Genomic DNA, 144179 nt, shown 5'->3' with positions numbered 1-144179 from the left:
ATTCCAAGCCTCAACTCAGTGGTTCTCAACTTTTGATTCACTCAGTGTGATAGTACAGACCTATCACCAATGTATATAGTTACAGTATCTAGAGTATGTAATGACTGTGCTGACAGCAATTGGCTGAGAGCTCAGCCACACCTACTGTCTGGGCCTTAAAGGGTTGTGTCCCTAACCAGGTCGGATCATTCCAGACTGGACGGCCACCTGTGAAGAACTCCTGTCTTCTTCTAATAGAAGCCTTAGTTTAGATCAACAAGTCTTTGGTTCTTTTGACGATCTCTGCACTCAGCTCAGCAGGCCCCATGCCATCAGTCTCTGTGATAAGTATGGAATTATTTCAGGTGGAAAGAGAAAGTTTGAAAACCACTAATCTTATCTCATTGACACGTGATGTGCACCGTTTCATAACTCCAAAGGAAATAGGCCAATGACAATTTTTCTCAAGCAAAATATTTCAGTAACATTTGGGTCCAGAGCAGTTATCGTCAACCTTCCCTTGCCACTCACATCCCACCTGAAGCAATCACAGAACACCAATAGCCAAGGGAATACTTAGTGGTAATGTGAGTGAAAAGAAAAAGCTTGGGAACCACTGAATTAAGTGGTTAATGTCACCATTCTTAACAGTGCAGAATGACACAGGGACCTTGGTGTTCAAATACTATCTCTCAAGCTTGTCACACAGCGAGTCATTCAGAAAGCTTGTGGCCTGCTGGCCTTCATCGAGTTTAAGAGCCAAGGTCATGTAGCATTTCAACAAAACTGAGAACAAGTTGGAATATTGTTCTGTTCTAGATAAGATGCATTATGGAAATGATGCAGAAGTTTGTTGAACTCCAGGTCACTGAGGCTTGAGGGATGAATGGCAGAAGTTTCCACAATACTATCTCACCAACAAGGTTGGAGGAAGGTAGATTAGTGAGAATCAGGAGAAGGAAAGGGAACAGGCTGTCAATGCAGGGCTCTCCTGTGGCTGTTCCCTTCAATGACATCCCATTTTGGATCATGTTGAAGGACAAACTATCAGGGACAAGCCATGGCTGTCAGGTCTCTGGAATAAAGCCTGGCCTTGTGGTAAAGATGAGAAGGGAGGGTGGGAAGAGGAAGGTTGTGTTCAGAGGAGATGACAGTGAGGTGGGGGAAGGATGGAGTTAAGAGGTTCTGTGGAAGAGAGGATCCCAGGTGGTTTGTTCCCAAGTGGATGAATAAATCACCTGGGATGACCCATGACACAGATAGGAATGATGCTGAAGTCCTGCTAAGATTTCATGGAGCTCGGAGTGAAGTGGAAGCTCAGGACCCCCAGGGTTCAAATCTTGGGTTCACTTCCTGTGCCATGAGCTGGAGAGGTTAGAAATGAGGATAATGCAGCTTAACATGTGGCTTCAGAAATGGGGCAGGAGGAAGGACCCGATTTCTGGATTTTTGGGTTCATTCAGGGAAGGTGGGACCTTGACCAGGACAATTTGCATCAGAACTGTAAGAGGGTAAATATCCTCACAGCAAAGTTGGTGATTTTCAGTCTGGGTGGGTGGTGGTGGAAAGGTTTTTGCAAATTGCTTGAACTTCTGAGCAAGGACAGATAGTGGGAGGGTGGGGGATGGGAGCATCACCATATGGGAGGAATGCCAATATACAATTCTCTTAAAGAGGTCACATCATCAGAGGAGTGAGGATTCAGATAGGTTTGTCCCACTAAGACAAGGAACAAATGGTAAGAATGGGGAATCATGGCTGATGAAACAGGTCAGGCAACTCGTCAAGAGGGAGGAAGCAAACATTAGATATAGGAAGCTGGAAACAGGAAGAGCTCATGAGAATTATGTGGAATTGGCAGAGCTGGAAGAGGACACAAGGTGGCCTTGGCACAGAGAATCAAGAAGACCAAAGCCATCTCTGGCTATTGTTAGGTCTGCTTTGTTCATGAATGAGTGAGACAAACACCAGGCTGAGTCGAAATCAGGGTTCTTTGTTCTTTATTACCGGATTGTAACACTTGCGACTAACAAAGTTAGTCGGAGAATGCATTCTGCCGTTATCAGCAAAATGGTGATTTTTTATACCCTTGGATACATGCTTAGAACATCATCATATCATTACTTGTCCAATGACTAAAACTGTTGCTATCCTTTCCCTGCTAGCTTCCTGCCTCTCAATCCATCAATGTCTCTCTTATCTTGTAAGTACAAGGATGCATTTACATCTTGTTACAGCCCTGTACATTCCCATCTCATGATGTTTTACCTAACAGGAGTACAAGGACACCTCCCCTTCTTGTTACTGCCCTGTACAGGGTAACTCCCTACACATTCCCATCTCATGATGTTTTACCTTACACTATGCAAAGAACAGAAGGATGATGAGAATGAAGGTGGAGCCACTAAAGGATAAGGGAGTCAATGTGCTGAGGAGGTCCTGAATGAAAAGTTAATATTCACAAGAAAAGGACCTTGGTCAAAGTGAGCTTGAAATTGAACAGACCTGTGTGTTCAACAGTGTGTAGATTGAGGAAGAGGAAACATTGGATCTTCTCAAAAAATATCAAGATTGACGAGTCCCCAGGGGTGGACATGATATACCCAGGCTGCTGTAGGAATTTAGAGAAAAAATAATTGGGGTAGTAGCAATAATCTTTGAATCCTCTTTGGCCACAGGGGATGTGCTAGAGGTTTGGAGAACGACAAACGTAGTCATCTTGTTTTGAACATAATTAGGTGAATCCTGGGAATTATCGACCATTATCATATCGATGAGCATTTGTAGAAGTACAGACTCAAGAATTTGACAAGACAATCATTTCGTACGAGATCAGGGTCATATCATCTTGTAGGAAAAAAACATGGAGTGCCACTAGAATCTATTCTGGGACCCCTGTACTTGATTTTCATAAATGACCTGGATAAAGAGAAAGGAGGATGGGTCAGTCATAGAAATGTGATGTAAAGGAAAAAGTTCAAGGTTGCCAAAGGTTACAAGAGAATATAGACAGAATGCCAAGTTAGACAAAAAGGTAGCAGATGGGTTTCAATCTAGTTAAACAGGAGGTGATGCAGTTTGGAAAGACAACCCAGAAAGACATGTACTGGGTTAATAGTGAGTTGCTTAAGAGTGTGAATGAACAGAAGGACTTTGGGGTTGCCACATAATTTAATAGTTAAAAACATCAGTAGGACACTGGGTTTTTTCCCCAAAAGGAGATTGAATTCAGGTGAAAAGAGATCACATGACAACTCTACAAATCACTTGTGAGACCACATTAAGGGTATTGTGTTCAGTTCTGGTCACCTCATTATAAGGATGAAGAGTGAGCAGTTAAAATCTAGGAGAATGTTTCTTTTCAGTGTAGAAAAAGTAAGTTTTTAAAGAAGTCTTTAAGGTGATGGCAGGTATAAACTTTTAAACACATACATGGATAAAAGAAAAATAGGGGCTATGATTTAAGATACAGGTCAACACAGTATTAAAAGCACAGGCACCTGGACTAGTATATTGTTTTACTATATCTTACTAATACTTTTCACAACAAATTATGGACAAGTCCAAAACAACAAATCACAATAAAACCATGTTTCCTACCTAGTTGCAGTTACAAAGTTCCACAACTGAGCCAACCTCCCCTGTTTTAAACCCATGAATTCCTTGTCACCTGATCAGTCCCTTAATTGAAGCTGCCTTGCAATTGGCTGGAACTGTGGAGGTAGGAGGCATCCCCTTGCTGGAATGTCCAGCCACAATGATCTCCCAGGTGTTCCTTGTGAGAGGTAATGATCATTCACATTCCAGCAAGGGGCAGCCTCCTGCCTCCACAGGTGTGACCAATAGCAAGGCAGCATCAATTAAGGAATTGGGAGGCTGGTTTATCAGCTGGATTAAAAACAGGAGAGTTTTACCATGGTTCCTGTTGAAAATATACCTGCCAGCAAAGGTGAATTGACTCTAGTTTATTTCCAAAGCTTTTGTTTTAATTTGCTAATTAAAAACTATTAAAGTTGTTAGAGACTGAAATGATTTAATACTGGGAGGACAATTTTAAAATAAATTTATATTCCACTTTCATTGTTTCCTCTGTCAGAAGTAGTTTTGTTTAATTGGGTGTTGAGTGCAAATAAAAAGATTTAAAATAGGTTATATTTTTATTTTATTAATCTATAGATTTTTTCTGTTTTTCTTTCAATCCTCTATTTGTTTAAAAGTCTTTTGAATGCTTTCATGCAAGGAATTCTAAGCACCCATGGCTATTTAAAAGAAGAAAATCTGTCCCTGATGTCTCCTCTGGACTTTTCTCCCTTCACTTTGTTGAGATGTCATCTGAGATTTGCTCATCCTGGCTCGAGGAAGCAAGTGCTGAAAGTCTACCTTATCTCTTCCTCTTGTAATATCAAAGGTTTGGACTTCTATTTCACTCATGTCCACTTTGAGTAGTTCCATGATTTTTAAAGGGGATGTGAATAAAAATGTTTTGGGACAGACTCTTTCAACAAAGTCACTTTGAAGGTAAGATACTTTAAGAAATTTATTGCTAAAATTATTGGAGACTAATAGGATTTTTTTAAATTTAGATTGAAAATATGATGGGAGCAAGAATTGAATATACTAATTTGGATAAAATTTAGTCAAAATTATATTGTAATGGAGTTATAACACAATAAATTAGTTCAATATAATTTTCATTATTTGTATTGTACTCCACATAGGATGAATGGTCTTAATCCTAATTGTATATGGTGATATCTGTGAAAGAAAGTGGGACTGTTTGCATTCAGTGTGGTCTTGCAATGAACTGAGTTTATTATTAAGGTAGATTATTAAGATCAAGGATCCAAGAATATTTTTACTTGGGTAAAGGATGTAAATTTGAAATTGACAAATACCAAGGAAATTTTTATGTATTGCAACAGCAGTGCAAAGAAGTATCTAGTGATATCTTGGAAAAATGACAGAAGTGTTATTAAGTGGATGGTATAATGAGATGAGAAACTGTAAACCTCAGGAAAATGTGTGGAGTTTAAGGAATAGTTGATATTTTTAATATAGTATTTGAAAACCATCTATGGATTTCCTGAATAATTTTCCAACCACTTTGCCTTTCCTCTTAATAACTTTTAACAATCAATGAATGTCTATGCTAATATTATTGTGGCAGCTCGCCACAAGGCAGGCAAACAGGCCCTGATTGTAAGCCACATGACGGAACAGCTGGCCAAAATGGCAGTCTTTCTTCCAGCTTGGGGACCATGTGATGCCCAGATGATGTCAGCAAGGTCCAAGCTGGGAGTAGAAGTGCATCCCAGCAGCCTGCAATAATTCACTGAGCTCAATCTGTCTGTTTGCATGTTATTGCAGGAGCAGTGCAGCTGCCACTTCAGGTGTTTCTTTTCTTTCTTGACCTTTGAGTGGGAGGGGAATGGGAATGTGACAGTATTTAGAGATGGGTTGGGAGAAATTGTTAGAGTGGCTTGCACACACAGTTTAAAACAAGACATTTGCAGGACGCAACAAAGCATCAACAGTCACTTGCCTGGACAAGCATATGATCTTCACAGGCAGAGAAGAGCTTTGCTCTCATAGCAAGGGTGTGAAACAATTGTCCATATCACCATATACAGCACAGAACAGTCCATACCGGAACAAATCCCCACCCTCCAATCCTCTCCCCTCCATGTAATTATCTAGTCTTTCCTTAAATGTAAATAAGGTCCCTGCTTCAACCACCTCTGCTGGAAGCTTATTCCACATCCCAACTACCCTTTGTGTGAAGCAATTTCCCCCTTGCAATCTCAAACCATGGCCTCTGGTTTGAATATCCCCCACTCTTAATTAAAAAAGCCTATTCATGTTGACTCTCTGTCCCTTTTAAAATCTTGAACACCTCCATCAAATCCACCCTCAATTTTCTACGCTCCAGAGAAAAAAGCCCCAGGCTGCTCAACCTTTCTCTGTCACTCAAACCCTGACATCCTGTCAACATTCTCATGAACCTTTTCTGCACTCAGAAATGCTTTCCACAAAGGCAAAGCTGGCTAACTTTTGGAGGCTGTCTGGTCCAAGGAGAAGACTGGCAATCTGACGGGTGACCTCAGAAGGGGACAAGTTTTGTTAGCAAGGCTGATTGAGAAGGAATCGCTCTGAAAACCAGCAAGAACCCTCCTGAGTGGTCAACATTTGCCTGTTCAGTAGCAAAGATGAGTGAACTTTGTTCATGATAACTTTTGTTGTCCAAAGTACTTTTCTAATCTTCAATATACATTACACACACCTGTGCTTGGTATTAGAGGGGATAAAGTAGTTGGGTAAGTTCAGTAATAAGTTAGTTTGTTTTCTTGCTGAAATATAATTAAAACCAACTTTTTGCCCATGTTGTGATCCTCTGGACTCCGTCACAGGAGAAAATATACATGGACTTTTTTTTGTCTCATTGGTTATTGATATTTGATTAATTTTTTTCATTTTCACCTGTCATGATGCAAACAATTAAAGAAAATAAAAACAGAAGATCAAGTCCCCAGGGGTGGCCTTGATTGGCCTCAAGCTGCTGTGGGAAAGGAGCTCTGATCTTTGAATCCTCTAGCTGCATGGGAAGTGCTGGAGGACGGCAAATGCAGTCGGCTTGTTTGAAGATCAAGGAGAGATTCTTGGGAATTGTAGACCAGTATCTGATTGATGAGCATTTGGAGAAATACTGACTCCAAGGACAGTCAGCAGAGCTCTGGGAAGGGTAGATCATGTCTTATGAGTCTAATTGAGTTTGTTTGAGGGAGGTAAGAGGAAATGAATGAGGTTAGGGTGGTTGATGTGGTCTCCATGTAATTTAGCAAGAATTGGACAAGACACTTGTCCAGAAAGCCATTTGGAATGGGATCAGGGTCACTCTGGCTGGGGATAAAAAATTTCTTCGATGAAGAAAGCAGTGGAGTGCCACAGGGATCTGCTCTTGGTGATTTTTATAAATGACCTGGATGAAGGGAGGGGTCAGAAAGTCTGCAAATAATGCCAAGGTTGGAGGAGTTGTCAGAGTTGGGTAGGAAAAACCACAAGGCTGGGTACATGGGTAAATTAACATATTTGTAGAACTCTTTTGGATTAGTTTTCACTAAAACATAAATTCAACATCTAAATAAACAATCCTCAACAACACTGGCTCTTAATATCATTATAATGTTTTATATCTCAGTCATTATTTCAAAATTAAACCAGTTCAATCATCATTTATTTTTAATCTTACTCAAAAAATTATGATCAATGTAAACAATGCTTCATCCTATAGCAGCATAAACACATTCTTCAACGTGTTGCAGAGCTAATACAAGGGACAAAAATTATTTTTCAGTAGCAGAATAATTCTTTTAACTGTTTATTCAATGTCTGAGATACAGAGGCCACTGGATTTTTAATACAGCACTGATCAACTGCTAAAGCACGTGGCTTCTCACAGTCAAGCGAATGAAGCGCAAGTTTGTAGCAGATGCTTTCTGTTTGTCAAATGGCTGTTCAAATAAACTTTTCTCTATTTAAAATATTAGTCAAGTGAAGAGTGATATCAACAAAGCTTTCCGAGAAACCCGTCGGCTGATCTCAGAGCTCCCGAACAAAAGAAAATAAAGGATGTTGAAGATCCCCAAAGAAGGAAGACAATTAAGAAAATGAATAGAAGAGAAAGAAAAAAGGGAAAAGAACAGAGGTTTTGAGGCTGACCAGGAGCCGAACAAGATTTTCTTGATAGGGAGAAACAATGAGGTTGGATCTCAAGGGGGACGGGGAAGGATGCATCTGAAGTGGGAGTACTGTTGGGTGCAGGAGATGTGGAGGCCAAGCGGAGGCTGGGTTGGTGGCACTCTCGGGCATGGAAGAAAAAGTTGATAGTTACCTGGTAAGGTTGGTCCAAAACATCAGAGAGCGTTCGAGACATGGGGGATACCAGGAGCAGTGTGGCCAGAGGGGGATGGGTGGGAAAGTAATATGATGTGGCAGCCTGGAATCAGAAAATGAGGTGGAGGAAGAACAGTATAAAAGGGACATAGGGCCTGATCCCTTTCGCTAGTGAGATACTGGAGGCCATTGGCCAAATAAAAGGAACTTTGAAAACACTAATTTGCAGGGTAGGGGGCAATTGAAACAGAAGAGAGAGAATGAAATGGATGCATGGGGTAAAGATGTGGGAGAACATGGATTCCTTTTAAAACATCAGCAGGAGGAACTGTTTACAATTGTGGGGGTGAAGGAGGGGAGAGAACAATTGAGAAATAACTTGGAAATAGAATGGGCCATCAGTCTCTCCATCCACCCACCCCCCCCCCCCCCCACTAACTGGTGCCAAATCAATGGCCATGCTCTATCCTGATACGGTTTCTTAGCTACTAGGATAGGGTGAGGTTTTCTGGGCAGTGTTAGTCTGGTGGAATATGTGGGGGAGAAGGTTGGATTCAACAGTGACATGAGCACAGTGCTATTGAAATGGAGGAGGGAATTTGTCCTGCATAAAAAGAGCCTGAAGCAAAATCAACTCCAGTTTTCCCCTCCTTCACCCAGCGATACTGAAGTTAATAAGGACCTAAGAGAGGGAATGGAGCTTGTAAGAACCCTTCTACCACTTGGGATTAAATATAAATGAGGTGGGGATAGAGAGATTGTAATTGTGAGGAATAGGAGGGGGATGTTTGAAGAAAGAATACAGGGGAACTTGAAAAAGGGAGGGAGATGAAAGTGGTAGATGAGTGCTAACAGCTTGGTTCTTTGTGCCAGGGTGGGGAGTTTTCCATTTTGCTACTGAGATAATTTAATTGATGGTCCTTTCAACAGCACAAGGAGTGGGATAAATAAAGACTGTAAAAAGATTGTTTGTTTAGTATGAAAAATAAAATATTCAAATAAAAAACAATGCTTTAACAGAACTTCTTGTAATATCCAACCATTCCTCAAAAAGACCTTTCCATAATTTTCTTAACCGTGAGCAGAGGAAAATCAAGTTTTCTGAATTTTACCCTGAACATGCTCAACAACTGAACCAAGATAACCCACTTGAGCATGACAAAATTCAATCTTTCCTAAATTAACATTAAAACTCTTGAGATACGACAACAGCATTTTAAACAGTGTCCAGCTTATTTACCTTGGATGTTATCTCCTTGTGCCCAGAAAATCTTGCTCTAAGATCATTAGACATTGTTGAGAACACAATTACCACTTTTTCTCCTGCTTCAAAACTCCTCTGTCTTGGTATTCTGTCATTCCAGACTTTCATCTTGGATTCCCTTCAGCTATCTTCCAAATTAATTCCCCAGTGTTCTTTAAACTTTGAAGCACACCCCAACAAATTCAACTGTATATCCTCATTAACCCACTATCCTTTTAACAAAATTAAATGTCCTCAAACTTCAAACAAAAATAAATTAATTTCCTTGACAAGAAGTCCTCATTGGAACCTCTCTGAGATTCTGGGTGCTTTGCAGACCATGCAATTTGATTTTTTACTATAATGATAATTTCATTACTTTGTAAATTATTTTCTTCAAATTAAACGTGGTATCTAACCTCCCATTCCCCCAACCTAAAAAAGAGTGATTGTCAAGAACCAAGTGTTTTAACAAAAAAATTGATATTTATGTGGAAGATTATTAGTAACCTTCTCTCGTGGTAAACAACTACAAAGTTCTGCGAGCCATCTTTCAGGCCAAAATCTATTTCTGACTTCCATAATCTTGCAGTAGCTACTAAGGGAAGTGAAATAAGGAGATGACTTGGTCAGCCACTTGCACTTCCAATGGTTTTTATTTGAAAAGCCTGCATGGCACCTTTTAAAGAAGCTCACAAGTCCCGCACATTTAAACTCAAAAGCTTAAAACATAACAAGCTGAAAGAACGGTATTGGCTTCAAGGAATTCTAAGAGCAATTATACCGAACTGGGAACGAAGATAACATAAATTAGTTTCTAGCTAAAATTGAACTACCGAAATTGCAAGGAGAGGAGCAAAACAAATTGATGGAGCCATTCGAAAGAGAGGAAATACAGGATATATTAAAGAAGCTACCAAACAATAAAATGGCTGGAGAGGACGGACTCCCAGTGGAATTATATAAAACATTTAAATACTTATTAATTCCTCCTTTCCTGGAAGTAATGAACCAGATTGAAGAAACACAAAACATGGGAGATTCATGTAAAACAGCAATACCAAAGATGAGGAATGATCCAATAACACCAGCATCGTATAGACCAGTATATCTACTTATAACCATTTACGGAGCAAAAACAGGCCAGGTTAGCCTTTGGAGTCCGCACTGGTTCACTGATTTTGTGCGCCCTCTTCAGGCATTGTTCCAGGTAGATATTCATTCAATGCCGGTGGAATCAGATCATAGCAAAACTATAAGCAAACAGATTGGCCAACTGTGTACCAAGAATAGTAAAACTTGACAAAACTGGATTTATTAAGAAAAGACGAACAATGGACAATATCTCTAAGTTCATGAACTTAATCCATGCAGTACAAGGAAAGAAGACTCCAACAGTGGCGATTGCTTTTGATGCACAGAAAGCCGGTGACAGGGTAGAATGGAATTATTTATTTAAAGTACTACAGAGGTTCAACCTACCAGAGAAATATATGAATTGCATTAAACCGTGATATAAGGGACCATTGGTGAAGGTGACAGTAAATGGATATATAATTGAACCAAGGTCAACTTGGCAGGGATGTCCACTATCTCCCTCACTGTTTGCTTTAGCTCTAGAACACTTCGCAGAACTGATAAGAACAGAAAATAAAAGGAATATAAAATCAGTCTATTTACATAGGATGTCATAGTATTCTTAACAGAACTATCAATAAAAGAATTACATAAAAAATTGAAGGAATATGAGGAAGTATCAAGGTACAAGATCAACGCAAATAAAAGTGAAGCGATGCCAATGAGTAATGCGGATTTCACCAAGTTTAAAGATTTACCATTAACACTGATAGGAAGAGTAAATTGCATTAAAATGAATATATTCCCAAAGATACAATACCTATTTCAATCATTACCAATTCCCTTTACAGAAAAATACTTCACTGAGCTAAATAAAATAATAAGGAAATTCTTTTGGAAAGGTGGAAACCGAGGATAGCGGTAGATAAATTAACAGAATGCTACAAACAAGGGGGCTTACAGCTCCCAAACTAAGATTTATTGTGGACCAGGTTAGAGCTAGATAAAATAGGGGAGGAGTTACCAGAACATAAACTTGATAAGTGGGATGAAAAACTGGTGCAACATAGAAGTTCACCAGCACTGCACCATCTACTCAACATTTGGAAGAAAAACAAATGACCAACTACCAAAATTATTATTGATGCAAAATCAACTAATCCCTTTCACAATAGGTAACCTTTCCTTCAGGGAATGGGAGAGAAAAGGGATCAAAAGAATATAAATTTTTTTTTGGAAACAAATTATTTTCCTTTGAACAAATGAAGGATACATATAACTCACGATACAATGTTTGCATACCACCAACTGAAAACCTACTTGAAGAACAATTTGGGAAGCAGACTGAGGTTACCAGAAGGAAGCAGCTTTGAATATGTAATTACAGACACATTTGAGTAATTAAAAGATTTATAACAAACATGTACATCAAGCTGCAAGAGAAAGAGAACAATGAAATAAGTTGTAAACCCAAACAAAAGTGGGAACAAGATCTAAACATAAAGATAAAAAATGAAAAATGGGAAAAGCTATGCTTTGAAACTATGAGAAATACAATAAACACAAAGTTACGCATGATACAATATAATTGGTTACACAGGCTCTATACCATGCCCCAAAAGTTAAATAAATGGAACTCAACAGTATCAGACAGATATTTTTGCTGTAAGAAGGAAACGTGAACAACAGTACATGCAATTTGGGCATCTGAGAAAGTAGAAAGGTTTTCAGAATATCTAAAACAGGTATTAAATAAAATCACAAAAAGCAATATCCCAAAAATTCCAGAGATCTTTCTTCTAAGTAATGAACCAGGCCTCAATTTGGATGAAGCACAAAAAAGATTTATTATGACCACCTTAGCTGGAGCAATAAAATGTATAATGTCAACCTGGACATCAGAAGAGAGCACGAGAGAACAGCAATGGTACATAAAAATGAATAAATGTATTCCATTCAAAAATATAACATTACAGTATTCAAACTAATTTGGGAACTGTACATGGAACACAACAGAGAGGGCCTACCATCGACCTCCACCTCCTAAAATGACAGAATGATAAAAAAACAAAATGAACTGACCCAGTCTGTAAAAGTAGATGACACAATTTTCTTGTTTATTTTCATTGTGTGATAACATTGTTTAATAGGTAAGGAGGGAGGAAAGGTGGAGAAAATGACTGCGTATATTCAAAAGGAAAATGGATGCGTGTATTTTGGGTAATATGGTTCATAGCATGAAAAATTTAAAATTTTTTTTAAAAAGATTAATCTGTTCCAAACATTTCCAATTCCCATCACCGAATTTTTATGGAACAGTAAGTAATTAAGAATAGTGCAAGAAAAATTAAAATGTATATACAAACACCGAGGGCTACAGCTACCAAACTTCACAAATTATTATAGGGCAGTGCAGCTAAGATATTTATCAAATTTTCATCAGAGAGGAGAAAAACTAAACTGAACTAGGATAGAATTAGCTGAATAGGGAGAAGATGTCCCAGAACATGAACTTTACATATGGGATCAAAAGTTGGTGCAATACAACAATTCACCAGTATTACATCATATACTTAATTTATCTTTTTCCCTTCCATGTGTATTCTCTTCCATATTTTATCAAAAACCAAAAATGCTATTGACACAAAACCCATTCATTCCTTTTACAATAGATTATTCATTTTTCAAGGAATAGGCAAGAAAAGGAATCAATAAAATAATAAATTATTTCCCAAAAAGCAATCTTCTAACATTTGAGCAATTAAAAGATAAATATTGAATTTCACTCGGTCGTGCACCTTTCGTGAAACACCTTGCATGTGCAGTTTGTTACCGATTTGTTTGACTCGGTCATTCACTGCTCGTGAAACACCTTGCAGGCGATATTTGCAATCGAGGCTTCTTGAAACACTTGCTCCAAACCTTGAGCCTGGACCACATACTGATACGTTCAGCAATAAACCAGCTCAAATTCTATCATCTCTCGCTCCAAATCACCTACCTGTGTCTGGAACAGAAAGATACCAACCAACACCCACTTTCATTGTGTTTTCCCTTAACACAAATCTCACATCTGGGCAAGGTAAAAAGTTTTAAAAATACTGTATATTCACTGGCCCCACCAACTACCACCTTGGTCACTTGAGCATTTTCATTAACTGCACATGCTGTGTGACATCCTTTTCCTTTGCACGTTTGAGGAGGACATCCCATTTACTCCACATTACAAATCAAACGGCACCTTATGGTTAGCGTTAGGGATACAGCTGCAACACATCTGACCCTCCATGCCCACAGTTTCTAGTTAGTTCTAGTGTGATTGGCTTGTTCCAGCCACTGTGTAAATTAATGTGTTTGGATGCTTTAAAGAGAAAAGTTGAAAGGATCCCTACCTGGTTTCCTGTGAATCGACTGTTTGCTGACGACTCTCGATCAGAAACCTCCAAGCTGCACACTCAAGCTGCGCCACTCTCACAATCACTGCTGCACTTCTGACTCCCTTCGTTTGAAGGGAAATAGTCACCTTGTTCATTTTACTCACCTTTCCCAGCGCAGTATCCTCCTCTCACTTGCTCCAAATCTCACAGGTTTCGTAATGGTCCTTTAAAATCAAAATGATCAAATTACAAGTTTATATTTTGACATGCTGAATACGAAACAGTCACCTTGTTCATTGCACTCACCTTTTCCTCCAATCTCCTCTCCCTCCAACTCCCACGAATCCAGAAATGTCCTTTAAAAACAAAATTATGAAATGAGTTCTTTCTTCACATGATGCATATAACATACTTTCTAAAAAGTGAATCCACCTCTTGACTTCATTTACAAAGTCTGCAAACCATTTTGGTAAAAACAAAACACCATTCCAGACACCACATGCCAAAGCGTCATTGACATTTTTCCAAACATTGTGCTGTTTTTCAAGATTGTTCGCACATTTAACTCAGCACATCCTTTGGATTTGTTTTCTTCCTAATTTACAAACAGGTATTTTTGTGCATTTAATAGAGTTTGTGAGCAGTTGGTTTGAATCGGGCGTGCATTTGTTGTGAAAAACATTGCAGGCGTAGTTGGTTTCCAGTTTTATTACTTAGAATCGGTCATGCACTCGCTGTGAAACGCATTGCAGGAGCAGTTTGTTAATGGTTTGTTTGACCCGGTCGTGCACAAACACCTCGCAGGTGCAGTTTGTTACTAATATTTTTGACTCGGTCGTGCACTCGCTGTGAAACAACTTGCAGGTGCAGTTTGTTACTGGTTTGTTGGAATCTGCCGTCCACTCGCTGTGAAACAACTTGCAGGTGCAGATTGTTACCGGTTTGTTGGACTCAGCCGTGCACTCGTTGTGAAACACCTTGGAGGTGCAGTTTGTTACTGGTTTGTTTGACTTGATTTTGCACTCGAGAACACCTTGCAGGTGCAGATTGTTACCTGTTTGTTTGACTCGGTCGTGCACTCGTTATGAAACACCTTGCAGGGGCAGTTTGTTACCGGTTTGTTGGACTCGGCTGTGCACTCCTTGTGAAACACCTTGTAGGTGCAGTTTGTTACCGGTTTGTTGGACTGGGCCATGCACTCGCTGTGAAACACCTTGCACATGCAGTTTGTTAGCTGTTTGTTTGACATGATCATGCACTCATAGTGCAACACCTTGCAGGCGCAATTTGCAACCTGATAACTTGGCCAATCGAAGCATCTTCACCATTCATTGAAACACTTGCACCAAACCTCGAGCCTGGACAACATACTGACCCGTTCAGCACTCACCTGCTCAAATTCTGTCCCCTCTCGCTCCAAATCACCTTCCTGTGTCTTGAACAGAAAGATACCAACCAACACCCACTCCCATTGTGTTTTCCCTTAACACAAATCTCACATCTGGGCAAGGTAAAAAGTTTTAAAAATACTGTAAATTCACTGGCCCCACCAACTACCACCTTGGTCACTTGAGCATTTTCATTAACTGCACATGCTGTGTGACATCCTTTTCCTTTGCACGTTCAAGGAGGACATCCCATTTACTCAACATTACAAATCAAACGGCACCTTATGGTCAGCGTTAGGGTTACAGCTGCAATACATCTGACCCTCCATGCCCACAGTTTCTAGTTAGTTCTAGTGTGATTGGCTTGTTCCAGCCACTGTGTAAATTAAAGTGTTCGGATGCTTTAAAGAGAAAAGTTGAAAGTATCCCTACCTGGTTTCCTGTGAAGCGTCTGTTTGCCGATGACTCTCGATCAGAAACCTCCAAGCCGCACACTCAAGCTGGGCCACTCTCACCATCACTGCTGCACTTCTGACTCCCTTCGTTTGAAGGGAAATAGTCACCTTGTTCATTTTACTCACCTTTCCCAGCGCAGTATCCTCCTCTCACTTGCTCCAAATCTGACAGGTTTGGTAATGGTCCTTTAAAATCAAAATGATCAAATTATAAGTTTATATTTTGACATGCTGAATACGAAACAGTCACCTTGTTCATTGCACTCACCTTTTCCTCCAATCTCCTCTCCCTCCAACTCCCACGAATCCAGAAATGTCCTTTAAAAACAAAATTATGAAATGAGTTCTTTCTTCACATGATGCATATAACATGCTTTCTAAAAAGTGAATCCACCTCTTGACTTCATTTAGAAAGTCTGCAAACCACTTTGGTAAAAACAGATTACCATTCCAGACACCACATGCCAAAGCGTCATCGACATTCTGTTTTGTGCTGTTTTCCAAGATTGTTTGCACATTTAACTCAGCACATCCTTTGGATTTGTTTTCTTCCTAATTTACAAACAGGTATTTTTGTGCATTTAATAGAGTTTGTGAGCAGTTGGTTTGAATCGGGCGTGCATTTGTTGTGAAAACCATTGCAGGCGTAGTTGGTTTCCAGTTTTATTACTTAGACTCGGTCATGCACTCGCTGTGAAACGCATTGCAGGAGCAGTTTGTTGCTGGTTTGTTTGACCCGATTGTGCACTCACACCTCACAGGTGCAGATTGTTACCAATTTTTTTGATTCGCTTGTACACTCACTGTGAAACAACTTCTAGGTGCAGATTGTTACCGGTTTGTTTGACTTGGCTTTGCACTCGAGCAACAACTTGCAGGTGCCGATTGTTACCGGTTTGTTGGACTCAGCCGTGCACTCGCTGTGAAACACCTTGCAGGTGCAGTTTGTTACCGGTTTGTAGGACTCGGCCGTGCACTCATTGTGAAACACCTTGCAGGTGCAGTTTTTTACTGGTTTGTTTGACCTGGTCGTGCACTCACACCTCGCAAGTGCAGTTTGTTCCCAATTTTTTTGACTCACTCGTGCACTCGCTGTGAAACAACTTGCAGGTGCAGATTGTTACCTGTTTGTTTGACTTGGTTTTGCACTCGAGCAACAACTTGCAGGTGCAGATTGTGTTAGGTCTGCTTTGTTCATGAATGAATGAGACATACCTAACAATTTGGTGACACCGATGTGATGGGTGAGTGGACACTGGACGACGGTTTCTGTTTTTCTTGGCCTTCACGTCCAAAGGCAGGCTGTGTGCTCGTAGAAAGTCTGCGCCGAGAGGTGATGTGTCCACAGTGGCTCGAATGAAATTCCACTAGAAATTTTATCTGCCGAGTTGTTTTTGGACATTGTGCATGACAAAGGTCTTGATGGCAGTCTTTTTTGTCGCCCAGAGGGTGGGACCTTGTGGGTATGTTCGTCTCTTCAGGGCGATTGGTGGGATGACACTGAGTTCAGCATCCGTGCCGGCCACTAGCCTTGTCAGTAATGTTCAAGAGGCTATTGGTGAGGTCAGCCACCTTGTCCATGAGCGGCGGCTGGCCTGGGCATTTTCTGAAAATGAGCAGGGCTGGCTGCATCTTCACGCTGGAGCCCATCGGTGTTGCTGATAAAGACACCAGCTAACGTTCAGTGCCTCTGCTAATTTGGTGGGGGGCGGTTGTGCTCGGTTCGGGTGGGATCAGTTCTGCTGCCCCACATGAGGATGAGTCAATCGGTTCATGGCGGACTCATTTTCCTGTTTCATGTGCCATAGCGCATCAGCTCTGGCCGTGACCATACGTGGGTCTGAGAAATCTTCGTCCGTCAACGGCAGTTGTATGTCATCTGGCATCTGTTCCAAGAAAGCCTACTCAGACATGAGGCATGACTTGTGGCCCTCTGCTCGTGCGACCATCTCATCCATTAGGGCACATGGTGTTCTGTCTCCTTAGCTGTGCAGGTGCATCAGCCTGGCAGCGCACTGTCGTCTGAACAGGCCGAAAGCCCTCAAGAGGAGTTTGTGAAGGGCTGGGTATTTCCTTCCTCTGGGGATCGTGTATCAGGTCGTCCACCCTGGCCACGGTCTCTTGGTCCAGGGAACTGACGACATGGTAGAACATTGTCGAGTCAGACGTGATCTGCCGGAGGTGAAATCGTGCTTCCGCTTGCCTGAACCAAGTGCGTGGGCGAAGCGTCCAGAGGTTGGCAATTTCATAGCCACTGCGTTGACTGCTGCAGCATCCATGGTGTGGAGTCCAGAATCGTCTGGACTCGTCGGGGTCACCAATTGTAGCGGTAGCTACAAGGAGAAATGAAATAAGATGACTCTGTTAGTCGCTTGCACTTCCAACAGTTTATATTATCAGGTGGCCCGTAAGTGCCGCCCACACAGGGGTGGTGATGTAACGACGCAGCCAAGTGCATCTGCATGGCCCATTTGAACTGGGGAGATGATGCGCCCAGCAGTACCATCTTGACACGGCTACACTGCTGCTGCGGCCGTAACAGTGCAGAGCCGATTCGACTGCGTCTCGATGTGTGCCCGCCAAACTGAGAGGCGCCAAGATGCACGGTTTGAGGCGCTATCAGCCCACTGGCGGTGGTCAATGTGGAAGGCACCAAGAGATTTCTTTAGGCAGTCCTTGTACCTCTTCTTTGGTGCACCTCTGTCTCGGTGGCCAGTGGAGAGCTCGCCATATAACACGATCTTGGGAAGGCGATGGTCCTCCATTCTGGAGACGTGACCTACCCAGCACAGTTGGATTTTCAGCAGCGTCGGCCTCTGCCATCTCGAGTACTTCGATGTTGGAGATGAAGTCGCTCCAATGAATGTTGAGGATGGAGCAGAGACAACGCTGGTGGAAGCGTGATGCCGGAAGAGGACCCATGATTCGGAGCCAAACAGGAGTGTGGGTATGACAACAGCTCTGTATATGCTAATCTTTGTGAGCTTTTTCAGTTCGTTGATTTTCCAAACTCTTTTGTGTAGTCTTCCAAAGGCGCTATTTGCCTTGGCGAGTCTGTTGTCTATCTCGTTGTCGATCCTTGCATCCGATGAAATGGTGCAGCCGAGATAGGTAAACTGGTTGACCATTTTGAGTTTTGTGTGCCCGATGGAGATGTGGGGGGGCTGGTCGTCATGGTGGGGAGCTGGCTGATGGAGGACCTCAGTTTTCTTCAGGCTGACTTCCAGGCCAAACATTTTGGCAGTTTCCGCAAAACAGGACGTCAAGCGCTGAAGAGCTGGCTCTGAATGGGCAACTAAAGCGGCATCGTCTGCAAAGAGTAGTTCACGGACAAGTTGCTCTTGAGTCTTGGTGTGAGCTTAATATTACTCGGTAAAAATAACATGAAGGCCTGTGAAAATTACGTACCCCAATCCAAAATTGTCTAACTTTAGGACATTGCCAAGTTGAATGCAAAAATGTTCCAATCTCAGGTCCACATCGAAAACATTAATCCGATACGGCAGGATTTAATCTATTTGATTTTTGTGGAGTCAAATAGAACTGATGTAAAAAATTATATTGAACCAACCTATATCTTAGTCATATTATTTACACAAATCCATCCAATCCTTTTCACTTATTTGAGAATTTAAATCTATTTCCCATCTTCATCTAGATTTATTCACTCCAGTTTTGGGGGCCTTAGATTGAAGCAAGTTATACATTACTGAAATAAATTTATTTCCAGTAGGATAACAAATCAGTAATTCTAATTCACTTTGATTAGGTAACATCAAAGTAAGACCTATTTTTACAGATAAAAAAGCTTTAACTTGGTAATAAGATAATTCTTTCAAAGATTTCAATCTCACATCCTCAAAACTAATTTTCTTAATACCCTTCCATCTCCAAATCTTCCAGAATTGGTTGTCTATTGAAAAAGGAAAATGACTATTTCAATATTAAACCTTTCATGCCAATTTCATTATCAACTCAATCAAATGTTTCAAAATAGATGATTCCCCACTTCCAAATAAAGCTTAGGATTCCATTTGTAAATAAAATCTTGGGGATCCGTATTCCCTATTGCATTAAATTCAACAGAAACCCAAGCTGGAATATCATCTAAATTATACAATATATTTATAAATCTCAATTGAGCTGCTTTTTAAAATTCTTAAAATGAGGAAGACACAAACCACAACCACCCCCCCCCCCCCACCCCCACCAACTCATATTTCCAAGTCAATTTTTCCAAAGAAACCCTGGCCATTTTATCTTTACATAATTTCCGAACCGCCATATTTAAATCCTGACAATGCAATTTGTTGAGCTCCTTGTTTATAAACTAACGGTTGAAATACATCTGACATAAAATTCTTTCCCTGATCTGATTTCAGTTCTTGAGGCAAACCAAACCAATTGAAAAAATTTTTCTCGAGCCCCAGACACAGTTTTTGCTTTAATGTTCTCAAGTGGTATGGCTTCTGTACACCTGGAAACATCCAAGCTAACTCATCAAGAATGCAGATACAATATTTTACTTCAGTAATTTAATTTACTAAGACATTTTTATATACGAGAAATATTAAATTAATATTAAAGGTTAACACAACTCCGTGACATATCTGAATAGTCAAGGTATTAAAGGTGAGTGGGAGAATGGATCAGTTCATGATGGAATGGACACAATGGGCCAAATGACCTACTTCTGCTCCTGTATCTTATAGTCTCATATTTTACAAAGCACAGATGTTTTTTTCAACCCCAATTTGTAAATCACAGTTTTGGCTTTTGAAATGAAAATTGCACACATTTTTGCACAGCAAAGATGTCGTTTTGACCCAAAAACAGGACATAGTTTGAAAAATACAACTTTTGTCCCTTTTTAGCAAAACACTCCATACTTTCCTTCAAAACACAACCTTCAGTTTTTGTTTATTAGAACCTCCACTTCTCCCAAAACAACCATTGTACACACATTCTCCAAAACACCACAACCATTCCTTAATTGGGCAACACTTCTCCTAAATATTGGCAACATTTATGCTGGCATTGCTCGGACGCCCTAATCAGAGTGACCCACGGTCGCCAGAAGTGGGTGCTGCCACGCGAGCCATCATTCAAGTAAATGGCTCGCGAGACTATCTAGTAACTTGAAGTCAAGCTGGTGTAAATACGATCAATAACTCTCTCTCTGTTTTGTGCAAAGAATCTTGCATATAAGAACGAAAGAGAGTTGGAGTGTGGTTTGGTGAAACTCTGTGTCCTTCATTAATTCTCTGAGTCAACTCAAAGTTGGAGTTCGATTCCTCATCTACGTGTGCAGCCCAGACAGTTTGGGCACAGTTACACCAGGTGTACACATTGCCCAAAGCCTTTGGGATCAGCATTGTGGTGCACACAATAATCACGTCAAATAGGATGGAGTGATTAAACACCTTCAATGACCAAAAACCTGAGCATTACTGATACACGACTGGGCCAGGTTCCATGAACAGAAGCAAGAGGGGGCAAGTCCGGGAAATCCAGGGTGGAGCTAAGGGAGAGGTTGGAGAAGGTCAGGTAGATATGGACTGGCCAGTCCATACATCTATATCAAAGCCTTTCACCACTTCTTTGAGATAAAACCCAACGAGGTGATGTGGCGACACAGAGCACATACTGTACTTTATGACATACATAGTTCATAGTGTCCATCACAAGTTCAGCCTGTCGGGTGGTCTTGTAATCCTCTGTGGCTTCCGAGGCACTGGGCCCTCCCAATTTTTGCCAGCTCCCCTTCTCCCTTCAGTCTGTGTACGGACCTGAATCATTAACTGACCATCTCTCTCCATGGACACTGCCTAACCTGCTGAGTTCCTCCAGCTTCATTCTTTATTCCTCATTCTGGTGGTCCTTCACCTAAAGGCAGAATAGGCTCACGGGGAGAAACAGCCTCCTGCTCCTCCTTTGTTCTGTGTTGGGGAAAACCTATTCTAAATCCTCGTTCACTCCTTGAGGTGATCGGTCCTTGGCATCTGTTGGCCCTTGTACAGAACAAAGGCCACTTTTCTGCCTCTCACCCTGAAAGGACTCAGTTCAACCTTGTGCCATTTGGGGGATTAGCATTGGGGGAGTGGGTTTGTTGGGGGATCAGGGATAAGTTAAAGGTTATCTGCCCTCTCATTTCAACTGAATCCACACAGACCTGCATTATTCTGTGTCGTATTAAGCCCTGACCACACAAATCCCCCCATTCACTTTCCAATTTGATGAAGGGTGCAGAATATTAGCTGGATTTGTTCTGATAATTCTGATGAAGACATCATCACACAGATTTTGCCAGGAAGCTAGGAGAGAGAGTGACCAAGGACATTTCAGACAGGAATCAATTCTCAACTCCTCGACTGAGTCTCATATCCTAATGCCTGCCTCATCTCTAAAACAATAGTGCGAATTGACTACAGCTGGAGCCACTTTCAGCTGCATTCTACGTCAAGAATCAGTCTGCAGAAGCAGAAACAGCCCTATGGAATGTTCTTTCAGATGGCAGCCTGAAAGGGACAGCTGCAGGAGAGGCGCCTCAGAGCGCACTCCAGTTCCTGTCAGCGCAGGACATCAGGGCAGGTGCGGCTGGCACAGGATGTTGGGGCAGGGGAGGCTGTCAGGCAACAGTGATGTGTGGTGTCGGGCGCGGTGATGGGGGCTCTCGGGTGAGGTGAATGGGGCTGTCGGACGCGGGAAGGGTGGGTTGACGGGCACGAGGAGGGGGGCTGTCAGGCACGGGGATTTGGGTCCCTGGCTGATTATCATCAGGCGGCTGCATTCAGGGTCCTCGGGGGTATTGCTCAGACACGGAGATCACACCTCCCGAAGGAAGATTGGTAAGTACTCCTCCGAGCCGCATCAGGCTCTTTCACATGGCCTCCTTACAGCCGCATTCGGGTAGAATATGTGACTTTACATCGGGGGTATTCTGGCCACCTGAAGGAGGCTCATCAGGTTTGATCCAAACGCTGCAAGAAGCCTTCAGCACCACTCAGTCCCAGAATGGCAGTTTCTGCTTTGAACTGTTAGCCACCATTGTCAACTTCAAGAATTAAAAATTCCTATGAAATTAGACATTTACATGTGTAAATTGGAAACCAGAAATCAGACAGGCAGAGAATGATTACCAATGTGTACTGTGAGCAACCCTTCCAGATTTCTGTTGAAATTTTGTAGACCAGAAGGATGTTCTTAATTATAATGGGCACATGAGATTAAATTGCCAACAACAAATCCTTTCTATGTCTTGAGGAAGAGGATGTGCAAAATGTAAAGCAGAAGCTGTACTAATACCTTCCAAGAAATGTTATCCAATTTGTTGGCAGGAAAATGTCTTAAAAGCTCTACCATGTGACGGTGTTCTTTAACTGCCGTTCAAACATTGATAGTGAGGTGAGTCTGTTCACCCACCACTGGTACCCCTCATTCCTGCTGGCATGACTCAATAAAGACTGTGTTTTAGAGTTTGTGGTTTGTTACTGTACCTTTTTGTACCTTGACAGGAAATCAACTTCAACAAGGGTGAGAAAAAAAAACACTCAAACCCCTTACATGGTGACAGATTTGAACCTGGGTCACTGTCACTAAGAACATTCTTCCAAACATGCCAAGATCAAAATTCAATTGATTGTCATGGTATAAAGTGCAATATGACACAAAATTCACTTCATTCAGTCATAAAGCAGACAGAATCAGATTAGCAGGAAGTCAGACATAGTGTTCCTTGCAGTCAAGAGGAAAAGAGAATTCCCTGAGTCCCCTACAGCCCCCAAACCCAGCCCTTGCCCACAACCACCCAGCCCCCTGCCCCCAAAATCCAGCTCAAACCATCAAATGCAGTCGCCTTGTTTAGAAAAGGTAATGGGGAGAATCTTGGGAATTATAGACCAGTATAGGATCTATGAGCATTTGCAGAAGTACAGACTTCTCAAGGACAGTCAGCATGGCTTTGTGATTGGAAGGTCATGCCTCGTGAGTCTAAATGAGTTTTATTTGAGTGGGGTAACAAAGGAAATGAATGAGGGTCGTGTGGTAGATGTGGTCTACATGGATTTTAGCAAGAATTTGACGAGACTCATCAGAAAGCAATTAGGCAAAGGATCAGGGTAACTTTGGCTGTGGATAAAAAAATGTCTTGTTGGAAGAAAGCAGAGAGGAGTGGAGTGCCACAAGGATCTGTTCTGGGACCCCTGCTCTTGATGATTTTTATAAATGAACTGGATGAAGAGGCAGAAGATGGGTCAGTAAGTCTGCAGATGATGTGAAGGTTGGAGGAGTTGTGGATGAAGCTGAAGGTTGTCGAAGGATAAGGATTTCAATCCAGGTAAGTGTGAGGTGATGGATTTTGGAAGGACAAACCAGAAGGCTGGGTACAAGGTTACCAGTCGGTTACATGAGTGAGGATAAACAGAGGGACTTTGGGGTTCAAATGCAAACATCCCTCAAGGTTGCCGCTCAGGTTGATAGGATAGTTATGAAGGCCAATGGGATGATGAGCATCATTAAACTTTTCTACGTGGTCGTGCGTGAAAGTGAGGCCATTTTGGCAAGAAAGCGCAGAAAAATTAACCACGATCACAGCAGTGACCTCCACGTGAGACCTGGAGCAATCTGTTCATTGAAACAAGCGACAACTTGACCAAATATCTAACCTCATTTATAAAAATAGCACTGGCCTTCGCGAAGAGATGTATCACGATCAACTGGATGTCCGATAGCACGCTGGGCTGTGGAAATGAACTGCAGTTACCTACGGAAAAAAAAAATCACATAAACGTGACCCTTTGGTAAAGGTCTGTCAGCTGTACCTGGTCCACATAGGGGCCCAGACACTAATATAAATGAACAATAAAAGGAGTTAAAAGTAACCATTATATAGAGCAAAACCAAGTTTCCCCAACTGGACTCATCTACTTGTAATCTCTGAAAATGTGGAAATGAAAACAAACTGCAATAGAGAGAGAAAAAATTCAAAGTGCAAAAGGGAGACTCTTTAAATGAGTCCCTGAATGTGTGTTGAGTCTCGAGGTGAAGGGGAAGCAGCTGTTCCTGAACCTGGCTATACCTCTATCCTGATGGGAGCAGTGAGAACAGAGCGGGTAATGTGGATCCTTGATTTCTGCTGCTCTCTGACAGCAGCGTTCCCTGCAAATGTTCTCAATGGTGGAGGGTTTTTACCTGAGATGTCCAGGGTGGTGTCCATACTTTTGCAGAGCTTTTTGCTCAGGGGTATTGGGGTCACAAGACAATAGCTCAAACCTACTACAAACTGAACCTTTATCCACTCACACCCGTAACCCACTATTTTTCTTGCATCAATGTGCCTGTCTAAATGTTAAAGGTCGCTATTATTCCAGACTCCACTATCCTGCCCGGCCATGCGCTCCAGGCATCCGCAGCCTTGTGGGTCCCGGTCCCCGCCCCGTCCCCACTCAGCCTTCTGGGTCCCCGTCGCCCCTCAGCATTCTGGGTCCCCGTCCCCGTCTCCGTCCCCCCTTAGCCTTCTGGGTCCAAGAACCGTCCCCCCTCATCCTTTTGGGTCCCCGTCTCCCCTCAGCCTTCTGGGTCCCCGACCCCCCCTCAGCCTTCTGGGTCCCCGTCCCCCCTCAGCCTTCTGGGTCCCCGTCCCCCCTCAGCCTTCTGGGTCCCCGTCCCCCCCTCAGCCTTCTTGGTCCCCGTCCCCGTCCCACCTCAGCCTTATGGGTCCCTGTTCCCCCTCAGCCTTCTGGGACCCCGTCCCCGTCCCCCTCAGCCTTCTGGGACCCCGTCCCCGTCCCCCTCAGCCTTCTGGGACCCCGTCCCCGTCCCCCTCAGCCTTCTGGGTCCCCGTCCCCCTCAGCCTTCTGGGTCCCCGTCCCCCTCAGCCTTCTGGGTCCCCGTCCCCCTCAGCCTTCTGGGTCCCCGTCCCCCTCAGCCTTCTGGGTCCCCGTCCCCCTCAGCCTTCTGGGTCCCCGTCCCCCTCAGCCTTCAGGGTCCCCGTCCCCCTCAGCCTTCTGGGTCCCCGTCCCCCTCAGCCTTCTGGGTCCCCGTCCCCCTCAGCCTTCTGGGTCCCCGACCCCTCAGCCTTCTGGGTCCACGTCCCCCTCAGCCTTCTGGGTCCCCGTCCCCCTCAGCCTTCTGGGTCCCCGTCCCCCTCAGCCTTCTGGGTCCCCGTCCCCCTCAGCCTTCTGGGTCCCCGTCCCCCTCAGCCTTCTGGGTCCCCGTCCCCCTCAGCCTTCTGGGTCCCCGTCCCCCTCAGCCTTCTGAGTCCCCGACCCCCTCAGCCTTCTGGGTCCCCGTCCCCCCTCAGCCTTCTGGGTCCCCGTCCCCCCTCAGCCTTCTGGGTCCCCGTCCCCCCTCAGCCTTCTGGGTCCCCGTCCCCGTCCCCCCTCAGCCTTCTGGGTCCCCGTCCCACCTCAGCATTATGACTCCCCGTCCCCACTCAGACTTATGGGACCCCGTCCCCGTCCCCCTCAGCCTTCTGTCCCAGTCCCCCCTCAGCCTTCTGGGTCCCCATCCCACCTCAGCCTTCTGGGTCCCCGTCCCCCCTCAGCCTTCTGGGCCCCCGTCCCCCCTCAGCCTTCTGGGTCCCCGTCCCCCCTCAGCCTTCTGGGTCCCCGTCCCCCCTCAGCCTTCTGGGTCCCCGTCCCCCCTCAGCCTTCTGGGTCCCCGTCCCCATCCCCCCTCAGACTTCTGGGTCCCAATCCCCCCTAAGCCTTCTGGGTCCCCATCCCCCCTCAGACTTCTGGGTCCCCGTCCCCGTCCCACCTCAGCCTTATGGGTCCCCGTCCCCCCTCAGCCTTCTGGGACCCCGTCCCCGTCCCCCTCAGACTTCTGGGTCCCCGTCCTCCTCAGCCTTCTGGGTCCCCACCCCCCTCAGCCTTCTGAGTCCCCGTCCCCGCTCAGCCTTCTGGGTCCCCGTCCCCCCTCAGCCTTCTGGGTCCCCGTCGCCCCTCAGCCTTCTGGGTCCCCGTCCCCCCTCAGCCTTCTGGGTCCCCGTCCCCCCTCAGCCTTCTGGGTCCCCGTCCCCCCTCAGCCTTCTGGGTCCCCGTCCCCCCTCAGCCTTCTGGTTCCCCGTCCCCCCTCAGCCTTCTGGGTCCCCGTCCCCCCTCAGCCTTCTGGGTCCCCATCCCCCCTCAGCCTTCTGGGTCCCCGTCCCCCCTCAGCCTTCTGGGTCCCCGTCCCCCCTCAGCCTTCTGGGTCCCCGTCCCCCCTCAGCCTTCTGGGTCCCCGTCCCCGTCCCCCCTCAGCCTTGTGGGTTCCCGTCCCCCCTCATCCTTCTGGGTCCCCGTTCCCCCTCAGCCTTCTGGGTCCCCGTCCCCGTCCCCTCTCTGACTTCTGGGTCCCCGTCCCTGTCCCCCCTCAGCCTTCTGTGTCCCCGTCCCTGTCCCCCCTCAGCCTTCTGTGTCCCCGTCCCCCCTCAGCCTTCTGGGTCCTCGTCCCCGACCCCCTTCATCATTCTGGGTCCCGGTTCCTGCCCCCCCCTCAACCATCTGGGTCCCCGACCCGTCCTCCCTCAGCCTTCTGGGTCCCCGTCCCCATCCACCCTCAGCCTTCTGGGTCCTCGTCCCCGTCCCTCCTCAGCCTTCTGGGTCCCCGTCCCCCCTCAGCCTTCTGGGTCCCCGTCCCCGTCCCCCCTCATCCTTCTGGATACCCGTCCCCCTCAGCCTCGCAGGATCCCCGCCCCCCACAGCCTTGCGTGTCCCTCACTCCTCTGGCAGATCTCCCACACCCCTCTGGCGGGTCCCCCTCACCCTTCTGGGTCCCCGACCCCCCTCATCATTCTGGGTCCCCGACCCCCTCACCCTTCTGGGTCCCCGACCCCCTCACCCTTCTGGGTCCCCGACCCCCTCACCCTTCTGGGTCCCCGACCCCCTCACCCTTCTGGGTCCCCGTCCCTCTCCCCCCTCTGCCTCGCGGGTCCCGACACCCCTCAGCCTCGTTGGAGCATTCCCCCCTCAGCCTCGTGGGCCCCGACCCCCCACAACAACACGGGACGCGACAGCCTAGCGGGCAACGACCCCCCTCAACCTCGCGGGCCGCGACCCTCCTCAGCCTCGCGGGTCCCCGATCCCCCTCAGCCTCGCAGATCCCCCTCCCCCCCACAGCCTCACGGACCCCGACCCCCACTTCAGCCTCGCGGGTTCCCGACTACCACACACCCTAACGCCACCCCGACCCAAACTCCCTCACGGTACCCCGGCCCCACCTCACAACCATCCCCCTGCCCGTTCCCCTCCGAGCTCCGGTCGCTCCAGACCCAAAGGGCGACCCGTGGAAACTCCGTCCTCTCTGGTCTCGCTCCCAAAATGCCCCGATTCCCACCCGTGAGGAACCGACACGAACCTCTCTACCCCTCCCGCTCGCGACCAACTCCTCCAAAGGCGGGAAAGATCAACAACATGGCAGCCACCAGGGGTCGCTCTCGCGAGAGCTTGATCCACCCCTCCACGGGATCTCCTCTCCACCACCCCGAGCCCCTGGATGGAGCCCCAGGGCTCGAGGTCCAGCCCTTTGGAGCCCCCTCTCTCCTGAGAACCTCGTCCCACTGGGGAAGTGTCCGAGAGCTGCCTCGGGCCACCAGTCCATCTCCCCTTCAGGCTGCACATTTCCACACCAGGACCTGCCCCACATTCTCCCCCAAGATTCCAATCCATCCCACCTCCACCACCTTGGCCCAAAGCTCATTCCACGCTCCCACCCCCCTCTGAGGGAAGAAAATCCCCCTTCAATCTCAATCCATGTCCTCCTCTTTGAATCTCTTCCACTCTCCTTGGAAACAGCCTGTCCCCATGGACACGATCCGTCCCCCCTCACAATTTTCAAATCTTCCTCAATCTTCTACGCTCCAGGGAATAAAGTCCCAGCCTGTCCAACCTTCCCCTGGAACTCAAACCCCGAAAGCCAGACCACCTTCTTGTCCCTCTCCTCGACGCGCTGTCTCATTCCTATCCTTCCTCTCCTCCGACCACCCAAACGACACACAATGTTCCCAAGTTGGCCTCACCCATGCCTCGTCCAACTTCCTCGTGGCCTCCCACCTCCTGCACTCAATCCTCTCATTTCTGAAGGCCAAAATACCAGAAACTTTCTTCACTCCCCCCCACCCCCCCATCTCTACAAGGGACTCCACTTTCGGGCAGTTCTGTACCACAGTTCCTCAATCCCTTTGTTTGACAACACTCCTCAATGGTCTGCCATTTAACATTCAAACTCTTACGTTTTAAGAATCAATTGCAGAGATCCATGGATGTGAGAAGTCAGGAGGGTTAGGGACTGGGTGCAGGTCGATGAGACTGGCAGAATGATATTTCACCATGGACGAGAAGGGCCGAAGGGTCTCTTTTCTTTGCTGTGGAGTTTCTAGGGTAGAGTTCACACCATTCTCAGGAAGGAGAATGAGCAGACAGATGTCATGGTCCACGGGTAGGAAAGGTGATGATATCCTGCCAGGAGAGATGAGGGAGTTAAGTGCACAACCAAGGGGTCTCTCTCTGTCAGTCTGTGTGTGTCTCTATCTCTCTGTGTCTCTCTCTCTCTCTGTCTGTGTCTCTGTCTGTCTGTGTCTCTCTCTCTGTCTGTGTCTCTCTCTCTGTCTGTGTCTCTCTCTCTGTCTGTGTCTCTCTCTCTGTCTGTGTCTCTCTCTCTGTCTGTGTCTCTCTCTCTGTCTGTGTCTCTCTCTCTATCTGTGTCTCTCTTTGTGTCACTCTGTGTCTCTCTTTGTGTCACTCTGTGTGTCTCTCTCGGTCTGTGTGTCTCTCTCGGTCTGTGTGTCTCTCTCTGTCTGTGTGTCTCTCTCTCTGTCTCTCTCTCGCTGTCAGTGTCTCTCTCTCTGTCTGTATGTGTCTCTCTGTGTGTCTGTGTCTGTATATCTGTCTCTCTGTGTCTGTGTGTGAGTGTGTCTGTCTGTCTGGGTATGTGTGTGTGTCTCTCTCTGTCTGTGTCTCTGTATCTGTCTCTGTGTCTGTCTCTGTGTCTGTGTGTCTCTGTGTGTGTGTGTGTGTCTGTGTGTGTGTGTCTGTGTGTGTGTGTGTCTCTCTGTCTGTGTCTCTCTGTCCATGTCTCTCTCTCTGTCTATCTCTCTCTCTGTGTCTCTCTCTCTCTCTCTGTCTGTTTGTGTGTCTTTCCCTCTCTGTGTCTCTGTGTGTGTCACTGTCTGTGTGTGTCTCTCTCTCTGTCTCTCCCTCTGTGTCTCAATGTGTGACTCTCTCTGTGTCTGAATGTGTGTTTCTCTCTCTCTCTCTCTGTCTGTGTGTGTGTGTGTCTCTCTGTGTCATGTGTGTGTGTGTCTCTGTCTCTATGTGTATCTCTCTCTCCATCTGTGTGTGTCTCTCTATCTGTCTGTGTGTGTCTCCGTCTGTGTGTGTGTCTCTCTCTCTCTCGCTGTCAGAGTCTCTCTCTGTCTCTGCCTGTGTGTGTGTGTGTGTGTGTGTGTGTGTGTGTGTGTGTGTGTGTGTGTCTGTCTGGGTATGTGTGTCGCTCTCTATCAGTGTCTCTAATATTTGCTTATTCATTACCCACCATTAACCATCCCGACTGGTGGTGCGGGCTTTGTTCCCCAAGGCATCCGTATTGGCTGTCCATGGACCATAACTGCCCCAACGCATTCCTCGGTGTCACCTGCATTAAAATCAAGATGGCATCAGCACATTTTTGGGCACTTTTAGCCATATTTCCTCAGTTGTTCTGGCAAGTTTTGTGTTTCGTTCACACATTCCTGCTTCCTGGGGTTCACGGCACTCGTGGAAGATCGCCAGTTCCTGAAACAATTCTTCATTTATCTTATTTGTAACATTTTTACATTTAATTTAACATATGCATTAAAAAACTTAAATTTCTTATTTGAAAATAAGATAAAATTAATGCATAGTGATTTAAAAAGTAACCCCTCCCACAGCTGCCCAATAGAAAACAATAAAGAGAGGAAACATCTAGATAGTATTCATAAAAATTGAGCAAAACTCTCAAATAAAATCTTGCTTTTCTTGGTTTTAGGAGTCAGAAAGTTCGTGTTGGGTGATTACAAATTAATTCCTACAATTGGTAAATACACATCCCAAATCTTCAAAAGAGAAATTCAAATTTGTTCCGTGAATTCAATGTAATTATTTCAAGTGGGATACAACGGCCTATTTCAGTGTGGCTATCGACCCATTCCCAAATACGCATCGGACTTCCAAGTTACTGCCACACATTTTAACCCTATAACAATTACAGCACAGAAACGGGTCACTTGGCCCTTCTTGTCTGCACTGAACTAAATACTCTCCTCTCGTACCACCTCTCTGCATTCCCCTCCCCACCAATTTTCCCTGAAATGACAAAATGGACCCTGCCGCCACTATTTCTCCCGGAAGCTCACTCCACTCAGCCACCACTCTGAGTAAAGAAGTTCCCCCTCATGTTACTTCCAAACTTTTACCTCCTGTTTCAATCCCTGCTCCCCGCAATGAAAAAAGTCTCTCCACATCAACTCGTTCTATCCTCCTAGTAATTTTAAAGACTTCGATCAAATCCCCTCTCAACTATCTACAATCCAAAGAATAAAGACTTCATTTGCTCAATCTTTCTTTGTAATCTAATTGCTGATATCCAGGTAACATTGACGTAAATCTTCTCTGCACCCTCTCTACTTTATTGATAGCTTTCCTCTCATTTGGTGACCAGAATTGCACACAGTACTCACAAAAGAGCCTCACCAATATCTTGTCTAGTCTCAACCTCACTGCCCGACTCCAGTATTCTATGCGATGGTTGATCAAGGCCAGCTATTTGAACAGATTCTTTTCGAGGTACTCTCTGATTACCCTCCAATAATTAACCTATCATGTCAGGCTCACCTGGTTGGCTTTTGAAGCCGTTTTTAAACAAGGGAACATTAGATTACATCCATTCCTCTGGCACCTCACCCATGGATAAACAGGTTTTAAATATTTCTGTCAGAGCCCTTGCAATTTCTACTCTTCTTTCCCTCAAGGCCAAGGGAATATCATGTCAGACCTCCATCCACCATCAGACAAAAATCAGCCAACACAAGATGAAGGCAGGACAGTTGTCCCACCTCTCCAGCACGAGTCATGGATCAAGTGAGCACTGACTGCAAGACGTTTCTACATCCTCTTGGTGTCTGTGTGGATTTCCTCCCACACTCCACAGCTCAAGGGGGCCGTAAGTTCATTGGCGAATTGGGAAGCTCAAGACCATGGGGTGGAAGTGCACATTCTGGTCCTGGGGGCATCAATTCAATTCAACTGCACGGATGAACCTTTGGGCACGACCTGATCTTTTTCTGGTTTCAAACTCATTATTTTTGAAAATTGTATGTGCACCTCTAATGCAGCACGACTGCTGCTAAACAGGCTTCTTGATACATATCCATGACAAGAACTCGGGAGAATCTGATTTGGTTACTAGACTTTTGAACAGAACAGTGTCTGGACATTTTATCCCTAAACTGAAACTTTATAGACATACAGAACAAAATGAGGGCAAAACAATCTTGTGTCTCACCAATACCACAATTCACGGACACCTTTTAAGTTCTCAAGGGTGGTAGAAAACACAAAGAACAGACAAACTCCTTCCACACTGTCACTTTGAGAGCTTTGGACTCACCATGCTATAAATATTGCCAAGCCATCACTCTCTCTCCAAATCAATGACCAAAAGTACTGGCTGAGCGATAGATTTGAGACATTTTACCCGCTATGTAGCAATCAGGCACAAGGAAAAGTGCTGCTTCCATTGTAAAATATTTAGGAATCTCAGACCACAAACAACCTTCACCCCGAAAAACAAGCAATTCTCCACAATAAAACTAGGTTTCCTTCCTGTCTGCAAGCATCTGCTCTCTTGAGTCTGAATGGCACAACTGGGGAAACCGTTTCAAACCCATGACCAGAAACAGCATATTCTCTTCCCCTAATTGGTGCTGTCTTGCAATTGGCCACCACTGCCCGAGCAAGAATGAACTGGGAGATCTCACACTTGCTCCTTCACAGGTGAGACCTCGCTCTTCATTGGAGCTCCATATTATCCATCTTGCTCTATTTTGTTAACCTTAATCAAGTCTCCTCTCATACTCCAACACTCCCATGAAAAATAAAAATCATGTATCCTGTAGTTCGCGAGTCCGGAGACCAGGTGGTGGTATTATACCTAGATCTCTCTCTCTCTCTCTCCCCCTCTCGCTTCATGCATGCAGTACTCGGTGTGAACAGGCGGTGGCAGCACTTTACAGCCCTTGCAATCTGCAGCTTGGACAGGAGATGTCGGAGTTACGGAGACATGGCTGCGGGAAGGGCAGGATTGGGAAATCAATGTTCCCGGGTACACATCCTATAGTAAAGACAGACAGTTGGGAAGAGGGGGTGGGGTAGCTCTGTTGGTAAGAAATGAAATTCAGGCGTTTGAAAGGAAAGACATTGAAACAGGTGGGTAGAGTCTGTTTGGATAGAATTAAGAAATTGTAAAGGCATGAGGACCATAATGGGGGTCATTTACAGGCCTCCGAAAAGTAGCTCAGATATCGGTGGCAGTATAAATCAGGAATTAAGAGTGTAGCAATACGGTAGTTATGGGGGACTTCAACATGAAAGTGGACTGGGATAATCAGATGGGGGCAGGAACACAAGAGAGTGAGTTTATTGAATGTCTACGAGATACTTTCTTCCATTGATTTAATTATAAATTTGGTTACTTTGTTCTTTCTGTTAATTTTATTCCCCAGTTTTATCCATATTTGAATCCAAATTCAGGTTGAAATCCCCTCCTATTAATATGTTCCCTTGCATATCTGCTACCTTCAAAAAGATATCTTGCATAAACTTTTGATCTTCTTCGTTAGGTGAATATACATTGAGTAGATTCCAAAACTCCGAATATATCTGACATTTCATCATTACATATCTCCCTGCTGGATCTATTATTTCCTCTTCTATTTTAAATGGCACATTTTTACTAATTAATATAGCTACTCCTCTTGCTTTTGAATTATACAATGCTGCTGTTACGTGTCCTACCCAATACGAGATACTTTCTTGGAGCAGCTAGTGGAGGAACCTACCAGGGGGAAGTCGATTCTGGACTTGGTGCTGTGCAGCGACGCAGAGTTAATAAGTGACCTCGATGTAGGGGAGCCATTAGGGAATAGTGACCATGGTATGGTTATTTTTGAGCTGCAATTAGAAAGGGAAAAAGAAAGGAAGTCGGAAGCATCTGTACTGCAGTTAAATAAAGGGGAATATGCAGCTATGAGGGAGGAGCTAGCCAAAATAAAATGGAAAGATACACTAGCTGGGAGGTCAACTCGGGAAAAATGGCAGGTGCTTTTGGACATTTTCCACAGGATTCAGGACAAATTTATTCCAAAGTGGAGGAAAGGCTCTAGGAGATGCAAATGGCAGTCGTGGCTAACTAATGAAATCAAGTGCAATATCAAATCCAAAGGGAGTAAGTATAAGATAGCGAAGTGGAGTGGGAAGCTAGAGGATTGGGAAACCTTCAAAGAGAATCAGAGGGTAATTAAGAAAGTCATAAGAGAGGGGAAAATGAAGTACGAGAGGAAATTAGCAAATAATATCATGGAGGTTAGCAAAAGATTTTTTAAATATGTGAAGAGGAAGAAATTGGTTCGGTCTAAAATTGGTCAATTAAGAATGGAAAAGGCTGGAATTATTACCGGAAACAAGGAGATGGCTGAGGAATTTAACAAATACTTTGCATCGGTCTTCACCAAGGAGGATATAGGTTATGGTCAATTAGGGGGTAGTGGTCATGCGGTATCAAGAGACTTGGGGAACTTTCCTGGGGAAGTAGGGGATCTAATGGATATCCGGATCTAGAAGCAGGAGGTTGTGAGTAAATTGTTGGGACTGAGGGCTGATAAAACCCCAGGGCCTGATGGGCTGCATCTCAGGGTGCTTAAAGAAGTTGCTATGGAAATTGTGGAGGCACTGGTCGACATTTTCCAAAGTTCCATAGATTCCGGGGAGGTCCCTGAGGATTGGAGAGTGGCTGATGTGGTGCCGATTTTTAAGAAGGGAGTGAGGGAGAAAACAGGAAATTATAGACCGGTCAGCCTGACGTCAGTGGTGGGGAAGATATTGGAATCTATCATAAAAGGAGTAATACCAGAACACTTAGGCAGAAATAGTTTAAGGGCTAGTCAGCATGGATTCCTTAAGGGTAAGTCATGCTTGACTAACCTTCTGGAATTTTTCGAGGATGAGACAAAGAGGGTGGACTTGGGAGAGCCAGTGGATGTGGTGTATTTGGACTTCCAGAAGGCCTTTGATAAGGTACCGCACGGGAGACTAGTGGGCAAGATCAGGGAGCATGGAATTGGAGGTAAGGTGCTGACATGGATAGGAAATTGGTTAAGAAATAGGAAAGAAAGGGTTGGAGTAAGCCGGTCCTTTTCAGGATGGCAGGATGTGACGAGTTGAGTGCCGTAGGGATCGGTATTGGGTCCTCAGTTGTTTGTAATTTATCTAAATGATTTGGATGAGGGGATGATTAATAAGATGAGCAAATTTGCAGATGACACTAAACTGGGTGGCAGTGTGAGGTGTGAGGAGGATGTCAAAAAAATGCAGAGGGACTTGGACAGGTTGGGGGTGTGGGCTGCTGAATGGAAGATGACGTTCAATGTGAGCAAATGTGAGGTTATCCATTTTGGGGGCAATAATAGGAAAGCTGAGTATTATTTAAATGGAGACAGGCTAGGGAGTGGGGAGGAGAAAATGGATCTGGGTGTACTTGTTCACCGGTCACTGAAGGCTAACATGCAGGTTCAGAATGCTGTGCAGAAGGCAAATGCCATGTGGGCTTTCATAAAGAGGGGATTGGAGTATAGGAACAGAGACGCCCTTCTGCAGTTGTACAGGGCCCTGGTGAGACCCCACCTGGAGTATTGCATCCAGTTCTGGTCTCCAGTTTTGAGGAAGGACATACTAGCTATAGAGGGTGTGCAGCGTAGATTTACAAGGTTAGTTCCAGCGATTGCGGGGTTGACATATGCTGAAAGGCTAGAAAAACTGGATTTGTATCCGATGGAGTTTAGAAGGATGAAGGGCATGATTGAGGTATACAAAATTATCAGGGGGATGGACAGGGTGAAGTCGGATTACTTGTTCCCAGTGATGGGGGAGACGAGGACTAGAGGGCATAGTTTAAGAATACAGGGTTGGCCCTTTAGGACGGAGATGAGAAAACATTTTTTTACCCAGAGAAGTGTGAATCTGTGGAATGCTCTGCCACAGAGGGTGGTTGAGGCAGATTCGCTGATTATGTTCAAAAGAGAGTTAGATAAGACTCTAGTGGGCAAAGGAGTTACGGGTTATGGGGATAAGGCTGGAAAGGGGTACTGATAGTAGTGATCAGCCATGATCTGTAATATGGTGGTGCTGGCTCGACAGGCCGAAGGGCCTACTCCTGCTCCTATTGTCTATTGAACCATTCCTCCAAGGTCCCTCTGTTCCTCAATGCCCTCCCCTTCACTGCATACGTCTTGGTTATTCTTCCCAAAATAAAGCACCTCACACTTACCTACATTAAACTCCATCTGCCATCTTTCCAAACAGTCCAAATCCTTTTGTAGTCCATGAAAACCCTCCTCACTCTCCACAACTCTTGAAAATAAGAAAAATGTATTACGTTATGTTAAGCTTCTCTTTGAAAATTTTATTTTCACATGCATTAAATGCGTACATAAATTTCTCATTCAAAGAGAATGAAAAATTAATACATAGTATTTTTTTTAAAATTCCCCCTGCCCAACAACCCAATAGAAAATAAAGATAACATCTGGAAAGTATTTTTAAAAACATTACTAAAAAGCTATCAAATAAAATCTAACAGATTTTCTTGATTTTAGGAGTCAGAAGGTTCAGGTTGGGCGATTACAACCTAATTCCTACAGTTTATAAATAGGATTCCCAAATCTTTCCAAAAATTTCAAATTTGTTACATAAATTACATCTAATTATTTCAAGTGTCAAGGGACTTGGGGGGGTTCTCGTTCAGGAAAACGTAGTGAGTGGGTAACCACCAGGTTGGATCGGCTGGAAAAGAAAGCAAATTCTATGTTGGCCTTTGTTTCGAGGGTAGGGAGGTGTTGATGGGGCATGGGAGAGACCTCATTTGGAGAACTGCGAAGTTTATCTGAAAAAGGATGTGCTGATGTTGGAGAGAGAGCAGAGATTTACCAGGATGATATATCTCCACTCTTCATTGGAGTATAGAAGAAGGAGAGGAGATCTCAGAAACCTTTCCAATGCTGAAAGGATTGGACAGTAGATGTGAATAATGTTTCCCTTGGATAAAAAGACATTGTCTTAGAATTAGAAGATACCTATTTAAAGCAGATGAGAAATTTATTTCACCAGAAGGTCATGGAATTTGTTGCTGGACTGTTGAGGGAGTTTAAGTGGGGGGGGGGGGGGGGGTGGCAGAATTAATAGATGTTTAATGAGTCAGGGTATCAAGGGATCAGGGGAAAAAGCCAGAACTTGGAATGAGAGGCGAGAACTGTTTAGATCAGGGGATAGCTGACACAGTGGGCTGAATGGCCAACTTCTGTTCCTTGTGATTTGACACCATTTTAACTAATGTACCTTTGAGAATTATAACATCCATCCATATGTCCTCTGTATTTTGGATGTGAAACAACGGCTGTGCAGGAGAAGCCAGTGAGTTGGTGTGACCAATTGCTCTTCAGACTGGAGGCCTGTGACGAGAGCTGTGCCTCAGGGATAGGTGCTGGAACAATAATGTGGTGAATTGGATTAACAAGTTGGCAGGTGACACCAAGAATGGAGGAGTTGTGGACAGCCAGGAAATCTTGCAGAAGGATCTGGACCAGCTGGAGAAAGGGCAGATGGAATTTAATGCAGACAAGTGTGAGGTGTCACATTTTGAAGGGCAAACCAAGAAAAGATAGACACGGTGAACGGTCGGGCACTGAGGAGTGAGGTTGAACAGAGGGACATGGTAAACGGGTGTCATTCCATGTAAGTGCTGTCACAGGTGGATTTGGGCGGGAATTGAAGATACCCAAGTTAACTAAAATTGAAAATTGTAAATGGGGCAAAAAAAGGGATCTATTCCAGAAATGTTTGTGACAACAGAAAATGGCTAAACCAACTTTAGATTAAATGGGAGATTCTTCTTTAGAATTAACCCAAGAAGAACGGACTACTTACTATGTGCGAAGATGGTGGATTAAATTGATTAACGTGCGATATAATTGGGTGAATTATAATTTTTTTTTACATCAGTTGTATTTAACTCCAGGAAAAAAAAGATAAGGATTTAGTAATTCAGACTAATGTTTTCATTGTGGGATTCAAATTAATACTTTTTTTTGTCTGTCTGGTTGTGTGATAAAGTTAAGCCTTTGAGGATTTATTTGAAACTACTTTAAAGAAACTCTTTTTATGTTCGATCCACTGCTTTTTCTAATGCGGTATATTACAACTTGAACAACGGGATTAAGAATGGATAAACCTCAAATTGAGTTTATTCAGTTAGTATTAGCAGTGGCCAGTAAATGCATTGCGATGACGTGGAAAATTAGGTTAGGCGTTTTCATTCTGCCGCAACGAATTGATATGATTTTTCTCTCCCTCAGTCGAGGGAGTTTGGGGGGGGGGGGTAATTATGGGGAGGGGGGATGGAATATAGTTTTTTTTTGGGAGGTTGGTTTATTTTGTTTACTATGTATTTTATATATTCATAAATAAAGTTTAAAAAAAGATACACAACCAGTGTTTCTGGCTTGAGCCTTTTATCAGGGCTACGAGTATCTGTACTTTATAAAGGTTCACTGCTTGATCAGATGAGCTTCACCAGCATTTGTGTCCTTACAGAATTTGGTCGAGTTACTATATGTGGACATCAGGTCATTTTTTCACCCTTAAACTGTCCATCCACACAGAAAGGAACTTGAAACATTTCTTCTTTTTCACACAACTAACCCCATTTGGTGAAGTGTGTGGAATATTAGCTGTAGAATATCTTGTTCTGGGAATTATGATGAGGAAACCATCACACAGACTTTGCCAGAAAGCTGGGAAAGAGAGTTAAAAAGCACATTCCAGACATGGATCAATTCTCACCTCCTCTACTGAGCCATACATATCCAAATGCCTGCCTGATCTTCAAAACAATGGTGCAAATTGTTAGACCTGATCCAAAGGCTGCAATAAGCCCCCAGCACCACTCAGACCCTGAATGGCATTGTTTCTGCTTTGAAGTGAAGAATTTAAGACTGCTATGAAATTAAGACATTTGGGTAAATTGGAAACCAGAAATCAGGCAGGCAGAGAATGATTACTAATGTGAACTGTGAGCAAGTCTTCCAGACACCTGTTGATTTTTTTGTGTTCCCTAACCTTAACTGGTACATGAGATTAGATGACCAACAAGAAGTCCTTTCCTTGTCTTTAGGAAGAGGATATGAAAAATGTAAAATACAGTGGCAGATAGAACAGTAACAGGTCATAACAAGCCCTGACCATCTGAAACAGGTCATGGGAATATCAATTTATTCAGTAATGTAGAAATTACTGCAAAAGCTGAGAAATTAGGAATTCATAAACTGAGGCAAAGATGGGATGGAGATTTGAACATAGAAAATGGACTGATCGTTATAAATGAGATAGACTGGTTCAATACAATTTTATTCACCAGACACCTCAAAAGAAAATACATGGAATCGGATTTGTTTCAAATGTTAACAAGTCATTTGTACTTTTCTGCATTTGACTTGGCAATGTCCTAAAGTTGGGCAGCTTGGTTGAAATAAGTATTTTTTTTAAAATTCCCACAGGCTCCATTAGAAAGAGATGTTAAGGAATTAAATTTAAATTAAAACTGAATATTTACCAGGTTTAAATTGCTGCAATTTGTACAGCTAGAAAGTGCTTGGCCATATCTTGCAAACTGGCTGAGGTTCGGAACTGTTCACCACAAGAAAATAATGTATCGTTCACGAGATGAACATTCTATCTTTGGAGCCCACATTTCCTAAAGGTGGGTTGAAGTGAAGTTTTGAAATATTCACAATATTATGGTTAAATCAAACATCTGTTGAAGATCTCTGGTCCCTCATATGGGATGTGGAGAGGGTGGGTCTGGGTAGATCTCAATTTGTATTAATCAACCACATGTATCGGGATTTGAATTATATTCTTGTAAAATTAACAAGAATATAACTAACTCTTAAAAATTGATTTAAAAAAAAACCCTGACCCACACAAATGCCCCTGTTCACCTTGCCATTTTGTAAAAGGTGATGGGGGGAAAATCCTGACACAAGGGACAGATTTGAACCTGGGTCACTGTCATTTTCTGTTAAACATGCCAAGATCAAAATTCGACTGACTGTCCTGTAACAAAGTGCAATATTACACACACGTAAGGTAAGATGGTTACATCAGCAAAAATTAAATGAAATGCTTCTTACAGTCAAGAGCAAAAGAATTCCCTGCAGCCTCCAACCCAGCCCTTGCCCACAAATAACACCCCCTGCCCCCCTCCCCACCCCAATTCTGGGATCAAACCATCAGCAGCCTACACTTTGTTGGAATCTAGGGGTTAAAAGATTATGAAAGAAATGATTAATTAATAAGTTGATATGTACTGCATGGTTCAGGGACAAAGAGGAATGTGATTAAGTGGCAATCACAGCATGGAGCGAAGTTGGCTGAGCAAAATTGTCTGCTCCCAAATACAGGGAGAGGAAATTCATAAAACGATTTAGGAGGAAAGCTCCAACTGAAGGAGGTGGTGAGTAGCACAGGAGACACAGGCCAGACCAGAACAAAGAATGGCCTGCAAGAAACCAAGGGAATGGAAAACCAGTCTAGGAGGAAGATTAAGGCATGAGGAGGTGTTAAAGAGAACAGCAGAAATTGGCCAGACAGGAACAGAATGGTGATTAGAAATATCTGGTGATGAATTAATTTCTGATCAAAACAACAGGATAGTCTGGCCTGGAGGATTAAGATGGGAGCGCTACACCCCAGATATCTGCAAAACAGGAGATGACTTGTGATAACCCTTGTGCAAAAAGATCTAGCAAAGGAAGCCAACTTTTGTTCTGTATGATAAGGTTGATCTATATAAACTGAGCCAACTGGACAATAGGGGTCAGTCTTGGGGAATAGCTCACTGTGCAGGTGACCTATGAACTAACGACTGACCCAGAGCTCTGTAAAGTTTTATTCTTGTGCTGTGTAATAAATTGACTGTTGAACCGAATACCTTCTCCTATCACTTCATTCAAAGAACACGCTGAACTCAGACCACATACAGACTAAATTAAGAGTAAGGGAAAGCCAGAGTCCGACAACTTCAGAGCCAAACCTCAGGCACAAACATCCCAAAACCATCATCCCAAGACAAGAGCTAAAGTTGCAGGCACCGTAAACCACACACATTAAAGCAACACATTTCTCTGGCTCAATACCCACGAACCACATGGAACACCAGTTTGCAAACTACCCACAAACAGGGGCTTCCACAAACACCGGATTCCTTTCACCCCAACAACTCAAAGAACCACCCCAGAAAAAGCAGCCACAGTAAAACCAGGCTTCCTACCTTCCTCTGATGGCAGCATCACCTCATCTCTGCCTGAAACCTGCAAGTGACGAGAGTGGGGAAACTCTCCTGTTTTAAACCCTGAGCTGGAATCAGGAGGACAATTAATTCAGGTGTGAAATATCTCAGTAAATTGTGGCTGGCCCTTTAAACAAGGCCCATCTCCACCCTTCAAGAGAGCTGCAATTAAGGGAATAGCACCTTTTTAATTTGGAGATGGGTGTTAAAACAGTTTTCTCACCTGTGGCATTGAGATGTTTGAGGAGATGATACTTCTAGATTGGGGAGTGTTAGAGCTTTATGAGAGATTTGTTTGTTTTTGGGGCTTGTCCATTCAATTTTGGTTTGGAAGCCTTTTGTGGTCTATGACAGCTGAAAACTATGCAAACTAGGGTTTTCTTTGATCCTGATGGTTGTGCAGCAGTTCAAACTTCTCAAATGCAGAATTTGAGCTGTTTGCTCTAGAGCATTGGTTTGGGAATATTTATGCCACAGGTGGTGTTATGGTCCTGTTAAGTCAATGACTCTGGATCAAATCTGGCCCCGTCTGCAAGGGGTTTGTGTGTTCACCCACTCTTCAGTGGAGGTGGCAGGTTAACAGGGATTTGTGGGGGGGGGGGGGGGAAATCGCAGGTGAATGAGGGGGAATGCACAGAGCTGGTGGGGTGAATAGGAGTGTGAGGAAGTTGTTGGCGAAGGAGAGTGTGTTGCAGGGATGTGTGTTGCAGGGATGTGTAGCTGAGGACTCACCATCCAATCTCAGACCAGAGGGAAACAGGATTCTTATCGTGCTCACAAATTCCTTCGTCACTCCTCGAACGACGATCAGTATTCTGACTCAAGCGTTTTCTGGCCCTGTGACGACAAGCGGGCCTAACGTTCCAATGGCAAATGAAGCAGGGAGGATGTTTCCTGTAATAGAGGTAGTAAAAGTTCCATTAGAGAGGAATACGTTGCCTTTAACTGATAACATGCGGTGGGGTCTCGGTACATTTGGTGATGTCTGGGATCTCTCTATCAATATAAAAAATGAAAATCAAGGCTGGGTCTCTCTGTGGGGGGGGGGGGGTAGTATCTAATATTTGCTTATGTCATAATCTAATTCATCCCAACTAGCAGTGCGGGCTTTGTTCCCCAAGGCGTCCGTATTGGCTGTCCATGGACCATCTCTGTCCCAATGCAGTCCTCAGTGTCACTTGCATTTAAATCAATGATGGCATCAGCACCTTTTGGCCAATTTGAGCTCTGTTTACTCAGTCAATCTGGCCAGTTTAGTTTTTCATTCAGTACTGGTGTCTGGGGTTAATGGGAGTAGTGGATAATTCCTGAAATAATTCTTCATTCATCTTATTTTTTTAAAAATTATTTAATTTCACATGTGCATTAAAAACTAATTTTTTATTTGAAATAACATCAAATGAATGCAGAGTGATTTAAAAAATTAACCCCTTGACTTGGGATGATGGTTTTGGGATGTTTGTGCCTGAGGTTTGTCTCTGAAGTGGACGCTGCTGATGGGTTGATCCCAGAATGGGGGGGGGGGGGTGTTTGTGGGCAAGGGCTGGATTGGAGGAATTCTCTTGCTCTTGACTGCAAGAACCATTTCATTTAATTTTTGCTGATGCAAAGAAAAAAAGAAAAAACATGTGGATAGTATTTATAAAAATTTACCAAACCTTTCAAATAAAATCTAACATCTTAAATTTCTTGATTTTAGGAGTCGGAAGGTTCATGTTGGGCTTCCAAGTTACTGCCACACATTTTACCCCTAGAACAATTACAGCACAGAAACAGGTCATTTGGCCCTTCTCGTCTGCTCTGAACTAAATACTCTCCTCCAGTACCACCTCTCTGCATTCCCCTCCCCTCCAATTTTTTCTGAAATGACAAAATGGACCCTGCTTTCACTATTTCTCCCGGAAGCTCACTCCACTCAGCCACCATTGAGTCAAGAAGTTCCCCCTCACGTTACTTCAAAACTTTTGCCTCTTAACTCAAGACCTCTTGTTTCAATCTCTCCCACTTGCAATGGAATTGCCTATCCACATCAACTCTATCCATCCTTCTTGTAATTTTAAATACTCTACCAAATCCCCTCTCGGCTTTCGAGTTGACAGGAATGCACTCATGGATGGTTGGATGAATTCTCTTGGGGAACAGTTCATAGTGGCTCAAAAGTGCTTGATTAGATGCAAGGAGATCTGCCACTGAATGTTGCATGTATTTGGTTCTGGGTTTCGAAGGTACCTCAGCTCTCTCTCTTTTGTACTCGGTCCAAAAGACATTGCTGATCTTATTTGGAATTAGACCAGTTTCAATGAAGCAATGCTGAAGATTTTTGCTGGGGGGGGGGGAATAAGCATTGCATTAAATTAAGCTGCGGCTGGTCATCCTTAAGTGTTGATCTGCAGTCCAAGTCTGGTGAGCTTTCTGGGATGGGCTAACGTTCCAGGCAACTCCTTCTTCACACAACAGGATTCAACATTTAATAGGACGGGGGGTTGGGGAATAATCTTGGGTTAAGTTCCATTTGTGTTTTAGTTCATAAAGCCCATTGGATTTTAACTTCTATCGGGAGCACAGTGGGCTATGAACAACATTTCTTGTTGTTTTCAGAGTATATCTTTCCCCTGGTTTATAATTCTTTGTGTGAATCATTTTTTTACTCCTGTCCAAGTTAGTAACAGGAAACACTGTGGGAGTGGGACGCTGTTTCATCGCTGGTAAAGTCCAACAACTGGTGAAACATTCACATGATTGAAGCTCTCTGGAAGGCAGGTTTCCAATTACTGCAGGTAACTTTCAGTTCAAGATCTTTCACCCCATCTTCCTCACTCGTGCACAGTGTCATGGCCGTCAATGACGGAGGGAGTAAAGTTGGTTTGAAAATGAGCAAATTGTTTACGTCAGAGCCAAGTCTGAAACCACCTTTTATTGAATCAAGTGAGATGCAGGACTGGTCACGGTGGCTGCTGGGAAGCACATGCAGATAGCCTTGCCCACAAGGAATCTTTTGAGTCCTCATTCTCAACATAGGGTGGCAGTGTCCTAGGGTCTCCTTCTTTCGCCTCGTCTTCCTTAATCATCTGGAGCCTGATTTCTTTCCCCTCTCATTCAGCCTGCATTATTTTCTGCATCCTCTCCCTGTTACTCCCTTGCTTTCTATTCCCTTCATTTTCTCCCTCATCTTTAATTTTAGCAAAGATGACTGGCTTGGTTTAGTCTGTAACATGTTTGAGTTTCAAGTGGAACATTTAACGTGGGCTCAGTGCTGTTTTGAAATATTAGCAGAATAGAGGGTGACACCAGTCACTAATGGATAGAAGAGAAAAAGATCCCCCTCTCTCTGGTAAGGTCGTGGGCAAGAGACCTAAGAGAGGAACAAGTCTGAATAAACATCTTTCCTGATTAACTGTGTCCGGTGCATTGATTGAGTGGTGCTGTTGCAGCAGACCCCACTCTTATCCATAATTGATTGGAAACTAATCTATGGTCACTGGACCCAAAATGTTCACATACACGTTTTACTTCTCTAACCATTACAGCATCGAAATAGGCCAAGTTGGCCCTTCGAGTCCACGCCGAACACTTTGTCCTACCTCATCCCATTGACCTACACTCACCCCTTGACCCTCCATTCCTTTCCTGTCCAAATACATATCCCACTTCTCCTTAAGTGCTAATATTGAGCCTGCCTCCTCCACTTCATCTGCAAGTCTATTCCACACACCCACCACTCTGAGTGAAAGTCCCCCCTCACATTTCCTCGAAACCTTTGCCCCTTTCTCTCAACCCACGTCAAATCTATACCCCAATAATTTTAAATACCTCAACCCAATCCAACCTCAACCTTTTATGCTCCGCAGAATAAAAATCTTGCTTAACCTTTCCCTATAACTTAGACCTGTGGTTTTCAAAATGCTCTCAAACTCAAATTCCACTTGAAGCAATCCCTACACCAGAAGTGCTCTGTGATCAGTCAGGGATTGATTCAGGTGCTATGAAAGGAACCATCTACATCCTACAGGATGGAGCGCCGGAATAGCGTACATAGTTGAAGAAATTAAATTCCAAGACTTTGCTCTGCAAAGTGTTTCAACTTCAAAAGTACAGCCCCTCATGGCCAATCCCGGGAATTTACTGCGACAGGGTCCAGTGGAAAAGGGACACTGTCCAAATGCCAGTGTCAAATGATGTCATTTCACGCCACCTCTAACCCTACTCACATCCTCGGTGTTTGCCAACGTCGGCCTGATGGTAAAACCAGTGGAAGAGAGACAGCAGAGAATCACCTGTTTCCAGTCAAAGGCAGAACACTCCGCACCCCGGGGATGAGTTGTGTTCAGTGAAAAAGCAATCTTGCGTCCCAGTGGAAATGGCACCAAGGGCTTCCTAACCTGAGACACTGCACGGCCAATGAACTGGGATTCCCGTGGAAAAAGGGTTTCAGACTGCTTTATAAAATCTGCATGCAGTGCTTCAACCGAAATGAAGGCCAATGGGATGATGAGCTTCATTAAACTTTTCTACGTGGTCGTGCGTGAAAGTGAGGCCATTTTGGCAAGAAAGCGCAGAAAAATTAACCACGATCACAGGAGTGGCCTCCACGTGAGACCTGGAGCAATATCTTCATGGAAACAAGCGACAACTTAACCAAATATATAAACTCATTTATAAAAATAGCACTGACCTTCGCGAAAAGATGTATCACTATCAACTGGATGTCCGATAGCCCAAGGTTTCTGTCTTTGGATATTGCATTTACTTCATTCTGATGGGCTGAATTCCTGCAGCTTCCCAATCAAACATCTGCAATCACCTTTAAATTGTGCCAGATGATGTGAAGGTTGGAGGAGTTGTGGATGAAGCTGAAGGTTGTCGAAGGATAAGGAGTTCAATCCAGGTAAGTGTGAGGTGATGCATTTTGGAAGGACAAACCAGAAGGCTGGGTACAAGGTTACCAGTCGGTTACATGAGTGAGGCTAAACAGAGGGACTTTGGGGTTCAAATCCAAAGATCCCTCAAGGTTGCCGCTCAGGTTGATAGGATAGTTATGAAGGCCAATGGGATGATGAGCTTCATTAAACTTTACTACGTGGTCGTGCGTGAAAGTGAGGCCATTTTGCAAAGAAAGCGCAGAAAAATTAACCACGATCACAGCAGTGACCTCCACGTGAGACCTGGAGCAATCTCTTCATTGAAACAAGCGACAACTTGACAAAATATCTAATCTCATTGATAAAAATAGCACTGGCCTTCGCGAAAAGATGTATCACGATCAACTGGATGTCCGATAGCACACTGGGCTGTCGAAATGAACTGCAGTTACCTACAGAAAAAAAAAAATCACATAAACGTGACCCTTTGGTAAAGGTCTGTCAGCTGTACCTGGACCAAAGAGGGGCCCAGACACTAATATAAATGAACAATAAAAGGAGTTAAAAGTAACCATGATATAGACCAAAACCAAGTTTCACCAACTGGACTCATCTACTTGAAGTCTCTGAAAATGTGGAAATGAAAACAAACTGCAATAGAGAGAGAAAAAATTCAAAGTGCAAAAGGGAGAGTCTTTAAATGAGTCCCTGAATGTGTGTTGAGTCTCGTGGTGAAGGGGTAGCAGCTGTTCCTGAACCTGGCTATACCTCTTTCCTGATGGGAGCAGTGAGAACAGAGCGGGTGAAGTGGATCCTTGATTGCTGCTGCTCTCTGACAGCAGCATTCCCTGCAAATGTTCTCAATGGTGGAGGGTTTTTACCTGAGATGTCCAGGGCGGTGTCCAAGACAATAGTTCAAGCCTTCTACAAACTGAACTTTTCACCCCTGACACCCGTAAACCACTATTTTTCTCGCATCAATGTGCCGGTCTAAATGTTAAAGGTCCCTATTATTCCAGACTCGACTATCCTCCCCGGCCATGCGCTCAAGGCATCCGCAGCCTTGTGGGTCCCCGAACCCGTCCCCACTCAGCCTCCTGGGACCCAGACCCGTCCCACCTCAACATTCTGGGTCCCCGTCCCCCCTTAGCCTTCTGGGTCCGAGACCCGTCCCCCCTCAGCCTTTTGCGTCCCCGTCCCCCCTCAGCCTCTGGGTCCCCGTCCCCACTGAGCCTTCTGGGTCCCCATCCCCCCTGAGCCTTCTGGGTCCCCGTCCCCCCTGAGCCTTCTGGGTCCCCGTCCCCCCGAGCCTTCTGGGTCCCCGTCCCCCCTCAGCCTTCTGGGTCCCCATCCCCCCTCAGCCTTCTGTGTCCCCATACCCCCTCAGCCTTTTAGGTCACCGTTCCCGTCACCCCTCAGCCTTCTGGGTCCCCGTCCCCGTCTCCCCTGAGCCTTCTGGGTCCCCGTCCCCCCTGAGCCTTCTGGGTCCCCGTCCCCCCTGAGCCTTCTGGGTCCCCGTCCCCCCGAGCCTTCTGGGTCCCCGTCCCCGTCCCCCCTCAGCCTTCTGGGTCCCCATCCCCCCTCAGCCTTCTGTGTCCCCATACCCACTCAGCCTTTTAGGTCACCGTTCCCGTCACCCGTCAACCTTCTGGGTCCCCGTCCCCGTCTCCCCTGAGCCTTCTGGGTCCCCGTCCCCCCTGAGCCTTCTGGGTCCCCGTTCCCCCTCAGCCTTCTGGGTCCCGGTCCCCGTTCCCCCTCAGCCTTCTGGGTCCCCGTCCCCCCTCAGCCTTCTGGGTCCCCGTCCCCCCTCAGCCTTCTGGGTCCCCGTCCCTCCTAAGCCTTCAGGGTCCCCGTCCCCCCTCAGCCTTCTGGGTCCCCGTCCCTCCTCAGCCTTCTGGGAACCCGTCCCCCCTAAGCCTTCTGGCTCCCCGTCCCTCCACAGCCTTCTGGCTCCCCGTCCCCCCTCAGCCTTCTGGGTCCACGTCCCCCCTCAGCCTTCTGGGTCCCTGTCCCCCCTCAGCCTTCTGGGTCCCGGTACCCCCTCAGCCTTCTGGGTCCCCGTCCCCGTTCCCCCTCAGCCTTCTGGGTCGCCGTCCCCCTCAGCCTTCTGGGTCGCCATCCCCCTCAGACTTCTGGGTCCCCGTCCCCCCTCAGCCTTCTGGGTCCCCGTTCCCCCTCAGCCTTCTGGGTCCCCGTCCTTCCTCAGCCTACTGGGTCTCCGTCCCCGTCCCCCCCTCAGCCTTCAGGGTCCCCGTCCCCCCTCAGCCTTCAGGGTCCCCGTCCCCCCTCAGCCTTCAGGGTCCCCATCCCCCCTCAGCCTTCAGGGTCCCCGTCCCCCTCAGCCTTCTGGGTCCCCGTCCCCCCTCAGCCTTCTGGGTCCCCGTCCCCCCTCAGCCTTCTGGGTCCCCGTCCCCCCTCAGCCTTCTGGGTCCCCGTCCCCGTTCCTCCTCAGCCTTCTGGGTCCCCGTCCCCGTCGCTCCTCAGCCTTCTGGGTCCCCGTCCCCATCCCTACTCAGCCTTCTGGGCCCCCGTCCCCCCTCAGCCTTCTGGGTCCCCGTCCTTCCTCAGCCTTCTGGGTCTCCGTCCCCGTCCCCCCATCAGCCTTCTGGGTCCCCGTCCCCCCCTCAGCCTTCAGGGTCCCTGTCCCCCCCTCAGCCTTCAGGGTCCCTGTCCCCCTCAGCCTACTGGGTCCCCGTCCCCCCTCAGCCTTCTGGGTCCCCGTCCCCGTCCCTCCTCAGCCTTCTGGGTCCCCGTTCCTCCTCAGCCTTCTGGGTCCCCGTCCCCGTTCCTCCTCAGCCTTCTGGGTCCCCGTCCCCGTCCCTTCTCAGCCTTCGGGGCCCCCGTCCCCCCTCAGCCTTCTGCGTCCCCGTCCTTCCTCAGCCTTCTGGGTCTCCGTCCCCGTCCCCCCATCAGCCTTCTGGGTCCCCGTCCCCCCCTCAGCATTCTGGGTCCCCGTCCCCCCTCAGCCTTCAGGGTCCCCGTCCCCCCTCAGCCTTCAGGGTCCCCGTCCCTCCTCAGCCTTCTGGGTCCCCGTCCCCTCTCAGCCATCTGGGTCCCCGTCCCCATCCATCCTCAGCCTTCTGGGTCCCCGTCCCCGTCCCTCCTCAGCCTTCTGGGTCCCCATCCCCCCTCAGCCTTCTGGGTCCCCGTCCCCCCTCAGCCTTCTGGGTCCCGGTCCCCCCTCAGCCTTCTGTGTCCCCATCCCACCTCAGCCTTCTGGGTCACCGTCCCCCATCAGCCTTCTGGGTCACCGTCCCCCTCAGCCTTCTGGGTCCCGGTCCCCGTCCCCCCTCAGCCTTGTGGGTCCCGGTCCCCGTCCCCCCTCAGCCTTCTGGGTCCCGGTCCCCCCTCAGCCTTCTGTGTCCCCATCCCACCTCAGCCTTCTGGGTCACCGTCCCCCATCAGCCTTCTGGGTCGCCGTCCCCCCTCAGCCTTCTGGGTCCCAGTCCCCGTCCCCCCTCAGCCTTCTGGGTCCCGGTCCCCGTCCCCCCTCAGCCTTCTGGGTCCCGGTCCCCGTCCCCCCTCAGCCTTCTGGGTCCCGGTCCCCGTCCCCCCTCAGCCTTCAGGGTCCCCGTCCCCCCTCAGCCTTCAGGGTCCCCGTCCCCCCTCAGCCTTCAGGGTCCCCATCCCCCCTCAGCCTTCAGGGTCCCCGTCCCCCTCAGCCTTCTGGGTCCCCGTCCCCCCTCAGCCTTCTGGGTCCCCGTCCCCCCTCAGCCTTCTGGGTCCCCGTCCCCCCTCAGCCTTCTGGGTCCCCGTCCCCGTTCCTCCTCAGCCTTCTGGGTCCCCGTCCCCGTCGCTCCTCAGCCTTCTGGGTCCCCGTCCCCATCCCTACTCAGCCTTCTGGGCCCCCGTCCCCCCTCAGCCTTCTGGGTCCCCGTCCTTCCTCAGCCTTCTGGGTCTCCGTCCCCGTCCCCCCATCAGCCTTCTGGGTCCCCGTCCCCCCCTCAGCCTTCAGGGTCCCTGTCCCCCCCTCAGCCTTCAGGGTCCCTGTCCCCCTCAGCCTACTGGGTCCCCGTCCCCCCTCAGCCTTCTGGGTCCCCGTCCCCGTCCCTCCTCAGCCTTCTGGGTCCCCGTTCCTCCTCAGCCTTCTGGGTCCCCGTCCCCGTTCCTCCTCAGCCTTCTGGGTCCCCGTCCCCGTCCCTTCTCAGCCTTCGGGGCCCCCGTCCCCCCTCAGCCTTCTGCGTCCCCGTCCTTCCTCAGCCTTCTGGGTCTCCGTCCCCGTCCCCCCATCAGCCTTCTGGGTCCCCGTCCCCCCCTCAGCATTCTGGGTCCCCGTCCCCCCTCAGCCTTCAGGGTCCCCGTCCCCCCTCAGCCTTCAGGGTCCCCGTCCCTCCTCAGCCTTCTGGGTCCCCGTCCCCTCTCAGCCATCTGGGTCCCCGTCCCCATCCATCCTCAGCCTTCTGGGTCCCCGTCCCCGTCCCTCCTCAGCCTTCTGGGTCCCCATCCCCCCTCAGCCTTCTGGGTCCCCGTCCCCCCTCAGCCTTCTGGGTCCCGGTCCCCCCTCAGCCTTCTGTGTCCCCATCCCACCTCAGCCTTCTGGGTCACCGTCCCCCATCAGCCTTCTGGGTCACCGTCCCCCCTCAGCCTTCTGGGTCCCGGTCCCCGTCCCCCCTCAGCCTTGTGGGTCCCGGTCCCCGTCCCCCCTCAGCCTTCTGGGTCCCGGTCCCCCCTCAGCCTTCTGTGTCCCCATCCCACCTCAGCCTTCTGGGTCACCGTCCCCCATCAGCCTTCTGGGTCGCCGTCCCCCCTCAGCCTTCTGGGTCCCAGTCCCCGTCCCCCCTCAGCCTTCTGGGTCCCGGTCCCCGTCCCCCCTCAGCCTTCTGGGTCCCGGTCCCCGTCCCCCCTCAGCCTTCTGGGTCCCGGTCCCCGTCCCCCCTCAGCCTTCTGGGTCCCGGTCCCCGTCCCCCCTCAGCCTTGTGGGTCCCGGTCCCCGTCCCCCCTCAGCCTTCTGGGTCCCGGTCCCCCCTCAGCCTTCTGGGTCCCCGTCCCCCCTCAGCCATCTGGGTCCCCCGTCCCCATCCCTCCTCAGCCTTCTGGGTCCCCTTTCCCGTCCCTCCTCAGCCTTCTGGGTCCCCGTCCCCCCTCAGCCTTCTGGGTCCCCGTCCCCCCTCAGCCTTCTGGGTCCCGGTCCCCGTCCCCCCTCAGCCTTCTGGGTCCCGGTCCCCGTCCCCCCTCAGCCTTGTGGGTCCCGGTCCCCATCCCCCCTCAGCCTTCTGGGTCCCGGTCCCCCCTCAGCCTTCTGTGTCCCCATCCCACCTCAGCCTTCTGGGTCACCGTCCCCCATCAGCCTTCTGGGTCGCCGTCCCCCCTCAGCCTTCTGGGTTCCCGTCCCCCCTCAGCCGTCTGGGTCCCGGTCCCCGTCTCCCCTCAGCCTTCTGGGTCCCGGTCCCCGTCCCTCCTCAGCCTTGTGGGTCCCGGTCCCCGTCACCCCTCAGCCTTCTGGGTCCCCGTCCCCCATCAGCCTTCTGGGTCCCCGTCCCCCCTCAGCCTTCTGGATCCCCTTCCCCCCTCAGCCTTCTGGGTCCCCGTCCCCCCTCAGCCTTCTGGGTCCCCGTCCCCCCTCAGCCTTCTGGGTCCCCGTCCCCCCTCAGCCTTCTGGGTCCCCTTCCCCCCTCAGCCTTCTGGGTCCCCGTCCCCCCTCAGCCTTTGGTGTACCAGTCCCCCCTCAGCCTTCTGGGTCCCGGTCCCCATCCCCCCTCAGCCTTCTGGGTCCCGGTCCCCGCCCCCCTCAGCCTTCTGGGTCCCGGTCCCCGTCCCCCCTCAGCCTTGTGAGTCCCCGTCCCCCCTCAGCCTTCTGGGACCCCGTCCCCCCTGAGCCTTCTGGGTACCCGTCCCCCCTGAGCCTTCTGGGTCCCCGTCCCCCCCTCAGCCTTCTGTGTCGCCTTCCCCCCTCAGCCTTCTGGGTCCCCGTCCCCCCTCAGCCATCTGGGTCCCCCGTCCCCATCCCTCCTCAGCCTTCTGGGTCCCCTTTCCCGTCCCTCCTCAGCCTTCTGGGTCCCCGTCCCACCTCAGCCTTCTGGGTCCCCGTCCCCCCTCAGCCTTCTGGGTCCCCGTCCCCCCTCAGCTTTCTGGGTCCCGGTCCCCCCTCAGCTTTCTGGGTCCCCGTCCCACATCAGCCTTCTGGTTCGCCATCACCCCTCAGCCTTCTGGGTCCCCGTCCCCGTCCCCCCCTCAGCCTTCCGGGTCCCGGTCCCCCCTCAGCCTTCTGGGTCCCCGTCCCCCAGCAGCCTTCTGGGTCCCCGTCCCCCAGCAGCCTTCTGGGTCCCCGTCCCCCCTCAGCCTTCTGGGTCCCCGTCCCCCCTCAGCCTTCTGGGTCCCCGTCCCCCCTCAGCCTTCTGGGTCCCCGTCCCCCCTCAGCCTTCTGGGTCCCCGTCCCCCCTCAGCCTTCTGGGTCCCCGTCCCCCCTCAGCCTTCTGGGTCCCCGTCCCCCCTCTGCCTTCTGGGTCCCCGTCCCCCCTCTGCCTTCTGGGTCCCCGTCCCCCCTCAGCCTTCTGGGTCCCCGTCCCCCCTCAGCCTTCTGGGTCCCCGTCCCCCCTCAGCTTTTTGGGTCCCCGTCCCCCCTCACCTTTCTGGGTCCTGATCACCCTCACCCTTCTGGGTCCTGATCACCCTCACCCTTCTGGGTCCTGATCACCCTCACCCTTCTGAGACCTGATCACCCTCACCCTTCTGTGTCCTGATCACCATTACCCTTCTGGGTCCTCATTCCCCTCACCCTTCTGGTTCCACGAGTACCTCAGCCTTGCGTGTCCCTCAAACTTCTGGATACCCGTCCCCCTCAGTCTCGCAGGATTCCCGCCCCCCACAGCCTTGCGTGTCCCTCACTCCTCTGGCAGATCTCCCACACCCCTCTGGCGGGTCCCCCTCATCCTTCTGGGTCCTCGACCCCCCTCACCCTTCTGGGTCCCCGACCCCCTCACCCTCCTGGGTCCCCGACCCCCTCACCCTTCTGGGTCCCCGACCCCCTCACCTTTCTGGGTCCCCGTCCCTCTCCCCCCTCTGCCTCGCAGGCCCCAACCCCCCCCTCTGCCTCGCGGGCCCCGACACCTGTCTGCCTCGCTTGCCCCGACACCGCTCAGCCTCGTTGGAGCGTTCCCCCCTCAGCCTCGTGGGCCCCGACTCCCCTCAGACTCGCGGGCCGCGACGCCCCTCAGCCTAGCGGGCTACGACCAACCTCAACCTCGCGGGCCGCAACCCTCCTCAGCCTCGCGGGTCCCCGATCCCACTCAGCCTCGCGGATCCCCCTCCCCCCCCACAGCCTCACAGACCCCGACCGCCCCCTTCAGCCTCGCGGGTCCCCGACTACCACGATCCCTAACGCCACCCCGACCCAAACTCCCTCACGGTTCCCCGGCCCACCTCACAACCATCCCCCTGCCCGTTCCCCTCCGAGCTCCGGCCGCCCCCGACCCAAAGGGCGACCCGTGGAATCTCTGTCCTCCCTGGTCTCGCTCCCAAAATGCCCCGATTCCCGCCCGTGAGGAACCGACATGAACCTCTCTCCCCCTCCCGCTCGCCACCAACTCCTCCAAAGGCGGCAAAGATCAACAACATGGCAGCCACCAGGGGTCGCTCTCGCGAGAGCTTGGGCCACCCCTCCACGGGATCTCCTCTCCACCACCCCGAGCCCCTGGATGGAGCCCCAGGGCTCGAGGTCCAGCCCTTTGGAGCCCCCTCTCTCCTGAGAACCTCGTCCAACTGGGGAAGGGTCCGAGAGCTGCCTCGGACCTCCAGTCCATCTCCCCTTCAGGCTGCACATTTCCACACCAGAACCTGCCCCACATTCCCCCCCCCCCCCCCAAGAGTCCAGTCCATCCCACCTCCACCACCTTGGCCCAAAGCTCATTCCACGTTCCCACCCTCCTCTGAGGGAAAAAAATCCCCCTTCAATCTCAATCCATGTCCTCCTCTTTGAATCTCTCCCACTCTCCTTGGAAACAGCCTGTCCCCATGGACACGATCCGTCCCCCCTCACAATTTTCAAATCTTCCTCAATCTTCTACGCTCCAGGGAATAAAGTCCCAGCCTGTCCAACCTTCCCCTGGAACTCAAACCCCGAAAGCCAGACCACCTTCTTGTCCCTCTCCTCGACGCGCTGTCTCATTCCTATCCTTCCTCTCCTCCGGCCACCCAAACGGCACACAACGTTCCCAAGTTGGCCTCACCCATGCCTCGTCCAACTTCCTCGTGGCCTCCCACCTCCTGCACTCAATCCTCTCATTTCTGAAGGCCAAAATACCAGAAGCTTTCTTCACTCCCCCCCACCCCCCCATCTCTACAAGGGACTCCACTTTCGGGCAGTTCTGTACCACAGTTCCTCAATCCCTTTGTTTGACAACACTCCTCAATGGTCTGCCATTTAACATTCAAACTCTTACGTTTTAAGAATCAATTGCAGAGATCCATGGATGTGAGAAGTCAGGAGGGTTAGGGACTGGGTGCAGGTCGATGAGACTGGCAGAATGATATTTCACCATGGACGAGAAGGGCAGAAGGGTCTCTTTTCTTTGCTGTGGGGTTTCTAGGGTAGAGTTCACACCATTCTCAGGAAGGAGGATGAGCAGACAGATGTCATGGTCCACGGGTAGGAAAGGTGATGAGATCCTGCCAGGAGAGATGAGGGAGTTAAGTGCACAACCAAGGGGTCTCTCTCTGTCAGTCTGTGTGTGTCTCTATCTCTCTGTGTCTCTCTCTCTCTCTCTGTCTGTGTCTGTCTGTCTGTGTCTCTCTCTCTCTCTGTCTGTGTCTCTCTCTCAGTCTGTGTCTATGTCTCTCTATCTGTGTCTCTCTTTGTGTCACTCTGTGTTTGTCTCTGTGTCTGTCTCTGTCTGTGTGTGTCTCTTTGTGTGTATGTCTGTGACTCTCTCGCTGTGTCTCTCTCTGTCTGTGTCTCTCTCTCTGTCTCTCTCTCGCTGTCAGTGTCTCTCTCTCTGTCTGTATGAGTCTCTCTGTGTGTCTGTGTCTGTATATCTGTCTCTCTGTGTCTGTGTGTGAGTGTGTCTGTCTGTCTGGGTATGTGTGTGTGTGTCTCTCTCTGTCTGTGTCTCTGTATCTGTGTCTGTCTCTGTGTCTGTCTCTGTGTGTGTGTCTCTCTCTCTGTGTGTGTATCTCTCTGTGTCTGTGTCTGTGTCCGTGTGTCTGTGTCTCTCTGTCTGTGTCTCTCTGTCTGTGTCTCTCTGTCCATGTCTCTCTGTCCATGTCTCTCTCTCTGTCTGTGTCTCTCTCTGTGTGGGTCTGTGTGTGTGTGTCTCTCTCTCTCTCTCTCTCTGTGTCTCTCTCTCTGTCTGTTTGTGTGTGTTTCCCTCTCTGTGTCTCTGTGTGTGTCGCTGTCTGTGTGTGTGTCTCTCTCTCTGTCTCTCCCTCTGTGTCTCAATGTGTGACTCTCTCTGTGTCTGTGTGTGTGTGTCTCTGTGTGTGTGTGTGTATCTGTCTCTCTGTGTCGTGTGTGTGTCTCTCTCTGTCTCTATGTGTGTCTCTCTGTGTCTGTCTGTGTGTATGTCTGTCTCTGTGTCGTGTGTGTGTCTCTCTGTCTCTATGTGTGTCTCCCTGTCTCTGTCTGTGTGTATCTCTCTCTCCGTCTGTGTGTGTCTCTCTATCTGTCTGTCTGTGTCTGTCTCCGTCTGTGTGTATCTCTGTCTCTCTCTCGCTGTCAGAGTCTCTCTCTGTCTCTGCCTGTGTGTGTGTGTGTGTGTGTGTGTGTGTGTGTGTGTGTCTGTCTGTCTGTCTGTCTGTCTGGGTATGTGTGTCGCTCTCTATCGGTGTCTCTAATATTTGCTAATTCATTACCCACCATTATCCATCCCGACTGGTGGTGCGGGCTTTGTTCCCCAAGACGTCCGTATTGGCTGTCCATGTACCATCTCTGGCACAACGCATTCCTCGGTGTCACCTGCATTAAAATCAAGGTGGCATCAGCACCTTTTTGGGCACTTTTAGCCGTATTCCCTTAGTTGTTCTGGCCAGTTTTGTGTTTCGTTCACACATTCCTGCTGCCTGGGGTTAATGGCACTCATGGAAGATCACCAGTTCCTGAAACAATTCTTCATTTTTCTTATTTGTAACATTTTTACATTTAATTTAACATATGCATGAAAAAACCTAAATTTCTTATTTGAATATAAGATAAAATTAATGCATAGTGATTTAAAAAGTAACCCCTCCCACAGCTGCCCAATAGAAAACAATAAAGAGAGGAAACATCTAGATAGTATTCATAAAAATTGAGCAAAACTCTCAAATAAAATCTTGCTTTTCTTGGTTTTAGGAGTCAGAAAGTTAGTGTTGGGTGATTACAACTTAATTCCTACAATTGGAAAATACACATCCCAAATCTTCAAAAGAGAAATTCAAATTTGTTCCGTGAATTCAATGTAATTATTTCAAGTGGGATACAACGGCCTATTTCAGTGTGGCTATCGACCCATTCCCAAATACGCATCGGACTTCCAAGTTACTGCCACACATTTTAACCCTATAACAATTACAGCACAGAAACAGGTCATTTGGCCCTTCTTGTCTACACTGAACGAAATATTCTCCTCTCGTACCACCTCTCTGCATTCCCCTCCCCTCAAATTTTCCCTGAAATGACAAAATGGACCCTGCCGCCACTACTTTTCCCGGAAGCTCACTCCACTCAGCCACCACTCTGAGTCAAGAAGTTCCCCCTCATGTTACTTCCAAACTTTTACCTCCTGATTCAATCCCTGCTCCCCGCAATGAAAAAAGTCTCTCCACATCAACTCGTTCTATCCTCCTAGTAATTTTAAAGACTTCGATCAAATCCCCTCTCAACCATCTACAATCCAAAGAATAAAGACTTCATTTGCTCAATCTTTCTTTGTAATCTAGTTGCTGATATCCAGGTAACATTGACGTAAATCTTCTCTGCACCCTCTCTACTTTATTGATAGCTTTCCTCTCATTTGGTGACCAGAACTGCACACAGTACTCACAAAAGAGCCTCACCAACATCTTGTCTAGTCTCAACCTCACTGCCCGACTCCTGTATTCTATGCGATGGTTGATCAAGGCCAGCTATTTGAACAGATTCTTTTCGAGGTACTCTCTGATTACCCTCCAATAATTTACCTATTTTGTCAGGCTCACCTGGTTTGCTTTTGAAGCCGTTTTTAAACAAGGGAACATTAGATTACATCCATTCCTCTGGCACCTCACCCGTGGATAAACAGGTTTTAAATATTTCTGTCAGAGCCCTTGCAATTTCTACTCTTCTTTCCCTCAAGGCCAAGGGAATATCATGTCAGACCTCCATCCACCAACAGACAAAAATCAGCCATCACAAGGTGAAGGCAGGACAGTAGTCCCAACTCTCCAGCACGAGTCACCCCAGGATCAAGTGAGCACTGATTGCAAGAAGTTTCTACATCCTCTTGGTGTCTGTGTGGATTTCCTCCCACACTCCACAGCTCAAGGGGGCCGTAAGTTCATTGGCGATTTGGAAAGCTCAAGACCATGGGGTGGAAGTGCACATTCTGGACCTGGGGGCATCAATTCAATTCAACAGCACAGATGAACCTTTGGGCACGACCTGATCTTTTTCTGGTTTCAAACTCATTATTTTTGAAAATTGTATGTGCACCTCTAATGCAACACGACTGCTGCTAAACAGGCTTCTTGATGCATATCCATGACAAGAACTCGGGAGAATCTGATTTGGTTACTAGACTTTTGAACAGAACAGTGTCTGGACATTTTATCCCTAAACTGAAACTTTATAGACATACAGAACAAAAAGAGGGCAAAACAAGCTTGTGTCTCACCAATACCACAATTCACGGACACTTTTTAAGTTCTCAAGGGTGGCAGAAAACACAAAGAACAGACAAACTCCTTCCACACTGTCACTTTGAGAGCTTTGGACTCACCATGCTATAAATATTGCCAAGCCATCACTCTCTCTCCAAATCAATGACCAAAAGTACTGGCTGAGTGATAGATTTGAGACATTTTACCCGCGATGTAGCAATCAGGCACAAGGAAAAGTGCTGCTTCCATTGTAAAGTATTTAGGAATCTCAGACCACAAACAACCTTCACCCCGAAAAACAAGCAATTCTCCACAATAAAACTAGGTTTCCTTCCTGTCTGCAAGCATCTGCTCTCTTGAGTCTGAATGGCACAACTGGGGAAACCGTTTCAAACCCATGACCTGAAACAGCATATTCTCTTCCCCTAATTGGAGCTGTCTTGCAATTGGCCACCACTGCCCAAGCAAGAATGAACTGGGGGATCTCACACTTGCTCCTTCACAGGTGAGACCTCCCTGTTCATTGGAGCTCCATATTATCCATCTTGCTCTATTTTGTTAACCTTAATCAAGTCTCCTCTCATACTCCAACACTCCCATGAAAAATAAAAATCATGTATCCTGTAGTTTGCGAGTCCGGACACCAGGTGGTGGTATTATACCTAGATCTCTCTCTCTCTCCCTCGCTTCATGCATGAAGTACTCGGTGTGAACAGGCAGTGGCAGCACTTTACAGCCCTTGCAATCTGCAGCTTGGACAGGAGATGTCGGAGTTACGGAGGCATGGCTGCGGGAAGGGCAGGATTGGGAAATCAATGTTCCTGGGTACACGTCCTATAGAAAAGACAGAAAGTTGGGAAGAGGGGGTGGGTTAGCTCTGTTGGTAAGAAATGAAATTCAGGCGTTTGAAAGGAAAGACACTGAAACAGGTGGGTAGAGTCTGTTTGGATAGAATTAAGAAATTGTAAAGGCATGAGGACCATAATGGGGGTCATTTACAGGTCTCCGAAAAGTAGCTCAGATATAGAGGTATAAATCAGGAATTAAGAGTGGCATGTCAAAGTGGTAGCAATACGGTAGTTATGGGGGACTTCAACATGAAAGTGGACTGGGATAATCAGACGGGGGCAGGAACACAAGAGAGTGAGTTTATTGAATGTCTACGAAATACTTTCTTCCATTGATTTAATTATAATTTGGTTACTTTGTTCTTTCTGTTAATTTTTTTCCCCAGTTTTATCCATATTTGAATCCAAATTCAGGTTGAAATCCCCTCCTATTTATATGTTCCCTTGCGTATCTGCTACCTTCAAAAAGATATCTTCCATAAACTTTTGATCTTCTTCGTTAGGTGAATATACATTGAGTAGATTCCAAAACTCTGAATATATCTGACATTTTATCATTACATATCTCCCTGCTGGATCTATTATTTCCTCCTCTATTTTAAATGGCACATTTTTACTAATTAATATAGCTACTCCTCTTGCTTTTGAATTATACGATGCTGGTGTTACATGTCCTACCCAATACGAGATACTTTCTTGGAGCAGCTAGTGGAAGAACCTACCAGGGGGAAGTCGATTCTGGACTTGGTGCTGTGCAGCGACGCAGAGTTAATAAGTGACCTCGATGTAGGGGAGCCATTAGGGAATAGTGACCATGGTATGGTTATTTTTGAGCTGCAATTAGAAAAGGAAAAAGAAAGGAAGTCGGAAGCATCTGTACTGCAGTTAAATAAAGGGGATTATGCAGCTATGAGGGAGGAGCTAGCCAAAATAAAATGGAAAGATACACTAGCTGGGAGGACAACTCGGGAAAAATGGCAGGTGCTTTTGGACATTTTCCACAGGATTCAGGACAAATTTATTCCAAAGTGGAGGAAAGGCTCGAGGAGATGCAAATGGCAGTCGTGGCTAACTAATGAAATCAAGTCCAATATCAAATCCAAAAGGAGTCAGTATAAGATAGCAAAGTGGAGTGGGAAGCTAGAGGATTGGGAAACCTTCAAAGAGCATCAGAGGGTAACTAAGAAAGTCATAAGAGAGGGGAAAATGAAGTATGAGAGGAAATTAGCAAATAATATCATGGAGGTTAGCAAAAGATTTTTTAAATATGTGAAGAGGAAGAAATTGGTTCGGTCTAAAATTGGTCAATTAAGAATGGAAAAGGCTGGAATTATTACCGGAAACAAGGAGATGGCTGAGGAATTTAACAAATACTTTGCATCGGTCTTCACCAAGGAGGATATAGGTTATGGTCAGTTAGGGGGTAGTGGTCATGCGGTATCAAGAGACTTGGGGAAACTTTCCTGGGGAAGTAGGGGATCCAATGGATATCCGGATATAGAAGCAGGAGGTTGTGAGTAAATTGTTGGGACTGAGGGCTGATAAAACCCCAGGGCCTGATGGGCTGCATCACAGGGTGCTTAAAGAAGTTGCTATGGAAATTGTGGAGGCACTGGTCGACATTTTCCAAAGTTCCATAGATTCGGGGGAGGTCCCTGAGGATTGGAGAGTGGCTGATGTGGTGCCGATTTTTAAGAAGGGAGGGAGGGAGAAAACGGGAAATTATAGACCGGTCAGCCTGACGTCAGTGGTGGGGAAGATATTGGAATCTATCATAAAAGGAGTAATACCAGAACACTTAGGCAGAAATAGGATAAGGGCAAGTCAGCATGGATTCCTTAAGGGTAAGTCATGCTTGACTAACCTTCTGGAATTTTTCGAGGATGTGACAAAGAGGGTGGACTTGGGAGAGCCAGTGGATGTGGTGTATTTGGACTTCCAGAAGGCCTTTGATAAGGTACCGCACGGGAGACTAGTGGGCAAGATCAGGGAGCATGGAATTGGAGGTAAGGTGCTGACATGGATAGGAAATTGGTTAAGAAATAGGAAACAAAGGGTTGGAGTAAGCCGGTCCTTTTCAGGATGGCAGGATGTGACGAGTTGAGTGCCGCAGGGATCGGTATTGGGTCCTCAGTTGTTTGTAATTTATGTAAATGATTTGGATGAGGGGATTATTAATAACATGAGCAAATTTGCAGATGACACTAAACTGCGTGGCAGTGTGGGGTGTGAGGAGGATGTCAGGAAAATGCAGAGGGACTTGGACAGGTTGGGGGTTTGGGCTGCTGAATGGAAGATGACGTTCAATGTGAGCAAATGTGAGGTTATCCATTTTGGGGCAATAACAGGAAAGGTGAGTATTATTTCAATGGAGACAGGCTAGGGAGTGGGGAGGAGAAAATGGATCTGGGTTTACTTGTTCACCGGTCACTGAAGGCTAACATGCAGGTTCAGAATGTGGTGAAGAAGGCAAATGGCATGTTGGCTTTCATAAAGAGGGGATTGGAGTATAGGAACAGAGACGCCCTTCTGCAGTTGTACAGGGCCCTGGTGAGACCCCACCTGGAGTATTGTACCCAGTACTGGTCTCCAATTTTGAGGAAGGACATACTAGCTATAGTGGGTGTGCAGCACAGATTTACAAGGTTAGTTCCAGCGATGGCGGGGTTGACATATGCTGAAAGGCTAGAAAAACTGGACTTGTATCCGATGGAGTTTAGAAGGATGAGGGGGGACATGATTGAGGTATAAAAAATTATCAGGGGGATGGACAGGGTGAAGTCGGATTACTTGTTCCCAGTGATGGGGGAGACGAGGACTAGAGGGCATAGTTTAAGAATACAGGGTAGGCCCTTTAGGACGGAGATGAGAAAACATTTTTTTACCCAGAGAAGTGTGAATCTGTGGAATGCTCTGCCACTGAGGGTGGTCGAGGCAGATTCGCTGATTATGTTCAAAAGAGATTAGATAAGACTCTAGTGGGCAAAGGAGTTAAGGGTTATGGGGATAAGGCTGGAAAGGGGTACTGATAGTAGTGATCAGCCATGATCTGTAAAATGGTGGTGCTGGCTCGACAGGCCGAAGGGCCTACTCCTGCTCCTATTGTCTTTTGAACCATTCCTCCAAGGTCCCTCTGTTCCTCAATGCCTTCCCCTTCACTGCATACGTCTTGGTTATTCTTCCCAAAATAAAGCACCTCACACTTACCTACATTAAACTCCATCTGCCATCTTTCCAAACAGTCCAAATCCTTTTGTAGTCCATGAAAAGCCTCCTCACTCTCCACAACTCTTGAAAATAAGCAAAATGTATTACGTTAAGTTAAGCTTCTCTTTGAAAATTTTAATTTCACATGCATTAAATGCGTACATAAATTTCTCATTCAAAGATAATGAAAAATTAATACATAGTATTTTTTTTTAAATTCCCCCTGCCCAACAACCCAATAGAAAAGAAAGATAACATTTGGAAAGTATTTATAAAAACATAACTAAAAAGCTATCAAATAAAATCTAACAAATTTTCTTGATTTTAGGAGTCAGAAGGTTCAGGTTGGGCGATTACAACTTAATTCCTACAGTTTATAAATAGGATTCCCAAATCTTTCCAAAAATTTCAAATTTGTTACATAAATTACATGTAATTATTTCAAGTGTCAAGGGACTTGGGGGGGGGGGGTTCTCGTTCAGGAAAACATAGTGAGTGGGTAACCACCAGGTTGGATCGGCAGGAAAAGAAAGCAAATTCTATGTTGGCCTTTGTTTCAAGGGTAGGGAGGTGTTGATGGGGCATGGGAGAGACCTCATTTGGAGAACTGCGAAGTTTATCTTAAAAAGGATGTGCTGATGTTGGAGAGAGAGCAGAGATTTACCAGGATGATATATCTCCACTCTTCATTGGAGTATAGAAGAAGGAGAGGAGATCTCAGAAACCTTTCCAATGCTGAAAGGATTGGACAGTAGATGTGAATAATGTTTCCCTTGGATAAAAAGACATTGTCTTAGAATTAGAAGATACCTATTTAAAGCAGATGAGAAATTTATTTCACCAGAAGGTCATGGAATTTGTTGCTGGACTGTTGAGGGAGTTTAAGTGGGGGGGGTGGGGGGGGGTGGCGGAATTAATAAATGGTTAATGAGTCAGGGTATCAAGGGATCAGGGGAAAAAGCCAGAACTTGGAATGAGAGGCGAGAACAGTTTAGATCAGGGGATAGCAGACACAGTGGGCTGAATGGCCAACTTCTGTTCCTTGTAATTTGACACCATTTTAACTAATGTACATTTGAGAATTTTAACATCCATCCATATATCCTCTGTGGAGGCCTGTGACGAGAGCTGTGCCTCAGGGATAGGTGCTGGAACAATAATGTGGTGAATTGGATTAGCAAGTTTGCAGGTGACACCAAGAACGGTGGAGTTGTGGACAGCCAGGAAAGCTTGCAGAAGGATCTGGACCAGCTGGAGAAAGGGCAGATGGAATTTAATGCAGACAAGTGTGAGGTGTCACATTTTGAAGGGCAAACCAAGAAAAGATAGACACGGTGAACGGTCGGGCACTGAGGAGTGAGGTTGAACAGAGCGACATGGTAAACGGGTGTCATTCCATGCAAGTGCTGTCACAGGTGGATTTGGGCGGGAATTGAAGATACCCAAGTTAACTAAAATTGAAAATTGTAAATGGGGCAAAAAAAGGGATCTATTTCAGAAATGTTTGTGACAACAGAAAATGGCTAAACCAACTTTAGATTAAATGGGAGATTCTTCTTTAGAATTAACCCAAGAAGAACGGACTACTTACTATGTGTGAAGATGGTGGATTAAATTGATGAATGTGCGATATAATTGGGTGAATTATAATTTTTTTTTACATCAGTTGTATTTAACTCCAGGAAAAAAAGATAAGGATTTAGTCATTCAGAATAATGTTTTCATTGTGGGATTCAAATTAATACTTTTTTTTGTCTATCTGGTTGTGTGATAAAGTTAAGCCTTTGAGGATTTATTTGAAACTACTTTAAAGAAACTCTTTTTATGTTCGATCCACTGCTTTTTCTAATGCGGTATATTACAACTTGAACAACGGGATTAAGAATGGATAAACCTCAAATTGAGTTTATTCAGTTAGTATTAGCAGTGGCCAGTAAATGCATTGCGATGACGTGGAAAATTAGGTTTGGTGTTTTCATTCTGCCGCAACGAATTGATATGATTTTTCTCTCCCTCAGTCGAGGGAGTTTGGGGGGGGGTTAATTATGGGGAGGGGGGATGGAATATAGTTTTTTTTGGGAGGTTGGTTTATTTTGTTTACTATGTATTTTATATGTTCATAAATAAAGTTTAAAAAAAGATACACAACCAGTGTTTCAGGCTTGTGCCTTTTAACAGGGCTACGAGTATCTGTACTCTATAAAGGTTCACTGCTTGATCAGATGAGCTTCTCCAGCATTTGTGTCCTTACAGAATTTGGTTGAGTTACTATATGTGGACATCAGGTCATTTTTTCACCCTTAAATTGTCCATCCACACAGACAGGAACTTCTTTTTCCCACAACTAGCCTCATTTGGTGAAGTGTGTGGAATATTAGCTGTAGAATATCTTCTTCTGGGAATTATGATGAAGAAACCACTTTGGCAGAAAGCTGGGAAAGAGAGTTAAAAAGCACATTCCAGACAGGGATCAATTCTCACCTCCTCTACTGAGCCATACATATCCAAATGCCTGCCTGATCTTCAAAACAATGGTGCAAATTGTTAGACCTGATCCAAAGGCTGCAATAAGCCCCCAGCACCACTCAGACCCTGAATGGCATTGTTTCTGCTTTGAAGTGAAGAATTTAAGACTGCTATGAAATTAAGACATTTGGGTAAATTGGAAACCAGAAATCAGGCAGGCAGAGAATGATTACTAACGTGAACTGTGAGCAACTCTTCCAGACTCCTGTTGATTTTTTTGTGTTCCCTAACCCTAACTGGTACATGAGATTAGATGACCAACAAGAAGTCCTTTCCTTGTCTTTAGGAAGAGGATATGCAAAATGTAAAATACAGTGGCAGATAGAACAGTAACAGGTCATAACAAGCCCTGACCATCTGAAACAGGTCATGGGAATATAAATTTATTCAGTAATGTAGAAATGACTGCAAAAGCTGAGAAATTAGGAATTCATAAACTGAGGCAAAGATGGGATGGAGATTTGAACATAGAAAATGGACTGATCGTTATAAATGAGATAGACTGGTTCAATACAATTTTATTCACCAGACACCTCAAAAGAAAATACATGGAATCGGATTTGTTTCAAATGTTAACAAGTCATTTGTACTTTTCTGCATTTGACTTGGCAATGTCCTAAAGTTGGGCAGCTTGGTTGAAATAAGTATTTTTTTTAAAATTCCCACAGGATCCATGAGAAAGAAATGTTAAGGAATTAAATTTAAATTAGAACTGAATATTTACCAGGTGTAAATTGCTGCAAATTGTACAGCTAGAAAGTGCGTGGCCATATCTTGCAAACTGGCTGAGGTTCGGAACTGTTCACCACAAGAAAATAATGTATCGTTCACGAGATGAACATTCTATCTTTGGAGCCCACATTTCCTAAAGGTGGGTTGAAGTGAAGTTTTGAAATATTCACAATATTATGGTTAAATAAAACATCTGTTGAAGATCTCTGGTCCCTCATATGGGATGTGGAGAGGGTGGGTCTGGGTAGATCTCAATTTGTATTAATCAACCACATGTATCGGGATTTGAATTATATTCTTGTAAAATTAACAAGAATATAACTAACTCTTAAAAATTAATTTAAAAAAAACCCTGACCCACACAAATGCCCCTGTTCACCTTGCCATTTTGTAAAAGGTGATGGGGGGAAAATCCTGACACAAGGGACAGATTTGAACCTGGGTCACTGTCATTTTCTGTTAAACATGCCAAGATCAAAATTCGACTGACTGTCCTGTAACATAGTGCAATATTACACACACGTAAGGTAAGATGGTTACATCAGTAAAAATTAAATGAAATGCTTCTTACAGTCAAGAGCAAAAGAATTCCCTGCAGCCTCCAAACCTGCCCTTGCCCACAAATAACACCCCCCGCCCCCCTCCCCACCCCAATTCTGGGATCAAACCATCAGCAGCCTACACTTTGTTGGAATCTAGGGGTTAAAACATTATGAAAGAAATGATTAATTAATAAGTTGATATGTACTGCATGGTTCAGGGAAAAAGAGGAATGTGATTAAGTGGCAATCACAGCATGGAGCGAAGTTGGCTGAGCAAAATTGTCTGCTCCCAAATACAGGGAGAGGAAATTCATAAAACGATTTAGGAGGAAAGCTCCAACTGAAGGAGGTGGTGAGTAGCACAGGAGACACAGGCCAGACCAGAACAAAGAATGGCCTGCAAGAAACCAAGGAAATGGAAAACCAGTCTAGGAGGAAGATTAAGGCATGAGGAGGTGTTAAAGAGAACAGCAGAAATTGGCCAGACAGGAACAGAATGGTGATTAGAAATATCTGGTGATGAATTAATTTCTGATCAAAACAACAGGATAGTCTGGCCTGGAGGATTAAGATGGGAGCGCTACACCCCAGATATCTGCAAAACAGGAGATGACTTGTGATAACCCTTATGCAAAAAGATCTAGCAAAGGAAGCCAACTTTTGTTCTGTATGATAAGGTTGATCTATATAAACTGAGCCAACTGGACAATAGGGGTCAGTCTTGGGGAATAGCTCACTGTGCAGGTGACCTATGAACTAACGACTGACCCAGAGCTCTGTTAAGTTTTATTCTTGTGCTGGGTAATAAATTGACTGTTGAACCGAATACCTTCTCCTATCACTTCATTCAAAGAACACGCTGGACTCAGACCACATACAGACTAAATTAAGAGTAAGGGAAAGCCAGAGTCCGACAACTTCAGAGCCAAACCTCAGGCACAAACATCCCAAAACCATCATCCCAAGACAAGAGCTAAAGTTGCAGGCACCGTAAACCACACACATTAAAGCAACACATTTCTCTGGCTCAATACCCACGAACCACATGGAACACCAGTTTGCAAACTACCCACAAACAGGGGCTTCCACAAACACCGGATTCCTTTCACCCCAACAACTCAAAGAACCACCCCAGAAAAAGCAGCCACAGTAAAACCAGGCTTCCTACCTTCCTCTGATGGCAGCATCACCTCATCTCTGCCTGAAACCTGCAAGTGACTAGAGTGGGGCTCTTTTAAACCCTGAGCTGGAATCAGGAGGACAATTAATTCAGGTGTGAAATATCTCAGTAAATTGTGGCTGGCCCTTTAAACAAGGCCCATCTCCGCCCTTCAAGAGAGCTGCAATTAAGGGAATAGCACCTTTTTAATTTGGAGTGGGAGTTAAAACAGTTTTCTCACCTGTGGCATTGAGATGTTTGAGGAGATGATACCTCTTGATAGGGGAGTGTTAGAGCTTTATGAGAGATTTGTTTGTTTGTGGGGCTTGTCTTTTGAATTTTGGTTTGGAAGCCTTTTGTGGTCTATGACAGCTGAAAACTAAGCAAACTAGGGTTTTCTTTGATCCTGATGGTTGTGCAGCAGTTCAAACTTCTCAAATGCAGAATTTGAGCTGTTTGCTCTCCCAGTGCCCTAGAGCATTGGTTTAGGAATATTTATGCCACAGGTGGTGTTATGGTCCTGTTAAGTCAATGACTCTGGATCAAATCTGGCCCCGTCTGTAAGGGGTTTGTGTGTTCACCCACTCTTCAGTGGAGGTGGCAGGTTAACAGGGGTTTGTGGGGGGGAAATCGCAGGTGAATGAGGGGGAATGCACAGAGCTGGTGGGGTGAATAGGAGTGTGAGGCAGTTGTTGGCGAAGGAGAGTGTGTTGCAGGGATGTGTAGCTAAGGACTCACCATCCAATCTCAGACCAGAGTGAAACAGGATTCTTATCGTGCTCACAAATTCCTTCGTCACTCCTCAAACGATGATCAGTATTCTGACTCAAGCGTTTTCTGGCCTTGTGACGACAAGCGGGCCTAACGTTCCAATGGCAAATGAGGCAGGGAGGATGTTTCCTGTAATAGAGGTAGTAAAAGTTCCATTAGAGAGGAATACGTTGCCTTTAACTGATAACATGCGGTGGGGTCTCGGTACATTTGGTGATGTCTGGGATCTCTCTATCAATATAAAAAATGAAAATCAAGGCTGGGTCTCTCTGTGGGGGGGGGGTATCTAATATTTGCTTATGTCATAATCTAATTCATCCCAACTGGCAGTGCGGGCTTTGTTCCCCAAGGCATCCGTATTGGCTGTCCATGGACCATCTCTGTCCCAATGCAGTCCTCAGTGTCTCTTGCATTTAAATCAATGATGGCATCAGCACCTTTTGGCCAATTTTAGCTGTGTTTACTCAGTCAATCTGGCCAGTTTAGTTTTTCATTCAGTACTGGTGTCTGGGGTTAATGGGAGTAGTGGATGATTGATAATTCCTGAAATAATTCTTCATTCATCTTATTTTTTTTAAATTATTTAATTTCACATATGCATTAAAAACTAATTTTTTATTTGAAATGAATGCATAGTGATAAAAAAAAATTAACCCCTTGTCTTGGGATGATGGTTTTGGGATGTTTGTGCCTGAGGTTTGTCTCTGATGTGGACGCTGCTGATGGGTTGATCCCAGAATGGGGGGGGGGGGGGGTGTTTGTGGGCAAGGGGTGGATTGGAGGAATTCTCTTGCTCTTGACTGCAAGAACCATTTCATTTAATTTTTCCTGATGTAAAGAAAAAAAGAAAAAAACATCTGGATAGTATTTATAAAAATTTACCAAACCTTTCAAATAAAATCTAACATCTTAAATTTCTTGATTTTAGGAGTCGGAAGGTTCATGTTGAGCTTCCAAGTTACTGCCACACATTTTACCCCTAGAACAATTACAGCACAGAAACAGGTCATTTGGCCCTTCTCGTCTGCTCTGAACTAAATACTCTCCTCCAGTACCACCTCTCTGCATTCCCCACCCCTCCAATTTTCTCTTAAATGACAAAATGGACGCTGCTTTCACTATTTCTCCCGGAAGCTCACTCCACTCAGCCACCATTGAGTCAAGAAGTTCCCCCTCACGTTACTTCAAAACTTTTGCCTCTTAACTCAAGACCTCTTGTTTCAATCTCTCCCACTTGCAATGGAATTGCCTATCCACATCAACTCTATCCATCCTTCTTGTAATTTTAAATACTCTACCAAATCCCCTCTCGGCTTTCGAGTTGACAGGAATGCACTCATGGATGGTTGGATGAATTCTCTTGGGGAACAGTTCATAGTGGCTCAAAAGTGCTTGATTAGATGCAAGGAGAGCTGCCACTGAATGTTGCATGTATTTGGTTCTGGGTTTCGAAGGTACCTCAGCTCTCTCTCTTTTGTACTCGGTCCAAAAGACATTGCTGATCTTATTTGGAATTAGACCAGTTTCAATGAAGCAATGCTGAAGATTTTTGCTGGAGGGGGGGAATAAGCATTGCATTAAATTAAGCTGCGGCTGGTCATCCTTAAGTGTTGATCTGCAGTCCAAGTCTGGTGAGCTTTCTGGGATGGGCTAACGTTCCAGGCAACTCCTTCTTCACACAACAGGATTCAACATTTAATAGGACGGGGGGTGGGGGAATAATCTTGGGTTAAGTTCCATTTGTGTTTTAGTTCATAAAGCCCATTGGATTTTGACTTCTATCGGGAGCACAGTGGGATATGAACAACATTTCTTGTTGTTTTCAGAGTATATCTTTCCCCTGGTTTATAATTCTTTGTGTGAATCATTTTTTTACTCCTGTCCAAGTTAGTAACAGGAAACACTGTGGGAGTGGGACGCTGTTTCATCGCTGGTAAAGTCCAACAACTGGTGAAACATTGACATGATTGAAGCTCTCTGGAAGGCAGCTTTCCAATTACTGCAGGTAACTTTCAGTTCAAGATCTTTCACCCCATCTTCCTCACTCGTGCACAGTGTCATGGCCGTCAATGACGGAGGGAGGAAAGTTGGTTTGAAAATGAGCAAATTGTTTACGTCAGAGCCAAGTCTGAAACCACCTTTTATTGAATCAAGTGAGATGCAGGACTGGTCACGGTGGCTGCTGGGAAGCACATGCAGATAGCCTTGCCCACAAGGAATCTTTTGAGTCCTCATTCTCAACATAGGGTGGCAGTGTCCTAGGGTCTCCTTCTTTCGCCTCGTCTTCCTTAATCATCTGAAGCCTGATTTCTTTCCCCTCTCATTCAGCCTGCATTATTTTCTGCATCCTCTCCCTGTTACTCCCTTGCTTTCTATTCCCTTCATTTTCTCCCTCATCATTAATTTTAGCAAAGATGACTGGCTTGGTTTAGTCTGTAACATGTTTGAGTTTCAAGTGGAACATTTAACGTGGGCTCAGTGCTGTTTTGAAATATTAGCAGAACAGAGGATGACACCAGTCACTGATGGATAGAAGAGAAAAAGATCCCCCTCTCTCTGGTAAGGTCGTGGGCAAGAGACCTAAGAGAGGAACAAGTCTGAATAAACATCTTTCCTGATTAACTGTGTCCGGTGCATTGATTGAGTGGTGCTGTTGCAGCAGACCCCACACTTATCCATAATTGATTGGAAACTAATCTATGGTCACTGGACCCAAAATGTTCACATACACGTTTTACCTCTCCAACTATTACAGCATCGAAATAGGCCAACTTTGCCCTTCGAGTCCACGCCGAACACTTTGTCCTACCTAATCCCATTGACCTACACTCGCCCCTTGACCCTCCATTCCTTTCCTGTCCAAATACATATCCAACTTCTCCTTAAGAGCTAATATTGAGCCTGCCTCCTCCACTTCATCTGCAAGTCCATTCCACACACCCACCACTCTGAGTGAAAGTCCCCCCTCACATTTCCTCGAAACTTCTGCCCCTTTCTCTCAACCCACGTCAAATCTAAACCCCAATAATTTTAAATACCTCAACCCAATCCAACCTCAACCTTTTATGCTCCGCAGAATAAAAAATTTGCTTAACCTTTCCCTATAACTTAGACCTGTGGTTTTCAAAATGCTCTCAAACTCAAATTCCACTTGAAGCAATCCCTACACCAGAAGTGCTCTGTGATTAGTCAGGAATTGATTCAGGTGCTATGAAAGGAACCATCTACATCCTACAGGATGGAGCGCCAGAATAGCGTACATAGTTGAAGAAATTAAATTCCAAGACTTTGCTCTGCAAAGTGTTTCAACTTCAAAAGTACAGCCCCTCATGGCCAATCCCGGGAATTTACTGGGACAGGGTCCAGTGGAAAAGGGACACTGTCCAAATGCCAGTGTCAAACGATGTCATTTCACGCCACCTCGAACCCTACTCATATCCTCGGCGTTTGCCGACGTCGGCCTGATGGTAAAACCAGTGGAAGAGAGACAGCAGAAAATCACCTGTTTCCAGTCGAAGGCAGAACACTCCGCTCCCCGGGGATGAGTTGTGTTCAGTGGAAAAGCAATCTTGTGTCCCAGTGGAAATGGGACCAAGGGCTTCCTAACCTGAGACACTGCATGGCCAATGAACTGGGATTCCCGTGGAAAAAGGGTTTCAGACAGCTTTGTAAAATCTGCATGCAGTGCTTCAACCGAAATGAAGGCCAATGGGATGATGAGCTTCATTAAACTTTTCTACGTGGTCGTGCGTGAAAGTGAGGCCATTTTGGCAAGAAAGCGCAGAAAAATTAACCACGATCACAGGAGTGGCCTCCACGTGAGACCTGGAGCAATATCTTCATGGAAACAAGCGACAACTTGACCAAATATCTAATCTCATTTATAAAAATAGCACTGGCCTTCGCGAAAAGATGTATCACGATCAACTGGATGTCCGATAGCACGCTGGGCTGTGGAAATGAACTGCTGTTACCTACGGGAAAAAAAAATCACATAAACGTGACCCTTTGGTAAAGGTCTGTCAGCTGTACCTGGACCACATAGGGGCCCAGACACTAATATAAATGAACAATAAAAGGGGATGAATGTAACCATTATATAGACCAAAACCAAGTTTCCCCAACTGGACTCATCTACTTGTAATCTCTGAAAATGTGGATATGAAAACAAACTGCAATAGAGAGAGAAAAAATTCAAAGTGCAAAAGGGAGAGTCTTTAAATGAGTCCCTGAATGTGTGTTGAGTCTCGTGGTGAAGGGGTAGCAGCTGTTCCTGAACCTGGCTATACCTCTTTCCTGATGGGAGCAGTGAGAACAGAGCGGGTGATGTGGATCCTTGATTGCTGCTGCTCTCTGACAGCAGCGTTCCCTGCAAATGTTCCCAAATGTGGCGGGTTTTTACATGAGATGTCCTGGGCGGTGTCCATACTTTTGTAGAGATTTTTGCTCAGGGGTATTGGTGTCACAAGACAACTGATCAAACCTACTACAAACTGAACCTTTCACCCCTCACACCCGTAAACCCACTATTTTTCTTGCATCAATGTGCCTGTCTAAATGTTAAAGGTCCCTATTATTCCAGACCACACCATCCTGCCCGGCCATGCACTCCAGGCACCCGCAGCCTTCTGCACGTTCTCTTTCTACAAGTCCTTCAGCAGCCTTGTGTTTCCTCAGCACTGCCTGCTCCTCCACCAAGCTCTGCCTCAAATCCATTCACTCTATGAGCTTCCTGCATCACTCCAGAGAAAAGCCCAAGGTTTCTCTCTCTGGATATTGCATTTACTTCATTCTGATGGGCTGAATTCCTGCAGCTTCCCAATCAAACATCTGCAATCGCCTTTAAATTGTGCCCCTCTGCACAGATTTGTGCCACCTGCTTTTAAACAGGTTAAATCCTATGGGCATTCTGACAGTGTCCTTCCACTCTCTCTCTCTCTCTCTCTCTACCGGTGGACCTAAATCCTTCTGCTCAAATTGTTGCTTGGTCTGGGCTTCTGTCCTTTTGCCTGGATTCTCATTCTCTGCTATTTCAATCTGAAATACGAGGAATAAAACTGTGGGGATATGGATCGGAATTCTTTCTGGCTAGAGCATCTCAAACACTGCTCTCATCCTCGTGTGTGCACAGGTAGAGACAAGAACAAATCTTGTCCTTAGTCACTGTGAAATCCATCTCCAAGATGATGGCACTTTATTCCTGTGTGTTTTTTTTTGAACCTTGCTTAGTGCTAGTTTTTCCTTTTGAATTGAACATTGCAATATATGTTAATGCACTTTCCAAATGGTTTTACAATGTAAACAATATTTTAAAGAAAAATCTGAAGACTTCACCATCTGAGATGCAGATTCTAATCTGTGGCTTCGGCGGGTCCGCTCCCAGGGGTATTTGAATTATTTTAACATAACATAACAATTACAGTACGGAAACAGGCCATTAGGCCCTTCTAGTCCGCACCGAACCAAACACCCCTTTCTAATCCCACCTCCCTGCACAATGCCCATAACCCTCCATCTTCCTCTCATCCATATACCTGTCCAACCTTTTCTTAAATAATACAATTGACTCCGCCGCCACTATTTCTCCCGGAAGATCATTCCACACAGCTACCACTCTCTGAGTAAAGAAGTTCCCCCTCATGTTACCTCTAAACCTCTGCCCCTTAATTCTTAACTCATGTCCTCTTGTTTTAAACTTTCCTCCTCTTAACGGAAATAGTCTATCCACATCCATTCTGTCTATCCCTTTCATAATCTTAAATACTTCTATCAAATCCCCTCTCAACCTTCTACGCTCCAAAGAATAAAGACCCAATCTGTCCAATCTCTCCCCATAGTCCAGATGCTTAAACCCAGGCAACATTCTGGTAAACCTTCTCTGCACTCTCTCCACTCTGTTTATATCCTTCCTATAATTAGGCGACCAGAACTGCACACAGAACTCCAAATTAGGCCGCACCAACGTCTTATACAATCTCAACATCACCTCCCAACTCCTATATTCCATGCAATGATTGATAAAGGCCAGCATACTAAAAGCCTTCTTCACCACCCTATTCACGTGAGTTTCTACCTTCAGGGAACGATGTACCGTCACTCCTAAATCTTTCTGCTCTTCTGTATTCCTCAATGCTCTCCCATTTACCACATATGTCCTATTCTGATTCTTCTTACCAAAATGAAGCACCTCACACTTATCAGCATTAAATTCCATCTGCCATTTTTCAGCCCACTTTTCTAAGCAGCCCAAATCCCTCTGCAATCCTTGAAAACCTTCTTCATTATCCACTATTCCACCTATCTTAGTATCGTCTGCATATTTACTAATCCAATTCACCACCCCATCATCTAGATCATTAATGTATATAACGAACAACAATGGGCCCAATACAGATCCTTGAGGCACACCACTGGTCACCGGCCTCCAACCTGACAGACAATTATCCACTACCACTCTCTGGCCTCTCCCTTTCAGCCAATGTTCAATCCATTTGACTATCTCAAAATTTATACCTAAAGACTGCACCTTCCTAACTAACCTTCCATGTGGTACCTTATCGAAGGCCTTACTGAAGTCCATATAGACAACATCCACTGCGCTACCCTCATCCACATTCCTAGTCACCTCTTCAAAAAATTCAATCAGATTGGTCAAACATGACCTTCCTCCCACAAATCCATGTTGAGTGCTCCTGATCAGACCCTGTCTATCCAGATGTTTATAAGTACTATCTCTAAGAATTTTCTCCATTAATTTACCTACCACATACGTCAAACTTACAGGCCGATAGTTGCCAGGCTTCCTCCTTGAACCCTTTTTAAATAACGGAACCACATGCGCAATGCGCCAATCCTCCGGCACTATCCCCATATCTAATGACATTTGAAAAATTACCGCCAGAGCCTCTGCTATTTCCTCCTTCACTTCTCTCAATGTCCTGGGGAAGATCCCGTCTGGTCCCGGAGACTTATCCACCTTTATATTCTTCAAAAGCCTTAAAACTACACCTTTTGTAATCTCTATATTCCCCATATTTACCCAATTTGCTTTTTTTATCCCACATCTCCCAATATCCTTCTCCTTAGTGAATACCGAAGAAAAGAAACTGTTCAATATCTCCCCCATTTCTCAAGGTTCCAAACACAGTTTTCCACTCTGATTTTCTAAGGGACCAATTTTGTCTCTAGCTTTCCTCTTACCATTAACATATTTGTAGAATTTAAAGAGGACCGTCTTCCAATGTCTGCAGTGAAACTGGGAGAAAGAGGGTTGGGCTGTCGGTGTCATAGTTAATGACGTCTCATTACAGAGCTGAAAGCTTACAGTCTGTGGTGAACTGATATTCTTGTCCCACTGACAGGCACACCTTCCTGCTCATTCCCATCCATGGGGCCGGGATTCCCTCAACCTCACGGGTCCCCCTCACACTCGCAGTTCTCCGATCCCCTCAACCATACGGATCCACCAAACCACGCGGGTTCCCACCCCCACCTTCAGCCTCGCAGGTGCCCTCAGCCTTCTGGGTCCACGTCCCGGTCCCCCCTCCGCCCTCTGGGTCACCGTACCTCCTCAACCTTCTGGGTCCCCGTCCCCTTCCCCCATCAGCCTTCTGGGTTCCTGCCCCCGTCCCCCCTCAGCCTTCTGGGTCCCCGTCCCCGTCCCCCCTCAGCCTTCTGGGTCCCCGTCCCCCCTCAGCCTTCTGGGTCCCCGTCCCCCCTCAGCCTTCTGGGTCCCCGTCCCCCAGCAGCCTTCTGGGTCCCCGTCCCCCCTCTGCCTTCTGGGTCCCCGTCCCCCCTCAGCCTTCTGGGTCCCCGTCCCCCCTCAGCCTTCTGGGTCCCCGTCCCCCCTCAGCCTTCTGGGTCCCCGTCCCCCCTCAGCCTTCTGGGTCCCCGTCCCCCCTCAGCCTTCTGGGTCCCCGTCCCCCCTCAGCCTTCTGGGTCCCCGTCCCCCCTCAGCCTTCTGGGTCCCCGTCCCCCCTCAGCCTTCTGGGTCCCCGTCCCCCCTCAGCCTTCTGGGTCCCCGTCCCCCCTCAGCCTTCTGGGTCCCCGTCCCCCCTCAGCCTTCTGGGTCCCCGTCCCCCCTCAGCCTTCTGGGTCCCCGTCCCCCCTCAGCCTTCTGGGTCCCCGTCCCCCCTCAGCCTTCTGGGTCCCCGTCCCCCCTCAGCCTTCTGGGTCCCCGTCCCCCCTCTGCCTTCTGGGTCCCCGTCCCCCCTCTGCCTTCTGGGTCCCCGTCCCACCTCAGCCTTCTGGGTCCCCGTCCCCCCTCTGCCTTCTGGGTCCCCGTCCCCCCTCTGCCTTCTGGGTCCCCGTCCCCCCTCTGCCTTCTGGGTCCCCGTCCCCCCTCAGCCTTCTGGGTCCCCATCCCCCCTCAGCCTTCTGGGTCCCCGTCCCCCCTCAGCCTTCTGGGTCCCCGTCCCCCCTCAGCTTTTTGGGTCCCCGTCCCCCCTCACCTTTCTGGGTCCTGATCACCCTCACCCTTCTGGGTCCTGATCACCCTCACCCTTCTGGGTCCTGATCACCCTCACCCTTCTGGGTCCTGATCACCCTCACCCTTCTGAGACCTGATCACCCTCACCCTTCTGTGTCCTGATCACCATTACCCTTCTGGGTCCTCATTCCCCTCACCCTTCTGGTTCCACGAGTACCTCAGCCTTGCGTGTCCCTCAAACTTCTGGATACCCGTCCCCCTCAGTCTCGCAGGATTCCCGCCCCCCACAGCCTTGCGTGTCCCTCACTCCTCTGGCAGATCTCCCACACCCCTCTGGCGGGTCCCCCTCATCCTTCTGGGTCCTCGACCCCCCTCACCCTTCTGGGTCCCCGACCCCCTCACCCTCCTGGGTCCCCGACCCCCTCACCCTTCTGGGTCCCCGACCCCCTCACCTTTCTGGGTCCCCGTCCCTCTCCCCCCTCTGCCTCGCAGGCCCCAACCCCCCACTCTGCCTCGCGGGCCCCCACACCCGTCTGCCTCGCTTGCCCCGACACCGCTCAGCCTCGTCGGCCCCGACTCCCCTCAGACTCGCGGGCCGCGAAGCACCTCAGCCTAGCGGGCTACGACCCACCTCAACCTCGCGGGCCGCAACCCTCCTCAGCCTCGCGGGTCCCCGATCCCACTCAGCCTCGCGGATCCCCCTCCCCCCCCACAGCCTCACAGACCCCGACCGCCCCCTTCAGCCTCGCGGGTCCCCGACTACCACGAACCCTAACGCCACCCCGACCCAAACTCCCTCACTGTTCCCCGGCCCACCTCACAACCATCCCCCTGCCCGTTCCCCTCCGAGCTCCGGCCGCCCCCGACCCAAAGGGCGACCCGTGGTCTGCCATTTAACATTCAAACTCTTACGTTTTAAGAATCAATTGCAGAGATCCATGGATGTGGGAAGTCAGGAGGGTTAGGGACTGGGTGCAGGTCGATGAAACTGGCAGAATGATATTTCACCATGGACGAGAAGGGCCGAAGGGTCCCTTTTCTTTGCTGTGGGATTCTAGGGTAGAGTTCACACCATTCTCAGGAAGGAGGATGAGCAGACAGATGTCATGGTCCACGGGTAGGAAAGGTGATGAGATCCTGCCAGGAGAGATGAGGGAGTTAAGTGCACAACCAAGGGGTCTCTCTCTGTCAGTCTGTGTGTGTCTCTATCTCTCTGTGTCTCTCTCTCTCTCTGTCTGTGTCTGTCTGTCTGTGTCTCTCTCTCTCTGTCTGTGTCTCTCTCTCAGTCTGTGTCTATGTCTCTCTATCTGTGTCTCTCTTTGTGTCACTCTGTGTTTGTCTCTGTGTCTGTCTCTGTCTGTGTGTGTCTCTTTGTGTGTATGTCTGTGACTCTCTCGCTGTGTCTCTCTCTGTCTGTGTCTCTCTCTCTGTCTCTCTCTCGCTGTCAGTGTCTCTCTCTCTGTCTGTATGAGTCTCTCTGTGTGTCTGTGTCTGTATATCTGTCTCTCTGTGTCTGTGTGTGAGTGTGTCTGTCTGGATATGTGTGTGTGTGTCTCTCTCTGTCTGTGTCTCTGTCTCTGTGTCTGTCTCTGTGTCTGTCTCTGTGTGTGTGTCTCTCTCTCTGTGTGTGTATCTCTCTGTGTCTGTGTCTGTGTCCGTGTGTCCGTGTCTCTCTGTCTGTGTCTCTCTGTCCATGTCTCTCTGTCCATGTCTCTCTGTCCATGTCTCTCTGTCCATGTCTCTCTGTCCATGTCTCTCTCTCTGTCTGTGTCTCTCTCTGTGTGGGTCTGTGTGTGTGTGTGTGTCTCTCTCTCTCTCTGTGTCTCTCTCTCTGTCTGTTTGTGTGTGTTTCCCTCTCTGTCTGTTTGTGTGTGTTTCCCTCTCTGTGTCTCTGTGTGTGTCGCTGTCTGTGTGTGTGTCTCTCTCTCTGTCTCTCCCTCTGTGTCTCAATGTGTGACTCTCTCTGTGTCTGTGTGTGTGTGTCTCTGTGTGTGTGTGTATCTGTCTCTCTGTGTCGTGTGTGTGTCTCTCTCTGTCTCTATGTGTGTCTCTCTGTGTGTATGTCTGTCTCTGTGTCGTGTGTGTGTCTCTCTGTCTCTATGTGTGTCTCCCTGTCTCTGTCTGTGTGTATCTCTCTCTCCGTCTGTGTGTGTCTCTCTATCTGTCTGTCTGTGTCTGTCTCCGTCTGTGTGTATCTCTGTCTCTCTCTCGCTGTCAGACTCTCTCTCTGTCTCTGCCTGTGTGTGTGTGTGTGTGTGTGTGTGTGTGTCTGTCTGTCTGTCTGTCTGTCTGGGTATGTGTGTCGCTCTCTATCGGTGTCTCTAATATTTGCTAATTCATTACCCACCATTATCCATCCCGACTGGTGGTGCGGGCTTTGTTCCCCAAGACGTCCGTATTGGCTGTCCATGTACCATCTCTGCCCCAACGCATTCCTCGGTGTCACCTGCATTAAAATCAAGGTGGCATCAGCACCTTTTTGGGCACTTTTAGCCGTATTCCCTCAGTTGTTCTGGCCAGTTTTGTGTTTCGTTCACACATTCCTGCTGCCTGGGGTTAATGGCACTCATGGAAGATCACCAGATCCTGAAACAATTCTTCATTTTTCTTATTTGTAACATTTTTACATTTAATTTAACATATGCATGAAAAAACCTAAATTTCTTATTTGAATATAAGATAAAATTAATGCATAGTGATTTAAAAAGTAACCCCTCCCACAGCTGCCCAATAGAAAACAATAAAGAGAGGAAACATCTAGATAGTATTCATAAAAATTGAGCAAAACTCTCAAATAAAATCTTGCTTTTCTTGGTTTTAGGAGTCAGAAAGTTCGTGTTGGGTGATTACAACTTAATTCCTACAATTGGAAAATACACATCCCAAATCTTCAAAAGAGAAATTCAAATTTGTTCCGTGAATTCAATGTAATTATTTCAAGTGGGATACAACGGCCTATTTCAGTGTGGCTATCGACCCATTCCCAAATACGCATCGGACTTCCAAGTTACTGCCACACATTTTAACCCTAAAACAATTACAGCACAGAAACAGGTCATTTGGCCCTTCTTGTCTACACTGAACGAAATATTCTCCTCTCGTACCACCTCTCTGCATTCCCCTCCCCTCAAATTTTCCCTGAAATGACAAAATGGACCCTGCCGCCACTACTTTTCCCGGAAGCTCACTCCACTCAGCCACCACTCTGAGTCAAGAAGTTCCCCCTCATGTTACTTCCAAACTTTTACCTCCTGTTTCAATCCCTGCTCCCCGCAATGAAAAAAGTCTATCCACATCAACTCGTTCTATCCTCCTATCAATTTTAAAGACTTCGATCAAATCCCCTCTCAACCATCTACAATCCAAAGAATAAAGACTTCATTTGCTCAATCTTTCTTTGTAATCTAGTTGCTGATATCCAGGTAACATTGACGTAAATCTTCTCTGCACCCTCTCTACTTTATTGATAGCTTTCCTCTCATTTGGTGACCAGAACTGCACACAGTACTCACAAAAGAGCCTCACCAACATCTTGTCTAGTCTCAACCTCACTGCCCGACTCCTGTATTCTATGCGATGGTTGATCAAGGCCAGCTATTTGAACAGATTCATTTCGAGGTACTCTCTGATTACCCTCCAATAATTTACCTATTTTGTCAGGCTCACCTGGTTTGCTTTTGAAGCCGTTTTTAAACAAGGGAACATTAGATTACATCCATTCCTCTGGCACCTCACCCGTGGATAAACAGGTTTTAAATATTTCTGTCAGAGCCCTTGCAATTTCTACTCTTCTTTCCCTCAAGGCCAAGGGAATATCATGTCAGACCTCCATCCACCAACAGACAAAAATCAGCCATCACAAGGTGAAGGCAGGACAGTAGTCCCACCTCTCCAGCACGAGTCACCCCAGGATCAAGTCAGCACTGACTGCAAGAAGTTTCTACATCCTCTTGGTGTCTGTGTGGATTTCCTCCCACACTCCACAGCTCAAGGGGGCCGTACGTTCATTGGCGATTTGGAAAGCTCAAGACCATGGGGTGGAAGTGCACATTCTGGACCTGGGGGCATCAATTCAATTCAACAGCACAGATGAACCTTTGGGCACGACCTGATCTTTTTCTGGTTTCAAACTCATTATTTTTGAAAATTGTATGTGCACCTCTAATGCAACACGACTGCTGCAAAACAGGCTTCTTGATGCATATCCATGACAAGAACTCGGGAGAATCTGATTTGGTTACTTGACTTTTGAACAGACCAGTGTCTGGACATTTTATCCCTAAACTGAAACTTTATAGACATACAGAACAAAAAGAGGGCAAAACAAGCTTGTGTCTCACCAATACCACAATTCACGGACACTTTTTAAGTTCTCAAGGGTGGCAGAAAACACAAAGAACAGACAAACTCCTTCCACACTGTCACTTTGAGAGCTTTGGACTCACCATGCTATAAATATTGCCAAGCCATCACTCTCTCTCCAAATCAATGACCAAAAGTACTGGCTGAGTGATAGATTTGAGACATTTTACCCGCGATGTAGCAATCAGGCACAAGGAAAAGTGCTGCTTCCATTGTAAAGTATTTAGGAATCTCAGACCACAAACAACCTTCACCCCGAAAAACAAGCAATTCTCCACAATAAAACTAGGTTTCCTTCCTGTCTGCAAGCATCTGCTCTCTTGAGTCTGAATGGCACAACTGGGGAAACCGTTTCAAACCCATGACCTGAAACAGCATATTCTCTTCCCCTAATTGGAGCTGTCTTGCAATTGGCCACCACTGCCCAAGCAAGAATGAACTGGGGGATCTCACACTTGCTCCTTCACAGGTGAGACCTCCCTGTTCATTGGAGCTCCATATTATCCATCTTGCTCTATTTTGTTAACCTTAATCAAGTCTCCTCTCATACTCCAACACTCCCATGAAAAATAAAAATCATGTATCCTGTAGTTTGCGAGTCCGGACACCAGGTGGTGGTATTATACCTAGATCTCTCTCTCTCTCCCTCGCTTCATGCATGAAGTACTCGGTGTGAACAGGCAGTGGCAGCACTTTACAGCCCTTGCAATCTGCAGCTTGGACAGGAGATGTCGGAGTTACGGAGGCATGGCTGCGGGAAGGGCAGGATTGGGAAATCAATGTTCCTGGGTACACGTCCTATAGAAAAGACAGAAAGTTGGGAAGAGGGGGTGGGTTAGCTCTGTTGGTAAGAAATGAAATTCAGGCGTTTGAAAGGAAAGACACTGAAACAGGTGGGTAGAGTCTGTTTGGATAGAATTAAGAAATTGTAAAGGCATGAGGACCATAATGGGGATCATTTACAGGTCTCCGAAAAGTAGCTCAGATATAGAGGTATAAATCAGGAATTAAGAGTGGCATGTCAAAGTGGTAGCAATACGGTAGTTATGGGGGACTTCAACATGAAAGTGGACTGGGATAATCAGACGGGGGCAGGAACACAAGAGAGTGAGTTTATTGAATGTCTACGAAATACTTTCTTCCATTGATTTAATTATAATTTGGTTACTTTGTTCTTTCTGTTAATTTTTTTCCCCAGTTTTATCCATATTTGAATCCAAATTCAGGTTGAAATCCCCTCCTATTTATATGTTCCCTTGCGTATCTGCTACCTTCAAAAAGATATCTTCCATAAACTTTTGATCTTCTTCGTTAGGTGAATATACATTGAGTAGATTCCAAAACTCTGAATATATCTGACATTTTATCATTACATATCTCCCTGCTGGATCTATTATTTCCTCTTCTATTTTAAATGGCACATTTTTAATAATTAATATAGCTACTCCTCTTGCTTTTGAATTATACGATGCTGGTGTTACATGTCCTACCCAATACGAGATACTTTCTTGGAGCAGCTAGTGGAAGTACCTACCAGGGGGAAGTCGATTCTGGACTTGGTGCTGTGCAGCGACGCAGAGTTAATAAGTGACCTCGATGTAGGGGAGCCATTAGGGAATAGTGACCATGGTATGGTTATTTTTGAGCTGCAATTAGAAAGGGAAAAAGAAAGGAAGTCGGAAGCATCTGTACTGCAGTTAAATAAAGGGGATTATGCAGCTATGAGGGAGGAGCTAGCCAAAATAAAATGGAAAGATACACTAGCTGGGAGGACAACTCGGGAAAAATGGCAGGTGCTTTTGGACATTTTCCACAGGATTCAGGACAAATTTATTCCAAAGTGGAGGAAAGGCTCGAGGAGATGCAAATGGCAGTCGTGGCTAACTAATGAAATCAAGTCCAATATCAAATCCAAAAGGAGTCAGTATAAGATAGCAAAGTGGAGTGGGAAGCTAGAGGATTGGGAAACCTTCAAAGAGCATCAGAGGGTAACTAAGAAAGTCATAAGAGAGGGGAAAATGAAGTATGAGAGGAAATTAGCAAATAATATCATGGAGTTTAGCAAAAGATTTTTTAAATATGTGAAGAGGAAGAAATTGGTTCGGTCTAAAATTGGTCCATTAAGAATGGAAAAGGCTGGAATTATTACCGGAAACAAGGAGATGGCTGAGGAATTTAACAAATACTTTGCATCGGTCTTCACCAAGGAGGATATAGGTTATGGTCAGTTAGGGGGTAGTGGTCATGCGGTATCAAGAGACTTGGGAAACTTTCCTGGGGAAGTAGGGGATCCAATGGATATCCGGATATAGAAGCAGGAGGTTGTGAGTAAATTGTTGGGACTGAGGGCTGATAAAACCCCAGGGCCTGATGGGCTGCATCACAGGGTGCTTAAAGAAGTTGCTATGGAAATTGTGGAGGCACTGGTCGACATTTTCCAAAGTTCCATAGATTCGGGGGAGGTCCCTGAGGATTGGAGAGTGGCTGATGTGGTGCCGATTTTTAAGAAGGGAGGGAGGGAGAAAACGGGAAATTATAGACCGGTCAGCCTGACGTCAGTGGTGGGGAAGATATTGGAATCTATCATAAAAGGAGTAATACCAGAACACTTAGGCAGAAATAGGATAAGGGCTAGTCAGCATGGATTCCTTAAGGGTAAGTCATGCTTGACTAACCTTCTGGAATTTTTCGAGGATGTGACAAAGAGGGTGGACTTGGGAGAGCCAGTGGATGTGGTGTATTTGGACTTCCAGAAGGCCTTTGATAAGGTACCGCACGGGAGACTAGTGGGCAAGATCAGGGAGCATGGAATTGGAGGTAAGGTGCTGACATGGATAGGAAATTGGTTAAGAAATAGGAAACAAAGGGTTGGAGTAAGCCGGTCCTTTTCAGGATGGCAGGATGTGACGAGTTGAGTGCCGCAGGGATCGGCATTGGGTCCTCAGTTGTTTGTAATTTATGTAAATGATTTGGATGAGGGTATTATTAATAACATGAGCAAATTTGCAGATGACACTAAACTGCGTGGCGGTGTGGGGTGTGAGGAGGATGTCAGGAAAATGCAGAGGGACTTGGACAGGTTGGGGTTTGGGCTGCTGAATGGAAGATGACGTTCAATGTGAGCAAATGTGAGGTTATCCATTTTGGGGGCAATAATAGGAAAGGTGAGTATTATTTAAATGGAGACAGGCTAGGGAGTGGGGAGGAGAAAATGGATCTGGGTTTACTTGTTCACCGGTCACTGAAGGCTAACATGCAGGTTCAGAATGTGGTGAAGAAGGCAAATGGCATGTTGGCTTTCATAAAGAGGGGATTGGAGTATAGGAACAGAGACGCCCTTCTGCAGTTGTACAGGGCCCTGGTGAGACCCCACCTGGAGTATTGTACCCAGTACTGGTCTCCAATTTTGAGGAAGGACATACTAGCTATAGTGGGTGTGCAGCGCAGATTTACAAGGTTAGTTCCAGCGATGGTGGGGTTGACATATGCTGAAAGGCTAGAAAAACTGGACTTGTATCCGATGGAGTTTAGAAGGATGAGGGGGGACATGATTGAGGTATACAAAATTATCAGGGGGATGGACAGGGTGAAGTCGGATTACTTGTTCCCAGTGATGGGAGAGACGAGGACTAGAGGGCATAGTTTAAGAATACAGGGTAGGCCCTTTAGGACGGAGATGAGAAAACATTTTTTTACCCAGAGAAGTGTGAATCTGTGGAATGCTCTGCCACTGAGGGTGGTCGAGGCAGATTCGCTGATTATGTTCAAAAGAGATTAGATAAGACTCTTGTGGGCAAAGGAGTTAAGGGTTATGGGGATAAGGCTGGAAAGGGGTACTGATAGTAGTGATCAGCCATGACCTGTGAAATGGCGGTCACTGAAGGCTCGACAGGCAGAAGGGCCTACTCCTGCTCCTATTGTCTATTGAACCATTCCTCCAAGGTCCCTCTGTTCCTCAATGCCTTCCCCTTCACTGCATACGTCTTGGTTATTCTTCCCAAAATAAAGCACCTCACACTTACCTACATTAAACTCCATCTGCCATCTTTCCAAACAGTCCAAATCCTTTTGTAGTCCATGAAAAGCCTCCTCACTCTCCACAACTCTTGAAAATAAGCAAAATGTATTACGTTAAGTTAAGCTTCTCTTTGAAAATTTTAATTTCACATGCATTAAATGCGTACATAAATTTCTCATTCAAAGATAATGAAAAATTAATACATAGTATTTTTTTTTAAATTCCCCCTGCCCAACAACCCAATAGAAAAGAAAGATAACATCTGGAAAGTATTTATAAAAACATTACTAAAAAGCTATCAAATAAAATCTAACAAATTTTCTTGATTTTAGGAGTCAGAAGGTTCAGGTTGGGCGATTACAACTTAATTCCTACAGTTTATAAATAGGATTCCCAAATCTTTCCAAAAATTTCAAATTTGTTACAGAAATTACATGTAATTATTTCAAGTGTCAAGGGACTTGGGGGGGGGGGTTCTCGTTCAGGAAAACATAGTGAGTGGGTAACCACCAGGTTGGATCGGCAGGAAAAGAAAGCAAATTCTATGTTGGCCTTTGTTTCAAGGGTAGGGAGGTGTTGATGGGGCATGGGAGAGACCTCATTTGGAGAACTGCGAAGTTTATCTTAAAAAGGATGTGCTGATGTTGGAGAGAGAGCAGAGATTTACCAGGATGATATATCTCCACTCTTCATTGGAGTATAGAAGAAGGAGAGGAGATCTCAGAAACCTTTCCAATGCTGAAAGGATTGGACAGTAGATGTGAATAATGTTTCCCTTGGATAAAAAGACATTGTCTTAGAATTAGAAGATACCTATTTAAAGCAGATGAGAAATTTATTTCACCAGAAGGTCATGGAATTTGTTGCTGGACTGTTGAGGGAGTTTAAGTGGGGGGGGGGGGGTGGCGGAATTAATAGATGTTTAATGAGTCAGGGTATCAAGGGATCAGGGGAAAAAGCCAGAACTTGGAATGAGAGGCGAGAACAGTTTAGATCAGGGGATAGCAGACACAGTGGGCTGAATGGCCAACTTCTGTTCCTTGTAATTTGACACCATTTTAACTAATGTACATTTGAGAATTTTAACATCCATCCATATATCCTCTGTGGAGGCCTGTGACGAGAGCTGTGCCTCAGGGATAGGTGCTGGAACAATAATGTGGTGAATTGGATTAGCAAGTTTGCAGGTGACACCAAGAACGGTGGAGTTGTGGACAGCCAGGAAAGCTTGCAGAAGGATCTGGACCAGCTGGAGAAAGGGCAGATGGAATTTAATGCAGACAAGTGTGAGGTGTCACATTTTGAAGGGCAAACCAAGAAAAGATAGACACGGTGAACGGTCGGGCACTGAGGAGTGAGGTTGAACAGAGCGACATGGTAAACGGGTGTCATTCCATGCAAGTGCTGTCACAGGTGGATTTGGGCGGGAATTGAAGATACCCAAGTTAACTAAAATTGAAAATTGTAAATGGGGCAAAAAAGGGATCTATTTCAGAAATGTTTGTGACAACAGAAAATGGCTAAACCAACTTTAGATTAAATGGGAGATTCTTCTTTAGAATTAACCCAAGAAGAACGGACTACTTACTATGTGTGAAGATGGTGGATTAAATTGATGAATGTGCGATATAATTGGGTGAATTATAATTTTTTTTACATCATTTGTATTTAACTTTAGTCATTCAGATTTATGTTTTCATTGTGGGATTCAAATTAATACCTTTTTTTGTCTGTCTGGTGGTGTGATAAAGTTAAGCCTTTGAGGATTTATTTGAAAGGTTAACACAATTCCATTACACCTCCTTCCCATGGAGAAATTTTTAGACTTCTGAAAGGTTAAAATTTTAAACTGCAATCTCTGATTTGTTCTTAATAGATTTCACAGCCATAATCAATAGAATAAAAACAAATGTAGCAGAAACCTCTAAATCCAACATCTAAATAAGCAATCCTCAATGACACTGGCCCTTAATATCATTATAGTGTCTTATACTTCAGTCCTATTCTTGCAAAATTAAACTCCAGTTGAATCATCATCTATTCTTATTTTTAATCTTACTCAAAAATTATGATCAATACTTAATCCCATAGCAGCACAAACACATTCTTCTACATGTTGCAGAGCTAATACAAGGGACAAAAATGATTTTCCAGCAGCAGAATAATTCTTTTGAGTGTTTATTCAATGTCTGAGAATCATAAGCCAGTGGATTTTTAACATCATCAGACATATTTATTTTTAATACAGCACCGGCTGCATCCATCAAATCCCGGGATGAAGCGGTTGTAAAAGTAGTCCATACCCGCAAACTCCTGCAGCTCCTTGAGGCTGTCCGGACATGGTAACTCCCTGAGAGCGGAGACCTTTGCAGCGGTGGGCGTGGCTCCTTCGGCCGTGATGGTATGGCCCAGGAACTGCATGGACTCTTTCCCAAACTAGCACTTGGCCAGGTTGATGGCAAGGCTGAAATCGGCCAGCCGGGAGAAAAGGGCACAAAGGTGGGCCTTGTGTTGCGCCTGGCCCTTGCTGGCGACGAGAATGTCGTCCTAATAAATAAAGCCAAAATCCAAGTCCCTGCCCACAGAGTCCATGAGGCGCTTGAAGGTCTGAGCGGGACCCTTGAGCCTGAATGGCATGCGCAGGAATTCGAACAAGCCAAAGGGGGAGATGATTGCTGTCTTTGGTATGTCCTCAGGGTTCACCGGGATCTGGTAATATCCACGCACCAGGTCAACCATGGAGAAAACCCTCGCACCATGCAGGTTGGCCGCAAAGTCTTGGATGTGAGGGATGGGATAACGGTCAGGAACTGTTACCTCATTGAGCCGTCGATAGTCTCCGCAGGGACGCCAGCCACCGGAGGCTTTCAGGACCAGGTGGAGCGGCGAGGCCCATGGGTTTTCAGACCGCCGAATGATCCCCAGGTCCAACAGGTGCCAAAACTCCTCCTTTGCCTCCTTGAGATTGTCAGGCAGGAGCCGGCGAGCCTTGGCGTGAACCAGTGGGCCCTGAGTGGGGATGTGGTGGAACAGCCCGTGGTGCGGTGAGGCAGCGGAGAACTATGGCTTGATGAGTGTCGTGAACTCTTCCGGGATTCACTGGAACGAGTCTCTGGGTGTGCTAATCGTGGCCATCTGTGGTTGCTCCGAGCAGGAGGCATCGAGGCGAACGGCCTGGAAGGTACGGCGTCCACCAGGCGCCTACCCCGAATATCTACCAGAAGCCCATGTGCGAGGAGGAAGTCTGCACCCAGGATGGCAGTTGGAAAGGACAAGACGGTGAACCTCCATGTGAAATTTCATTGGCTGATCTGGAAGTGGACTGTCTTGTCTCCATACATCTGGATTGCTGTTGCATTGGCTGCACGGAGGGGAGGACCACAAGGTCAGTTCCTGGACTCGACGGTCGTGGCCAGGATGACATTGATCTGGGCTCCAGATCAACGAGGAACTGCCAGCTGCTGACTGAGTCCCGCAGATAGAGGAGGCTGTGTTCTTCGCCAGCCCCCGCAGCCATTAACCCTGGCCGGCCTGGTCATTTCCCTGGAATGAGCCAGACTGATGACACTTCCGAGCCTTGGCTCCCCAGCGCTGGTGGTAGGAGCAGAGGCATGGAGCGGATTCTGTGGCCTTGGTTATGCTCTTGGGCACCCCTGCAGGAGCCAAATGCTCTACTGCAGCGCTCGGGGCAGGCTTGGCGTGGTCATGTCTGTGCCTCGAGACCTACTGGACCACTGAGCCCTCTGGGAATAGTGCGTGCCATAGCTCCTGGGCCTTCTTGGGGACCTTCCTCACGTCAGTGAAGCTCTCCTGGACCAGCAGCAGCTGGACGTCTCCGGGCATATGGTCGAGGAAAATGCACTCGAAGAGTGGGGAGTTGGTGTGCTCACCCATGAGCATGAGCATCTCGTCCATCAGCTCCATTGGGGACCTGTCCCTCAGGGCGCCGAGGTGTAGCATCTGAGCGGCATGCTGGTGTCTGTATAGTCCGAGGGATCCAGTAAGCACTTGCTTTACGGTCTCGTATTTGTCTTCGGCGGGTGGGTGCTGAGCAAGGTGCAGCACGTGTCTGCCGATGGCCAGGTCCAGGGCAGCGACCACATGATAGAATTTGGTTGTGTCGGACGAGGTCTGGCAGAGGTGAAACTGAGCCTCCGCGTGGCTGACGCAGGTCTCCAGCTCCTGAACCCAGAATTCATGGAGTTTCGCGGCTAAGGCGCTGATCACCCCAGGCTCACTCATGATGGGTTCAAAGACGTTTGATCCAATCAGGGTCACCAATTGTTGCATCAGCTACAGTGCTCCTGAAAGAACACACACAACCAGACAGTTTGAGCTCAGTGAGCAGACTAGTTTATTGCAGGCTGCTAAGCTGTACTTATACTCCCATCCTGGACCTGGCTGAAAACCATGCTGGAGGGCGCTGACGTCACCTGGGCATCACGTGGTCCCCCAGCTCGGGGCTTCTGAGCCCCGTGCTGGGAGGAAGGGAACACATCCAATGGCGCCATTTTAGCCGGCTGTCCCACCGCGTGGCTTACAAGCGGGGCTGGTTCGCCTGCCTGGTGGTGAGCCGCCACACATCACACATTCTGGGTGATTTGCAGACAATGCAATTTGGTTTTTTTAATACTTTATTTCTCAATTTTTCACCAAAATAATAATTGTATTACATTCAACTGTAAATTATTTTTAAAAATTAAACATGTGGTATTATCCTCCCATCCCCCTCAACCCACCCTCCCAACATCCCCCCCACTCCTAAAAAAATAAATAAACTGGAGAATGCCAAGAACATAAAGCATTCCTGGAGAAATATCTATTGGGATGTCTGGGAATGGACCAAGCGTTTGGCCTTCACGTCCAAAGGCAGGCTGTGCGCTCGTAGAAAGTCTGCGCCGAGAAGTGATGTGTCCACAGTGGCTCGAATGAAATTCCACTAGAAATTTTCTCTGCCGAGTTGTTTTTGGACATTGTGCGTGACAAAGGTCTTGATGGCAGTCTTTTTTGTCGCCCAGAGGGTGGGACCTTGTGGGTATATTCGTCTCTTCAGGGCGATTGGTGGGATGACACTGAGTTCAGCACCCGTGCCGGCCACTAGCCTTGTCAGTAATGTTCAAGAGGCTATTGGTCAGGTCAGCCACCTTGTCCATGAGCGGCGGCTGGCCTGGGCATTTTCTGAAAATGAGCAGGGCTGGCTGCATCTTCACGCTCGAGCCCATCGATGTTGCTGATAAAGACACCAGCTAACGTTCAGTGCCTCTGCTAATTTGGTGGGGGGCGGTTGTGCTCGGTTCGGGTGGGATCAGTTCTGCTGCCCCACATGAGGATGAGTCAATCGGTTCATGGCGGACTCATTTTCATGTTTCATGTGCACAGCGCATCAGCTCTGGCCGTGACCTTACGTGGGTCTGAGAAATCTTCGTCCGTCAACGGCAGTTGTATGTCATCTGGCATCTGTTCCAAGAAAGCCTACTCAGACATGAGGCATGACTTGTGGCCCTCTGCTCGTGCGACCATCTCATCCATCAGGGCACATGGTGTTCTGTCTCCTTAGCTGTGCAGGTGCATCAGCCTGGCAGCGCACTGTCGTCTGAACAGGCCGAAAGCCCTCAAGAGGAGTTTGTTGAGGGCTGGGTATTTCCTTCCTCCGGGGATCGTGTATCAGGTCGTCCACACTGGCCGCGGTCTCTTGGTCCAGGGAACTGACGACATGGTAGAACGTTGTCGAGTCAGACGTGATCTGCCGGAGGTGAAATCGTGCTTCTGCTTGCCTGAACCAAGTGCGTGGGCGAAGCGTCCAGAGGTTGGCAATTTCATAGCCACTGCGTTGACTGCTGCAGCATCCATGGTGTGGAGTCCAGAATCGTCTGGACTCGTCGGGGTCACCAATTGTAGCGGTAGCTACAAGGAGAAATGAAATAAGGAGATGACTTTGTTAGTCGCTTGCACTTCCAACAGTTTATATTGGAAAATTCCCATGCTGCACCTTATCAGGTGGCCCGTAAGTGCCGCCCACACAGGGGCGGTGATGTAACGACGCAGCCAAGTGCATCTGCATGGCCCGTTTGAGCTGGGGAGAAGATGCGCCCAGCAGTAACATCTTGACACGGCTACACTGCTGCTGCGGCCGTAACAGTGCAGAGCCGATTCGACTGCGTCTCGATGTGTGCCGCTACAGCTATACATTTCCGAGCAACTGCTGAAGCAATTGACACAAATTCAATGTGATAAATATTTCAATTTAATTTTGGCCTCATAACCTTAATCTTTCTTTGGCTTGGCTTCGCGGACGAAGATTTATGGAGGGGTAATGTCCACGTCAGCTGCAGGCTCGTTTGTGGCTGACAAGTCCGATGCAGGACAGGCAGACACGGTTGTAGCGGTCGCAAGGGAAAATTGGTGGGTTGGGGTTGGGTGTTGGGTTTTTCCTCCTTTGTCTTTTGTCAGTGAGGTGGGCTCTGCGGTCTTCTTCAAAGGAGGTTGCTGCCGGCCAAACTGAGAGGCGCCAAGATGCACGGTTTGAGGCGATATCGGCCCACTGGCGGTGGTCAATGTGGAAGGCACCAAGAGATTTCTTTAGGCAGTCCTTGTACCTCTTCTTTGGTGCACCTCTGTCTCGGTGGCCAGTGGAGAGCTCGCCATATAACACCATCTTGGGAAGGCGATGGTCCTCCATTCTGGAGACGTGACCTACCCAGCACAGTTGGATCTTCAGCAGCGTCGGCCTCTGCCATATCGAGTACTTCGATGTTGGAGATGAAGTCGCTCCAATGAATGTTGAGGATGGAGCAGAGACAACGCTGGTGGAAGCGTGATGCCGGTAGAGGACCCATGATTCGGAGCCAAACAGGAGTGTGGGTATGACAATGGCTCTGTATACGCTAATCTTTGTGAGGTTTTTCAGTTCGTTGATTTTCCAAACTCTTTTGTGTAGTCTTCCAAAGGCGCTATTTGCCTTGGCGAGTCTGTTGTCTATCTCGTTGTCGATCCTTGCATCCGATGAAATGGTGCAGCTGAGATAGGTAAACTGCTTGATCATTTTGAGTTTTGTGTGCCCGATGGAGATGTGGGGGGGCTGGTAGTCATGGTGGGGAGCTGGCTGATGGAGGACCTCAGTTTTCTTCAGGCTGACTTCCAGGCCAAACATTTTGGCAGTTTCCGCAAAACAGGACGTCAAGCGCTGAAGAGCTGGCTCTGAATGGGCAACTAAAGCGGCATCGTCTGCAAAGAGTAGTTCACGGACAAGTTGCTCTTGTGTCTTGGTGTGAGCTTAATATTACTCGGTAAAAATAACATGAAGGCCTGTGAAAATTACGTACCCCAATCCAAAATTGTCTAACTTTAGGACATTGCCAAGTTGAATGCAAAAATGTTCCAATCTCAGGTTCACATCGAAAACATTAATCCGATACGGCAGGATTTAATCTATTTGATTTTTGTGGAGTCAAATAGAACTGATGTAAAAAATGATATTGAACCAACCTATATCTTAGTCAGATTATTTACACAAATCCATCCAATCCTTTTCGCTTATTTGAGAATTTAAATCTATTTCCCGTCTTCATCTAGATTTATTCACTCCAGTTTTTGGGGCCTTAGATTGAAGCAAGTTATACATTACTGAAATAAATTTATTTCCAGCAGGATAACAAATCAGTAATTCTAATTCACTTTGATTAGGTAACATCAAAGTAAGACCTATTTTTAAAGATAAAAAAGCTTTAACTTGGTAATAACAAGATAATTCTTTCAAAGATTTCAATCTCACATCCTCAAAACTAATTTTCTTAATACCCTTCCATCTCCAAATCCTCCAGAATTGGTTGTCTATTGAAGAAGGAAAATGCCTATTTCAATATTAAACCTTTCATGCGAATTTCATTATCAACTCAATCAAATGTTTCAAAATAGATGATTCCCCACTTCCAAATAAAGCTTAGGATTCCATTTGTAAATAAAATCTTGGGGATCCGTATTCCCTATTGCATTAAATTCAACAGAAACCCAAGCTGGAATATCATCTACATTATACAATATATTTATAAATCTTAATTGAGCTGCTTTTCAAAATTCTTAAAATGAGGAAGACACAAACCACACCCCCCCCCCCCCCCACCAACTCATATTTCCAAGTCAATTTTTCCAAAGAAACCCTGGGCATTTTATCTTTACATAATTTCCGAACCGCCATATTTAAATCCTGACAATGCAATTCTCCAAAACACCACAACCATTCCTTAATTGGGCAACACTTCTCCTAAATATTGGCAACATTTATGCTGGCATTGCTCGGACACCCTAATCAGAGTGACCCACAGTCGCCAGGAGTGGGTGCTGCCACGCGAGCCATCATTCAAGTAAATGGCTCGCGAGACTATCTTGTGACTTGAAGTCAAGCTGGTGTAAATACGATCAATAACTCTCTCTCTGTTTTGTGCAAAGAATCTTGCATATAAGAACGAAAGAGAGTTGGAGTGTGGTTTGGTGAAACTCTGTGTCCTTCATTAATTCTCTGAGTCAACTCAAAGTGGGAGTTCGATTCCTCATCTACGTGTGCAGCCCAGACAGTTTGGGCACAGTTACACCAGGTGTACACATTGCCCAAAGCCTTTGGGATCAGCATTGTGATGCACACAATAATCACGTCAAATAGGATGGAGTGATTAAACACCTTCAATGACCAAAAACCTGAGCATTACTGATACACGACTGGGCCAGGTTCCATGAACAGAAGCAAGAGGGGGCTAGTCCGGGAAATCCAGGGTGGAGCTAAGGGAGAGGTTGGAGAAGGTCAGGAAGATATGGACTGGCCAGTCCATACATCTATATCAAAGCCTTGCACCACTTCTTTGAGATAAAACCCAACGAGGTGATGTGGCGACACAGAGCACATACTGTACTTTATGACATACATAGTTCATAGTGTCCATCACAAGTTCAGCCTGTCGGGTGGTCTTGTGATCCTCTGTGGCTTCCGAGGCACTGGCCCCTCCCAATTTTGTGCCAGCTCCCCTTCTCGCTTCAGTCTGTGTACGGACCTGAATCATTAACTGACCATCTCTCTCCATGGACACTGCCTAACCTGCTGAGTTCCTCCAGCTTCATTCTTTATTCCTCGTTCTGGTGGTCCTTCACCTAAAGGCAGAATAGGCTCACGGGGAGAAACGGCCTCCTGCTCCTACTTTTGTTCTGTGTTGGGGAAAACCTATTCTAAATCCTCGTTCACTCCTTGAGGTGATCGGTCCTTGGCATCTGTTGGCCCTTGTACAGAACAAAGGCCACTCTTCTGCCTCTCACCCTGAAAGGACTCAGTTCAACCTTGTGCCATTTGGGGGATTAGCATTGGGGGAGTGGGTTTGTTGGGGGATCAGGGATAAGTTAAAGGTTATCTGCCCTCTCATTTCAACTGAATCCACACAGACCTGCATCATTCTGTCATATTAAGCCCTGACCACACAACTCCGCCCATTCACTTTCCAATTTGATGAAGGGTGCAGAATATTAGCTGGATCTTGTTCTGATAATTCTGATGAAGACATCATCACACAGATTTTGCCAGGAAGCTAGGAGAGAGAGTGACCAAGGACATTTCAGACAGGAATCAATTCTCAATTCCTCGACTGAGTCTCATATCCTAATGCCTGCCTCATCTCTAAAACAATAGTGCGAATTGACTACAGCTGGAGCCAGTTTCAGCTGCATTCTACGTCAAGAATCAGTCTGCAGAAGCAGAAACAGCCCTATGGAATGTTCTTTCAGATGGCAGCCTGAAAGGGACAGCTGCAGGAGAGGCGCCTCAGAGCGCACTCCAGTTCCTGTCAGCGCAGGACGTCAGGGCAGGTGCGGCTGGCACAGGATGTTGGGGCAGGGGAGGCTGTCAGGCAGCAGTGATGGGTGGTGTCGGGCGCGGTGATGGGGGCTCTCGGGTGAGGTGAATGGGGCTGTCAGACGCAGGAAGGATGGGTTGTCGGGCACGAGGAGGGGGGCTGTCAGGCGCGGGGATTTGGGTCCCTGGCTGATTATCATCAGGCGGCTGCATTCAGGGTCCTCGGGGGAATTGCTCAGACACGGAGATCATACCTCCCAAAGGAAGATTGGTAAGTACTCCTCCGAGCCGCATCAGGCTCTTTCACATGGCCTCCTTACAGCCGCATTCGGATAGAATATGTGACTTTACATCGGGGGTATTCTGGCCACCTGAAGGAGGCTCATCAGGCCTGATCCAAAGGCTGCAATAAGCCTTCAGCACCACTCAGTCCCAGAATGGCAGTTTCTGCTTTGAACTGTTAGCCACCATTGTCAACTTCAAGAATTAAAAATTCCTATGAAATTAGACATTTACATGTGTAAATTGGAAACCAGAAATCAGACAGGCAGAGAATGATTACCAATGTGTACTGTGAGCAACCCTTCCAGATTTCTGTTGAAATTTTGTAGACCAGAAGGATGTTCTTAATTATAATGGGCACATGAGATTAAATTGCCAACAACATATCCTTTCTGTGTCTTGAGGAAGAGGATGTGCAAAATGTAAAGCAGAAGCTGTACTAATACCTTCCAAGAAATGTTATCCAATTTGTTGGCAGGAAAATGTCTTAAAAGCTCTACCATGTGACTGTGTTCTTTAACTGCCGTTCAAACATTGATAGTGAGGTGAGTCTGTTCACCCACCACTGGTACCCCTCATTCCTGCTGGCATGACTCAATAAAGACTGTGTTTTAGAGTTTGTGGTTTGTTACTGTATCTTTTTGTACCTTGACAGGAAATCGACTTCAACAAGGGTGAGAAAAAAAACACTCAAACCCCTTACATGGTGACAGATTTGAACCTGGGTCACTGTCACTAAGAACATTCTTCCAAACATGCCAAGATCAAAATTCAATTGATTGTCATGGTATAAAGTGCAATATTACACAAAATTCACTTCATTCAGTCATAAAGCAGACAGAGTCACATCAGCAGGAAGTTAGACATAGTGTTCCTTGCAGTTAAGAGGAAAAGAGAATTCCCTGAGTCCCCTACAGCTCCCAAACCCAGCCCTTGCTCACAAACACCCAGCCCCCTGCCCCCAAAATCCAGCGCAAACCATCAAATGCAGTCGCCTTGTTTAGAAAAGGTAATGGGGAGAATCTTGGGAATTATAGACCAGTATAGGATCTATGAGCATTTGCAGAAGTACAGACTTCTCAAGGACAGTCAGCATGGCTTTGTGATGGGAAGGTCATGCCTCATGAGTCTAAATGAGTTTTATTTGAGTGGGGTAAGAAAGGAAATGAATGAGGGTCGTGTGGTAGATGTGGTCTACATGGATTTTAGCAAGAATTTGACGAGACTCATCAGAAAGCAATTTGGCAAAGGATCAGGGTAACTTTGGCTGTGGATAAAAAATTGTCTTGTTGGAAGAGAGCAGAGAGGAGTGGAGTGCCACAAGGATCTGTTCTGGGACCCCTGCTCTTGATGATTTTTATAAATGACCTGGATGAAGAGGCAGAAGATGGGTCAGTATGTCTGCAGATGATGTGAAGGTTGGAGGAGTTGTGGATGAAGCTGAAGGTTGTCGAAGGATAAGGATTTCAATCCAGGTAAGTGTGAGGTGATGCATTTTGGAAGGACAAACCAGAAGGCTGGGTACAAGGTTACCAGTCGGTTACATGAGTGAGGATAAACAGAGGGACTTTGGGGTTCAAATCCAAACATCCCTCAAGGTTGCCGCTCAGGTTGATAGGATAGTTATGAAGGCCAATGGGATGATGAGCTTCATTAAACTTTTCTACATTGTCTTGCGTGAAAGTGAGGCCATTTTGGCAAGAAAGCGCAGAAAAATTAACCACGATCACAGCAGTGACCTCCACGTGAGACCTGGAGCAATCTCTTCACTGAAACAAGCGACAACTTGACCAAATATCTAATCTCATTTATAAAAATAGCACTGGCCTTCGCAAAGAGATGTATCACGATCAATTGGATGTCCGATAGCACGCTGGGCTGTGGAAATGAACTGCAGTTACCTACGGAAAAAAAAATCACATAAACGTGACCCTTTGGTAAAGGTCTGTCAGCTGTACCTGGACCACATAGGGGCCCAGACACTAATATAAATGAACAATAAAAGGAGTTAAAAGTAACCATTATATAGACCAAAACCAAGTTTCCCCAACTGGACTCATCTACTTGAAATCTCTGAAAATGTGGAAATGAAAACAAACTGCAAAAGAGATAGAAAAAATTCAAAGTGCAAAAGGGAGAGTCTTTAAGTGAGTCCCTGAATGTGTGTTGAGTCTCGTGGTGAAGGGGTAGCAGCTGTTCCTGAACCTGGCTATACCTCTTTCCTGATGGGAGCAGTGAGAACAGAGCGGGTGATGTGGATCCTTGATTTCTGCTGCTCTCTGACAGCAGCGTTCCCTGCAAATGTTCTCAATGGTGGAGGGTTTTTACCTGAGATGTCCAGGGCGGTGTCCATACTTTTGCAGAGCTTTTTGCTCAGGGGTATTGGTGTCACAAGACAATAGCTCAAACCTTCAACAAACTGAACCTTTCCCCCCTCACACCCGTAAACCACTATTTTTCTCGCATCAATGTGCCTGTCTAAATGTTAAAGGTCCCTATTATTCCAGACTCCACTATCCTGCCCGGCCATGCGCTCCAGGCATCCGCAGCATTGTGGGTCCCTGTCCCCACTCAGCCTTCTGGCTCCCCGTCGCCCCTCAGCATTCTGGGTCCCCGTCCCTGTCCCCCCTTAGCCTTCTGGGTCCCAGACCCGTCCCCCCTCAGCCTTTTGGGTCCCCGTCCCCCCTCAGCCTTCTGGGTCCCCGTCCCCGTCACCCCTCAGCCTTCTGGGTCCCCATCCCCGACCCCCTCAGCCTTCTGGGTCCCAGTTCCCCCTCAGCCTTCTGGGTCCCCGTCACCCCTCAGCCTTCTTGGTCCACGCCCTCGCTCAGCCTTCTGGGTCTCCGTCCCCCCTCAGCCTTCTGGGTCCCAGTTCCCCCTCAGCCTTCTGGGTCCCCGTCCCCGTCACCCCTCAGCCTTCTGGGTCCCCGTCCCCGTCACCCCTCAGCCTTCTGGGTCCCGGTCCCCGTCCACCCTCAGCCTTCTGGGTCCCGGTCCCCGTTCCTCCTCAGCCTTGTGGGTCCCGGTCCCCGTCACCCCTCAGCCTTCTGGGTCCCCGTCCCCGTCCCCCCTCAGCCTTCTGGGTCACCGTACCTCCTCAACCTTCTGGGTCCCCGTCCCCTTCCCCCCTCAGCCTTCTGGGTTCCCGTCCCCCCTCAGCCTTCTGGGTCCCCGTCCCCGTCCCCCCTCAGCCTTCTGGGTCCCCGTCCCCCCTCAGCCTTCTGGGTCCCCGTCCCCCCTCAGCCTTCTGGGTCCCCGTCCCCCCTCAGCCTTCTGGGTCCCCTCCCCCCCTCAGCCTTCTGGGTCCCCGTCCCCCCTCAGCCTTCTGGGTCCCCGTCCCCCCTCAGCCTTCTGGGTCCCCGTCCCCCCTCAGCCTTCTGGGTCGCCGTCCCACCTCAGCCTTGTGGGTCCCCGTCCCCCATCTGCCTTCTGGGTCACCGTCCCCCCTCAGCCTTCTGGGTCCCCGTCCCCCCTCAGCCTTCTGGGTCCCCGTCCCCCATCAGCCTTCTGGGTCCCCGACCATCCTCAGCCTTCTGGGTCTGTGTCCCCGTCCCCCCCTCAGCCTTCTGGGTCCCCGTCCCCCCCCTCAGCCTTCTGGGTCCCCGTCCCCCCCCTCAGCCTTCTGGGTCCCCGTCCCCCCTCAACCGTCAGGGTCCCCGTCCCCCCTCAGCCTTCTGGATCCCCGTCCCCCCTCAGCCTTCTGGGTCCCCATCCACGTCCCTCCTCAGCCTTCTGGGTCCCCGTCCCCCCTCAGCCATCTGGGTCCCCGTACCCATCCCTCCTCAGCCTTCTGGGTGCCCGTCCCTCCTCAGCCTTCTGGCTCCCCATCCCCCCTCAGCCTTCTGGGTCCCGGTCCCCCCTCAGCCTTCTGGGTCCCCATCCCACCTCAGCCTTGTGGGTCCCCGTCCCACCTCAGCCTTGTGGGTCCCCGTCCCCCCTCAGCCTTCTGGGTCCCGGTCCCCGTCCACCCTCAGCCTTCTGGGTCCCGGTCCCCGTTCCTCCTCAGCCTTGTGGGTCCCGGTCCCCGTCACCCCTCAGCCTTCTGGGTCCCCGTCCCCCCTCAGCCTTCTGGGTCCCCGTCCCCCCTCAGCCTTCTGGGTCCCCGTCCCCCCTCAGCCTTCTGGGTCCCCGTCCCCCCTCAGCCTTCTGGGTCCCCGTCCCCCCTCAGCCTTCTGGGTCCCCTTCCCCCCTCAGCCTTCTGGGTCCCCGTCCCCCCACAGCCTTCTGGGTCCCCGTCCCCCCTCAACCTTCTGGGTCCCGGTCCCCCCTCAGCCTTCTGGGTCCACGTCCCCCCTCAGCCTTCTGGGTCCCCGTCGCCCCTCAGCCTTATGGGTCCCCGTCCCCCCTCAGCCTTCTGTGTCCCAGTCCCCCCTCAGCCTTCTGGGTCCCGGTCCCCGTCCCCCCTCAGCCTTCTGGGTCCCGGTCCCCGTCCACCCTCAGCCTTCTGGGTCCCGGTCCCCGGTCCTCCTCAGCCTTGTGGGTCCCGGTCCCCGTCACACCTCAGCCTTCTGGGTCCCCGTCCCCCATCAGCCTTCTGGGTCGCCGTCCCCCCTCAGCCTTGTGGGTCCCCGTCCCCCCTCAGCCTTCTGGGTCCCCGTCCCCCCTCAGCCGTCTGGTTCCCCGTCCCCCCTCAGCCTTCTGGGTCCCCGTCCCTGTCCCTGCTCAGCCTTCTGGGTCCCTGTCCCTGCTCAGCCTTCTGAGTCCATGTCCCCCCTCAGCCTTCTGGGTCCCCGTCCCCCCTCAGCCTTCTGGGTCCCCGTCGCCCCTCAGCCTAATGGGTCCCCGTCCCCCCTCAGCCTTCTGTGTCCCAGTCCCCCCTCAGCCTTCTGCATCCCGGTCCCCGTCCCCCCTCAGCCTTCTGGGTCCCGGTCCCCGTCCACCCTCAGCCTTCTGGGTCCCGGTCCCCGTCACCCCTCAGCCTTCTGGGTCCCCGTCCCCCATCAGCCTTCTGGGTCGCCGTCCCCCCTCAGCCTTCTGGGTCCCCGTCCCCCCTCAGCCGTCTGGTTCCCCGTCCCCCCTCAGCCTTCTGGGTCCCCGTCTCTGTCCCTGCTCAGCCTTCTGGGTCCCTGTCCCTGCTCAGCCTTCTGGGTCCCCGTCCCCCCTCAGCCTTCTGGGACCCGTCCCCCCTCAGCCTTCTGGGTCCCCGTCCCCGCTGAGCCTTCTGGATCCCCGTCCCACCTCAGCCTTCTGGGTCCCCCCCTCAGCCTTCTGGGTCCCCGTCCCCCAACAGCCTTCTGAGTGCATGTCCCCCCTCAGCCTTCTGGGTCCCCGTCCCCCCTCAGCCTTCTGGGTCCACGTCCCCCCTCAGCCTTCTGGGTTCCCGTCCCCCCTCAGGCTTCTGGGTCCCCGTCCCCCCTCAGCCTTCTGGGACCCGTCACCCCTCAGCCTTCTGGGTCCCGGTCCCCGTCCCCCCTCAGCCTTCTGTGTCCCGGTCCCCGTCCCTCCTCAGCCTTGTGGGTCCCCGTCCCCCCTCAGCCTTGTGGGTCCCCGTCCCCCCTCAGCCTTGTGGGTCCCCGTCCCACCTCAGCCTTGTGGGTCCCCGTCCCCCCTCAGCCTTCTGGGTCCACGTCCCCCCTCAGCCTTCTGGGTCCCCGTCCCCCCTCAGCCTTCTGGGTCCCCGTCCCCCCTCAGCCTTCTGGGTCCCCGTCCCCCCTCAGCCTTCTGGGTCCCCGTCCCCCCTCAGCCTTGTGGGTCCCCGTCCCCCCTCAGCCTTCTGGGTCCCCGTCCCCCCTCAGCCTCTGGGTCCCCGTCCCCCCTCAGCCTTCTGGGTCCCCGTCCCCCCTCAGCCTTCTGGGTCCCCGTCCCCCCTCAGCCTTCTGGGTCCCCGTCCCCCCTCAGCCTTCTGGGTCCCCGTCCCCCCTCAGCCTTCTGTGTCCCCGTCCCCCCTCAGCCTTCTGTGTCCCCGTCCCCCCTCAGCCTTGTGTCCCAGTCCCTCCTCAGCCTTGTGGGTCCCCGTCCCCCCTCAGCCTTGTGGGTCCCCGTCCCCCCTCAGCCTTGTGGGTCCCCGTCCCCCCTCAGCCTTGTGGGTCCCCGTCCCCCCTCAGCCTTCTGGGTCCCCGTCCCCCCACAGCCTTCAGGGTCCCCGTCCCCCCTCAGCCTTCTGTGTCCCGGTCCCCCCTCAGCCTTCTGGGTCCCCGTCCCCCCTCAGCCTTGTGGGTCCCCGTCCCCCATCAGCCTTCTGGGTCCCCGACCATCCTCAGCCTTCTGGGTCTGTGTCCCCGTCCCCCCCTCAGCCTTCTGGGTCCCCGTCCCCCCCCTCAGCCTTCTGGGTCCCCGTCCCCCCCCTCAGCCTTCTGGGTCCCCGTCCCCCCTCAACCATCAGGGTCCCCGTCCCCCCTCAGCCTTCTGGATCCCCGTCCCCCCTCAGCCTTCTGGGTCCCCATCCACGTCCCTCCTCAGCCTTCTGGGTCCCCGTCCCCCCTCAGCCATCTGGGTCCCCGTACCCATCCCTCCTCAGCCTTCTGGGTGCCCGTCCCTCCTAAGCCTTCTGGCTCCCCATCCCCCCTCAGCCTTCTGGGTCCCGGTCCCCCCTCAGCCTTCTGGGTCCCCATCCCACCTCAGCCTTGTGGGTCCCCGTCCCACCTCAGCCTTGTGGGTCCCCGTCCCCCCTCAGCCTTCTGGGTCCCGGTCCCCGTCCACCCTCAGCCTTCTGGGTCCCGGTCCCCGTTCCTCCTCAGCCTTGTGGGTCCCGGTCCCCGTCACCCCTCAGCCTTCTGGGTCCCCGTCCCCCCTCAGCCTTCTGGGTCCCCGTCCCCCCTCAGCCTTCTGGGTCCCCGTCCCCCCTCAGCCTTCTGGGTCCCCGTCCCCCCTCAGCCTTCTGGGTCCCCGTCCCCCCTCAGCCTTCTGGGTCCCCTTCCCCCCTCAGCCTTCTGGGTCCCCGTCCCCCCACAGCCTTCTGGGTCCCCGTCCCCCCTCAACCTTCTGGGTCCCGGTCCCCCCTCAGCCTTCTGGGTCCACGTCCCCCCTCAGCCTTCTGGGTCCCCGTCGCCCCTCAGCCTTATGGGTCCCCGTCCCCCCTCAGCCTTCTGTGTCCCAGTCCCCCCTCAGCCTTCTGGGTCCCGGTCCCCGTCCCCCCTCAGCCTTCTGGGTCCCGGTCCCCGTCCACCCTCAGCCTTCTGGGTCCCGGTCCCCGTTCCTCCTCAGCCTTGTGGGTCCCGGTCCCCGTCACACCTCAGCCTTCTGGGTCCCCGTCCCCCATCAGCCTTCTGGGTCGCCGTCCCCCCTCAGCCTTGTGGGTCCCCGTCCCCCCTCAGCCTTCTGGGTCCCCGTCCCCCCTCAGCCGTCTGGTTCCCCGTCCCCCCTCAGCCTTCTGGGTCCCCGTCCCTGTCCCTGCTCAGCCTTCTGGGTCCCTGTCCCTGCTCAGCCTTCTGAGTCCATGTCCCCCCTCAGCCTTCTGGGTCCCCGTCCCCCCTCAGCCTTCTGGGTCCCCGTCGCCCCTCAGCCTAATGGGTCCCCGTCCCCCCTCAGCCTTCTGTGTCCCAGTCCCCCCTCAGCCTTCTGGGTCCCGGTCCCCGTCCCCCCTCAGCCTTCTGGGTCCCGGTACCCGTCCACCCTCAGCCTTCTGGGTCCCGGTCCCCGTTCCTCCTCAGCCTTGTGGGTCCCGGTCCCCGTCACCCCTCAGCCTTCTGGGTCCCCGTCCCCCATCAGCCTTCTGGGTCGCCGTCCCCCCTCAGCCTTCTGGGTCCCCGTCCCCCCTCAGCCGTCTGGTTCCCCGTCCCCCCTCAGCCTTCTGGGTCCCCGTCTCTGTCCCTGCTCAGCCTTCTGGGTCCCTGTCCCTGCTCAGCCTTCTGGGTCCCCGTCCCCCCTCAGCCTTCTGGGACCCGTCCCCCCTCAGCCTTCTGGGTCCCCGTCCCCGCTGAGCCTTCTGGATCCCCGTCCCACCTCAGCCTTCTGGGTCCCCCCCTCAGCCTTCTGGGTCCCCGTCCCCCAACAGCCTTCTGAGTGCATGTCCCCCCTCAGCCTTCTGGGTCCCCGTCCCCCCTCAGCCTTCTGGGTCCACGTCCCCCCTCAGCCTTCTGGGTTCCCGTCCCCCCTCAGGCTTCTGGGTCCCCGTCCCCCCTCAGCCTTCTGGGACCCGTCACCCCTCAGCCTTCTGGGTCCCGGTCCCCGTCCCCCCTCAGCCTTCTGTGTCCCGGTCCCCGTCCCTCCTCAGCCTTGTGGGTCCCCGTCCCCCCTCAGCCTTGTGGGTCCCCGTCCCCCCTCAGCCTTGTGGGTCCCCGTCCCACCTCAGCCTTGTGGGTCCCCGTCCCCCCTCAGCCTTCTGGGTCCACGTCCCCCCTCAGCCTTGTGGGTCCCCGTCCCCCCTCAGCCTTCTGGGTCCCCGTCCCCCCTCAGCCTTCTGGGTCCCCGTCCCCCCTCAGCCTTCTGGGTCCCCGTCCCCCCTCAGCCTTGTGGGTCCCCGTCCCCCCTCAGCCTTGTGGGTCCCCGTCCCCCCTCAGCCTCTGGGTCCCCGTCCCCCCTCAGCCTTCTGGGTCCCCGTCCCCCCTCAGCCTTCTGGGTCCCCGTCCCCCCTCAGCCTTCTGGGTCCCCGTCCCCCCTCAGCCTTCTGGGTCCCCGTCCCCCCTCAGCCTTCTGTGTCCCCGTCCCCCCTCAGCCTTCTGTGTCCCCGTCCCCCCTCAGCCTTGTGTCCCAGTCCCTCCTCAGCCTTGTGGGTCCCCGTCCCCCCTCAGCCTTGTGGGTCCCCGTCCCCCCTCAGCCTTGTGGGTCCCCGTCCCCCCTCAGCCTTGTGGGTCCCCGTCCCCCCTCAGCCTTCTGGGTCCCCGTCCCCCCACAGCCTTCAGGGTCCCCGTCCCCCCTCAGCCTTCTGGGTCCCCGTCCCCCCTCAGCCTTGTGGGTCCCCGTTCCCCCTCAGCCTTGTGGGTCCCCGTCCCCCCTCAGCCTTGTGGGTCCCCGTCCCCCCTCAGCCTTCTGGGTCCCCGTCCCCCCTCAGCCTCGCGGGCCCCGCCCCCCCCACCTCAGGCTCGCGGGCCCCGACCCCCCCTCAGCCTCGCGGGCCCCGCCCCCCCCACCTCAGGCCCGCGGCCCCCGCCCCCCCCACCTCAGGCTCCCGGGCCCCGACCCCCCCTCAGCCTCGCGGGCCCCGACCCCCTCCCCAGCCTCGCGGGCCCCGACCCCCCTCATTCTCGCGGGCCCCTACCCCCCCCCCTCAGCCTCACGGACCCCGACCCCGCTCAACCTCGCGGGCCCCGACCCCCCCTTCAGCCTCTCGGGCCCCGACCCCCCCCCTCAGCCTCGCGGGTCCCCGACTACCACACACCCTAATGTCACCCCGCCACAAACTCCCTCACGGTTCCCCGGCCCCACCTCACAACCATCTCCCCGCCCGTTCCCCTCCGAGCTCCGGCCGCCCCAGACCCAAAGGGCGACCCGTGGAAACTCCCTCCTCCCTGGTCTCGCTCCCAAAATGCCCCGATTCCCGCCCGTGAAGCACCGACACGAACCTCTCCCGCTCGCGACCAACTGCTCCAAAGGCGGGAAAGATCAACAACATGGCGGCCCCCAGCGGTCGCTCTCGCGAGAGCTTGGGCCACCCCTCCACGGGATCTCTTCGCCAGCCCAGTCCCACTGGGGAAGGGGCCGAGAGCTGCCTCGGGCCTCCAGTCCATCTCCCCTTCAGGCTGCACATTTCCACACCAGGACCTGCCCCACATTCCCCCCCAAGATTCCAGTCCATCCCACCTCCACCACCTTGGCCCAAAGCTCATTCCACGCTCCCACCCCCCTCTGAGGGAAGAAAATCCCCCTTCAATCTCAATCCATGTCCTCCTCTTTGAATCTCTCCCACTCTCCTTGGAAACAGCCTGTCCCCATGGACACGATCCGTCCCCCCTCACAATTTTCAAATCTTCCTCAATCTTCGACGCTCCAGGGAATAAAGTCCCAGCCTGTCCAACCTTCCCCTGGAACTCAAACCCCGAAAGCCAGACCACCTTCTTGTCCCTCTCCTCGACGCGCTGTCTCATTCCTATCCTTCCTCTCCTCCGGCCACCCAAACGGCACACAATGTTCCCAAGTTAGCCTCGCCCAGGCCTTGTCCAACTTCCTCGTGGCCTCCCACCTCCTGCACTCAATCCTCTCATTTCTGAGGGCCTAAATACCAGAAGCTTTCTTCACTCCCCCCCACCCCCCCAATCTCTACATGGGACTCCACTTTCAGGCAGTTCTGTACCACAGTTCCTCAATCCCTTTCTTTGACAACATTCCTCAATGGTCTGCCATTTAACATTCAAACTCTTACGTTTTAAGAATCAATTGCAGAGATCCATGGATGTGGGAAGTCAGGAGGGTTAGGGACTGGGTGCAGGTCGATGAGACTGGCAGAATGATATTTCACCATGGATGAGAAGGGCCGAAGGGTCCCTTTTCTTTGCTGTGGGGTTTCTAGGGTAGAGTTCACACCATTCTCAGGAAGGAGGATGAGCAGACAGATGTCATGGTCCACGGGTAGGAAAGGTGATGAGATCCTGCCAGGAGAGATGAGGGAGTTAAGTGCGAAGGTGAAGGGCACAACCAAGGGGTCTCTGTCTGTCTGTGTGCGTGTGTCACTACGTCTGTGTGTTTCTCTCTATGTCTCTGTGTGTCTCTCTGTGTCTGTGTGTGATTCTCTGTGTCTGTGTGTGATTCTCTGTGTCTGTGTGTGATTCTCTCTGTCTGTGTGTCTCTCTCTCTGTCTGTCTATCGGTCTGTGTGTGTATCTGTGACTGTGTGATTCTCTGTGTCTGTGTGTCTCTCTGTGTCTGTGTGTGTCTCTCTGTGTCTGTGTGTGTCTCTCTGTGTCTGTGTGTGTCTCTCTGTGTCTGTGTGTCTCTGTGTCTGAGTGTCTCTGTGTCTGAGTGTCTCTCTGTCTGTGTTTCTCTCTGTGTCTGTCTCTGTGTCTATCTCTCTCTCTGCGTCTCTCTGTGTGTATCTCACTCTGTGTGTGTGTCTCTGTGTCTGTTTGTGTGTCTCTGTCTGTGTGTGTCTCTCTCTCCCTGTGTCACAATGTGTGTCTCTCTGTGTCTGTATGTGTGTGTCTCTCTCTCTCTGTCTGTGTCTCTTTCTGTGTCTCTGTATCTGTGTGTGTCCGTGTGTGTGTCTCTCTGTCTGTGTCTCTCTCTCTCTGTTTGTGTGTGTCTCTCTCTCTCTGTCGCTGTCTGTGTGTCTCTCTGTCTGTGTCTCTGTGTGTGTCTCTATATCTGTGTGTCTATGTCTCTGTGTGTGTCTCTCTCTATCTATGTCTGTGTGTATGTATCTGTGTGTGTGTGTCTGTCTCTCTGTGTCGTGTGTTTGTCTCTGTCTCTGGCTGTGTGTGTGTGTCTGTCTCTTTGTGTCGTGTGTGTGTCTCTCTCTGTCTCTATGTGTGCCTCTCTGTCTCTTTCTGTGTGCGTGTCTCTCTCTCTGTCTGTGTGTGTGTCTCTCTATCTGTCTGTCTGTGTCTGTCTGTGTGTGTCTCTGTCTGTGTGTGTCTCTGTCTGTGTGTGTCTCTGTCTGTCTCTCTCTCGCTGTCAGTGTTTCTCTCTCTGTCTCAGTCTGTGTGTGTTTCTCTGTGTGTCTGTATCTGTCTCTCTGTGTCTGTGTGTGTGTGTCTGTCTGTCTGGGTATGTGTGTGTCGCTCTCTCTCGGTGTCTCTAATATATGCTTATTCATTACCCACCATTATCCATCCCTACTGGTGTTGCGGGCTTTGTTCCCCAAGGCGTCCGTATTGGCTGCCCGTAGACCATCTCCGCCCCAATGCATTCCTCGTTGTCACCTGCATTAAAATCAAGATGACATCAGCACCTTTTTGGACACTTTTAGCTGTGTTTCCTCAGTTCTTCTGGCCAGTTTTGTGTTTCGTTCACACATTCCTGCTTCCTGGGGTTCACGGCACTCGTGGAAGATCGCCAGTTCCTGAAACAATTCTTCATTCATCTTATTTGAAACATTTTTACATTTAATTTAACATATGCATTAAAAAAACTTAAATTTCTTATTTGAAAATAAGATAAAATTAATGCATAGTGATTTAAAAAGTAACCCCTCCCACAGCTGCCCAATAGAAAACAATAAAGAGAGAAAACATCTAGATAGTATTTATAAAAATTGACCAAAACTCTCAAATAAAATCATGGTTTTCTTGGTTTTAGGAGTCAGAAAGTTCGTGTTGGGTGGTTAAAACTTAATTCCGACAATTGGTAAATACACATCCCAAATCTTCAAAAGAGAAATTCAAATTTGTTCCGTGAATTCGATGCAATTATTTCAAGTGGGAATCAACGGCCTATTTCAGTGTGGCCATCGACCCATTCCCAAATACGCATCGGACTTCCAAGTTACTGCCACACATTTTAACCCTATAACAATTACAGCACAGAAACAGGTCACTTGGCCCTTCTTGTCTGCACTGAACTAAATACTCTCCTCTCGTACCACCTCTCTGCATTCCCCTCCCCTCCAATTTTCCCTGAAATGACAAAATGGACCCTGCCGCCACTATTTCTCCCGGAAGCTCACTCCACTCAGCCACCACTCTGAGTAAAGAAGTTCCCCCTCATGTTACTTCCAAACTTTTACCTCCTGATTCAATCTCTGCTCCCGCAATGAAAAAAGTCTATCCACATCAATTTGTTCTATCCTCCTAGTAATTTTAAAGACCTCGATCAAATCCCCTCTCAACCATCTACAATCCATAGAATAAAGACTTCATTTGCTGAATCTTTCTTTGTAATCTAGTTGCTGATATCCAGGTAACATTGACTTAAATCTTCTCTGCACCCTCTCTACTTTGTTGATAGCTTTCCTCTCATTTGGTGACCAGAACTGCACACAGTACTCTCAACAGGGCCTCACCAATATCTTGTCTAGTCTCAACCTCACTGCCCGACTCCCGTATTCTAAGCTATGGTTGATCAAGGCCAGCTATTTGAACAGATTCTTTTCGAGGTACTCTCTGATTACCCTCCAATAATTTACCTATTTTGTCCGGCTCACCTGGTTGGCTTTTGAAGCCGTTTTTAAACAAAGGAACATTAGATTACCTCCATTCCTCTGGCACCTCACCCGTGGATAAACAGGTTTTAAATATTTCTGTCAGAGCCCTTGCAATTTCTACTCTTCTTTCCCTCAAGGCCAAGGGAATATCATGTCAGACCTCCATCCACCATCAGACAAAAATCAGCCATCACAAGGTGAAGGCAGGACAGTAGTCCCACCTCTCCAGCACGAGTCACCCCAGGATCAAGTCAGCACTGACTGCAAGAAGTTTCTACATCCTCTTGGTGTCTGTGTGGATTTCCTCCCACACTCCACAGCTCAAGGGGGCCGTAAGTTCATTGGCGATTTGGGAAGCTCAAGACCATGGGGTGGAAGTGCACATTCTGGACCTGGGGGCATCAATTCAATTCAACAGCACGGATGAACCTTTGGGCACGACCTGATCTTTTTCTGGTTTCAAACTCATTATTTTTGAAAATTGTATGTGCACCTCTAATGCAACACGACTGCTGCAAAACAGGCTTCTTGATGCATATCCATGACAAGAACTCGGGAGAATCTGATTTGGTTACTAGACTTTTGAACAGAACAGTGTCTGGACATTTTATCCCTAAACTGAAACTTTATAGACATACAGAACAAAATGAGGGCAAAACAAGCTTGTGTCTCACCAATACCACAATTCACGGACACTTTTTAAGTTCTCAAGGGTGGCAGAAAAAACAAAGAACAGACAAACTCCTTCCACACTGTCACTTTGAGAGCTTTGGACTCACCATGCTATAAATATTGCCAAGCCATCACTCTCTCTCCAAATCAATGACCAACAGTACTGGCTGAGTGATAGATTTGAGACATTTTACCCGCGATGTAGCAATCAGGCACAAGGAAAAGTGCTGCTTCCATTGTAAAGTATTTAGGAATCTCAGACCACAAACAACCTTCACCCCGAAAAACAAGCAATTCTCCACAATAAAACTAGGTTTCCTTCCTGTCTGCAAGCATCTGCTCTCTTGAGTCTGAATGGCACAACTGGGGAAACCGTTTCAAACCCATGACCTGAAACAGCATATTCTCTTCCCCTAATTGGAGCTATCTTGAATTGGCCACCACTGCCCGAGCAAGAATGAACTGGGAGATCTCACACTTGCTCCTTCACAGGTGAGACCTCCCTGTTCATTGGAGCTCCATATTATCCATCTTGCTCTATTTTGTTAACCTTAATCAAGTCTCCTCTCATTCTCCAACACTCCCATTAAAAATAAAAATAATGTATCCTGTAGTTCGCGAGTCCGGACACCAGGTGGTGGTATTATACCTAGATCTCTCTCTCTCTCTCTCTCTCTCTCCCTCTCGCTTCATGCATGCAGTACTCGGTGTGAACAGGCGGTGGCAGCACTTTACAGCCCTTGCAATCTGCAGCTTGGACAGGAGATGGTTGCTTTGTACCTCGTGGGCTCTTGCACCAAGATTGAAGATTTGGAGATTTCCCATTGATTGGCAGAGAATATACACGACATCACATCCAACCCTTAGATTCCCTTTTTCCTGTGGACACGACCGAATTCCCACAAATGGTTTGGGAAATCAATGTTCCCGGGTACACGTCCTATAGAAAAGACAGAAACTTGGGAAGAGGGGGTGGGGTAGCTCTGTTGGTAAGAAATGAAATTCAGGCGTTTGAAAGGAAAGACATTGAAACAGGTGGGTAGAGTCTGTTTGGATAGAATTAAGAAATTGTAAAGGCGTGAGGAGCATAATGGGGGTCATTTACAGGCCTCCGAAAAGTAGCTCAGATATCGGTGGCAGTATAAATCAGGAATTAAGAGTGGCATGTCAAAGTGGTAGCAATACGGTAGTTATGGGGGACTTCAACATGAAGGTGGACTGGGATAATCAGACGGGGGCAGGAACACAAGACAGTGAGTTTATTGAATGTCTACGAGATACTTTCTTGGAGCAGCTAGTGGAGGAACCTACCAGGGGGAAGTCGATTCTGGACTTGGTGCTGTGCAGCGACGCAGAGTTAATAAGTGACCTCGATGTAGGGGAGCCATAGGGAATAGTGACCATGGTATGGTTACTTTTGAGCTGCAATTAGAAAGGGAAAAGGAAAGGAAGTTGGAAGCATCTGTACTGCAGTTAAATAAAGGGGATTATGCAGCTATGAGGGAGGAGCTAGCCAAAATAAAATGGAAAGTTACACTAGCTGGGAGGACAACTGGGGAAAATGGCAGGTATTTTTGGACATTTTTTACAGGATTCAAGACAAATTTATTCCAAAGTGGAGGAAAGGCTCTAGGAGATGCAAATGGCAGCCGTGGCTAACTAATGAAATCAAGTGCACTATCAAATCCAAAGGGAGTAAGTATAAGAGAGCGAAGCGGAGTGGGAAGCTAGAGGATTGGGAAACCTTCAAAGAGCATCAGAGGGTAACTAAGAAAGTCATAAGAGAGGGGAAAATGAAGTACGAGAGGAAATTAGCAAATAATATAATGGAGGATAGCAAAAGCTTTTTTAAATATGTGAAGAGGAAGAAATTGGTTCGGTTTAAAATTGGTCCATTAAGAATGGAAAAGGCTGGAATTATTACCGGAAACAAGGAGTTGGCTGAGGAATTTAACAAATACTTTGCATCTGTCTTCACCAAGGAGGATATAAGTCAAGAGACTTGGGGATCTTTACTGGGGTAGTAGGGGATCTAATGGATATCCGGATCTAGAAGCAGGAGGTTGTGAGTAAATTGTTGGGACTGAGGGCTGATAAATCCCCAGGGCCTGATGGGCTGCATCCCAGAAGTTGCTATGGAAATTGTGGAGGCACTGGTCGACATTTTCCAAAGTTCCATAGATTCGGGGGAGGTCCCTGAGGATTGGAGAGTGGCTGATGTGGTGCCGATTTTTAAGAAGGGAGGGAGGGAGAAAACGGGAAATTATAGACCGGTCAGCCTGAATTCAGTGGTGGGGAAGATATTGGAATCTATCATAAAAGGAGTAATAGCAGAACACTTAGGCAGAAATAATAGTATAAGGGCTAGTCAGCATGGATTCCTTAAGGGTAAGTCATGCTTGACTAACCTTCTGGAATTTTTCGAGGATGTGACAAAGTGGGTGGACTTGGGAGAGCCAGTGGATGTGGTGTATTTGGACTTCCAGAAGGCCTTTAATAAGGTACCACACGGGAGACTAGTGGGCAAGATCAGGGAGCATGGTATTGGAGGTAAGGTGCTGACATGGATAGGAAATTGGTTAAGAAATAGGAAATAAAGGGTTGGAGTAAGCGGGTCTTTTTCAGGATGGCAGCATGTGACGAGTGGAGTGCCGCAGGGATCGGTATTGGGTCCTCAGTTGTTTGTAATTTATGTAAATGATTTGGATGAGCGGATTATTAATAACATGAGCAGATTTGCAGATGACACTAAACTGGGTGGCGGTGTGGGGTGTGAGGAGGATGTCAGGAAAATGCAGAGGGACTTGGACTGGTTGGGGGTGTGGGCTGCTGAATGGAAGATGACGTTCAATGTGAGCAAATGTGAGGTTATCCATTTTGGGGGCAATAATAGGAAAGGTGAGTATTATTTAAATGGAGACAGGCTAGGGAATGGGAAGGAGCAAATGGATCTGGGTGTACTTGTTCACCGGTCACTGAAGGCTAACATGCACGTTCAGAAAGCTGTGAAGAAGGAAAATGGCATGTTGGCTTTCATAAAGAGGGGATTGGAGTATAGGAACAGAGACGCCCTTCTGCAGTTCTGCAGGGCCCTGGTGAGACCCCACCTGGAGTATTGTGTCCAGTTCTGGTCTCCAATTTTGAGGAAGGACATACTAGCTATAGAGGATGTGCAGAGCAGATTTACAAGGTTAGTTCCAGGGATGGCGGGGTTGACATATGCTGAAAGGCTAGAAAATTGGACTTGTATCCGATGGAGTTTAGAAGGATGAGGGGGGACATGATTGAGGTATACAAAATTATCAGGGGCACAGACAGGGTGAAGTCGGATTACTTGTTCCCAGTGATGGGGGAGACGAGGACTAGAGGGCATAGTTTAAGAATACAGGGTAGGTCCTTTAGGACGGAGATGAGAAAACATTTTTTTACCCAGAGAGGTGTGAATCTGTGGAATGCTCTGCCACAGAGGGTGGTAGAGGCAGATTCGCTAATTATGTTCAAAAGAGAGTTAGAAAAGACTCTAGTGGGCAAAGGAGTTAAGGGTTATGGGGATAAGGCTGGAAAGGGGTACTGATAGTAGTGATCAGCCATGATCTGTAAAATGGCGGTGCTGGCTCGACAGGCCGAAGGGCCTACTCCAACTCTTATTGTCTATTGAACCATTCCTCCAAGATCCCTCTGTTACTCAATGCCCTCCCCTTCACTGCATACGTTTTGGCTATTCTTCCCAACATAAAGCACCTCACACTTACCTACATTAAACTCCATCTGCCATCTTTCCAAACAGTCCAAATCCTTTTGTAATCCATGAAAACCCTCCTCACTCTCCACAACTTGAAAATAAGCAAAATGTATAACGTTATGTTAAGCTTTTCTTTGAAAATTTTAATAAAATTTAATGGAATATTTCAGGCCAATGGGACGCTAGGCATCATTAATCTTTCTATGTACCGCGTGGTCGTGTGTGAAAGTGTGGCCATTTTGGCCAAAAAAGCGCAGTAAAACGAACCGCGATCACAGGAGTATCTTTGAGGTAATTTCATGGAAACAAACGACAACTTAAGCAAATATCAAATCTCATTTATAAAAATGGCACTGGCCTTGTCCTTTGACTGTTGGTTCCGTGATTAGTCAGGGATGACTCATGAATGGGGGGGAAAGAAAGTGTTTGAAAACAATGAAATAACAAATGAAGGGCAGGGGAGTGGATGTGGGGTGTGTGGATTTTAGTGAGGCCTTTGACAGGGTTGCCCAGGGTAGATTCATTCTGATAGTCATGAGGCAAAGGATCTGTGGAACCTTGGTTGTGTGGATTCAGAATTAGTTTGCCTGCAGAAAGAGGTTCTCAACCTTCATCTTCTCACTCACCTACCACCTTAAGTAATCTCTGAACATTAAGGGATTGATTCATGTGGTAGGTGAGTGGGAAAGGAAGCTTGAGAATGACGATTCTAGATTGTTCATATGATTATTTTAAAATAGGGTTTGAACTTTCTTTCCACCCACTTACCACTAAAAGTGGTATGTGAGTGCAAGGAAAAAGGTTGAGAACCATTGGTTTAGTACATTATATTTAAGGAGTGAATATATGGGCTAGAACAACATCAAGGCCTGAAGGGCCTATACTGTGCTGTGTTCTCTGGATCTGCTGATCAATGGCCAGGGTTACCCATCCAGTATGGACACTGCAACTGAGTAAGGCAAGAGGAAACTTCTTCAGTATTTCCAACCCATCTGCAACCATGACCTAAACGTCAATATTGGTCTCAGCTCAGAAAAGAACGGGGAGGCCACAACTACAATTCAGAGGTTCTGAGATTGTGGTGGATTGAGAGACAGGATCGCCCAATAGGAACTTCTCTTATTTTTGATCATTGAGCCCATGGTAAAACCTTCATTTCACTTCAAGTCACACTTTCCAAGAATGTGTCGACAACATTGAGGACCAGCTGTAGGCCCTGGTGGGTTCACCTTCAAGTCCCAGCAATATCCTAACCAATCTCTGCACTTCTTCAATCACATGGATTCTGCAATTTGGTGACTTGGTCCTCCAAATATGAACCAGCTAAAGCAACCTGTAAAAATCCCGTTTAATCCAAATATTTTTAGTCTCTTCCAGGAAAAATATTCTAGGATCCATTGGGAGTGTTCAAAATTTTAATTTTGGACCAAAATGTATATATTTTGGACAAACCCAAGTAGAATATATAAACATAGAAAAATAGGTGCAGGATTCGGCCATTTGGCCCTTCAAACCTACCCTGCCATTCAATACGATCATGGCTGATCAGTTCCCAGTTCCTGCCTTCTCTCCATACCTCCTGATCCCCTTAGCCACAAGGGCCAATTCTAACCTACTCTTGAACATTGACAAGGAACCAGCCTCAACTACTTTCTGTAGCAAAGAATTCCATAGATCCATCATCCTCCAAGAGAGGAAATCTTTCCTCATCTCGGTCCTGAAAACCTTCCCCCAATGCCTGAAGAGGGCGCATAAAATCAGTGAACTGGTGCGGACTCGAAAGGCCAACATGGCCTGTTTCCGCTCCGTAAATGGTTATATGGTTATAGTATGGTTATCCTTAAACTGTAACCCCTGGTTCTGTTTTTCCCAGCATTGCAAACAACCTACCCGCATCTAGTCTGTCTAAACCCTTTAGAATTTTGTTTCTATAAGATCCCCCTTCAATTTCCTAAATTCCAGAGAATAAAAGCCTAGTCTATCCAACCTTTCTTCATCTGCAAGTCCTTCCTTCAATGGTATCAGTCTAGTGAATCTTCTCTGCACCCACTCCACGGCGAGGATGTCCTTCCTCGGATTAAAGAGGCCAAAACGGCACGCAGTATTGCAGGTGTGGTCTCACCAAGGCCGTGTATGGCTGCAGCAGGATCTCTGTACTCAAATCCTCTTGCTATGAATGCCTTCCTCACCGCCTGTTGCACCTGCATGCCCACTTTCAACGACTGATGCACAGCAACACCCAAGTCTCTCTGCATTTCCTGAACAGATACCGTTGAGATAATAGTCCTCTTCCCTGTTCTTGCCTCCAAAGTGGATCACCTCACATTTATCCACATAAAAGAACCTACTTTATTACATCCAAGACAAATCTGATAATGTCAAATTAAATTTATTTTAATTGGGTTTCAAGTATAATCGATGTGAAAAAGATTATATTGTGCCAGTCTCGACCTGACATTAATAATTTTAGTTGTACTTAATGATTTTCATATTTTAACTTTCAAATCAGATTCCCATTTTAATCTTGATTTATGAATTTCTAATATAGGAGCTTTTTTTCTGTACATTTCTGAAATAACTCCATTAGTGATCACAGACAAAGGAACAGAACCAGGCCACTAGGCCCATCGAGTCTGTTCCATAAATCTACACTAAGCTACTCTACACTAGTTCTCATTTTTGGCCTTTCCCCCATAATCCCTTGATGCCCTCACTAATGAGATATTTGTCGTTCTTTTTAAAATACTCCCAGCGATCTGGCTTCCACTGCTGTATGCTGCAGTGAGTTCCACACATCCACGACCCTCTGGCTAAAGAAGTTCTTCCTGATCTCTTTTATATGGATAACCTCTCATTTTCAGACTATGAATAGTTTTCTGCCTGTTTAAAATTTCCACTGGGAGACGAGGCTTGTATTAATCGTTATCTTTTCTAATGGAATACAAGACCTCCTTTCTGAATGCCACCATTGAATACTCGTCATTTTCTAGCCCCAGCTAAAGCCAATCTCAAAGAGCAATTTGAGACTCATCTAATTTTAATTCTAAACTCAATTTCTTCATATCACCCAGTAAAAATACCTTAGGATCAAGTGAAAGTTTAAATTTTAATAAGTTCCTTGATTCTATCCCAGAAAGGTTTCACGTAATCAAGTCGAGTGCAAGAAAGAGCCAACTTGCTCATGGCACCTAAAGCACCGATTTACGTGAAACTCCACGAGTTCCACCTACCTACTTCCCTTGCCCATAACCCTCCCACCCCCTCGCATCCATGTACTCATATAACCTCATCTTAAATGACAGAATTGACCCTGGCGCAACTTCTTCCAGTAGATCATTCCACTCAGCCACCACTCTGAGTGAAGAAGCATCCTCTTGTATTACTTAAGTTTTGCCCCTTAACTTATGACCCCTTGTTCCAATCTCTGCTCCCCTTAGGGGAAAGAGCCCATTCACGGCTACTCTATCTATTCCCTTGATAATTTTAAATACCTCTATCAAATCCCCGCTCAACCCTCTATGCTCCAATGAATGAAGTCCCAGTCTACTCAATCTTTCTACGTATTCAAAATACTGCAATCCAGGCAACATTTTCGTCAAACTTCTTTGCACTCTCTCTACCTTATTGATATCCTTCCTATAATTTGGAGTCCAGAACGGCATACAATACTCCAAACTTGGCCTCACCAACACTCTGAACATCACCTCCCCAGATTCTATATTCCATGCTATGATTTATAAAGGCCAGCGTACCCAAAGCCTTCTATCTCCATGGGAATCCACCTTCAAATTTAAAACTAATTTGGCAGGGGGAAGGGAACAGGACTGATAGGGAAGCAGATAGGAGAGTGAATATAGGGGTGGTTCTGTTAGACGGTGAAACGATAAGGAAAAAGGGAACTAAAAGTGATAGGAGGGAGAATGGAGATATGGTATCAAGGTATTGTGTATGAATGCACGGAGTGTAAGGAATAAAATGGATGAGCTTGAGGCGCAAATGGCAATGGGAGGTTATGACATTGTCGGAGTTACGGAGACATGGCTGCGGGAAAGGCAGGATTGGGAAATCAATATTCCCGGGTACACGTCCTATAGAAAAGACAGAAAGTTAGGAAGAGGAGGTGGGGTATCTCTGTTGGTAAGAAATGAAATTCAGGCGTTTGAAAGGAAAGACATTGAAACAGGTGGGTAGAGTCTGTTTGGATAGAATTAAGAAATTGTAAAGGCATGAGACCATAATGGGGGTCATTTACAGGCCTCCGAAAATTAACTCAGATCTCGGTAGAAGTATAAATCAGGAATTAACAGTGGCATGTCAAAGTGGTAGCAATACATTAGTTATGGGGGACTTCAACATGAAGGTGGACTGGGATATTCAGACGGGGGCAGGAACACATGAGTGAGTTTATTGAATGTCTACGAGATACTTTCTTGGAGCAGCTAGTGGAGGAACATAGCATGGGGAAGTCGATTCTGGACTTGGTGCTGTGCAGCAACGCAGAGTTAATAAGTGACTTCGATGTAGGAGAGCCATTAGGGAATAGTGAGCATGGTATGGTTACTTTTGAGCTGCAATTAGAAAGGGAAAAAGAAAGGAAGTCGGAAGCATCTGTACTGCAGTTAAATAAAGGGGATTATGCAGCTATGAGGGAGGAGCTAGCCAAAATAAAATGGAAAGATACACTAGCTGGGAGGACAACTGGAGAAAATGGCAGGTATTTTTGGACATTTTTTTACAGGATTCAAGACAAATTTATTCCAAAGTGGAGGAAAGTATCTAGGAGATGCAAATGGCAGCCGTGGCTAACTAATGAAATCAAGTGCAATATCAAATCCAAAGGGAGTAAGTATAAGATAGCGAAGTGGAGTGGGAAGCTAGAGGATTGGGAAACCTTCAAAGAGCATCAGAGGGTAACTAAGAAAGTCATAAGAGAGGGGAAAATGAACTACGAGAGGAAATTAGCAAATAATATAATGGAGGATAGCAAAAGCTTTTTTAAATATGTGAAGAGGAAGAAATTGGTTCGGTCTAAAATTGGCCCATTAAGAATGGAAAAGGGTGGAATTATTAACGGAAACAAGGAGTTAGCTGAGGAATTTAACAAATACTTTGCATCTGTCTTCACCAAGGAGGATATAGGTTATGGTCAGTTAGGGGGTAGTGGTCATGCGGTATCAAGAGACTTGGGGAACTTTCCTGGGGAAGTAGGGGATCTAATGGATATCCAGATCTAGAAGGAGGAGGTTGTGAGTAAATTGTTGGGACTGAGGGCTGATAAATCCCCAGGGCCTGATGGGCTGCATCCCAGGGTGCTTAAAGAAGTTGCTATGGAAATTGTGGAGGCACTGGTCGACATTTTCCAAAGTTCCATAGATTCGGGGGAGGTCCCTGAGGATTGGAGAATGGCTGATGTGGTGCCGATTTTTAAGAAGGGAGGGAGGGAGAAAACGGGAAATTATAGACCGGTCAGCCTGACGTCAGTGGTGGGGAAGATATTGGAATCTATCATAAAAGGAGTAATACCAGAACACTTAGGCAGAAATAGGATAAGGGCTAGTCAGCATGGATTCCTTAAGGGTAAGTCATGCTTGACTAACCTTCTGGAATTTTTCGAGGATGTGACAAAGAGGGTGGACTTGGGAGAGCCAGTGGATGTGGTGTATTTGGACTTCCAGAAGGCCTTTGATAAGGTACCGCACGGGAGACTAGTGGGTAAGATCAGGGAGCATGGTATTGGAGGTAAGGTGCTGACATGGATAGGAAATTGGTTAAGAAATAGGAAACAAAGGGTTGGAGTAAGCGGGTCTTTTTCAGGATGGCAGGATGTGACGAGTGGAGTGCCGCAGGGATCGGTATTGGGTCCTCAGTTGTTTGTAATTTATGTAAATGATTTGGATGAGGGGATTATTAATAACATGAGCAGATTTGCAGATGACACTAAACGGGGTGGCGGTGTGGGGTGTGAGGAGGATGTCAGGAAAATGCAGAGGGACTTGGACAGGTTGGGGGTGTGGGCTGCTGAATGGAAGATAACGTTAAATGTGAGCAAATGTGAGGTTAACCATTTTGGGGGCAATAATAGGAAAGCTGAGTATTATTTAAATGGAGACAAGCTAGGGAGTGGGGAGGAGCAAATGGATCTGGGTGTACTTGTTCACCGGTCACTGAAGGCTAACATGCACGTTCAGAAAGCTGTGAAATGGGCAAATGGCATGTTGGCTTTCATAAAGAGCGGATTGGAGTATAGGAACAGAGACGCCCTTCTGCAGTTGTACAGGGCCCTGGTGAGACCCCACCTGGAGTATTGCGTCCAGTACTGGTCTCCAATTTTGAGGAAGGACATACTAGCTATAGAGGATGTGCAGCGCAGATTTACAAGGTTAGTTCCAGCGATGGCGGGGTTGACATATGCTGAAAGGCTAGAAAAACTAGACTTGTATCTGATGGAGTTTAGAAGGATGAGGGGGGACATGATTGAGGTATACAAAATTATCAGGGGGATGGACAGGGTGAAGTCAGATTACTTGTTCCCAGTGATGGGAGAGACGAGGACTAGAGGGCATAGTTTAAGAATACAGGGTAGGCCCTTTAGGACGGAGATGAGAAAACATTGTTTTACCCAGAGAAGTGTGAATCTGTGGAATGCTCTGCCGCAGAGGGTGGTAGAGGCAGATTCGCTGATTATGTTCAAAAGAGAGTTAGATAAGACTCTTGTGGGCAAAGGAGTTCAGGGTTATGGGGATAAGGCTGGAAAGGGGTACTGATAGTAGTGATCAGCCATGACCTGTGAAATGGCGGTCACTGAAGGCTCGACAGGCAGAAGGGCCTACTCCTGCTCCTATTGTCTATTGAACCATTCTTCCAAGATCCCTCTGTTCCTCAATGCCCTCCCCTTCACTGCATACGTCTTGGTTATTCTTACCAAAATAAAGCCCCTCACACTTACCTACATTAAACTCCATCTGCCATCTTTCCAAACAGTCCAAATCCTTTTGTACTCCATGAAAACCCTCCTCACTCTCCACAACTCTTGAAAATAAGCAAAATGTATTACGTTATGTTAAGCTTCTCTTTGAAAATTTTAATTTCACATGCATTAAATGCGTACATAAATTTCTCATTCAAAGATAATGAAAAATTAATACATAGTATTTTTTTTTAAATTCCCCCTGCCCAACAACCCAATAGAAAAGAAAGATAACATCTGGAAAGTATTTATAAAAACATTACTAAAAAGCTATCAAATAAAATCTAACAAATTTTCTTGATTTTAGGAGTCAGAAGGTTCAGGTTGGGCGATTACAACTTAATTCCTACAGTTTATAAATAGGATTCCCAAATCTTTCCAAAAATTTCAAATTTGTTACAGAAATTACATGTAATTATTTCAAGTGTCAAGGGACTTGGGGGGGGGGGTTCTCGTTCAGGAAAACATAGTGAGTGGGTAACCACCAGGTTGGATCGGCAGGAAAAGAAAGCAAATTCTATGTTGGCCTTTGTTTCAAGGGTAGGGAGGTGTTGATGGGGCATGGGAGAGACCTCATTTGGAGAACTGCGAAGTTTATCTTAAAAAGGATGTGCTGATGTTGGAGAGAGAGCAGAGATTTACCAGGATGATATATCTCCACTCTTCATTGGAGTATAGAAGAAGGAGAGGAGATCTCAGAAACCTTTCCAATGCTGAAAGGATTGGACAGTAGATGTGAATAATGTTTCCCTTGGATAAAAAGACATTGTCTTAGAATTAGAAGATACCTATTTAAAGCAGATGAGAAATTTATTTCACCAGAAGGTCATGGAATTTGTTGCTGGACTGTTGAGGGAGTTTAAGTGGGGGGGGGGGGGTGGCGGAATTAATAGATGTTTAATGAGTCAGGGTATCAAGGGATCAGGGGAAAAAGCCAGAACTTGGAATGAGAGGCGAGAACAGTTTAGATCAGGGGATAGCAGACACAGTGGGCTGAATGGCCAACTTCTGTTCCTTGTAATTTGACACCATTTTAACTAATGTACATTTGAGAATTTTAACATCCATCCATATATCCTCTGTGGAGGCCTGTGACGAGAGCTGTGCCTCAGGGATAGGTGCTGGAACAATAATGTGGTGAATTGGATTAGCAAGTTTGCAGGTGACACCAAGAACGGTGGAGTTGTGGACAGCCAGGAAAGCTTGCAGAAGGATCTGGACCAGCTGGAGAAAGGGCAGATGGAATTTAATGCAGACAAGTGTGAGGTGTCACATTTTGAAGGGCAAACCAAGAAAAGATAGACACGGTGAACGGTCGGGCACTGAGGAGTGAGGTTGAACAGAGCGACATGGTAAACGGGTGTCATTCCATGCAAGTGCTGTCACAGGTGGATTTGGGCGGGAATTGAAGATACCCAAGTTAACTAAAATTGAAAATTGTAAATGGGGCAAAAAAGGGATCTATTTCAGAAATGTTTGTGACAACAGAAAATGGCTAAACCAACTTTAGATTAAATGGGAGATTCTTCTTTAGAATTAACCCAAGAAGAACGGACTACTTACTATGTGTGAAGATGGTGGATTAAATTGATGAATGTGCGATATAATTGGGTGAATTATAATTTTTTTTACATCATTTGTATTTAACTTTAGTCATTCAGATTTATGTTTTCATTGTGGGATTCAAATTAATACCTTTTTTTGTCTGTCTGGTGGTGTGATAAAGTTAAGCCTTTGAGGATTTATTTGAAAGGTTAACACAATTCCATTACACCTCCTTCCCATGGAGAAATTTTTAGACTTCTGAAAGGTTAAAATTTTAAACTGCAATCTCTGATTTGTTCTTAATAGATTTCACAGCCATAATCAATAGAATAAAAACAAATGTAGCAGAAACCTCTAAATCCAACATCTAAATAAGCAATCCTCAATGACACTGGCCCTTAATATCATTATAGTGTCTTATACTTCAGTCCTATTCTTGCAAAATTAAACTCCAGTTGAATCATCATCTATTCTTATTTTTAATCTTACTCAAAAATTATGATCAATACTTAATCCCATAGCAGCACAAACACATTCTTCTACATGTTGCAGAGCTAATACAAGGGACAAAAATGATTTTCCAGCAGCAGAATAATTCTTTTGAGTGTTTATTCAATGTCTGAGAATCATAAGCCAGTGGATTTTTAACATCATCAGACATATTTATTTTTAATACAGCACCGGCTGCATCCATCAAATCCCGGGATGAAGCGGTTGTAAAAGTAGTCCATACCCGCAAACTCCTGCAGCTCCTTGAGGCTGTCCGGACATGGTAACTCCCTGAGAGCGGAGACCTTTGCAGCGGTGGGCGTGGCTCCTTCGGCCGTGATGGTATGGCCCAGGAACTGCATGGACTCTTTCCCAAACTAGCACTTGGCCAGGTTGATGGCAAGGCTGAAATCGGCCAGCCGGGAGAAAAGGGCACAAAGGTGGGCCTTGTGTTGCGCCTGGCCCTTGCTGGCGACGAGAATGTCGTCCTAATAAATAAAGCCAAAATCCAAGTCCCTGCCCACAGAGTCCATGAGGCGCTTGAAGGTCTGAGCGGGACCCTTGAGCCTGAATGGCATGCGCAGGAATTCGAACAAGCCAAAGGGGGAGATGATTGCTGTCTTTGGTATGTCCTCAGGGTTCACCGGGATCTGGTAATATCCACGCACCAGGTCAACCATGGAGAAAACCCTCGCACCATGCAGGTTGGCCGCAAAGTCTTGGATGTGAGGGATGGGATAACGGTCAGGAACTGTTACCTCATTGAGCCGTCGATAGTCTCCGCAGGGACGCCAGCCACCGGAGGCTTTCAGGACCAGGTGGAGCGGCGAGGCCCATGGGTTTTCAGACCGCCGAATGATCCCCAGGTCCAACAGGTGCCAAAACTCCTCCTTTGCCTCCTTGAGATTGTCAGGCAGGAGCCGGCGAGCCTTGGCGTGAACCAGTGGGCCCTGAGTGGGGATGTGGTGGAACAGCCCGTGGTGCGGTGAGGCAGCGGAGAACTATGGCTTGATGAGTGTCGTGAACTCTTCCGGGATTCACTGGAACGAGTCTCTGGGTGTGCTAATCGTGGCCATCTGTGGTTGCTCCGAGCAGGAGGCATCGAGGCGAACGGCCTGGAAGGTACGGCGTCCACCAGGCGCCTACCCCGAATATCTACCAGAAGCCCATGTGCGAGGAGGAAGTCTGCACCCAGGATGGCAGTTGGAAAGGACAAGACGGTGAACCTCCATGTGAAATTTCATTGGCTGATCTGGAAGTGGACTGTCTTGTCTCCATACATCTGGATTGCTGTTGCATTGGCTGCACGGAGGGGAGGACCACAAGGTCAGTTCCTGGACTCGACGGTCGTGGCCAGGATGACATTGATCTGGGCTCCAGATCAACGAGGAACTGCCAGCTGCTGACTGAGTCCCGCAGATAGAGGAGGCTGTGTTCTTCGCCAGCCCCCGCAGCCATTAACCCTGGCCGGCCTGGTCATTTCCCTGGAATGAGCCAGACTGATGACACTTCCGAGCCTTGGCTCCCCAGCGCTGGTGGTAGGAGCAGAGGCATGGAGCGGATTCTGTGGCCTTGGTTATGCTCTTGGGCACCCCTGCAGGAGCCAAATGCTCTACTGCAGCGCTCGGGGCAGGCTTGGCGTGGTCATGTCTGTGCCTCGAGACCTACTGGACCACTGAGCCCTCTGGGAATAGTGCGTGCCATAGCTCCTGGGCCTTCTTGGGGACCTTCCTCACGTCAGTGAAGCTCTCCTGGACCAGCAGCAGCTGGACGTCTCCGGGCATATGGTCGAGGAAAATGCACTCGAAGAGTGGGGAGTTGGTGTGCTCACCCATGAGCATGAGCATCTCGTCCATCAGCTCCATTGGGGACCTGTCCCTCAGGGCGCCGAGGTGTAGCATCTGAGCGGCATGCTGGTGTCTGTATAGTCCGAGGGATCCAGTAAGCACTTGCTTTACGGTCTCGTATTTGTCTTCGGCGGGTGGGTGCTGAGCAAGGTGCAGCACGTGTCTGCCGATGGCCAGGTCCAGGGCAGCGACCACATGATAGAATTTGGTTGTGTCGGACGAGGTCTGGCAGAGGTGAAACTGAGCCTCCGCGTGGCTGACGCAGGTCTCCAGCTCCTGAACCCAGAATTCATGGAGTTTCGCGGCTAAGGCGCTGATCACCCCAGGCTCACTCATGATGGGTTCAAAGACGTTTGATCCAATCAGGGTCACCAATTGTTGCATCAGCTACAGTGCTCCTGAAAGAACACACACAACCAGACAGTTTGAGCTCAGTGAGCAGACTAGTTTATTGCAGGCTGCTAAGCTGTACTTATACTCCCATCCTGGACCTGGCTGAAAACCATGCTGGAGGGCGCTGACGTCACCTGGGCATCACGTGGTCCCCCAGCTCGGGGCTTCTGAGCCCCGTGCTGGGAGGAAGGGAACACATCCAATGGCGCCATTTTAGCCGGCTGTCCCACCGCGTGGCTTACAAGCGGGGCTGGTTCGCCTGCCTGGTGGTGAGCCGCCACACATCACACATTCTGGGTGATTTGCAGACAATGCAATTTGGTTTTTTTAATACTTTATTTCTCAATTTTTCACCAAAATAATAATTGTATTACATTCAACTGTAAATTATTTTTAAAAATTAAACATGTGGTATTATCCTCCCATCCCCCTCAACCCACCCTCCCAACATCCCCCCCACTCCTAAAAAAATAAATAAACTGGAGAATGCCAAGAACATAAAGCATTCCTGGAGAAATATCTATTGGGATGTCTGGGAATGGACCAAGCGTTTGGCCTTCACGTCCAAAGGCAGGCTGTGCGCTCGTAGAAAGTCTGCGCCGAGAAGTGATGTGTCCACAGTGGCTCGAATGAAATTCCACTAGAAATTTTCTCTGCCGAGTTGTTTTTGGACATTGTGCGTGACAAAGGTCTTGATGGCAGTCTTTTTTGTCGCCCAGAGGGTGGGACCTTGTGGGTATATTCGTCTCTTCAGGGCGATTGGTGGGATGACACTGAGTTCAGCACCCGTGCCGGCCACTAGCCTTGTCAGTAATGTTCAAGAGGCTATTGGTCAGGTCAGCCACCTTGTCCATGAGCGGCGGCTGGCCTGGGCATTTTCTGAAAATGAGCAGGGCTGGCTGCATCTTCACGCTCGAGCCCATCGATGTTGCTGATAAAGACACCAGCTAACGTTCAGTGCCTCTGCTAATTTGGTGGGGGGCGGTTGTGCTCGGTTCGGGTGGGATCAGTTCTGCTGCCCCACATGAGGATGAGTCAATCGGTTCATGGCGGACTCATTTTCATGTTTCATGTGCACAGCGCATCAGCTCTGGCCGTGACCTTACGTGGGTCTGAGAAATCTTCGTCCGTCAACGGCAGTTGTATGTCATCTGGCATCTGTTCCAAGAAAGCCTACTCAGACATGAGGCATGACTTGTGGCCCTCTGCTCGTGCGACCATCTCATCCATCAGGGCACATGGTGTTCTGTCTCCTTAGCTGTGCAGGTGCATCAGCCTGGCAGCGCACTGTCGTCTGAACAGGCCGAAAGCCCTCAAGAGGAGTTTGTTGAGGGCTGGGTATTTCCTTCCTCCGGGGATCGTGTATCAGGTCGTCCACACTGGCCGCGGTCTCTTGGTCCAGGGAACTGACGACATGGTAGAACGTTGTCGAGTCAGACGTGATCTGCCGGAGGTGAAATCGTGCTTCTGCTTGCCTGAACCAAGTGCGTGGGCGAAGCGTCCAGAGGTTGGCAATTTCATAGCCACTGCGTTGACTGCTGCAGCATCCATGGTGTGGAGTCCAGAATCGTCTGGACTCGTCGGGGTCACCAATTGTAGCGGTAGCTACAAGGAGAAATGAAATAAGGAGATGACTTTGTTAGTCGCTTGCACTTCCAACAGTTTATATTGGAAAATTCCCATGCTGCACCTTATCAGGTGGCCCGTAAGTGCCGCCCACACAGGGGCGGTGATGTAACGACGCAGCCAAGTGCATCTGCATGGCCCGTTTGAGCTGGGGAGAAGATGCGCCCAGCAGTAACATCTTGACACGGCTACACTGCTGCTGCGGCCGTAACAGTGCAGAGCCGATTCGACTGCGTCTCGATGTGTGCCGCTACAGCTATACATTTCCGAGCAACTGCTGAAGCAATTGACACAAATTCAATGTGATAAATATTTCAATTTAATTTTGGCCTCATAACCTTAATCTTTCTTTGGCTTGGCTTCGCGGACGAAGATTTATGGAGGGGTAATGTCCACGTCAGCTGCAGGCTCGTTTGTGGCTGACAAGTCCGATGCAGGACAGGCAGACACGGTTGTAGCGGTCGCAAGGGAAAATTGGTGGGTTGGGGTTGGGTGTTGGGTTTTTCCTCCTTTGTCTTTTGTCAGTGAGGTGGGCTCTGCGGTCTTCTTCAAAGGAGGTTGCTGCCGGCCAAACTGAGAGGCGCCAAGATGCACGGTTTGAGGCGATATCGGCCCACTGGCGGTGGTCAATGTGGAAGGCACCAAGAGATTTCTTTAGGCAGTCCTTGTACCTCTTCTTTGGTGCACCTCTGTCTCGGTGGCCAGTGGAGAGCTCGCCATATAACACCATCTTGGGAAGGCGATGGTCCTCCATTCTGGAGACGTGACCTACCCAGCACAGTTGGATCTTCAGCAGCGTCGGCCTCTGCCATATCGAGTACTTCGATGTTGGAGATGAAGTCGCTCCAATGAATGTTGAGGATGGAGCAGAGACAACGCTGGTGGAAGCGTGATGCCGGTAGAGGACCCATGATTCGGAGCCAAACAGGAGTGTGGGTATGACAATGGCTCTGTATACGCTAATCTTTGTGAGGTTTTTCAGTTCGTTGATTTTCCAAACTCTTTTGTGTAGTCTTCCAAAGGCGCTATTTGCCTTGGCGAGTCTGTTGTCTATCTCGTTGTCGATCCTTGCATCCGATGAAATGGTGCAGCTGAGATAGGTAAACTGCTTGATCATTTTGAGTTTTGTGTGCCCGATGGAGATGTGGGGGGGCTGGTAGTCATGGTGGGGAGCTGGCTGATGGAGGACCTCAGTTTTCTTCAGGCTGACTTCCAGGCCAAACATTTTGGCAGTTTCCGCAAAACAGGACGTCAAGCGCTGAAGAGCTGGCTCTGAATGGGCAACTAAAGCGGCATCGTCTGCAAAGAGTAGTTCACGGACAAGTTGCTCTTGTGTCTTGGTGTGAGCTTAATATTACTCGGTAAAAATAACATGAAGGCCTGTGAAAATTACGTACCCCAATCCAAAATTGTCTAACTTTAGGACATTGCCAAGTTGAATGCAAAAATGTTCCAATCTCAGGTTCACATCGAAAACATTAATCCGATACGGCAGGATTTAATCTATTTGATTTTTGTGGAGTCAAATAGAACTGATGTAAAAAATGATATTGAACCAACCTATATCTTAGTCAGATTATTTACACAAATCCATCCAATCCTTTTCGCTTATTTGAGAATTTAAATCTATTTCCCGTCTTCATCTAGATTTATTCACTCCAGTTTTTGGGGCCTTAGATTGAAGCAAGTTATACATTACTGAAATAAATTTATTTCCAGCAGGATAACAAATCAGTAATTCTAATTCACTTTGATTAGGTAACATCAAAGTAAGACCTATTTTTAAAGATAAAAAAGCTTTAACTTGGTAATAACAAGATAATTCTTTCAAAGATTTCAATCTCACATCCTCAAAACTAATTTTCTTAATACCCTTCCATCTCCAAATCCTCCAGAATTGGTTGTCTATTGAAGAAGGAAAATGCCTATTTCAATATTAAACCTTTCATGCGAATTTCATTATCAACTCAATCAAATGTTTCAAAATAGATGATTCCCCACTTCCAAATAAAGCTTAGGATTCCATTTGTAAATAAAATCTTGGGGATCCGTATTCCCTATTGCATTAAATTCAACAGAAACCCAAGCTGGAATATCATCTACATTATACAATATATTTATAAATCTTAATTGAGCTGCTTTTCAAAATTCTTAAAATGAGGAAGACACAAACCACACCCCCCCCCCCCCCCACCAACTCATATTTCCAAGTCAATTTTTCCAAAGAAACCCTGGGCATTTTATCTTTACATAATTTCCGAACCGCCATATTTAAATCCTGACAATGCAATTCTCCAAAACACCACAACCATTCCTTAATTGGGCAACACTTCTCCTAAATATTGGCAACATTTATGCTGGCATTGCTCGGACACCCTAATCAGAGTGACCCACAGTCGCCAGGAGTGGGTGCTGCCACGCGAGCCATCATTCAAGTAAATGGCTCGCGAGACTATCTTGTGACTTGAAGTCAAGCTGGTGTAAATACGATCAATAACTCTCTCTCTGTTTTGTGCAAAGAATCTTGCATATAAGAACGAAAGAGAGTTGGAGTGTGGTTTGGTGAAACTCTGTGTCCTTCATTAATTCTCTGAGTCAACTCAAAGTGGGAGTTCGATTCCTCATCTACGTGTGCAGCCCAGACAGTTTGGGCACAGTTACACCAGGTGTACACATTGCCCAAAGCCTTTGGGATCAGCATTGTGATGCACACAATAATCACGTCAAATAGGATGGAGTGATTAAACACCTTCAATGACCAAAAACCTGAGCATTACTGATACACGACTGGGCCAGGTTCCATGAACAGAAGCAAGAGGGGGCTAGTCCGGGAAATCCAGGGTGGAGCTAAGGGAGAGGTTGGAGAAGGTCAGGTAGATATGGACTGGCCAGTCCATACATCTATATCAAAGCCTTGCACCACTTCTTTGAGATAAAACCCAACGAGGTGATGTGGCGACACAGAGCACATACTGTACTTTATGACATACATAGTTCATAGTGTCCATCACAAGTTCAGCCTGTCGGGTGGTCTTGTGATCCTCTGTGGCTTCCGAGGCACTGGCCCCTCCCAATTTTGTGCCAGCTCCCCTTCTCGCTTCAGTCTGTGTACGGACCTGAATCATTAACTGACCATCTCTCTCCATGGACACTGCCTAACCTGCTGAGTTCCTCCAGCTTCATTCTTTATTCCTCGTTCTGGTGGTCCTTCACCTAAAGGCAGAATAGGCTCACGGGGAGAAACGGCCTCCTGCTCCTACTTTTGTTCTGTGTTGGGGAAAACCTATTCTAAATCCTCGTTCACTCCTTGAGGTGATCGGTCCTTGGCATCTGTTGGCCCTTGTACAGAACAAAGGCCACTCTTCTGCCTCTCACCCTGAAAGGACTCAGTTCAACCTTGTGCCATTTGGGGGATTAGCATTGGGGGAGTGGGTTTGTTGGGGGATCAGGGATAAGTTAAAGGTTATCTGCCCTCTCATTTCAACTGAATCCACACAGACCTGCATCATTCTGTCATATTAAGCCCTGACCACACAACTCCGCCCATTCACTTTCCAATTTGATGAAGGGTGCAGAATATTAGCTGGATCTTGTTCTGATAATTCTGATGAAGACATCATCACACAGATTTTGCCAGGAAGCTAGGAGAGAGAGTGACCAAGGACATTTCAGACAGGAATCAATTCTCAATTCCTCGACTGAGTCTCATATCCTAATGCCTGCCTCATCTCTAAAACAATAGTGCGAATTGACTACAGCTGGAGCCAGTTTCAGCTGCATTCTACGTCAAGAATCAGTCTGCAGAAGCAGAAACAGCCCTATGGAATGTTCTTTCAGATGGCAGCCTGAAAGGGACAGCTGCAGGAGAGGCGCCTCAGAGCGCACTCCAGTTCCTGTCAGCGCAGGACGTCAGGGCAGGTGCGGCTGGCACAGGATGTTGGGGCAGGGGAGGCTGTCAGGCAGCAGTGATGGGTGGTGTCGGGCGCGGTGATGGGGGCTCTCGGGTGAGGTGAATGGGGCTGTCAGACGCAGGAAGGATGGGTTGTCGGGCACGAGGAGGGGGGCTGTCAGGCGCGGGGATTTGGGTCCCTGGCTGATTATCATCAGGCGGCTGCATTCAGGGTCCTCGGGGGAATTGCTCAGACACGGAGATCATACCTCCCAAAGGAAGATTGGTAAGTACTCCTCCGAGCCGCATCAGGCTCTTTCACATGGCCTCCTTACAGCCGCATTCGGATAGAATATGTGACTTTACATCGGGGGTATTCTGGCCACCTGAAGGAGGCTCATCAGGCCTGATCCAAAGGCTGCAATAAGCCTTCAGCACCACTCAGTCCCAGAATGGCAGTTTCTGCTTTGAACTGTTAGCCACCATTGTCAACTTCAAGAATTAAAAATTCCTATGAAATTAGACATTTACATGTGTAAATTGGAAACCAGAAATCAGACAGGCAGAGAATGATTACCAATGTGTACTGTGAGCAACCCTTCCAGATTTCTGTTGAAATTTTGTAGACCAGAAGGATGTTCTTAATTATAATGGGCACATGAGATTAAATTGCCAACAACATATCCTTTCTGTGTCTTGAGGAAGAGGATGTGCAAAATGTAAAGCAGAAGCTGTACTAATACCTTCCAAGAAATGTTATCCAATTTGTTGGCAGGAAAATGTCTTAAAAGCTCTACCATGTGACTGTGTTCTTTAACTGCCGTTCAAACATTGATAGTGAGGTGAGTCTGTTCACCCACCACTGGTACCCCTCATTCCTGCTGGCATGACTCAATAAAGACTGTGTTTTAGAGTTTGTGGTTTGTTACTGTATCTTTTTGTACCTTGACAGGAAATCGACTTCAACAAGGGTGAGAAAAAAAACACTCAAACCCCTTACATGGTGACAGATTTGAACCTGGGTCACTGTCACTAAGAACATTCTTCCAAACATGCCAAGATCAAAATTCAATTGATTGTCATGGTATAAAGTGCAATATTACACAAAATTCACTTCATTCAGTCATAAAGCAGACAGAGTCACATCAGCAGGAAGTTAGACATAGTGTTCCTTGCAGTTAAGAGGAAAAGAGAATTCCCTGAGTCCCCTACAGCTCCCAAACCCAGCCCTTGCTCACAAACACCCAGCCCCCTGCCCCCAAAATCCAGCGCAAACCATCAAATGCAGTCGCCTTGTTTAGAAAAGGTAATGGGGAGAATCTTGGGAATTATAGACCAGTATAGGATCTATGAGCATTTGCAGAAGTACAGACTTCTCAAGGACAGTCAGCATGGCTTTGTGATGGGAAGGTCATGCCTCATGAGTCTAAATGAGTTTTATTTGAGTGGGGTAAGAAAGGAAATGAATGAGGGTCGTGTGGTAGATGTGGTCTACATGGATTTTAGCAAGAATTTGACGAGACTCATCAGAAAGCAATTTGGCAAAGGATCAGGGTAACTTTGGCTGTGGATAAAAAATTGTCTTGTTGGAAGAGAGCAGAGAGGAGTGGAGTGCCACAAGGATCTGTTCTGGGACCCCTGCTCTTGATGATTTTTATAAATGACCTGGATGAAGAGGCAGAAGATGGGTCAGTATGTCTGCAGATGATGTGAAGGTTGGAGGAGTTGTGGATGAAGCTGAAGGTTGTCGAAGGATAAGGATTTCAATCCAGGTAAGTGTGAGGTGATGCATTTTGGAAGGACAAACCAGAAGGCTGGGTACAAGGTTACCAGTCGGTTACATGAGTGAGGATAAACAGAGGGACTTTGGGGTTCAAATCCAAACATCCCTCAAGGTTGCCGCTCAGGTTGATAGGATAGTTATGAAGGCCAATGGGATGATGAGCTTCATTAAACTTTTCTACATTGTCTTGCGTGAAAGTGAGGCCATTTTGGCAAGAAAGCGCAGAAAAATTAACCACGATCACAGCAGTGACCTCCACGTGAGACCTGGAGCAATCTCTTCACTGAAACAAGCGACAACTTGACCAAATATCTAATCTCATTTATAAAAATAGCACTGGCCTTCGCAAAGAGATGTATCACGATCAATTGGATGTCCGATAGCACGCTGGGCTGTGGAAATGAACTGCAGTTACCTACGGAAAAAAAAATCACATAAACGTGACCCTTTGGTAAAGGTCTGTCAGCTGTACCTGGACCACATAGGGGCCCAGACACTAATATAAATGAACAATAAAAGGAGTTAAAAGTAACCATTATATAGACCAAAACCAAGTTTCCCCAACTGGACTCATCTACTTGAAATCTCTGAAAATGTGGAAATGAAAACAAACTGCAAAAGAGATAGAAAAAATTCAAAGTGCAAAAGGGAGAGTCTTTAAGTGAGTCCCTGAATGTGTGTTGAGTCTCGTGGTGAAGGGGTAGCAGCTGTTCCTGAACCTGGCTATACCTCTTTCCTGATGGGAGCAGTGAGAACAGAGCGGGTGATGTGGATCCTTGATTTCTGCTGCTCTCTGACAGCAGCGTTCCCTGCAAATGTTCTCAATGGTGGAGGGTTTTTACCTGAGATGTCCAGGGCGGTGTCCATACTTTTGCAGAGCTTTTTGCTCAGGGGTATTGGTGTCACAAGACAATAGCTCAAACCTTCAACAAACTGAACCTTTCCCCCCTCACACCCGTAAACCACTATTTTTCTCGCATCAATGTGCCTGTCTAAATGTTAAAGGTCCCTATTATTCCAGACTCCACTATCCTGCCCGGCCATGCGCTCCAGGCATCCGCAGCATTGTGGGTCCCTGTCCCCACTCAGCCTTCTGGCTCCCCGTCGCCCCTCAGCATTCTGGGTCCCCGTCCCTGTCCCCCCTTAGCCTTCTGGGTCCCAGACCCGTCCCCCCTCAGCCTTTTGGGTCCCCGTCCCCCCTCAGCCTTCTGGGTCCCCGTCCCCGTCACCCCTCAGCCTTCTGGGTCCCCATCCCCGACCCCCTCAGCCTTCTGGGTCCCAGTTCCCCCTCAGCCTTCTGGGTCCCCGTCACCCCTCAGCCTTCTTGGTCCACGCCCTCGCTCAGCCTTCTGGGTCTCCGTCCCCCCTCAGCCTTCTGGGTCCCAGTTCCCCCTCAGCCTTCTGGGTCCCCGTCCCCGTCACCCCTCAGCCTTCTGGGTCCCCGTCCCCGTCACCCCTCAGCCTTCTGGGTCCCGGTCCCCGTCCACCCTCAGCCTTCTGGGTCCCGGTCCCCGTTCCTCCTCAGCCTTGTGGGTCCCGGTCCCCGTCACCCCTCAGCCTTCTGGGTCCCCGTCCCCGTCCCCCCTCAGCCTTCTGGGTCACCGTACCTCCTCAACCTTCTGGGTCCCCGTCCCCTTCCCCCCTCAGCCTTCTGGGTTCCCGTCCCCCCTCAGCCTTCTGGGTCCCCGTCCCCGTCCCCCCTCAGCCTTCTGGGTCCCCGTCCCCCCTCAGCCTTCTGGGTCCCCGTCCCCCCTCAGCCTTCTGGGTCCCCGTCCCCCCTCAGCCTTCTGGGTCCCCTCCCCCCCTCAGCCTTCTGGGTCCCCGTCCCCCCTCAGCCTTCTGGGTCCCCGTCCCCCCTCAGCCTTCTGGGTCCCCGTCCCCCCTCAGCCTTCTGGGTCGCCGTCCCACCTCAGCCTTGTGGGTCCCCGTCCCCCATCTGCCTTCTGGGTCACCGTCCCCCCTCAGCCTTCTGGGTCCCCGTCCCCCCTCAGCCTTCTGGGTCCCCGTCCCCCATCAGCCTTCTGGGTCCCCGACCATCCTCAGCCTTCTGGGTCTGTGTCCCCGTCCCCCCCTCAGCCTTCTGGGTCCCCGTCCCCCCCCTCAGCCTTCTGGGTCCCCGTCCCCCCCCTCAGCCTTCTGGGTCCCCGTCCCCCCTCAACCGTCAGGGTCCCCGTCCCCCCTCAGCCTTCTGGATCCCCGTCCCCCCTCAGCCTTCTGGGTCCCCATCCACGTCCCTCCTCAGCCTTCTGGGTCCCCGTCCCCCCTCAGCCATCTGGGTCCCCGTACCCATCCCTCCTCAGCCTTCTGGGTGCCCGTCCCTCCTCAGCCTTCTGGCTCCCCATCCCCCCTCAGCCTTCTGGGTCCCGGTCCCCCCTCAGCCTTCTGGGTCCCCATCCCACCTCAGCCTTGTGGGTCCCCGTCCCACCTCAGCCTTGTGGGTCCCCGTCCCCCCTCAGCCTTCTGGGTCCCGGTCCCCGTCCACCCTCAGCCTTCTGGGTCCCGGTCCCCGTTCCTCCTCAGCCTTGTGGGTCCCGGTCCCCGTCACCCCTCAGCCTTCTGGGTCCCCGTCCCCCCTCAGCCTTCTGGGTCCCCGTCCCCCCTCAGCCTTCTGGGTCCCCGTCCCCCCTCAGCCTTCTGGGTCCCCGTCCCCCCTCAGCCTTCTGGGTCCCCGTCCCCCCTCAGCCTTCTGGGTCCCCTTCCCCCCTCAGCCTTCTGGGTCCCCGTCCCCCCACAGCCTTCTGGGTCCCCGTCCCCCCTCAACCTTCTGGGTCCCGGTCCCCCCTCAGCCTTCTGGGTCCACGTCCCCCCTCAGCCTTCTGGGTCCCCGTCGCCCCTCAGCCTTATGGGTCCCCGTCCCCCCTCAGCCTTCTGTGTCCCAGTCCCCCCTCAGCCTTCTGGGTCCCGGTCCCCGTCCCCCCTCAGCCTTCTGGGTCCCGGTCCCCGTCCACCCTCAGCCTTCTGGGTCCCGGTCCCCGGTCCTCCTCAGCCTTGTGGGTCCCGGTCCCCGTCACACCTCAGCCTTCTGGGTCCCCGTCCCCCATCAGCCTTCTGGGTCGCCGTCCCCCCTCAGCCTTGTGGGTCCCCGTCCCCCCTCAGCCTTCTGGGTCCCCGTCCCCCCTCAGCCGTCTGGTTCCCCGTCCCCCCTCAGCCTTCTGGGTCCCCGTCCCTGTCCCTGCTCAGCCTTCTGGGTCCCTGTCCCTGCTCAGCCTTCTGAGTCCATGTCCCCCCTCAGCCTTCTGGGTCCCCGTCCCCCCTCAGCCTTCTGGGTCCCCGTCGCCCCTCAGCCTAATGGGTCCCCGTCCCCCCTCAGCCTTCTGTGTCCCAGTCCCCCCTCAGCCTTCTGCGTCCCGGTCCCCGTCCCCCCTCAGCCTTCTGGGTCCCGGTCCCCGTCCACCCTCAGCCTTCTGGGTCCCGGTCCCCGTTCCTCCTCAGCCTTGTGGGTCCCGGTCCCCGTCACCCCTCAGCCTTCTGGGTCCCCGTCCCCCATCAGCCTTCTGGGTCGCCGTCCCCCCTCAGCCTTCTGGGTCCCCGTCCCCCCTCAGCCGTCTGGTTCCCCGTCCCCCCTCAGCCTTCTGGGTCCCCGTCTCTGTCCCTGCTCAGCCTTCTGGGTCCCTGTCCCTGCTCAGCCTTCTGGGTCCCCGTCCCCCCTCAGCCTTCTGGGACCCGTCCCCCCTCAGCCTTCTGGGTCCCCGTCCCCGCTGAGCCTTCTGGATCCCCGTCCCACCTCAGCCTTCTGGGTCCCCCCCTCAGCCTTCTGGGTCCCCGTCCCCCAACAGCCTTCTGAGTGCATGTCCCCCCTCAGCCTTCTGGGTCCCCGTCCCCCCTCAGCCTTCTGGGTCCACGTCCCCCCTCAGCCTTCTGGGTTCCCGTCCCCCCTCAGGCTTCTGGGTCCCCGTCCCCCCTCAGCCTTCTGGGACCCGTCACCCCTCAGCCTTCTGGGTCCCGGTCCCCGTCCCCCCTCAGCCTTCTGTGTCCCGGTCCCCGTCCCTCCTCAGCCTTGTGGGTCCCCGTCCCCCCTCAGCCTTGTGGGTCCCCGTCCCCCCTCAGCCTTGTGGGTCCCCGTCCCACCTCAGCCTTGTGGGTCCCCGTCCCCCCTCAGCCTTCTGGGTCCACGTCCCCCCTCAGCCTTCTGGGTCCCCGTCCCCCCTCAGCCTTCTGGGTCCCCGTCCCCCCTCAGCCTTCTGGGTCCCCGTCCCCCCTCAGCCTTCTGGGTCCCCGTCCCCCCTCAGCCTTGTGGGTCCCCGTCCCCCCTCAGCCTTCTGGGTCCCCGTCCCCCCTCAGCCTCTGGGTCCCCGTCCCCCCTCAGCCTTCTGGGTCCCCGTCCCCCCTCAGCCTTCTGGGTCCCCGTCCCCCCTCAGCCTTCTGGGTCCCCGTCCCCCCTCAGCCTTCTGGGTCCCCGTCCCCCCTCAGCCTTCTGTGTCCCCGTCCCCCCTCAGCCTTCTGTGTCCCCGTCCCCCCTCAGCCTTGTGTCCCAGTCCCTCCTCAGCCTTGTGGGTCCCCGTCCCCCCTCAGCCTTGTGGGTCCCCGTCCCCCCTCAGCCTTGTGGGTCCCCGTCCCCCCTCAGCCTTGTGGGTCCCCGTCCCCCCTCAGCCTTCTGGGTCCCCGTCCCCCCACAGCCTTCAGGGTCCCCGTCCCCCCTCAGCCTTCTGTGTCCCGGTCCCCCCTCAGCCTTCTGGGTCCCCGTCCCCCCTCAGCCTTGTGGGTCCCCGTCCCCCATCAGCCTTCTGGGTCCCCGACCATCCTCAGCCTTCTGGGTCTGTGTCCCCGTCCCCCCCTCAGCCTTCTGGGTCCCCGTCCCCCCCCTCAGCCTTCTGGGTCCCCGTCCCCCCCCTCAGCCTTCTGGGTCCCCGTCCCCCCTCAACCATCAGGGTCCCCGTCCCCCCTCAGCCTTCTGGATCCCCGTCCCCCCTCAGCCTTCTGGGTCCCCATCCACGTCCCTCCTCAGCCTTCTGGGTCCCCGTCCCCCCTCAGCCATCTGGGTCCCCGTACCCATCCCTCCTCAGCCTTCTGGGTGCCCGTCCCTCCTAAGCCTTCTGGCTCCCCATCCCCCCTCAGCCTTCTGGGTCCCGGTCCCCCCTCAGCCTTCTGGGTCCCCATCCCACCTCAGCCTTGTGGGTCCCCGTCCCACCTCAGCCTTGTGGGTCCCCGTCCCCCCTCAGCCTTCTGGGTCCCGGTCCCCGTCCACCCTCAGCCTTCTGGGTCCCGGTCCCCGTTCCTCCTCAGCCTTGTGGGTCCCGGTCCCCGTCACCCCTCAGCCTTCTGGGTCCCCGTCCCCCCTCAGCCTTCTGGGTCCCCGTCCCCCCTCAGCCTTCTGGGTCCCCGTCCCCCCTCAGCCTTCTGGGTCCCCGTCCCCCCTCAGCCTTCTGGGTCCCCGTCCCCCCTCAGCCTTCTGGGTCCCCTTCCCCCCTCAGCCTTCTGGGTCCCCGTCCCCCCACAGCCTTCTGGGTCCCCGTCCCCCCTCAACCTTCTGGGTCCCGGTCCCCCCTCAGCCTTCTGGGTCCACGTCCCCCCTCAGCCTTCTGGGTCCCCGTCGCCCCTCAGCCTTATGGGTCCCCGTCCCCCCTCAGCCTTCTGTGTCCCAGTCCCCCCTCAGCCTTCTGGGTCCCGGTCCCCGTCCCCCCTCAGCCTTCTGGGTCCCGGTCCCCGTCCACCCTCAGCCTTCTGGGTCCCGGTCCCCGTTCCTCCTCAGCCTTGTGGGTCCCGGTCCCCGTCACACCTCAGCCTTCTGGGTCCCCGTCCCCCATCAGCCTTCTGGGTCGCCGTCCCCCCTCAGCCTTGTGGGTCCCCGTCCCCCCTCAGCCTTCTGGGTCCCCGTCCCCCCTCAGCCGTCTGGTTCCCCGTCCCCCCTCAGCCTTCTGGGTCCCCGTCCCTGTCCCTGCTCAGCCTTCTGGGTCCCTGTCCCTGCTCAGCCTTCTGAGTCCATGTCCCCCCTCAGCCTTCTGGGTCCCCGTCCCCCCTCAGCCTTCTGGGTCCCCGTCGCCCCTCAGCCTAATGGGTCCCCGTCCCCCCTCAGCCTTCTGTGTCCCAGTCCCCCCTCAGCCTTCTGGGTCCCGGTCCCCGTCCCCCCTCAGCCTTCTGGGTCCCGGTACCCGTCCACCCTCAGCCTTCTGGGTCCCGGTCCCCGTTCCTCCTCAGCCTTGTGGGTCCCGGTCCCCGTCACCCCTCAGCCTTCTGGGTCCCCGTCCCCCATCAGCCTTCTGGGTCGCCGTCCCCCCTCAGCCTTCTGGGTCCCCGTCCCCCCTCAGCCGTCTGGTTCCCCGTCCCCCCTCAGCCTTCTGGGTCCCCGTCTCTGTCCCTGCTCAGCCTTCTGGGTCCCTGTCCCTGCTCAGCCTTCTGGGTCCCCGTCCCCCCTCAGCCTTCTGGGACCCGTCCCCCCTCAGCCTTCTGGGTCCCCGTCCCCGCTGAGCCTTCTGGATCCCCGTCCCACCTCAGCCTTCTGGGTCCCCCCCTCAGCCTTCTGGGTCCCCGTCCCCCAACAGCCTTCTGAGTGCATGTCCCCCCTCAGCCTTCTGGGTCCCCGTCCCCCCTCAGCCTTCTGGGTCCACGTCCCCCCTCAGCCTTCTGGGTTCCCGTCCCCCCTCAGGCTTCTGGGTCCCCGTCCCCCCTCAGCCTTCTGGGACCCGTCACCCCTCAGCCTTCTGGGTCCCGGTCCCCGTCCCCCCTCAGCCTTCTGTGTCCCGGTCCCCGTCCCTCCTCAGCCTTGTGGGTCCCCGTCCCCCCTCAGCCTTGTGGGTCCCCGTCCCCCCTCAGCCTTGTGGGTCCCCGTCCCACCTCAGCCTTGTGGGTCCCCGTCCCCCCTCAGCCTTCTGGGTCCACGTCCCCCCTCAGCCTTGTGGGTCCCCGTCCCCCCTCAGCCTTCTGGGTCCCCGTCCCCCCTCAGCCTTCTGGGTCCCCGTCCCCCCTCAGCCTTCTGGGTCCCCGTCCCCCCTCAGCCTTGTGGGTCCCCGTCCCCCCTCAGCCTTGTGGGTCCCCGTCCCCCCTCAGCCTCTGGGTCCCCGTCCCCCCTCAGCCTTCTGGGTCCCCGTCCCCCCTCAGCCTTCTGGGTCCCCGTCCCCCCTCAGCCTTCTGGGTCCCCGTCCCCCCTCAGCCTTCTGGGTCCCCGTCCCCCCTCAGCCTTCTGTGTCCCCGTCCCCCCTCAGCCTTCTGTGTCCCCGTCCCCCCTCAGCCTTGTGTCCCAGTCCCTCCTCAGCCTTGTGGGTCCCCGTCCCCCCTCAGCCTTGTGGGTCCCCGTCCCCCCTCAGCCTTGTGGGTCCCCGTCCCCCCTCAGCCTTGTGGGTCCCCGTCCCCCCTCAGCCTTCTGGGTCCCCGTCCCCCCACAGCCTTCAGGGTCCCCGTCCCCCCTCAGCCTTCTGGGTCCCCGTCCCCCCTCAGCCTTGTGGGTCCCCGTTCCCCCTCAGCCTTGTGGGTCCCCGTCCCCCCTCAGCCTTGTGGGTCCCCGTCCCCCCTCAGCCTTCTGGGTCCCCGTCCCCCCTCAGCCTCGCGGGCCCCGCCCCCCCCACCTCAGGCTCGCGGGCCCCGACCCCCCCTCAGCCTCGCGGGCCCCGCCCCCCCCACCTCAGGCCCGCGGCCCCCGCCCCCCCCACCTCAGGCTCCCGGGCCCCGACCCCCCCTCAGCCTCGCGGGCCCCGACCCCCTCCCCAGCCTCGCGGGCCCCGACCCCCCTCATTCTCGCGGGCCCCTACCCCCCCCCCCTCAGCCTCACGGACCCCGACCCCGCTCAACCTCGCGGGCCCCGACCCCCCCTTCAGCCTCTCGGGCCCCGACCCCCCCCCTCAGCCTCGCGGGTCCCCGACTACCACACACCCTAATGTCACCCCGCCACAAACTCCCTCACGGTTCCCCGGCCCCACCTCACAACCATCTCCCCGCCCGTTCCCCTCCGAGCTCCGGCCGCCCCAGACCCAAAGGGCGACCCGTGGAAACTCCCTCCTCCCTGGTCTCGCTCCCAAAATGCCCCGATTCCCGCCCGTGAAGCACCGACACGAACCTCTCCCGCTCGCGACCAACTGCTCCAAAGGCGGGAAAGATCAACAACATGGCGGCCCCCAGCGGTCGCTCTCGCGAGAGCTTGGGCCACCCCTCCACGGGATCTCTTCGCCAGCCCAGTCCCACTGGGGAAGGGGCCGAGAGCTGCCTCGGGCCTCCAGTCCATCTCCCCTTCAGGCTGCACATTTCCACACCAGGACCTGCCCCACATTCCCCCCCAAGATTCCAGTCCATCCCACCTCCACCACCTTGGCCCAAAGCTCATTCCACGCTCCCACCCCCCTCTGAGGGAAGAAAATCCCCCTTCAATCTCAATCCATGTCCTCCTCTTTGAATCTCTCCCACTCTCCTTGGAAACAGCCTGTCCCCATGGACACGATCCGTCCCCCCTCACAATTTTCAAATCTTCCTCAATCTTCGACGCTCCAGGGAATAAAGTCCCAGCCTGTCCAACCTTCCCCTGGAACTCAAACCCCGAAAGCCAGACCACCTTCTTGTCCCTCTCCTCGACGCGCTGTCTCATTCCTATCCTTCCTCTCCTCCGGCCACCCAAACGGCACACAATGTTCCCAAGTTAGCCTCGCCCAGGCCTTGTCCAACTTCCTCGTGGCCTCCCACCTCCTGCACTCAATCCTCTCATTTCTGAGGGCCTAAATACCAGAAGCTTTCTTCACTCCCCCCCACCCCCCCAATCTCTACATGGGACTCCACTTTCAGGCAGTTCTGTACCACAGTTCCTCAATCCCTTTCTTTGACAACATTCCTCAATGGTCTGCCATTTAACATTCAAACTCTTACGTTTTAAGAATCAATTGCAGAGATCCATGGATGTGGGAAGTCAGGAGGGTTAGGGACTGGGTGCAGGTCGATGAGACTGGCAGAATGATATTTCACCATGGATGAGAAGGGCCGAAGGGTCCCTTTTCTTTGCTGTGGGGTTTCTAGGGTAGAGTTCACACCATTCTCAGGAAGGAGGATGAGCAGACAGATGTCATGGTCCACGGGTAGGAAAGGTGATGAGATCCTGCCAGGAGAGATGAGGGAGTTAAGTGCGAAGGTGAAGGGCACAACCAAGGGGTCTCTGTCTGTCTGTGTGCGTGTGTCACTACGTCTGTGTGTTTCTCTCTATGTCTCTGTGTGTCTCTCTGTGTCTGTGTGTGATTCTCTGTGTCTGTGTGTGATTCTCTGTGTCTGTGTGTGATTCTCTCTGTCTGTGTGTCTCTCTCTCTGTCTGTCTATCGGTCTGTGTGTGTATCTGTGACTGTGTGATTCTCTGTGTCTGTGTGTCTCTCTGTGTCTGTGTGTGTCTCTCTGTGTCTGTGTGTGTCTCTCTGTGTCTGTGTGTGTCTCTCTGTGTCTGTGTGTCTCTGTGTCTGAGTGTCTCTGTGTCTGAGTGTCTCTCTGTCTGTGTTTCTCTCTGTGTCTGTCTCTGTGTCTATCTCTCTCTCTGCGTCTCTCTGTGTGTATCTCACTCTGTGTGTGTGTCTCTGTGTCTGTTTGTGTGTCTCTGTCTGTGTGTGTCTCTCTCTCCCTGTGTCACAATGTGTGTCTCTCTGTGTCTGTATGTGTGTGTCTCTCTCTCTCTGTCTGTGTCTCTTTCTGTGTCTCTGTATCTGTGTGTGTCCGTGTGTGTGTCTCTCTGTCTGTGTCTCTCTCTCTCTGTTTGTGTGTGTCTCTCTCTCTCTGTCGCTGTCTGTGTGTCTCTCTGTCTGTGTCTCTGTGTGTGTCTCTATATCTGTGTGTCTATGTCTCTGTGTGTGTCTCTCTCTATCTATGTCTGTGTGTATGTATCTGTGTGTGTGTGTCTGTCTCTCTGTGTCGTGTGTTTGTCTCTGTCTCTGGCTGTGTGTGTGTGTCTGTCTCTTTGTGTCGTGTGTGTGTCTCTCTCTGTCTCTATGTGTGCCTCTCTGTCTCTTTCTGTGTGCGTGTCTCTCTCTCTGTCTGTGTGTGTGTCTCTCTATCTGTCTGTCTGTGTCTGTCTGTGTGTGTCTCTGTCTGTGTGTGTCTCTGTCTGTGTGTGTCTCTGTCTGTCTCTCTCTCGCTGTCAGTGTTTCTCTCTCTGTCTCAGTCTGTGTGTGTTTCTCTGTGTGTCTGTATCTGTCTCTCTGTGTCTGTGTGTGTGTGTCTGTCTGTCTGGGTATGTGTGTGTCGCTCTCTCTCGGTGTCTCTAATATATGCTTATTCATTACCCACCATTATCCATCCCTACTGGTGTTGCGGGCTTTGTTCCCCAAGGCGTCCGTATTGGCTGCCCGTAGACCATCTCCGCCCCAATGCATTCCTCGTTGTCACCTGCATTAAAATCAAGATGACATCAGCACCTTTTTGGACACTTTTAGCTGTGTTTCCTCAGTTCTTCTGGCCAGTTTTGTGTTTCGTTCACACATTCCTGCTTCCTGGGGTTCACGGCACTCGTGGAAGATCGCCAGTTCCTGAAACAATTCTTCATTCATCTTATTTGAAACATTTTTACATTTAATTTAACATATGCATTAAAAAAACTTAAATTTCTTATTTGAAAATAAGATAAAATTAATGCATAGTGATTTAAAAAGTAACCCCTCCCACAGCTGCCCAATAGAAAACAATAAAGAGAGAAAACATCTAGATAGTATTTATAAAAATTGACCAAAACTCTCAAATAAAATCATGGTTTTCTTGGTTTTAGGAGTCAGAAAGTTCGTGTTGGGTGGTTAAAACTTAATTCCGACAATTGGTAAATACACATCCCAAATCTTCAAAAGAGAAATTCAAATTTGTTCCGTGAATTCGATGCAATTATTTCAAGTGGGAATCAACGGCCTATTTCAGTGTGGCCATCGACCCATTCCCAAATACGCATCGGACTTCCAAGTTACTGCCACACATTTTAACCCTATAACAATTACAGCACAGAAACAGGTCACTTGGCCCTTCTTGTCTGCACTGAACTAAATACTCTCCTCTCGTACCACCTCTCTGCATTCCCCTCCCCTCCAATTTTCCCTGAAATGACAAAATGGACCCTGCCGCCACTATTTCTCCCGGAAGCTCACTCCACTCAGCCACCACTCTGAGTAAAGAAGTTCCCCCTCATGTTACTTCCAAACTTTTACCTCCTGATTCAATCTCTGCTCCCGCAATGAAAAAAGTCTATCCACATCAATTTGTTCTATCCTCCTAGTAATTTTAAAGACCTCGATCAAATCCCCTCTCAACCATCTACAATCCATAGAATAAAGACTTCATTTGCTGAATCTTTCTTTGTAATCTAGTTGCTGATATCCAGGTAACATTGACTTAAATCTTCTCTGCACCCTCTCTACTTTGTTGATAGCTTTCCTCTCATTTGGTGACCAGAACTGCACACAGTACTCTCAACAGGGCCTCACCAATATCTTGTCTAGTCTCAACCTCACTGCCCGACTCCCGTATTCTAAGCTATGGTTGATCAAGGCCAGCTATTTGAACAGATTCTTTTCGAGGTACTCTCTGATTACCCTCCAATAATTTACCTATTTTGTCCGGCTCACCTGGTTGGCTTTTGAAGCCGTTTTTAAACAAAGGAACATTAGATTACCTCCATTCCTCTGGCACCTCACCCGTGGATAAACAGGTTTTAAATATTTCTGTCAGAGCCCTTGCAATTTCTACTCTTCTTTCCCTCAAGGCCAAGGGAATATCATGTCAGACCTCCATCCACCATCAGACAAAAATCAGCCATCACAAGGTGAAGGCAGGACAGTAGTCCCACCTCTCCAGCACGAGTCACCCCAGGATCAAGTCAGCACTGACTGCAAGAAGTTTCTACATCCTCTTGGTGTCTGTGTGGATTTCCTCCCACACTCCACAGCTCAAGGGGGCCGTAAGTTCATTGGCGATTTGGGAAGCTCAAGACCATGGGGTGGAAGTGCACATTCTGGACCTGGGGGCATCAATTCAATTCAACAGCACGGATGAACCTTTGGGCACGACCTGATCTTTTTCTGGTTTCAAACTCATTATTTTTGAAAATTGTATGTGCACCTCTAATGCAACACGACTGCTGCAAAACAGGCTTCTTGATGCATATCCATGACAAGAACTCGGGAGAATCTGATTTGGTTACTAGACTTTTGAACAGAACAGTGTCTGGACATTTTATCCCTAAACTGAAACTTTATAGACATACAGAACAAAATGAGGGCAAAACAAGCTTGTGTCTCACCAATACCACAATTCACGGACACTTTTTAAGTTCTCAAGGGTGGCAGAAAAAACAAAGAACAGACAAACTCCTTCCACACTGTCACTTTGAGAGCTTTGGACTCACCATGCTATAAATATTGCCAAGCCATCACTCTCTCTCCAAATCAATGACCAACAGTACTGGCTGAGTGATAGATTTGAGACATTTTACCCGCGATGTAGCAATCAGGCACAAGGAAAAGTGCTGCTTCCATTGTAAAGTATTTAGGAATCTCAGACCACAAACAACCTTCACCCCGAAAAACAAGCAATTCTCCACAATAAAACTAGGTTTCCTTCCTGTCTGCAAGCATCTGCTCTCTTGAGTCTGAATGGCACAACTGGGGAAACCGTTTCAAACCCATGACCTGAAACAGCATATTCTCTTCCCCTAATTGGAGCTATCTTGAATTGGCCACCACTGCCCGAGCAAGAATGAACTGGGAGATCTCACACTTGCTCCTTCACAGGTGAGACCTCCCTGTTCATTGGAGCTCCATATTATCCATCTTGCTCTATTTTGTTAACCTTAATCAAGTCTCCTCTCATTCTCCAACACTCCCATTAAAAATAAAAATAATGTATCCTGTAGTTCGCGAGTCCGGACACCAGGTGGTGGTATTATACCTAGATCTCTCTCTCTCTCTCTCTCTCTCTCCCTCTCGCTTCATGCATGCAGTACTCGGTGTGAACAGGCGGTGGCAGCACTTTACAGCCCTTGCAATCTGCAGCTTGGACAGGAGATGGTTGCTTTGTACCTCGTGGGCTCTTGCACCAAGATTGAAGATTTGGAGATTTCCCATTGATTGGCAGAGAATATACACGACATCACATCCAACCCTTAGATTCCCTTTTTCCTGTGGACACGACCGAATTCCCACAAATGGTTTGGGAAATCAATGTTCCCGGGTACACGTCCTATAGAAAAGACAGAAACTTGGGAAGAGGGGGTGGGGTAGCTCTGTTGGTAAGAAATGAAATTCAGGCGTTTGAAAGGAAAGACATTGAAACAGGTGGGTAGAGTCTGTTTGGATAGAATTAAGAAATTGTAAAGGCGTGAGGAGCATAATGGGGGTCATTTACAGGCCTCCGAAAAGTAGCTCAGATATCGGTGGCAGTATAAATCAGGAATTAAGAGTGGCATGTCAAAGTGGTAGCAATACGGTAGTTATGGGGGACTTCAACATGAAGGTGGACTGGGATAATCAGACGGGGGCAGGAACACAAGACAGTGAGTTTATTGAATGTCTACGAGATACTTTCTTGGAGCAGCTAGTGGAGGAACCTACCAGGGGGAAGTCGATTCTGGACTTGGTGCTGTGCAGCGACGCAGAGTTAATAAGTGACCTCGATGTAGGGGAGCCATAGGGAATAGTGACCATGGTATGGTTACTTTTGAGCTGCAATTAGAAAGGGAAAAGGAAAGGAAGTTGGAAGCATCTGTACTGCAGTTAAATAAAGGGGATTATGCAGCTATGAGGGAGGAGCTAGCCAAAATAAAATGGAAAGTTACACTAGCTGGGAGGACAACTGGGGAAAATGGCAGGTATTTTTGGACATTTTTTACAGGATTCAAGACAAATTTATTCCAAAGTGGAGGAAAGGCTCTAGGAGATGCAAATGGCAGCCGTGGCTAACTAATGAAATCAAGTGCACTATCAAATCCAAAGGGAGTAAGTATAAGAGAGCGAAGCGGAGTGGGAAGCTAGAGGATTGGGAAACCTTCAA

The sequence above is a fragment of the Narcine bancroftii genome, chromosome 9 (assembly GCF_036971445.1).
Source record: "Narcine bancroftii isolate sNarBan1 chromosome 9, sNarBan1.hap1, whole genome shotgun sequence".
Classification (NCBI taxonomy): domain Eukaryota; kingdom Metazoa; phylum Chordata; class Chondrichthyes; order Torpediniformes; family Narcinidae; genus Narcine; species Narcine bancroftii.
The sequence above is the reverse complement of the archived record's forward strand: the minus strand, read 5'-3'. Positions refer to the sequence as shown.